Source organism: Diceros bicornis, chromosome 15 (genome assembly GCF_020826845.1).
Source record: "Diceros bicornis minor isolate mBicDic1 chromosome 15, mDicBic1.mat.cur, whole genome shotgun sequence".
In the NCBI taxonomy this organism is placed as follows: domain Eukaryota; kingdom Metazoa; phylum Chordata; class Mammalia; order Perissodactyla; family Rhinocerotidae; genus Diceros; species Diceros bicornis.
Window position 1 is genome coordinate 6722676 of NC_080754.1, and position 144179 is coordinate 6866854.

Consider the following 144179-nt stretch of genomic DNA (forward strand, 5'->3'; position numbering starts at 1 on the left):
TTCATGGAACTTGCTTTCTAGTTAGGGGATACCGAAAATAGGCAATACATAGCAAAGGTAAGTTTACTTAACTTACTGCAGTAAGGAAGAATACCACCTTGACAGAGTTGTAGTAGTGTCTCAAAAAGTGGCAGACTGGTAAAGGATGTTTGTATTGTTTAGGGCCTGGGATCAAGGTCTTCAGATGTGTCTTTCAAGGTGGGAATCCACTGGGATTGAGCAGAGTTTGTAATATAATAGTTAGGATTGTTGGAGACATTCTTCAAAATAAACTCTTCTTTGATAAGTGTAAACAATCTGTTGCCTGATGGGAGAGCTAATTGCCCAGATGAGTAAACTGTCTGGCTTAATCAGTTTGCATTTCCTGAAGCAAAGAGCGAAGTTGTTTATTGGATTGCAGCCTTACCTTCTGGGTCAAAAATGTTCTATGTCATGTTCATATTGAAGCCTCAGGTCTCAGTCCTGATAGGTCAGCTCTGTGGATGCAGATGGTCTCAAATCTCAAATGCCCCGGAAAAAAGAAAAGGGAGAACATCAGGATAAAGTGATTGAGATGTCAGGGAGGAGATGAGTTGTAGTATTAAATTGGGTGATCATCATGGGCCTTGTGGTAAAGGTGAGATTTGATTAAAGACTTCTAGAAGATGAAGGAGTTAGTCAAGTTAGATATCTGGTTTATTTGTTTATTATATTTCCCTAGATTGAGCCTGGGTCAAAGTTTAATCTAAGCTGAGTATTGTTTATAGTGGTTAAAAACTCTGCATTATCCTTAGTTTTCCCCAAATATTTCTAATGAAAAATATGTTTTGGGTTTGAATTTTCTATAAATTCCCTCAACATAGAGCTTTATTCTAGTTGGAGAAAGCTGATTTAAATGTAGGTGAATAAGAAGCTCAAGGAAGGGTGAGGTATTAAATTTAAACATTTGTCCTGGGGTCGCTTTTGAAATTCTTCTTTTCATCTGCCTTTTAGTTAGCTAAAGTGTGTTCTAAATGTGAAAAGGAGCCATTTTTTCTTCTTCTAACCTGCCTTCATTTGTCTCCATTAACAATATCCCACTGGAAATGTCCATTCAAACAACCAACTGATAATTCCTGCTTCTCTTTAACAAAACACTGTATTCTCCAATTTTGCTCTGTCTCCATAATGTTGTTAGAAATTAGTTTCAACTTTCGCATTTTAAGAACCATTATTTCATGCTGTGGATAATTTTTCTTCTTTTTCAATCTTACAATGGTTGTGACCACTTAGCAGGAAGATTTGCATTGTCTTTAACCGGTATCATGGGAAAATCTCCTTTGAAATGGATCCATTTAATTTTATCAATAGCTAATGTAAACCAAGCGGATACTTTTTGTTCTTTCCGTAAGCCACTATATTCAAAAAGAAAATAATTGGAAATGAATTATTCTCATTTATAATTCAGCAAGAGAAGTTTTTGAGTTTTTCTTTCCTTTTCACAATAAAGAATAGTTGTCATAGCAAAGCTAAAAACCAACACACTGCAGTCCAGTGTTAGATTTACCCTTGAGCCATAAATGGACTTTTCTTTATTGAATGGGTAACTGAAACGTAGATGCACTCTTTCCACCAACCACATGTTATTAAGGCACACTGTGTAAAGCTGGGATTTCAAAGGAAAGAGACAACACATATGTTAAATCATATCAGATGTAGGCTGAAGAATTCAGCTTCTGATTTCATTCTTCCTGTAGGTATAACAATACAAATTCATCCAAAGCCAACAATAACAAAAAATCTTATTTCTCTCTCAAAATAATGAGTTAAAATTAGAGCAGGTACTGATCTGCTAATTTGCACTGCTGAACACATAGTGGGTACTCATTAAATATTTGTTGAGTGTTTGATTAATTGACCTCTATTCTTGCAGTTGGGGAACAGGTGAGTGATATGTCATCTTGATTTTGTCTTTGGCTCTGCCACATGAGTTTATGCAGTTTAGTTTTCTGCCACCATGCACCTTGCAACCTAATGTATCCTTGTGAGCCCGGGTTCGAGATCAAAAATAAAGAGAATTTCATTCTCACATGGACACATGCATGTTCAGACTTTTTCAATTCTCTTTAACCACTAGTCCTATATTTTATTGATATTATCGTGTATAAATTCATACTTTTTATTACCTAGTAAAATTTTACCTAATTTTTTTTCCTTTTTGCCACTGTGTTACATTTGTGTTGGTTCTCATATATGTAACCACCATTGATTAGAATCTTTCTAAGCCTCATAATAGTCGTATCATTACTTGCATTTTCCAGATAAGGAAGCTGGGAATTAAAGATGGAAAGCCAGTTATCTAGTTTCATAAATAAAGCTATTATTTTTTCAAATACTCTTTATGTCAGAAGACTTGACCTGAGTTGACACTGCTAACGTGATTGTCCTTGTTCATCCACTCACCAGCCATATTGCCTCCTAGCTCCTCAGGGACACTGGGGCCTTTCACCTGGATGGGGATTTAGATATCATCAGAGGACCACTTTTTATTTCATTCTTCTTTGGTGGCCTAACCTAATTTCTCCTTTCCAATCAAGAGGCATATCTTACATTAGAAAAGAAGAATAAATAAACTTGAGTAACAGAGTCTCCTAATGTCCTCAGGATTTTTAGAACCCACACCTAGCAGAGAACTCAGACTCCTTAGTGCCTTCTAAGAGATTGTCTGCTGGAATTGAGTCTGTACACTGCTGGGCTAGATTGGATAGCCAGAAATCAGAATACCCTGAATCTCACACATGCTTGTCATGGTCTAAGCTCTCAGAGGCTTTCTCTAAAGGATACAGCAACCTCAGGCATCATCCCAGTCAACATCCATCAGTAAAAAGATTGGGTGGAATCTGTGACCCATTGCTAGCTAATTCTACGAGAGCTTTCTGCAGCAAAGAGGCTCAGACGAATGAATTCCTCAGGGTAATCTAAAGAAATAAAAGCCCATATTGATTTTGTTGTTTGTGTATTCCAACAAAAAGGGAACTATTATGAAATTCCATATAATTCTAACTACTTGTTAGTTTAAAACAAAATCTATCATCTTACACATTCCTTGGCCAATTATTCCAACAAGTAAAACAGTTGCCATGCATCTTGGAAAATTAATACTTTTACAAGTTATATTTTCCCTATTTACTTGCACTCTATTTTTCCACTGATTTCTTTGTTCAACTTTACCCTTGTGCCTCTGGGGCAACTCTAAGGTTGCTTTGAGAAACCATCATAAACTTTTCCTGGCATTAAAATCGCTTACAAAAATATAATTGCTGCATATTCAAGTTCTGTATGGCCACAAGTTCTAGCCCAGTAATTACTAAGGCTAGACTTCCTATTAGGAGCTTTACAGTGAGAGGTACTGACTAAAAAGTAAAGTAAACAAAATATTTTCATGTCAGAAATGGATTTTACACTTGTTCATGGTTAAATGACAATGAATAATAAATATGTAGGCAGAAATAATGTTACTTATTTGCATTTAGGAAATCCAGTTATTGCCAAATGTGTCCACTTTTTTTTGTTTTTACCAAAGTATTGCATTGGTTTATTTATTTTTATTTTTATTTATTTATTTTTTAAATTTTTTGTTTATTGCAGTAACATTGGTTTATAGCAGTGTATAAATTTCAGGTGTACATCATTATACTTCTATTTCTGCATAGATTACATCATGTTCACCACCCAAATACTAATTACAACCCATCACCACACACATGTGCCGAATTATCCCATTCGCCCTCCTCCCTCCCCCTTCCCCTCTGGTAACCACCAATCCAATCTCTGTCTCTATGTGTTTGTTTATTGTTGTTATTATCTACTACTTAATGAAGGAAATCATACTCTTATTGCAAATTGTTCCTCAAGGTCCCTGAGTTCCAGGTCATCTGGGCCAGCCCAGGGCAAAGTGATAAAGTAGATGAAATTTGCCTTCACTTAGAATTTCTCCTTCTTTTGCTTTTAGGCTTTTTGCCATAATTATTCTTTTAATCTATGCTTATTCCTTTACTGAATTTACATTTTAGTGTGATTAAGTTCCTACATATCTTTTCTGGTATATTTTCATTTTGATTCTTCTCTCAGAAGGTGTTGTGGAGACTTTGCCTCCAATTCCAGGAAATACAGGGATCCCGATCTAGTATCTGTTACATAGTTCCACTGGATATATTTTAGTATTCATTTCAAGCTATCTCTAATTTATTAAAAGAACGGTACAGTATTAGCTTCAGTTTTTCTCCTAATATCCTCTTCTCATTCCAGATTACACTATGACTAAATGCATATTTATTTACTTTAAATTAAAGGAATACAATATATTCTCGTATATCATCACCTCATTCAGCGTTTTTCTCATCTCCCTTCACATTTCAACTTAAAATAAATAAGCTCTTTTTTCTCTAAACTTTACTTGGTCCCCTTTTTATTACATTTGTACAAATATGTTCTTTTTTAATTGCTTTTTGGTGACAAACTGCATATTCTAAAGAAAGAATGTCTTCTAAGAACTTAAATAATCTCTTGCTGGTCAATAGCACATTAATAATAATGATAAACCTCATAATATTTATATTTTTAAGGGAGGACATAAGATATCAAAAATAAATATTAATGTAGATAACAATAAAGATGCCATTGGACAAAGAGACAGATTTAAGTTAGAAAAAAAGCATTGAATTTTGAATGCTTTCTATCTTCTCAAATGATGACTCCCGTGGCATTATTGATTATGAGAGCTCAGCAATTTGGAAAAAGATTTGCCCTTCTTTATCTGCGCTTTAATTAGAAGTGGCAAATAAGGTAAGCACTCCACTGAAATACAGTGAAGGTCTCTTCCTTCCGAAATGCTTCCGTGGTCATGCCCACTTTGATTTCATCGCAGTCTTTCAGTCTCGACCCTCAGGCATGGTTTTGTTGCTCCGATCATTAATATTGACGTGCAACCATCAATATACAAGCTTGCTTCTATAAATAGAATTAATGTCAAAAATTGTGGAAGATAAAATGCTACATATAATAGCAGTCTTCAATTTACCCACACTTTCTCTGCCTCTCTCTCCAGCTTTACGCATGCACACACACACACACATTGTCATACCCAGGAGACCCTGAGAATGTGGTAAAGCTCCAAGTTCACTGTAAGATGGGAGGTGATAGCCCAAGTGTACCAAGAAGCAGGCTTTGGAGGGTTAGTAAGATGCTCCTAGAAAGGAAGAGACAATACCTGCATGCCACAGCTCTTGAGCAAACTCCTGAGAACGTATTTGTGCTGTATCCATGTACATATGTCTCAGAGGTCTGCCTTGACTTATTTTAACAACCATTGAAGCTCTGAAGCGGAAGCTCTGTTTCTCTTTCAAGGACTCAGCTTCCTTTGAATTTTCTCCTCCCAGCTTGCACGATGTCACTGTTCTATCCAGCATTCTCAGCTGATACAGCATGTCCCTCGCTATCTGCCACAGCGTCTCCATGTAGTTGTCACACCATCTACACTGACCACGTCTCAGTTCCCCTGCCTCTGCTTCCCCCAGCTTCTCCACAGGTGAACTCACTGCTCTCACCACTACAGGATCTTGGCATTTCAGATCTATTATTTACCCCATTTGCCTCAGATTGTTCAGTTTCTAGATACCGTGCCTACCTCCCCAGATGGTTCCTTGATCAAAACATGTTGCAATTAGGAAGGAATTTAAGGAGCTCCGAGCTACCCATTACAGTTTGGCGGGGTCTTTTCATTGGGTCACCCTCCTTACTGTTCTGACTGAGGATAGAGTCACTGAGCCATTCTTGCTGCAAAACTCATCGGAACATCTGTCCTTTCTCTGTTTACTGGGCCTCTCACATGGCTTTTACATCTCAGTTCCCTCTGACAGAGAATAGGTCTGTTGCTCCTGATTTCCTGAATCCAGGGTCACTCTATGTGCCCAATTTATAGTACTGGGCTTCTGCACTGGTCACCATTTCATGTTTTGTGCTAAAATCCTGTATCTTCTCCAAAGACCCTTTAAGGCCTGGGAGTCTTGCTTCCTTCCTGGAAATGGAGGCCAGCTCCTGACATCCAGCAGCTCTCCCTCATGCCCATTGCCAATCTGGGCTTTAGAATACGACTACCCCGCTGGATTCTCTCATTGCTGTTTTTCACTCACCTATTGGCACATTTCATACTCTTGGAAACTGAGTGCTTACTAATTACCCCAATTGTGCTTGAGATTTCACGATCCCTTGGCCACCATGTCCTGCTTTCTCAGACTCTGCCATCCTCAAAGCCTGTTCCTAGCTCTGTGGGTTTTGTGTCAGGACCCATCACCACCATTTCTCACTTGACTGTCTTACTGTGAGCAAACAACTGTACTGTGCCAATTAAGCATTAGATATGGAACACATGTCTTAGTTCATATGCTGAAACACTGATTATATTTCATAGCAATTTGAATGTATTTCTGAGGTGGAGACAAACTTCTTTTTATGAAACTCATCAAAGAAGAGAATCATCAAGAAAGCCCACTTAGCTCTTCCTTGCCACTGTTGTCTTATCCTGTTCTTAATCCACAACTATGCTTTCCTTGAGTCCCCCATCTCTGATACTGCCCCAGTGTCCAAGTATCCGTGGCTACCGTTCTTCACCAAAGTCAAAGATGCACAATTGCTGGGTGGGCAAGGCCTTGTACTCTTCTTGGAAAGAAATTTGATTCAGAAAGATCTTTATCCTTCATTCAAAACAGGAGAACTATCCATCTTCCTGAGTATCGTCTCAGTCTGTCTTGTTACTCAGCTATCATTCTTGAAATTCAAGTCCATAGTCTTGACAAAGACATTTTTAGCTGCCTAAGTTACTGTGTAAGTTGGAGGAAAGGTATCCCAATAAAAGAAACCTTTTCCAGAAGAATACAGCAGTCTCCTGTTCAGGAAGCCCTGAGAATATGCTGGTAGAGGGAATTGGAATGTTAATCTACTGATTACTACTGCTTCATTTTTTTGTACAAGGAATGTCGTTTTTCATAATTTTGAAAAGTACATTCATTAAAATGAACTATGATGCATTTATTAGATTGACAAAGTCTGCAATATGTTCCAATTATCCCAAATTATTATAATTATATTATATGTATATGATAATTATATTTACTTATACTATTTATTTATAACATTATATATAAACCTCAATGTTATAGAAAGATTAAAAATAAGAAAACCCGTAGAACTTAGTGTCATTGAAACCTGGTACCAGAAAATATAATAATATGTTTCAAAATAGTACAGAAGCAAACTCATGTTCTGGAATTAGAAGCTTGATCCCCTGTTTACAATGGCTACGTGTGTATTGCCCCCATAATGGGTTCTAAGTCAAGGTTGATTTTTATAAAACTGAGCATTTGTGGGATTCATGTGTTAATAACACCTAGACATATCTATGAATTACTTTCTATTCTGAATTACTTCTATTTTCTGCTACGTTATACCTATTAGTAGCAATCTACTAAAAATCACATTCGAGAAAATGCTACCTTAATTATTTTTCATCTGAGTTAGGTGACTGTTGAGGAAATATATAATGAATTCACATATCTTATAAATAATATAATGAATTAAAGTTATAGAGTTTACTAGTTTATCAATATATTAGTAATTATAAAATTAGTTGTATAGAATTTATCAATTTATTTATATATCAGTAGTTGTGAAATTAAAAATGTTTAATGGTGGCTACCGTATGTTAAGTGTTTACCATGTGTTAGGTGTTTTAACTGTATGAACTTGGTTCATCCCCACAACCACGCTATGAGGCAGATATTGACTTTAATTATTTAACAGGTGAGGAAACCAAGATTTGGAATGGTTGAAGATCTTGACCAAATCATTTAGATAATGGGAGGGGACCTGGGACTTTGCCTGACTCTCATGTTTTTTACATCGTTTACTTCATTACCTCAAACACTCCAAATGCAGAGCCAAGGAATAAGGCTCCGTGACAACCTAGTAACATCAAGGACATCTACACATCACCATTTCATGTTAGAAATATGCAGAGAGTATCCAATCCTGGTTAAGAATTCAACGGAGGTGATTTATGATGCAATAACACTATCAAGTAGGTGAAATGAGAGCTACATAAAGGTGTGAAGCAGAACAGCCAATGACACTCTACACTAGATCTCATAAAAGTTTCCCTCCAGATCAACGTGTCAGCCGATGAACAGCACAGTTCATACGGGCTGCTGTGTTAAAAGCAGCAGGGACTACACTCCTACCAGCCATTGGAAGAGAACAGAGTGGGGAACACAAGAATGGGTCTGTTTCTCAGATCACCACCCACCCTACCCCAGGGGAGACTAAGATAAAGCCCACTAAGTGGAGAAAACACAATGACTCCTAATGTCTTCCCCATTATCAAGGCCATTAAAAAGATGTAAAAAGCACAACAGCTAACCACATTCATAAATAGTAAACTAGCCTTCGAGAGGCAGTAAGAGCTCAGTCTCATAAGTAACTAGATGTACCTTAATTTAATTTTATTGGAAGGAGAAATAGAAAAATATAAAACATTGATCACCATCTTTGGAATGATTTATTTTGCATATATGCCTACGGAGAGAAGGAAAGCTGTTTGCTTTTGGTGGTCTTCCAGCTCCTGCTTCCTTCTTGATCATCAGAGGGCTGCATACCTTCCATATGTCCATAGTCGATTAGCCCTGGTGTGGCCATCCTCTGCTGTCGTGTATGCAGCCAGAATCTACTGACTTTCAAGGGCAAATGGTGGGAAGTGTGGTATTTGTGATAAAGCTCTTATGTACCAGACCTCTGGGTCAAAGAGTCTGATCCAAGGACTGTGCCAGATGTCCAAGTTATTATTTCTCTCCTACTACATATGAATAGGCCCCTTTCCTTTTTCCATCTTTATTGGGATGTAATTGACACATAACATTGTGTAAGTTTAAGGTGTTCAACGTGATGATTTAGTATATGTTTATGTTGCTAGCTGATTACCACAAGAAGGTTACTTAACACATCCATCACCTCACATAGGTACCATTTTTTTTTGCGTGTGGTGAGAACTTTTAAGACCTACTCTCTTAGCAACTTTCAGGTATCCAATACAGTATTGTTAGCTCTAGTCACCATGCTGCACATTAGACCCCCAGAACTTATTCACCTTATAACTGGAAGGTTGCACCCTTTGACCACCTGCACCCATTTCCCCCAGCCCCTACACCCCTGCCCCTGGCAACCACCAGTCTAATCTTTGTTTCTATGAGTTCAATTTTATGAGTTTGATTTCTTTTAAATTCTACACATAAGTGAGATCATACCTTATTTGCTGTTTTCTTTCTGACTTATTTTACTTAGCATAATGCCCTCTAAGTTCATCCAAGCTGTTGCAAATGGCAAGATTTGCTTCTTTTTTATGGCTGAATGATATTCCATTTTATATATATATATATATATGCATATATATATATCACATTTTCTTTATCCATTCATCCACTGATGGACATTTAGGTTGTTTTGATGTCTTGGCTATTGTGAATAATGCTGCAATGAACATGGGGTTGCAGAAATCTCTTTGAGATAGTAATTTCATTTCCTTTGGATAAATACCCAGAAGTGGAATAGCTGGATCATATGGTAGTTCTATTTTTATTTTTTTGAGGAACCTCCATACTGTTTTCCATAGTGGCTGCACCATTTTATATTCCCATCAACAGTGCACAAGGGTTCCCTTTTCTCCTCATCCTCACCAGCATTTGTTATCTCTTGTTTTTTTGATAATAGCCACTCTAACAGGTATGAGGTAATATCTCCTTGTGATTTTAATTTGCATTTTCACGATAATTAGTGTGTTGAGCACCTTTTCATGTATCTGTTGGCCATCTATATATCTTCTTTGGAAAAATGTCTATTCAAGTCCTTTGTGAATGAGCCCCTTTCAAAGAAAACATGCCTTTCGTAGAAATTTGGCTTTCTGAATTTCCTGACTGACACAGGTCAGTATACATGTTGTATCCCAGTTGAAGAAATCACTTTCCCATTAAGAGTGATTGGGAAGTTTATCTAATATATTGATAAAATATAATTCCCATAGTCAGCTTGATTTTTAGCCTACTTGGGTCTATATTTATGTCAGGATTTTTAGAAGTAAAAGAAAACTTCTAAACTTAAAACTAACTCAAGCTACCCAGGAAATAACAACAATTCTACCTATATGAAGACCAACATGTATAGACAGCCCACTAGCAAAATCCAACACACCAAACCTGAGGTCAGGAAGGGCTATGGAGGGGCCGGTCTGGTGGTGCAGCTGTTAAGTGCACGCACTCTGCTTTGGTGGCCCCGGGGTTCGCAGGTTCGTATCCCGGGCACGCACCGATGCACCGCTTGTCAAGTCATGCTGTGGCGACATCCTATACATAAAGTAGAGGAAGATGGGCACGGATGTTAGCCCAGGGCCACTCTTCTTCAGCAAAAAAGAGGAGGATTGGCATCAGATGTTAGCTCAGGCCTGATCTTCCTCGCAAAAAAAAAAAAAATAATAATAATAAGGGCTGTGGAAAGGAGGGTGCGGCTAGTGGAATGCCATTGCTCTGACTTTTTCTTGTACCAAAAAACACCCAACCACAAACTTTATCACAGAAAAAGATTTCACAAAGGGCTAGGATATGGTAGTTGCCTATTTTTAGAATTGTTTGGTCATAATTTTCAAAATGACCAACTCCAAAACACAGCTTCTTGTTTCAGCCTTACAGAAACTCATGTTTCTGATGGAAATACATAAATTACATGTATTCTGTAATGCACATTTTTAAACTTGTACAAATGAGAGTCTTGCTTCTTAAAACTTATCAAAAGGTTGTAAGCGTATTTCGACTATCTCATTATTGCTCAAGACATTGCTGAAGCTCTCATTAGGCACATTCTTTGGGGGATCCCCTCCTGAAAAACTTCAACAGAGGTCATTCTTTTTTTTTCTTTTAGCTTTATTGAGGTATAATTGACAAAACTGTAAGATATTTAAAGTGTACTTTGTGAAAGGATTCCCCCTGTTGAGTTAATTAACACAGCCATCACCAGCAGTTATTCTTACTTAGGTGGGTTCTGTGCTTCTGAAGAGGTCAGAAGGGATTCTGAACTAAACCTGATAGTTAAATTGAGGATCAGGATGAGATCATATAATTTATATTGATGGGTCTGGTGTTTTGTGTAGTTTGTAAACTAGCTCTGAAAAAAAATTTCCAAAATGAATTCTCATCAAGGTTTGAGTAACAACTTTCATCAGAACAAGTAGTTACTTCTCAAATGTATGAAATTTTTTGAAGGACAGCACTCACTGGGAAACATATTTCAGGATGTTTGTAAAAAATTCACTTACTTAAAATCATCCAGTATAGCGGGAGACCAAAAGCTAGGCATTGAGCTGAGAGTGTCCAATATTAACCTTCAAACTTCCCCTAGCCTAGAAGTAGCTATCTCTTGCTTAAGGATGGAGTCTACCTCCCAGATTAGTGTATATAATCCTGGAGACAAATATTAGAAAGCAATATCTTTTGTGCTTATAGTTACTAATCCAAAACCCAAATTAAAAGTAGTATTATCAGTGTACCAAAAATGCTGCAGGATGGGAAATTGCTTCATGACAATAGACCTTATCTTCTATAAAAATAACCCTAAGTGCTTTTTACTTCCCAGGAAAGGAAGTAAGGTTTACTCTCTGTTGAAAATTAGTGAGAAAATGCTGCTGCTTCGAAACTATAGGTAGGAATCGGAACACTGTAATAATACGTTTTTTAAATGTTTACCCATTAAAAAATTCTAAAGTGCTTTTTAAAGAGCAGTAGAATTAGCATATCCTAAACCACACAAATTGAGGGGTAAGAACAGCATCAAAATAATAGACACAAATCAGTTATTTCTGTGGATAAGCTAATGCCCGCTTTGCGGAAAGTCTAGAAATGCTGATTCTTCACCCAAACGCACTGGGTTTCCCAAGGAGGAAATTTCATATGACCTCTGAAAACCAGTGCTCTTGGTCACCCTGTGGTACTTGCTGTGGGAATCCTCTTCAGCTCTGGCTTGTTGTGGAGGAGCTCCTGTGGGCTCTAGAACCAAAAGCCACATCTGGACCAGTCAGGTTTGCTAAGGGCCCATCTGCTGTCCACAGTGCCTACCTGTGTCTCGGACAGATTTGCTGACAGTGTTACTGTGGACACCCTGAACTTTCTCATGGAGGCCCAATTGGAGGGAAGGAAATTTACTTTTTATTCCTCCTTTTAGTGTACCCCATTCTGAGACTGGAACAAGAACTCGAGGAGTGGACCGGAGAGCAATTTGAGTGAGATGCTGGCAGTGCTCAGCATCACCTCGCCATCCTTGTCCTGGCCCAGTAGCCTTGCACCAAATGTGTGGGCCCAGCTCTTGCTTTTCTAATGATGCATTACTTTTTGCCCCTGAGAGTACTTCTCAGTTTCCTGGGCAAATAACACTTGGCTGTTGTGTGCTGCCAGTTATCCAGAGCAGACTTGCCCAATCCTAGGATGGGTAAAAATTAGCCTGCACATGCTAAGACCCCTGATATAGGGTTTCCATTAAGGAGGTAGCTCTTTACTCACCAGGATTTTGTAACATTGAGGTTGTCACTGTAACAGCAAGGTTGTCATTCTCTCTTATAAATTTTGCTTTAACTACTTAAGGATACAAATCAGAGAAATTGTAATAAAAATCATAATAACTATTACAGTAGCAAATTGCTAGCATTTATTAAGTCCTCCTATATGCCACACATTGTTCTACATGGTGTTTTACATTGATTAACTCATTTACTCTTCACAACAACCCTTTAAGGTAGGTGCCCTTATTTCTCCTATTTTACTGAAGACACTGGGCACGTGGAAGTTAAGGAACTTGCCCGAGGTCACATGACTGGATTCAGAGCCTCAGACTCTGATGACTAGTGAGAAAGGGGAAGGAAGAGGAGTGAAATTTTACCTTTGTTATATTTTGTCCTCTATTCCTGATTTCAAAAGTAATTAAGTGGGATGCTATATCTCTGGCCTTCAATGGTAAGCCCACCAAACCAGCGGTCGTGCCTGTTTTCTCTCTCTGTGCTGTTGCTGGTGCCTAGTACAAAATAGACACTAAGTAAATATTCATGGGACAAAAGAATGATCTAAAAAACTTTCAGTTGCTTTTTTTGTGTGACTGTCATTCTTTTTCTCATCATTCCAATTTCTGTGTTTACTTTAATCTGCGCCAGAGAATTACTGACAGTATCTGGATTAGACTAATTCAACACTCCTTGTCAATAATTGACACAGCTTTCTGTTGGCTATAATTGCTAACCGAATAATTGGGGCTGGTTGGGAGATGAAATTAGGAGGATGTTTTCCTTGCAGCATCATCAAGACTTCTCTGAGATGCGTAATGAGGAGCAGACTGAAATCCAGAGTCCGTCTCTAGATGGGTGAGCCACAGCTTTCACAACTTCTGTGATGTCCTTTACTGTGTACTCTTTTATTAATTATTCCTGGCAATAAGAATAATTAAACAAAATAATCTCTAGTTGTATGCGCCAAAGGTAACAACACTGATGCAGCTAAGCAAGTTGTACATGATGTGTTCTATAAGCTGACTTACAAAGCTACTTCATGAGTAATACATATGGAGGCCATGTGAGTACGTGGCTTCTGAACCAAAACATGGCCATGCCGAGGGAAATGTATTTTAGTTCTGGTTTTTGTAGTTGCTACAAGTTTATTTGATTATTAATCCTATAGTTCCTCATATTTTCACACCTTTTGGCCATCTTCAACTTCTTGGTTCTTCTGAGACATCATGCTAACCATCTTCATTAAAGGAATAACAAAATAGCTCATTTCACACAATGCTTTCTTTTAAACTGTCTGATAATGTTGGGCCAGGGCAGGCCGCCCCAAAATATCCCACAATAGCACATTGATTATTTTGAAGTAAAGTTACTTGAGAAGCAAAAAGGGCATTCTGACCCTCCTGTCCCCTGAAAGCAGGAAATAAATCTCCCTGTGAGAAGTGCTCTCCCTGCATCCTTATCACATGAACTGGGGGATTCAGGGCTAAGAAGCCTGCATAAACAAACCTTGCTAATTTATTATCTCAAGCCTAAATGCTGCTTAAATTCCTCACTAATTATGTACCTCAAATCTAAGTTTCTTTGTCTTGTCACGCTTCAGAAATTTATTGTTTCTTTGTGTAAAATATACTTATACTGCCTGGTTTGTTCATTCTCTGAGTATCATTTCTCTATGATCTCCAATACGTACGCATTAAACTGGAGTTTCCTCCTGTTAATCTGGTCTTGTGTGAATTTCATTATTATTCCAGCCATAAGAACACAAGAAGGGTAGAAAGGGGATTCTCCTCCTCCCCAACAATAGCATTCTGGAATTTAGAAACATCCATTCATAAATTATTCTTACAATTGGACCTTGATCAATTCACTTAAACTTAGTGTACCCTCTTCTCCATTTGCAAATGAAAGGATAGACTTGATCCACTTTTCAGAGGAGCCAATACAAATAATCATTTATAATTAAGCCTTCCTCATAGAGTACAGTTATGTATCGCTTGACAACAACGGGAATACATTCTGAGAAATGCATCGTTAGGCGATTTCATCATTGTGTGAATGTCACGGAGTGTACTTACACAAACCTAGATGGTAGAGCCCACTACACACCTAGGCTGTGTGGTACTAATCTTAAGGGACCATCGTCCTATATTCGGTCCATTGTTGACCAAGAAGTCATTATTTGGCTCATGACTGTATTTTTAAAATATATAATTGCTCTGGATATACGAAAAACTAATCACAAATTAAAAAAAAGTTTAAAAATAGCAAATGAAAAATCCAGGATGCGAATAGGGACTTTTTAATGCTGAATAAAGCTAAAGAACATATTTTTGCCAGTTTTACTAGTTTAAGTAAAGCCTATTTAATTATAAAAATCTATTTAGTCAGTGAGGGTGTCATTTCATTTTTGTGAGTGTCTAACCACAGGGGAGATCCGTGGCACAGTCATGCCCTCCTTCTGTTGTGCTCAGTGCAAGACCACCTTTAATGAAACGTGACGAGGGAGCAGTTCCCATGATTACAGCACTTTAATAAATAAATAAGTAGCCAGATGAATTTACCAGCTAGGGGGGAAAAGGAGCAAATGGAGCTGTAAATCCTATAAGAATAGTTTTATCGTTTTTAAAAATGTTTATGGATTTTTTAAATTGTGCTTGTCTAATTACAATAGTTTATAATGTTTCATTTTGTTTAATAGCATTTGCTTTGATTATATCATTGTCAGAGTTAGCAAGTTGCTTTAATATCTACCTGACAGTATCTTTCCAGTAATGTGAAGGATAATTGAAGCTATATGAACATACTTTCCTTTTCTGTCCCTGGAAAGAGACCATAACAGTCAGAACCTAGAGAAGTTTTATTTGTAGAAAATTTGTATTTCATAGTCCCTACTCACTTAACAACATTTTGTATTTATTTATTAACAGTTTAATTTTGCACCTTCACCCATTCTAATTGCCCCCTCACAAATTTTAATAATCCTGTTCGGTTTTGGCAGGACAGCAGCAGAAAGATAAATTTTGCAATTTTCGTTCTATTTGGGTAGATCCATAGCATTATAGAGAAAATTTAAGAAGATACCAGTTTTCTCATATGCCAAAATTTGGGGAAACGTCTGATCTTACCTTGCAACTTAGCCCTCTAGCTCTGATTTCAGAGGGTATAAAGGGGGAGGACCATCACCCTCTGTCTGGCTTTGCACGGTCTCCTGCACCTACTATCCATTTATGCAGCTTTCCTAGGGCGACTTGAGAGTGAGCCAAAATGTTGTTGTAGCAGGGCTCAGAACCAGTTGTGGGAATGTTTTGCTTTTCCTGTATCTTGTCTTTGCTCACGTATCTTTTGGCGGCTAGGTGTGTGTGTGTGTGTGTGTGCATGTGTGTATGTGTGTGAGTGTGAGAGAGAGAGGGAGAGAGAGAGGGAGTTTTTTATCCACTCTAATAATACCATAATCACAACCAGGTGAAACGTCCTTTATCAACTCTCTGACAGATAGAACTGCAGATCCACGGAAAGGAAAATGGCATGCGGCACCGTAGAAAGAAGGACTTTGCAGTAAGAAACACTGAGGTTTAAATTCCAGCTCTGGATTAACAACTAATTAGTTTTCATTTGCTTTGTCAATTCATTAAACCCATCTGAATCTGTTTTCTCATCTGAAAAATGGGAATAACAACACAAACCGCGTAGAGTTATTGTGAGTTTTGAGTAAAGCGTGGAAACTGTATGGAACATTATATGTTTTCAGTAAATGTGTGTTTACTTCTGCTCCTTAGTGCTCCGCTGAGACGGCTTACCAGAAAACACAGAAATAGGAGAAACAGTTGAAGCAGAACTATCAACATATGAATAATAAAAAGGAGGATCAAACAATGAGGCTAAACAAATGCCTTGTGTTGTTTACCGCAACTAATTGGAGTACTTAGCTCTCAGATTCCTGATGGGCAAGGTAGGTTATGTTATTGTCGATGTTTGAGAAAAGAAAATAAGACTCTCTAACTTTTTTCTGTACTAATGTTTTTAGTATTAAGTACTTTAACTCTTAGCCAGCCCTCGTGGTCTAGTGGTTAGGATCCAGGACTCCGCTGCAGCCCTGGTTCGTGTCCCAGTCAGGGAACCACGCCACTCATCTGTGGGTTGTCATACTGTGGCGGCTGTGTGTTGCTGTGATGCTGAAAGCTTTGCCACTGGGATTTCAAACACCAGCAGGGTCACCCATGGTGGACAGGTTTCAGCAGAGCTTCCAGACTAAGACTAGGAAGAAGGACCAGGCCACTCACTTCCGAAAAAATTGGCCATGAAAACCCTGTGAACAGCAGCGGAGCGTTGTCTGGTGAGAGGATGGCACAAAAAGACCAGGCAGGGTTCTCTCTGCTGTCCACAGGGGCGCTAGGAGTCAGAATCCACTCCACGGCACTAACGACGTTTCCAAATTCCTGACAGATATTAATCTTTGGGATTTGCCAGTGAAAAATTGGAATTCTTGGAAATTCTACAAATCATAAATAATCCTTAAAATATTTCCAACATTCTTCACAGTCTTTTCTATCTAAACAAGTTACTACAAATGAAGTGTTCAATTTAGTAGCATTTACAAAGCACTATAGCCTATCGTGCGTATGCAAACACTGGTAAACACCAGTGAAAAGTACTGGGTTACATTCAGAAATGTAACATCCTGAATCCTAGCAAAGTTAACATCACTCACTACGAAGGATCATGTGCTGAAATTGCCAATGTAAGGACTTAGTTTGCTTCTTAAATGTGTTCTTAGGACAGTACTCACAGGATTTCTTTCAATTATACTATGTGTATAAATTGATTAATATTTACTTTATTTGCAAGCATGACTCACTGTTAGTAGCAATCAGGGCTATGAACACACACTTACAACGTGGCAATGGCCACAGAGAGTTCCGCCTGATTAGACCAGGAAACTCCTCCTGCGTTCGTTCAGTGCCGGGAAACGTCGCCTCAACTTCCCAGTCTCCTGTCACTGTTGCCTGCTCCCACTTTCGACGTGGCTAGTAGATTCCTTTGAACCAGTGGTGTCTCTAGGTTGATTGTTACATTTTAATTCTTCAAGAGAATTTTCATAGCTTTTCCCCTTTTTTCCATTTCTCAACTGATTTTTCTGCTGATTCCAAAGGAACATATAAATTACCCCAGAAATTCGGGGAAAGGATTCCTTATGGAAACACTAAGAAATAACCCCTCTTTCTAGGTCAGTGATCTCAACCTTGGCGGCACTTTAAATTCACGTGGATGTTATTTTTGCAGTACCCATGCCTGGGCGATGGACCCCAGAGAGTTATTTTAATGAGGTATATTTTTTCAAATACAAGTGATCTTGTTTCGTAGCCAGGTTTGAGAAGGTCTCCTCCAGGAACGACCCACTGGGTTACTCCCCATTTTATAATTCTATAAATACACTTAAGTGTATTTTTCATTCTTTCATTGTAGGCAAATTTATTTTTGTATTCTCTGAAATAGTTTGTAAAATTCTTGAGAAGACATATATTTACTGTTGGAAACTTATTTTTGATCAGCAATTTCAGAACCTAAGAGGTTGTTTGTCTTCTTAGATAGTTTAGAAATAAATTGGATAAGATGATATCTAAAAAATAGTGTGTAGGTCTCATAGTCCCAAAGCTAGGCTTTCACCATTAATGGGTATCTGAGAGATAAATTGAAACCATAATATTTCAGAGGTCAATTTATTAAATGTTAGTACTTTTATTATTACATTTTGGTAGTTATAAGTATTTCATCAATCTTATATTTTTTAGTTATGTATACAAAGAAATATGTATACATTTAAAAATAAAGTTATGCAGAATTATTTATAATGAAAACAAGGCTTACCTACCCTAGTCTCCCTCTCGAGAAATATCCATTTTTAATCTTTCAGCTGTTTGTCTCAGTTGTCATCTTAGCATTTCTATGTAATATGATTATGCTGTTATTTCTTGATGACTTATTTTTTTACATCTTCTATTTATTTTCTGCCCTGATAGCAAAGATTTAGCCATCTACTCTCCCCCATCATTTCCTCCATTTCCATTAAATTACATTATTATTTTTCAATCCTCTACTGGCTACTTTTCTAATTTTAATTTATATTTCTGATCATTTTTTCTTGTACATTAACTATGAGCTGTATCTCTTGACTCCTCACTTTGTAAGTCCAGGACATTAGCACCATGCCCTTCTCTTCCGCTCTCCTGCATCTTCCAACTTCTGTCATTTTTAATTTTGCATCATCAAGGTTGATGAAAACATATTCCGTTTTATAACATATCTATTTTCTGTATTTTGCCTCTAGATTAGTTTTAAATTTTGATAGCTAATATACATTTTCACATTATTTCAACTACATAAGAATAGTAAATTGAAAAGCGAATCAGGCTTTTGCACATTGAAATGCCCTGCTTCCATTTCTTTGCTATTTTCTTTTGTATCCTGTCATCATTTCAAAAAAAAAAATGTTTCTATTAAATATTCTTTCTTGCTCCTTTTCTCAGAGACTGCTGGGCTCATCACTAGCTACTTTTCCTGCTCTAACCGTCTCGACTGGCTCTCGACTCAAAGCTGTAATTCTGGGAGATCCTTCTAGGTGAAGAGTCATTTTCTCTCATATTTTGAAGACATTACTGTATCGTCTTCTAGCATCCAGTATTGATAAGTCTTCCGCTGGTCATTTCCCTGCATTTGTAGGTAAATTTTAATCTCTCCTGAAGCATTTTGAATTTTTTCTCTATCTTTGTCTCTCCAAAATTTCACAATAAAGTGTCTAGGTTTTTCCATTTATTGTGTTGAACACTTAGTCTGCTGTTTCAATCCTGACATCATGTCCTTCAGTTCTGAGAAATTGATTCATTTTTCCTTCGATGACTTTCCTTTTTTTTTCTTATATAGTTTTTTAAATTTTTTTGTTTGTTGCAGTAACATTGGTTTATAACATTGTATAAACTTCAGGTGTACATCATTATACTTCTATTTCTGCATAGATTACATCATGTTCACCACCCAAATACTAATTACAACCCATCACCACGCACATGTGCCAAATTATCCCTTTCGCCCTCCTCCCTCCCCCCTTCCCCTCTGGTAACCACCAATCCAATCTCTGTCTCTATGTGTCTGTTTGTTGTTGTTATTATTTACTACTTATGACTTTCTTATCTCTGTCCACTCTGGCCTGATCATCTGAACTCTAGCTGGTTGGATGTTGGTCTTCTTGGATGATATATTGATACACTTCTATATGTTTTATATTTTCTCTCATTTTCTATCTTTTTTTTTCTAGTTTTTTGGTAATATTTTAAAAGTTTTATCTCTCAATCATTTTTATTAACTTTTTAAGCTATCTTTTTCAAATTTATTTTTTATATTATCGGAGCCCCCCTAGCCTGTCTGTCTGTCTATCTATCTATCTATCTATCTAGCTATCTATCATCTTTATTTCCATATATACTAATTTATTTCTGAGGATGTTATTTCCATTGTTTTAATGTTCTCTTCTACTTCCTAAATTATATCCCTTTCCTCTGGAACAGCATTTTTCTATTTAACATTCGTCTCTGAATTTCATGTTGCAGGCTTGTCTCAAATATCTCTTTATGCTTTGCTGCCAATTCAAATTTAAAAATAAAACAAGATAAAGCACCTTGGAGTTCAGTGCACAGTCAGGACTTTTGATAGGTTTGCTTTAGAATACTTGGGCAGGTACGTCACTGTTACAATCGTTAACAAGCATCAGAATTTGAGACATTTTTTCTGGTGCTTAGGAAATCCTTTAGAGAAGAGACTTTTAATTTTTTGGTCCAAGCAATAGATATCTTGGTGCCAGATGATGATAGAGAGATGTAGGAGCTTGATTTTTAATTAATGTTCCCATTTTTACCCCTGCGTCTTACCCTTGTCTCAGTGTTTAGAAATCGCAGTCTCCACTCTCAGCTGTGTCTCTCTCCAAGCTTACTTCTCTGGAGCAGTGGCTTCTTTTCTCCACACCATCATTTTTGTGGCGCCACCTCCCTTTTGTGAATCCTTCCTTGCTCTGGTCACAGGCTGCGCACTCAAATGCCCATATGGTCCAGGCAAGTAATTAAGTAAATGAAGAAGGCTGGTCCTTAAGAAATAAAATGAAGTTGGTATGCCCTGCTATAGGAGAGATTGCCACTACTCAGTTTCGGTTATTATGTTTTATTCCTTTACAATTAATTTAGTGAATTTTCCAGAGGCAAATATGATAAACACATGAGGTTGGCCTGTCATCTTGACTCGGAAGTCCTCCTAGGCACTAAACTCTAAAAGAAATTTATTATTTCTTGGAGGGGGGGCTTGAGATCCTATTACTTTCCATCAGACTCCTCCAAGTTACCTTAAATGAACGTAGGTTCTAGGTTAGACCGTGTCCTCGCTGTGTCCAAGCAACCTCAAGCCACATCAAAAAGGAAACATTGTTTTTCCTATTCAATAAATTTCAGTGTAGGAGGCCCAGAATAATCTAAAAGACAGTAATTCTACCTTGATTTTATAGGACCATGGCGGCATGTTTCATGTTTCTTTCTCATTTGTACTCGAGGTATAAATTTAGGGCTGTATATTGAGGCATAACTCAGGGAAAGTGATTCTGCATGGGTCTAGGTTAATGTGGTTCATTTATATAGCTTTCTGGTTCTATAACTTGATCCAAAGATAAAACTGGGTTTAATATATAACCCGAGGACCAAATAGATGACATGTTCTTAGATGGTCACTTTTCATAACACTTCTCCTGCCAGGCCTTTAGATAATGCAACAGAAAGTTAACGATTATATTCTTAGATGAGATCTTGAGTGTCATAGTTTTCTGATGCTAATTGAAGGAAGAATTATTGAGAATTAATTGCATTATGTGATGATGGTAGGTTTGAGGGCATATTGGATATTGAAAAAATGTAAACGTATTTTGGACTTGAGAAAGGCCTCTGAAGGGATGCTTGTAAAGGAAGCCAAAAGGGATATTTGATTTGTCACACCCTCCTTGTTGTATTGGCAAGTTTATCGGTTTTCAGAGTTAATGCTGAAGGGTGGCAGAATACGCCAGCCCAAAATATGACCGTAGGGGTTCAGGACGTGCCACCCCAAAATATTCTGCTTTGGTATATTGATTATTTTGAGCTGTAGGCACTTGAAAAACAGGAAATGCAGGGAGAGGCTTTCTCCGAATTCCCCTTTTCTGATTAAAGACAGATACCCTAAAAGGAACTCAATTTTCATCAGTCCCCTCTAGGGGAATTACATCATTTGGGGAGGATTGACTCAACACTGGAGGGGAGACTAGAAGTCGACACCACACCCAACAAACTTTGCCAAGACTATCACATCTCCTATCTAGTTTTCTAGATAATTTTCTAAAAATCATTTACTGTCCCCTCAGAGGCCTCCATCATCCCTCTCTTTCCCCTATTATGATGGTATTTAAGCCCGAATTCTAAGCCGCCTCAAGGAGTTACTCATTTTTCCCTGTGGATCTCCTGTGTATACATGAGTTTTACATGTTAAAAAACTTCTGTTTGTCTTTCTCTTGTTAATCTGTCTTTTGTTATAGGGGTCCCAGTGAGAACTTAGAAGCGTGGAGGGAAATTTAGTTTTCTTTCCGTATAATGCCATGGCATAAGTTGATAGAGGGGGGGACTTGGGTCCCAATCATCTCCATGAACTTCCCCAAGCCACCTCAAATAAATACACAATCTATATTAAAATCATGTGCCTTTCCCACAAAGATAATTTTAAGCCCTGGCAATAAACACGCAATATAAGAACAGTGTGCTTTCTATTCTAAGTAGCTTCAAAACAGCTTCCCAACTTCTACCCCAACCTGGTTTCTACCCTTAAGTCCCTCCAATTTAGAAAATTTGTTAGCACTATCATACTATCAAAGGAAATATAACAACGTGTAACCACAATTTATACTTATGTCTGTACTCACAATCTGCTGAGAAAGAGGGCATATGTGTTTTAAAATCCATAAAAACATGTTTTGAAAGTTATTCAGTTCAGTTAAGTCTGACTTGCTGAGATATTCAGAGCAAATGACAGGTTTTTAAGCTGTTTGCATTACCCTAGCCCTTCAAGAGGATGCGGATGTCTCCATCAAGCCCATCAGCTCCCCCCTTGAGCAGGAGAAAATCAAATCAAAGCTCCACAGACATGAAGAGTATGGTTTGCTGCTATGGGACTTCATGATGGATATAGATCTCTAAACAATTGATAAAGTCGTGGTGTTCTAAATTGATTGCTGAGATGGGCGGTGGTACACACCACAGCCTGCCTCTTCCTTGCCACACACTGCTTAACTGGTCACTCATAGCTGTGAGTCTAGATCAATATCCCCACATGTAAGAGATTATTGGATGTTGCAGAGTGAAGCAATTTAAAGGGAGGTTTAAGCTGCTGAGATTGAAAAGCACCTCAAATAATAAACATGTACAGCTACTGACATCCTAGACTCCCCAGTAAAAATGTCGGAAAGGGACCTCATGTCCTTTTTAAGTTACAGACTAAATTTTTAGCCTCTTGGGAAACTGTCCAGAAGGGGGAGGATCCATCGGACGCATGCTTCTCTTTTGGCATGCTGAGATGTCTTGACTTCTTTAACTCATTTTACACAAGCCCAAGAGCTGACCCTCTGCCAGTTTTTTGGTAAAAGAAGCTTATGGAGTCTAGTTTCCAGACTTAAATCCTGCAACTGAATACATTAGACTTGCAGAAAATTTTATGATGTACTTCAAAGGCTTCTCTAAGACCAGACTATGAAGGTCTATTTTATTTACTTAACTCTGCCCAAACCTGCCCGGCAGAAGCAGGAGAGGACACTCCTAGAAGCAAGGAGAGGACACTTAACCTGCAGGTTCCAAGGGACAACTACATCTTTTTGAAAAATGTGCTTGGGTGCTGTGAGATTGTACCTTCCCAAGAGGGCCACGACCATGTCTCCCGTCTGGCATTCCCTTTTTGATGCTCCTCCTGTCAAGGGGTGAGGTGTCCATGTTGCTTCTCCTTGACTCTGGGTGGACTTGTGACTACAGGAGAGATGATGTAGTGAAGCTAGGTGTAAAAAGTGATGTGGCTTCTGCTTAGTTCTCTTGGGACACTCAGAACACAGTCATCACGCCAGAGGAAACTTGAGCATCTCCATGGAGGAGCCCACTGGAAAGGAACCAATAGCCTGAACCTTCTCACCAGCCCTGAGGGAGCCTCTGTGGAAGGTGATGCTCCAGTCCCTGCTGAGCCCCCAGCTCACTGTCATGTGGTGCAGCAGTGGCTGTCCCCATTGAGTTAGGTACAAATGGCAGATGTGTAAGCAAAATAAATGATCAGCATTGTACTTTTGAATTTTGGATGCTTTGTCAGGTAGCAAAGGATTGCTGTATCAGGGAATCATATTTAGCCTTATGGGGACTTAAATTTGGTAGTATTTTCCTTTCCTCTGTCGCAGGAATCGCAGGTTGAATTATGTACGGTCTGCATGGTCTGCAGGCTAAATTATGGCCCATAGCCAAGAATGATTTCTACATTTAAAAAATGTTATTGAAAAGAAAAACCCCAAACAAGCAAACAAACAAAACACAAAGAATATGAGACAGATGCCGTATGTAGCCTGCAAAGACTAAAACATCTACTGTCTGACCCTTTGCAGAAAAAGTTTGTTGACCTCTGCTCTATAATAATCCGTCTTCTCTCAGGTACTTAGTGGGAATTAGTGCTGCCGGTTTTGTGCTGGAAGAAAAACCCGGCAACAAGAGGAACTCGCAGAAATCTTCCTCTAAGGACCCTACCGTAACTTTCTTCCCACAACTAACTTCACCCTTGAAGTTTACACATTTCACCCTCATGCAAATATGTGGATTTCCCCATTAAGATACAATAGAAGATGTATTTGGGTTGTTTATACCTCAGAATCATAAATTATTGAGCAGGAAATTTTTGGAAACATTTGCGTGAGATCTGGAAATCGGCATCCTCCCCTCTTCTCTCACTCTTCAGATACGTACATCTGGTGCAGCTATCATTTCTTATCTGAGGCTGAAATAATAGGAATTTGGGGGGAAGGATATTTGCATACATTTGTATTGTATATTATGATCATATATTGGAACTGAAGGTTTCTGAGATTGAAATTGAACTAGAAAATGTGAACACATAACACCAGAAATTTTAGCATTTCTTTCTTAGATGACAGAACTGATAAATTAAGACACCATGTCCAAGTCAACTAGTAGCCCAGAATTTTATAAGCAGCTGTGCTGTTCCGTGGGCTCAATGTGCCAGTAACATCACAGAATCCGGCCAAAAAGTCGTTTTCTCACAGCTTCTCTTTCATTGAACAGATATTTTCATCATATCTCTAATTTCAGATTCCATAATTGCTGATATCCAAACTTGTATCAGTGCACTATGAGGAATAAGAGTATAGTAGTATAACAGTATTTGGATTTAGATAGGAAAATAATGGGAAGTTTAGGATTTTGAATCCTGCTCACTCTTATCCATTGAATTGGGGGCTGGAAGTGGGGAGCTGCCTGAGGACCAGTACACGTGGCAGAAATCTTCCACCCCTGACATGTGACAAGACAGATTCATACTTCCACATCATATCTGTTCTGTGGAGTTTTTTTTTTTTTTTACTTTTGATAAACTACGTATTATGTTTGAAAACGAGTTTGAGTTGGTAAAAATTTTAATTGGAAATATTTGTGGCATTGAAACTGCTTTTAAATGCCATTTGCCAATGACACGTGTCAATGGAAAAACATAATTATCAAAGAAATGATTTTCACAGTTAGCATACCTTTTAAGGACTGACTGACTCTGCGCTTTACCAGGAGGCTTGGCGGGTTTTAGAGAAAACAGCCCGATGCAGGCCTTACAAGGCTGCACTTAAGCCCTTGACAGGTTGGAAATTGCCCAGGAGCCTTAATTTTTGAAATATGTTTTCAGTGCAAGGTAAAATTGATGTGATGACATAAAGAGGCAAAACAAGTAACAATCTTTCAAAGAGATTCAACATAATTATTACAAAGTGAGAAACCTTTTAGAACTCCATACATTTCAGCAAGAACTGTGTTGTTTTCCATTATGGTTTTTATAGAGCTTCTGTAATATTGGTTCATAAAATGTATGTCTGCAGAAATTATCTACGGAAGTCGGAGGTAGGAAAGACCTGCTAGGGCATCTATTTCATTTACAAGCCATCAATAACTAATGTAAGACACGACAATGATGCAACATTAAGGTTATACATTTAAACACAGACGTCAGGAAATGCAAAAATCAAGCATCTCATAATAACATCAAACACCCACAGTGCACAGATAAAATAATTTTGATTGCTAATTACACTGTTAAGTGTTATACCTTAAAATGAAGCACATGAAATACGAACAAGCTAATGTTCCCTTGAGACACTTAACTTGCATTTCCTGGCTTTTAAGTTTAAATTGGAAACTTTAAAAGTTTCATTGACATAGATTTTGTTTTTCATTTCCTTCTTTTATTTTTAAAGAAAATGAAAAAAAAAAAGTTGTCCATTGATCACTGATGTCGTTAACAGTGTTAAGAGTTACTCTCAGTCTCCATAGGTCCTTCTGAAGTGATTTTAAAATTGGACTGGTAAAATTAACCAGAACCACGGCCGCAGTCCTCAGGATGTGGTCATCTATGTCTCTGAGCATGGACCCGGTGTTGCGGTTTGGCTCTTTCATTTAAATGTGGAGCTGCCTTCCCTAAACAAATTGACTCTGTGCCACACGTGTGGATTTCTAACTTTTACAAAGAACAATTTGAAAGGAAATAGTGGGTAGTGATAAGTCCACATCTGATAAATTTTGATTTGAGTAAGGCTTTTTAACCGGTACAGTCTGCCTTTCCTTACAGTCAAAATCTAATGATTCTTCTGATTTTCTTGAGGCTATTGGAAATTGTGTAGTTTGGTCTTGACATGCTGCTTTTCATAACCCACACTCACAACTTCTTTAGAGATAGATATCGTCGTTTCAAGGTGTTTTGTTTGCATTTGCTTCTTGTTAACTCATAGTTCCATTTTTTCTTTAATTGAATTACACATTGTTGGAAGTTTAATAGCTTCTCTCGAAAACCTAGTAGAATCATTTGTCAGACAGATGTTGGTGCTCCAGTGACAGTCCTTCGCGATGCAGGAATCAGCCGTGCTATGCTCCACTACCTTTAAAAGTCTCATGATTTGTTCTGAAACACCAGCAACGTCTTCTGTCTCTAATTGCATTACCTGGATGTGACAGTCTTCTGCATATTCAGGCTGTCTCATGGTGCTCGTAATGTAATCTTTTTTGAAGACATTTAAGTGACAATTAGAGATTCATATTTCAGTGAAAATTCAATTGCATGTGATGCTTCCAATGCAGATAACTCAAATGAGTTAATGGACTGACAACTTTTAGGCAGACTGGTTTCCTCTACTCAGGACAAAAACAACTGGGTTGCATCTTTCTCCTCTGCCTTTTAGCTGAAAAGATTATTTTATACTGATTATATGACACATCTTGATTTTTAGAGATATCAAACTGAAAAAATTTGCCCTTTGGGTATCCAGGAAATATGGTAATAATATGAAGAATAACCAATACAACACAGTTCAGATGAGGAAACTGAGGCTGGGAGAAGATAAATAACTTTCTCAAGATCACAGGTTAGCAGGTAGCAGAGGCAGCGTTCAGATGGAGCGGTGCTGGTTACCTCTCTAAATCATGGGCTCTTAACCACTGCACCCCTATACTCCCTATCCTGTTCCTACAACCTGTCCTGAACTTCTTGGTGATCCACAAACATGTGGTTCTCTTTCCAGCCTCTGTGTAGTTGGGCACATGGTCTCCACATCTCCATCTGGCAACTGCTACAAGCAGAGTGGCTAAGGGAATGTGCTCTAGACTCGAATGACTAGAGTCCTGGCCCCATCACCTACTAACTAGGCCTCAGTGGCCTCATTTCTAAAATGCAGATTACTTACTTCATATCTCATAGGTCTCCAGTGAGGATTAACTAAAATAGTAGAGGTAAAGCATTTAGTGACAATGACAGGCATCTAAGAAATCATTATTAATGAGAGGAAGGAGAAGAGGAAGAAAATAAGAATGACATATGTTATTTGCTTTCCAACAGCTCCTACCACTCTTCACAGTGTATTTTTCATGCCCTTCAATTCAATTACAGTCGGGAAACATGTTTTGACCATTGACTTTGTGCATGCCCAATGTTAGTTTTACTATCAACAGGGTAATTAACGGTGTTACAAGAAATGTAAGGATGCTATGTAATGAGGAAAGTTCCTACATGGTGTCAAAAGAGAAACAGAGCCAGACAAGTAGTCAAAGGTGGTAAAGACAGAGTTTATTCCATACTATTGCAATAGAGGAAAGAAGACTTCAGTGTGGAACTGAGCTCAATTCCTGAAACAACAAGGACAAGTGAGGGTTTATAGCCAAGTGGCAGAGTGAGGGGGTCAGTGTATGGGAAATTACTAAGAGGAGGCATCAAGGGTAGGAGATTCTTGCTAAATCAACTTAAAAAGATTCTGGCTGAAGCCCAGATAGTCAGATATCATAGTGAGGCATGAGGTACTTGATCAGATGTCAAGGGTGATCAGATACCGAGGGTGCCAAGATGACTTCGCAGAGTTCTTGCTAAGACTGAGTTCAGCACGGGTGGGCATGGGAGGCCAAGGTTGAGGCCTAGTCAAGAAGAAGGCTCAGAGGAGCCTCACTTGGTCAAGGAGAGAGTCTTTGTCAGTGAGACCCAGGGGCAAACTGGGAGGGAAGGTCCTCTTTTGCTCTCCATTCTCTCCTTCCTCTTGCTGCTTTAGTTAAAGTGGTATTTAATGTCAGCCCTTCATTGGGTAGACTTACATAAGGCCCCTTATTTGCAAGTGAATGTTGCTTGGAGAAGAAGAGTTGACGGCAGATTCTCAATAAATGTGTCGATCAGTCTTGCCCTGTTACCCAAACATAATCTAGGTCCCTCCCTCAGTTATAACTTGGAACTGAGTAGGAGGACTCTGATGAGGTATTTTAAGGATTAAAATCTCAGATTTTGAAAAGTAGGGATATTTGGTCTTTATTATGTAGGTACCTTCTATTTAGTCCCAAAAGGTACATCTCCAGGTCTGGGGCAGCATAGATGCAGGGAGCCCCTGTGAGTTCACGCTCCTTATTGTGTGGTGAATCTATAGGATGACCTTATCCACTACCTGTTCTGGATACCGCCTCCCACACATGTCCCTGATCTGAATATGCAACGGGCTTAGTGAAATTATAGCTGAAGTATCTTAAATGACTTCATGTTTTGTTTTCATAGGGTAAGCTGTTCTCTTCGCTAATCACCATGGCTTTTAAATTCTCACATTTACTGATTACAATACTTCCTTGAGGTATTTGCAAAAACTTTTACTTGGTCCAAAGACATTGTAAACTAAACGATAACTTCTCTTTAGAAGCATGTTCTGCACAGCTGAGTTAATGGTGACAGATTACTTTCACCCTCTAGATAAATGTGTACGTGAATGCACACACACTACATAGACACATGTATACATGTAGATCAGCAGGAGCAAAGAGGAGTAGTTTGATCCATTTAAATAAAATCTTTGATTTTAGAAAAAAATAGGAAATTAGAGACAAATCTCAAAGACGGGAAAAAATTTTAGAACTTGGGAGAAACCACTATTTTCTCTTTTCTGTGACCTTTGGTATATTATTTATCTAGTGGGTTGCAGCGAGCTTTAATATTTGAAAAAGGTCACATGAGTAGCCAGATTTGTGTACTGTATTTGAATAATGTAGGCAGCAGGGATCAAGAGAATTAGTGTCCTTAGAGTAGGAAGAGTGATTTTCCAGCCCTGTCTCATTTCTGCCCCTGATTTGTTGTTTGACCTGAGGTGAGTCATTCTCTTCTTTGTCTGTCAACGGTGATAATGAGATCTCTTCTTTCCCTTTCTAACGTAGATGTTGTGAAGAATGCAACAATCTCCTAAGTGGCCTTTCCCTTTCTATACTATGTCCTAGAACTACCTGTATACTGCCTTCCCAGAATGCTACTTTGCACCCTAATCCCTTGTTCAAAAATCCCTCGCTCTTCCTCATGGTGGTATCCAAGGTCTTCCCCATTTTAATCCCAAGCAATTGCTGACCGTCTTCATGTGCTAGACACTGTACTGTGCACCTTTCATGTTAACTCTTAATCTTCACACCACAAAGATGGCTATTAACGCTCACAACCTTTTAAATATAAAGAAAATAAAATCTTTAAAAGCACAAGTTTGAAGGCAAGTCTGCTGGATTCTTGGCTTTTGCTTCTTCCACATACATATTCATGCTATTGCTATGTAGCTTGTACCTTTACACACACATACACACACACACACACACAAGTTCCATACAGAGGATAGAGTGACTATTTTAAAACATAAACCATGACATCTGCTTAAAATGTTCTAGTGGTTCCCATTGTATTTAGGATACAGTGTTACTCTCCACCATGACTCTCAGGGCTGTATGTGACCTACTTCACACTCAGATCCCAATCCTCATCCACCTCACCTCAGTCATTGGTGGCCCTCTTAGAACAGGGTGTTCTGCTTTTGTTGTCACCCAGGCCTGGCACGTTCTAACACTAGACCTTCATGTGCATAGCCCCTCCTCCTCATTCAGGTGTCAGCTCCTAGTTTGCTAGTTCCAGGTAAGTATATGTAGACATACACAGTCCTTCTCTTAATGGCTGCATGGTATTTATCATAGGGACATACCTTAATTCAGTTCACCTGTCCTCTGCCGATAAGCGTCTTTCACAATTACAAAAAAGAAAAAAACGTGCCATATGAGGAATCACATATACATATTAACACACTCAAAGGAGATTATTATTTTTTTGTTTTTTCTTTTTGAAAGAAAAGGAGACTATTATTTTTTTTGTTTTTTCTTTTTGAAAGATTCGAGCTGAGCTAACATCTGTTGCCAATCTTCCTCTCTTTTTTTTCTTCCCCTCACCAAAGCTCCAGTACACAGTTGTGTATTCTAGTTGTAAGTCCTTCTAGTTCTTCTATGTGCGCCACCACCATAGCATGGCTATTGACAGACGAGGGGTGTGGTTCTGAGCCAGGGAAATGAACCCCGGGCCGACGAAGTGGAGTGAGCAGAACTTTAACTACTATTATGCCATCAGGGCTGGCTCATTCAAAGCAGATTATTTATAGGAATAATTGCCTGAGTTGGAATTACTGGATCAAAGAGTATGGGATAATTATTTTTGATAAGTTTTTCCAAGCCAGAGAGTTTAATTTTATTTATTTCCAGCTTTATTGAGGTAAAATTGACAAAAAAAGTATATATTTAAGGTGTACAACGTGGTGTGTATATATTGTGAAATAATTACCTCAGTCAAGTTAATTAGCACATCCATCACCTCACATAGTTATTATTATTATTTTTTTGGTGTGTTTGGAACACTTAAGATCTACTGTCTTAGAAACTTTCAAGTATACAATACAGTATTATTAACTATAGCCACCATGCTGTACATTAGAGCCCCAGAACTTAGTCATTTTATAGCTGAAACTTTGCACCCTTTCACCAACATTTCCCACTTTTCCCCACCCCTCAGCCCCATGACACCCACTGTTCTACTCAGAGAGTTTAATTTTAAAGCGTGACTCAGTGAAGGTATTCATGATATGTAGCTTCCTGAAGCTCTAACTTGATCCAAGGATAGACCTGAGACTTCAGGAGTGGATGTCTTACATGATTTTTCTTGATGTACACTTTTCTCAGCAGGTCTCTAGATACGAAAATTTTTTCTGAACACAGCCTCCCACTCTCCCTGTTGCTGGCTAAAGGATGAGCCACAGGCTTAGCAGTACTGGAATAAAAACAAGAGTTGACCTCCTGCTATGCACGCTAGAAAGCCTGAGCTGTATTTTTGCCTGGATGGAGGGTCCCAAGCCTCTCTATGGGGATAAGCCAGGGGTCCCCTTTTCTGAATACCCACCCTCTGCTTTCTCTATGCTCAGAAAGGCTAGCACCAAGGTTGCTTCCTCCAGAAGTTTCCCCCAACTATACCAAAAAATGCAATCTTTCCCTTTTCTTCATTCCTTCCACACTTACTGGCTGCGCTATTTACTTGGTCCTAAAAACATCCTCTACTTTATCATTTCTTATTAGTCTCTTTTATGTCTTCCTTCTCTCACTTGGGTTGTGTGGTGCTCAAGGGTAGAGATGTTGCCACACTCCTTTTCCTATTTCCAAACCTAATTCAGTAACTCATACATTCTCATCCCAACAGTAAGAATGATCATGCTACTGACTGTCCACTACTGCCGACAGGCTCTGGACCTCTCACCACTCTTCTAAACAGTCTTCCTTTGGCCTATAATATTCCAGCAGGAGGCTACTGACCCGGAGCAGGAGCTGAGCTAGGGTGCAGAATATTTTCCTTTCTTACAAATTTCATACCCTCGTGAGCCTGTGACATTGGCTTCATTAGCTGTTTTCCAACCAACTGAACCCATGACTAAACATTTTAGGGCAAAATTTCCATTACAACTCATTGTTGAGCTGACTCTCAGAAGGAAACAAACTATAGCCCTGGAGGAAAAAGCATCAAAAAGTTGCCAGCGAGAGAAAATTGGGGTTATATGGTCAGTCTGCATGCCGTGTCAGCTACAGTACGCTTCCTTCATAATGAGCTATGCAGCGATCCATATATATGATCCATATATATATATATCAAAGACTGCTGAAATCAAATTTTTAGATGGAGTCATTATTGATGTTTTTGTGTCCTGGCACAGTAACATTTGACAGGCCTGCATAATTTTGTGCTTTTGCTGCTACAAAACTAGGTGTCTCAACAGTTATGTACGAAGTGCATACAATGCAAGGAAGATTTGTTCTCGTCTCTTCTGACTGTTTTGAATGTTATGGGCACTTATTCTGTTTGATTGACAGGTCATCTTCACAAGATACCCTAAAAGGCTGCAGGCACTTCTTTTGGTCTGATCCTAGGAAGAGAGCATTGACTGTGTCTGCTGCTCTTTGAAATGAGAGATTGGGCACCTAGGTACCATGAGTCATGACAAGACAAAAACCAGCTCGTTTTGAATAAATTTTAGTCTATTGCTTGGCCTTTGATGCTGTTAATTATTGGCTAGCCAGTCTTTGTCGTGGAAAGAAAACCATCGTGTGCATGCTTAGTTCAGACCTGACACAGCCCCTTGTTTACAGTGGTTAGGATTATATGAGTTCTCACACGGTTGCTACGCAATATGTGACATACAAGCTGTAGTAAAGGGGAGGTAAAAAGTGAAGGAGAGATGAAAAGTAATTATTCGGGCAATTTAGACTCCACAACCTTTGCGTCTCATTTTAGGTTTCGAAATTTAGGTCTTTTGAAACCAATTTTAACCAAAGTCAAACTTAACAAACTAAGGTTACCCTTGTAATAAATGTATTATGGGCAAAGGCAATTTTTCCTAGAGATTTGACTACTTTTAGCAGCTCTTAAACCAATAGTCCTTTTAGAAGTAAAAAGCAGTGTATGTAACTTTTTAAAGCCTCCATATATTGTAGCATTTCTTGGCCCATAATAACTCCATAAATACTTTCTTGTGACCTTAATTTTAAAATCTTTACAAATGTTCTTTTTTTGGCTCAAATATTTTACTGCTTGTCTTTACTTCTGGTCTTTGAGGTCCAGTATAAAATTCTTTAACTGTTTAAACATGTTTCTTCTATGATTCATTCATTCCTTACACATTTGCTGAGCACTAACTAACCCTTTCTTGTGTAACATGAAAATGTGCTGCTGACAAAGCAGTTTCATCCTTACTTCAGGTGGTACCAATGCCTGAACATCAAGTAAACATTTGTAACAAGACTTCAGTATCTATATATTGGTACTTTAAGTGGGCTGCTGGGTAGTGGTACAAAAACTGAGTATTCCTAATCTGGGAATGCTGGAAATAATAGAAGAAATAATGACTAAGTCAGTAGTGAGGGGACTTGGATAAATCCACAAGTGCTCAGATTATTTAAGGTAATGTTAAGAAGTATATACAACACTGCAGACCAAAAAAACCATGAGAGTGTAGAGCTGTTCATTTGGTATTTCCGACTTTCTAAGGCAATAGAATAATATTTGATGATGATGGGCAAGCTTCCCTAATGCCCCATCTTTATTCAAGCAAAGACTCAGAGGTTGGAAAATGTCAAGCTATTTCCTTCAGGTTGGGTTGTGTGAAGGTGGCGTCTTCAGCCTGTATTGTTAAATGTCAAACATACAGTGGACTTTAATCATGGTCCTCACAGGGATAAAAGTTGTGGCTGTGGGTTGGCGATAAAATTGAAACAATTAGCATTTGTAAACCTTTTATTTTAGGAAATTTCAAACATATAAAAAATAAATAGAATAGTATAATGAACCCCATGTGCCCATCATCCAGCCCCAAAAATTGTCAATATTAGCCATTCTTGTTTTGTCTTTACTTCCACTCACTCCCCAACCCTACTCGATGATTATTATTATTATTAATATTTACTGTTGTGAGATATGACTTAAAGACATTGAAATGCACAAATATCAGCTGTACATTTTTCACAAATAAGTACACTCTTGCAACCTCACCTATACCATGACCAGCAATGGGATTTATATTTATTATCGTGGATGCCGTGAATTCCGTAGGTCTTCACATGGAAGAGAGGGACATTCTCCCCCCATCGACTCCCTGATGCTCAGGCCTGGTGGTTGGGTCTGATACGCCAGCTTGAAGGCCATTAGATGGATGACCTTTTCTTCCCAGCTAAGAGCTTTTTAATATTCTTCTCAATTACAGGCTTTCTGAAATAGCCTCCCCTTCTGCCTGTTAACAGGTACAAGGAAGAGGAGGGAGCTCTCGTGAATTGAAGGAGGGAGAAGCAGTGGAAGAATCTCCACGTCTCATGTGAATCCTTAGCGTTTTTCCTTTGTTAGAAAACTGGTTGAAATTAAAGCCATATAATCTAGCTCATGCTTTTACCTAAGTGAGAAAATATTTGTTTCTCCTTTGACCCCTAGTAACTTGTTTTCCAGCTATAACTTAGTAGCTTCATCACACCGTTAGATTCCTAGAACCTCTTAATGAATCAGGAAATTGGTAAAGTTCTAGTTTTTCCTGATATGTCTTGGCTGTGGTTGCTGAAATCACGTCAGTGCGGCTAAGTGGAGGGTGGGACATAGGCGGATTCCTGGGGCGTAATGGGGGCTCTGAGCAGCAGACTGCGTGGCTTGAAAAGGTTCTGCTCTGTCGGTGTTCTCCTTCTGGCTTTGTTCAGCCAAGTTCAAAATACAGGTCACTACTGAGGAATAAGCACTAAATTCTGTGTATCAGAGATATTCACGGCATTTCTTTCCTCTGTTGGCATTCAAAATTAGAAACCAGTGCACAGATATTTAAAAAATGAAGTCAGAATTCTTCGCTTGTTGCCAAGATATTGTTACTTATTCATAGTCAGTGGCTATTTGCAAGGCTGATCATTATAATTCTGCAGAAAACTGCCTGGATTCCTGCGTCACTCTTGAATAATCAAAACCCAGAGCTTCAGTAAGGGTGCTCTGCATTTACAAGGTTAATTTCTCCAGTAACGATGTCTACACTCTCACACACATTTCAGAGCTGAGAATATATTGCATAGGGCACAAACTCATTGGCTATGCAGTGTAAATAACCTTATTAAGAATGCAGTGAGAGGATATACATTACTGTTCCGTTGGGTCAGAAGGGTAAACACAACAAGAAAATGAGGCATTTACCACTAAGTAGTCCAACTGATTTATTTTACTGTGCCTTTTTCATTTTGAGGCTTTTGAGGCACAAGCTACCTGGGTACTCTGCCCTCACCTACACATTCATTTAGAAATTCTAGTTCTAGAGGGTGTGGGAACCGTCCCAGAGACCAGTGTCAGGGGCTCTGTGTTAACCAAAGTTAGAATTAAGGTAGTGTTTCAGGTAAGGGTGATTTGATAGTAAACCTGCTGTTGCTTTGTGCTCTTGGTGTTTCTGTTAGTATTGGGTGTAACATATCACGGAGAATTTCTCCCTGCCGGTGTCAACAAAATTCACTTGATCTCGATCTAAGCAGTGACTCAGCTCTAAGTAGAGACTGGAACCAAGACAGAGCAACATATACTAACCCTTCAGCAATCTCCTATAGATGTTCTGGATTTCCAGTTCACCTCTAATGGCTTTGGTAAAATAAAGTTGCTCTCTACTTCTTTTCTGCCTAGAGACAGCACCCCGGATAGTGGTGTGCCAGTGGGAGACTTCCGTCAGCCAAGTGGTCTTCTGAGAAATGAGGTTACATTTTATTTGACAGAACACATCATATCAAAGCTGTAATATCCTCAGGGCCCTTGCCCTCAGGGTCACTTAGCCTAGTAGTATATACTTTTCTTAGTCCTTGAAACAAGAAAATATTTTTAGGTATTTTTAGGAAGGTATCAGTATCTTTCAAGCCAGTAACAGCTGCTCTAATATTTCTTAACCTGACAATGATAATGATTATAGATTACTATTTGCTGTATTGCAAATATTGTAAACTGAAGTGCATTCATAAGAAAAGCATTTGGGGGGCCAGCCTGGTGGCTCTGTGATTAAGTTCACATGTTCTGCTTTGGTGGTGGGGTTCGCTGGTTCCGATCCTGGGCGTGGACCTACTCACTGCTCATCAGGCCATGCTGATGTGGCGCCCCACATAAAAGAACGAGAAGGACCTAGAACTAGGATATACAACTATGTACTGGGGGCTTTGGGGCGAAAAAAGGAAAAAAAATGAAAATTGGCAACAGATGTTAGCTCAGGGCCAATCTTCCTTAAAAAAAAAAATGAAAAGCATTTGGTTTTATGATGATCTCAAAATAAGTGTCATACTGAGTGTATCTTATAATCTGTACATTGCTCTAAATAAATAGCTTGTTGAGACTTACTGGTGTGACTCATTCTCTGTTTGCAGGGGAGGGTGGAGTATGTCCCTTTCTTTCACCCAGCTCCCTGAGCTTCATTTTCATCTTACTTTGTCCTGGTCACACTTATCTAAAGAGAAAGATGGTGTCTCAATTTTCATGGTTCCAAATCTCTGCTTCTTGGGAGCAGAATATTTATTTTATTTTATTTATTTTATTATTTTTTTTTTGTGAGGAAGATCAGCCCTGTGCTAACATCTGCCAATCCTCCTCTTTTTTTTTGCTGAGGAAGACTGGCCCTGGGCTGACATCCATGCCCATCTTCCTCCACTTTATATGGGACGCCGCCACAGCATGGCTTGCCAAGTGGTGCCTCGATGCGCGCCCGGGATCCAAGCCAGGGAACCCCGGGTTGCCGCAGTGGAGCACGTGCACTTAACCGCTTGCGCCACCGGGCCGGCCCCCAGAATATTTATTTTAGTTACTTAAATGTTTAAATAAAATCAGAGCCATGTTGACTGTCGATTGCAGAAAGCAAAGAAAGATAACTGACAGAAGACGGGGTCACGTGGTGAAGGGAACAGGAACCTGAAACTTTGGGGGCAGGCGCACATCTTTCAGGGGGCTCTGGATTCAAATCCATAAAGGTAAAATGTATTCAGTAAAATGTGAAGCAATTTTCATCAATGTCTCACCTCCTTATGCATTGGAGACCAAGCAATATGACCCACCCCTTTGACTTTTGTGGTGCTGAATGAATTCTCTGGTAAACTTTTACTAACCTGCCCCATTGCTGTCAGCTTCAACTTAGACAGAAGAGTTGTTCCTAATTCTGAATACTTTTTCAAAGTCTGAACTGTTGATGAAATAAAATTTCTCTGTCTTTGTCTTGTTCAACTCTGTTGAAAGGGGTAGGGGTGAGGAGGTGTCGGCTCCATCCCTTGCCCTGGTGCTAACCAGCCCATGGTGACGTTGGGTACTTAGCCCCGTGGGGCCTCGGTTTTCTCTTTGTCAAATGAAAGTGTTGGTTACATAATTAAGATTCCTTCCAGCTCTAAAATTCTCCTCTCCACATCTTTTTAAAAAATTATTTTAATTCTCATTAATTATATGATACTCATTAATGATGATCAACTGTCCCCTCACCTTGAAAATACTAGAACTGAGTCTAGAAATGTAAGTTTGTGATGGGATCTGGCAAAAACACCTGGTTTCCTAACTCCCATGTGTTGCTTTTAGGATTGACGTGCTCAAGTGTGGCATTCGTGGAGTGGTACACGGGGGTCTCCCTTCAGGAAAGAACCCACAGTTAGATGACCACCACCAGCAGCAGCACCTCAGGAACCACCTCGAGTTGGATCTGAGGCCAGTCTTCCCAGGTAACCCTCAGACCCTGCCTGAGAGTACTAACGGCCACCCATCTCTGCCCAATGTGGGAGCTCTCCAAGGGGCTGTCTTTGCTCTGAGCTCCCCACCGAGCTCCCTGAGACGTTTTCAGGTTTGCAGCGCTCTGAGGCTGTCTCCCCCCATTTCTGCCTTCTCCTTCCTTTCCTTTTATGACTGTTGGATCTGTGTTGTGTCTGAAAGCATTTCCTGCTCACCTCTGCTTCCTCTTTTCTTGTCTTTCACAGGCACTGCCCACCTCTGACCCCCATCCTCAGTGGACCTCTTGCACTTCTAACTCTGTCTCAGCATCTGCTTCCTGGAGGACCTGACCTGACACGTTAGGGAATCCGTGTCAGGCTAGAAGTGAAAAAGGATATATTGAAAAGATATATTTTCAGATTTATTTGGAAAGAGCCTTTTTGGTTACATTTCTTCTTTCCTTTCTATTTCCTCTCATGAAATTTAACACTTTTGAAACCAATTAGGATCCTAAGAACCTTAATTTGAACATTTTGGTTTTTGACGGATGAAGAATGAGAGAGAGATGAAGTGACTGTCCAAGGTCATGCTTGGACTAATTAGTAACTTGATCTGTTAGACTTTGTGTTTTAGTGAAGAGGTGCTCAAGACAGAAGACCCCCTGGCCCCTCAGACCAGGCCTCTCACACTCACAGTTCACTGTAACTCATAGAACTCTTCAAATGCACATCCCCAACATGATCAGGAAGTGGCAGGTTTGTCCATCTTGTTGACATCTTTTATAGTCAGAGATAAGAGCTTCACATAGAGGAGAGGATATTTGAGTCATGGGGCTATTTCTTTTAAGCTGCTCTGAGCCTGGACCTGAGTTAAGTCGTAGAGGTCTCTCAAACTCTCCGCTCCTGCACTGGCATGACTAGAAAGAAGCATTAGCATTCTAAGGGAGTTTTGGAGGAGTGCCGTACCTTCTACTGTTGGTGTGCTGTGGGAATTTGTGCATAGTGATTAGGAACATAAATTTCTGTAGCAAGAGCAATATGGATACAGTTGAGGGCAAGTGGGTACAGAGCAATGGCAGACAGCAAAGCTTAGGGTTCTCTGCAAAGACCACATCAGCCCGGAGACCCGAAAGCAACCAGAACAGCCCATGGATGACAGAAACAGATGAGACAGAGGAAGTCAGGGCCAGGGCCTGGACAGGAGACTGTAACTACTTCTGCCTTAGGAAGGGCCGGGTTCGTGCATGTGACTAGGGTGATAGCACAGGGCCCGATGTTTAGGGTTCAATACAATGTGGTCATCTTGAAATTCTTAAAGATTTTATCTTTAAATTTGTATTTTGTAGTTTTTTGTAATTATCCCACTGGATAATTTTGGATGAAGCATGCCCTGGGGTCTTGGAGCCTCTACTCACACATGGTCCTGCCTCCTGTCACCTCCCTACCTCCCCTGGTTGGGTGTCCTGCAGCCCACTCCCCTGCCTATACCCTGTGACTTCTGCAGCCCTCTGTCCCCAGTGGGCACCTAGGCATGTGTGTGGAGAGGGCACTTGTGAGAGTCTGCACCTGACCAGCAGGGAGTCTCATTCCCGAGGGAGCATGACATCAAAAGCACATAAAAATCACCATGACAGGTTGAGAGACAGCAGAAGAACAGAAATGACTTTTTCCCTACCTTTGAACAAGGAGTCCACGTTTTCGTTTTGCACTGAGCCCTGCAAATTATGTATCCAGCCCTCGCCTCAGGCCTTCATAAACATCTTTCTTTGCAAGGATTAGGAATTAGCAAGAGCATCACCCTTTCCGTATTGCTTTGTATATGGTATAATGTATAAAATACATACTGTATAATTATAGGTATAATGTATAATGTAGTGATAGTTATGGTATCACTATGGTTCTAAATCTTATTTCTCGGTTTTGTAGGTTCAGGAACTTGATTTTATCTTTCTCTGTAGGTATTAGCTTCTGGAAGACTGATTCATGCCTAGCAAACTGCAAGAGCCTCACAAATTAATTCTTTGAATTTATAAATCGTTGGAAATACTGATGTTGGAGGATCAGCACATTTTCTTCTCAGAAGTGATATCTGTTTGGGAAATCAGATGATTTTAAGAAAACAGATGATTTTAAGAAAACTCAGACAAAAAGTATTTAGATGATCTTTAGAAACAATGTTAATAGATGGGCATGCACACTTTACTACAGCAATATACCTTCTGAGAAGGCTAGAAGCTCACACCTGCCAATCAGGGCGCCCTCTTCTATGGAGTATGCTAGAGACACACTACACAATGTTTACTTCTCAACTCTTGTTTACCCAGATTTTACCCTTCTGAAGGCATTGGGTGTTGCAACTTTATAACGTCCAATCATACAGCTTATCTTCTATCAGTTATATTTAGTTGATATCCTCCCAGTGGGATTTTAGTCTGGACACCCTTATCCACAGTAGCAACACATTTGTAAATAACCTTTTAGAATGGATACCTCTCTAAATGGTTGATCAAATATGTTGGTTAGGTTAGCTTTGCTCTCTGAGGTTTAATTTTGCTTACATTCTCTTCAAATTTTATATAACTTTGACTCACTTGTTATGATAGAATTTAAAAATATATATGCTACATTCAGCAGATCTTAAAGAAGAAATGATTATTATCATAAACCATAGTTTAAAATTTTTAATGTTTAAGGAGAATGGCTAATTAATTCCAGCCATTCTCTAATCTACCACCATGAGTCAAAGTTCATCTTTCTCTGTGAGTGAAATCCTTAAGAATTACATTTAGCAAATATTTATGATGTCAATATGTTTGTTTGTTTTCTATAATGAGATGATCAGCTGGAACAAATTGTGCAAATGTTCTCAGAAGTAAGAGCTCAATATCAACTCCACCAAAAGGAAAATTACCATTTTTTGAAGATATTTCTCAATCTCCAAGTGGATGATGCTTAACACGTCTACTCTGCAGGATCTCTGGAGTGTATTTTGGGAATAACTCATCTTGAATGCCGTTAAGGTGTAGTCCTCCTCAAGTATAAATTGTTGTCAGCTCCCATGTGATAGATACTCAAAAATATTGAGAATTACTAAATTACAGTCTGTTACAGTTTTCCAGTTAACGTAGGATGCAGAACTCCGAGGATTTCATTGTGTTCTTGTTCAGACCTTTGGGAAGAACTAAAACTGCTTTTTGAGAGAAGTCTTGGTCCTGCTCAACTCAATTCCTTTGCAGCTGGGCAGGAATACAGATAAATTATTCAATATTTATATAAAATATAAATCTCATTTACTATACAGCTAATACTTAAGTCATAAGGAAATCAGTATATTAAAAAACCAAAATGTCTTCCTTACAGGCATTTTTAAAAATCTTAATTTTCAAATACGTGTTACATATACTATCCTTAGGAGGCCATCTGAGATAAAACAATCACTTTCCAAAATTTATAATCTCCCCTCTGCTTTAAGCCAAATCAGTAGAAAGCTATACAATCCAGTTCTCCAAAAAATTGTCATTTCAGTGATTGATTTATTTATTCAACTAGTATTCAGCTAGTATTTATTGATTTCCTACTAGCAGCTCTTTAGACACGAGTCATAAACATGGCAGACTCCGGACTCATGGACCACTATAGAGTGATGCAGGTACCCAGTACCAGATGATAGGAACTATAAAAAATAAAGGAGATATTAGGTTTTTAATACTATGTTTGGGGGCTGGCCCAGTGGCGCAAGCAGTTAAGTGCGTGCTGTGCTGCGGCGGCCCGGGGTTCGCCGGTTCGGATCCCGGGCACGCACCGACGCACTGCTTGGCAAGCCATGCTGTGGCGGCATCCCATATAAAGTGGAGGAAGATGGGCACGGATGTTAGCCAAGGGCCAGTCTTCCTTAGCAAAAAAAAAGGAGGATTGGCAGAGGTTAGTACAGGGCTGATCTCCTCACACACACACAAAAAAAAGCTATATTTGTTAATATTAACCTGAATGCCAACATGAGGTTTCTGGAGCAGAGAATGTTTGCTATTACTTATTTATAGCAAATAAGAATGTGCCGGAGCCTGGTGCTACAGTGTCCTCCTTCCGTGGCGATACAGTGAAAGCCAGATATCACTCTCCACATCCTGGGTCAGTACTGTAAGTGAGTAAATCTCTTTTCCCCCCAGAAAATGAATCTAGACACTTATATAGGAGAGAGAGGCAATGTCTTCCTTCTTCTTTTGAGAGTTTCCTCAGAAAAGGAAAGGGAAGGATCCTGGATCTTGACCTTTTAGAATGTCTCCACGGTCCTGTGTTTCATCTCCCCTTGCAATGTAAACAGGTACTTCTGGAAAGGCAAATCTCTCTGGAGTTCCCAATTTTTATTCAGTCACTAAGGATTGCATGTTAGCCCGGGTTCCAAGTTTCAGCAAAGTTTTCTCAGAAAGCCCTAACTGTGTGGAAACAAAAATATTTTCTCTACAGCCCCACAAGAGGGTTATGGGATTGGAGGCTTGATGAGGTCCTTTAGATCGAATTGTCAGCTGTACCTCTCTGAGGAAGTGATCTAAGCTGAGACTGGAAAGGCAAAAAAGAGACAGCCGTGCGAAAATCTGTGGAAATGGAACACCTAGCACAAAGTTCGTAAGGTGAGAATGAACTTGGAATGTTTCAGTAAACAGAAAGCCATTGTGGCTGGAGCACACTGAAGAGAGTGGAAGGAGATGGATGCAGAGCAGCAGGGAGCAGCCAGACGGTACAGGCCTCACGGACCGTGTAAAGGATTTGGATTTTATTCTAAATGTAACGGGAAGCCAGGGAAGGAGGACACAGGCAGAACCATGAGGAAGCTACTGCAATAGTCTAGGTGAAAAAAAAGAGGAATTCCAGACTATGGTGCTAGTAGTAGATCTAGAGAGAGGTGGGTGTTGTACTAGTTCAATCATTTCTTCATTATTCCCACATTCCACAAAGGTATTGTTTGTGCTGTGTAGACACGTGCAAGGTTCTGGGCACATCGTTGATTGAGCAATTGACATGATCTCTGTCTTCTTGAAATTTATCTTGCCGTGAGGGACAGAAAATACTGTGTTTGGGATCGTAGGAGATGCCATGGAGACAAGGAGGAGCACCCGAACCAGAGCGGCAGGGTCACATAAAGGAATTCTAGGAGTTAACGTTGTACGCAGCTGTATGTCGCAGAAACTCCGTTAAGTGTTTTATTTGATTTATCTTATTTTTCACATAACACAGAGTCTGGAGGCAGACGGTAGTCCAGGGTTGTTGTGGTGACACGATAACATCGAGATCCTAGCCTCCCCGTAGCTTTCAGCGTCATCATCCTTAGTGTAAGGTTGTCTCCTCATATTTACAAAAAAAGCTATTGCCCTTCTAAACACCACTTTTCCATTCTAGGAAGGAAGAAAAGGAAAAAGGCAAGAGCTATGTGGAGCAGGTTCACCTGGTTTGTCAGGAAGACCATAACACCCTGAAAAGCCCAACCCTAACTGCTGCTTACAGTTTTCCCAGAACTGGGTCACATGCCCATCTTCAGATTCATGGGAGTGTCGAAGGCCAAGTATTTTAAAACGGAAACATTACCCACTAAATTAATTCATGTCCTATTAGTAAGGGAGATGGAGTGAATAGATATTAGGAGGGCAATTAACAATGTCTGGCACAGGGATGATTTCTGTAGAGAGTGAGAGCTAAGACTTGAGAGAAAGAAAAATTCTCAGAAGATGATTGAGACACTTACAGGAAAGAAAAAATTCCTATCACTTCACCTTTTCTTCTCAACTCTTTTTTTTTTGAGAGCAGTGATAAGAAATAGTATAAAAAAGGATGTCTGTGTGCTTCATTTTCTGTAAAGTTGCTGTTGAAGATACTGTTCATATTTTAGTCAAAGCTCCTTTATAGACTCTTCAACAAAATCCCTCTTTCCGTTTGACTCTTGTCCTTTCAATTTTTCGTAATAGCTTTATTATATCTATTCTTCTTCCTTGTAATATCACTTAAGTCAGTTTAGAAGTAGGTGGAAACCACCTACTTCATCCACGACTGAAAAAAATAAACAAATGTAATAACACAGTGAGCTTGAGGAAAAAATGTATTTGATCCTTAAGAGATTTTCTAAATATCTAGTACAATGGACCTTGGGGATCCTCCTCAATAAACAGAATATATGGCTATTGACAAAAACAGACCCACATCTATCACTAGCCAGAATATTACCCTTGTGATATAGGAATTGTACAAATAAAATTAATTTAAAAACGTTAATCTATCAAAGATATTCATTTTATCCCCTAATTTCAGTTCTACAGAGTATATGGAGTATCTTGACCCTTCTGAATCTTTCTGGCTTGTATTTCTTAAAACTGGAGGAAGGCACACCTCCTTGAGAAGAAGGAAAACCTCTTAGGATGAATATCAGTAAATAACCCTTGCCTATGGAATTTGCACGTCTTGCTGAAGTAGGGATTATAAACTGACTCTACCAAAGCTGTTAATTCCAGTGATGCTCTTTCTTAATTTCAAAGTGAGAGCCCACCTGTGGGTCCAAGTCAAGTAAATTTTCACAGATAACCTTGCATGATCCTGTGGTTCCAATGGGATATTCAGCAGTCCCATGCCTCAGAGGGCACAGGCAATGCTGGCCAATGCTCAGGACAAAAAATCGCCACCAAGATGGCACTAGGCAAGGTTTACAGAAGCCCAACACCATCGATTGGACTTTGCACAAATTATTCTTGGGAACTCATTATAGCTGTATAAAACTCATTTTCCAGATGACTGATTATGTTCAGAAAAGCAATCGTTTTAGTGTTTTCTCTCCTGTTTAATTTCATGTTTGATCATTTGGAGAGCGCCCCATTCAGAGTGAGTTATGTTTTCTCTTTCGTCTTGATTGTATATTGATCTGATTGAACATGAGTCTGTGGAGCCATTGCTGCAACCTAGCTTTTGGCATTTATAGACTGGACATTTATAGGTGCATTCCCACCCTGAGGACGTTTTACTTTTTAGAGTCAGATGACGAGTAAATATTTGCTTTGAGTGGAGTTGAGAATCAGTATTAGGCAAATGCATGCATTTCTTTACTTTTGTCTTTCTGTTACTATACAATTACTACAATAATAATAATTTTTATCTCACATACCTTATTTAGACTTGAAACTACAGAGAGTTGTTTTCAAAAAATGAAGAGATGCTCAAAAATGTGTATGTGCTTTTAACGCAACAGATTGCTAGCTGCTCCGCTGTTTCATCCGCACACGCGCATCATTACATCGCTCGCTCAGTGTCTAAAGCCTGTTGGGCTCCTGATGGTACCAATGAAGCGGCCTTTCAGCAGCCTGACGCTGGACTGCAGAAGTGGGGAAACCAGAAAGCCACTTACAGTTTCATCCCGTCTCTATTAAGAATTCTTTTGGGGAAACACAAGACCTGCTGTCTGGCACCTACCAGGGCATGGGAAACCTGTTGAGTGGAAATTGGCCCAGGCCTCTAAGTCCTGAACGGCTTCCTTGTTCATGAAAGGCTTGCTACACAGGCCTGTGTTCAGAAAAAAGGTAGAGGGATGGGAAGGATGGTCAGATAAGAATAACAGTAGATTTCCGTCACATTTCAAGATGCAATGACGGTTACCTTCCAAAATATTTACTGTGCAAAATGGAAAGAATTATTTGACCTGATAATTGTTTACATAAAGCTTAACAAATATTTCAGGAAACAATTTTTAAAGGACACCAGATCCTAAGAAAGAATTGTGTCTACTTGCAAAATACTTTTTCAGTGTCCTTAATATACCCATCTATGTTCATTGTGGGAAAGAAAAACATTGGGTTTCAAATAACACGCAGTGGTTACAAAAGTTTGTTTTAGATAGACAAAGTATTTAATGGTAGGCTGAAAAGATGGGGCCTGGAGGCAAATTGGATTCCGTTTCTCCAAAGCTGAGAGTACTAAAGGAGAGCCTCTGCTCAGCAAAATTAACAGATGGCCTAAATTCCCTTGGGGTACATGCTCAATTCAATACTCATCTGGGATTATTCATTCAAAGGGTTTTGTCTCTTCTGAGAAGTTAATGAGCTAGGTAAGAATAAACTGTGTCATTCAGCTTGAGCATTATAATTTGTCTAATATGATTCAAAAGGCCTATTATGGTAGATTTTTACACTCAGGAAAAACAATAAAAATACTCCAACACTCACATTGGCTATGGCTGGTGTAGAGCATTCCCTAAGAAAGTCAAATTGCTCTTACATTGATCTGACTTCAAAAACTAGCCTTGATGAAGCAGGTATGATTCTATCCTCTGTATTTGACATAAATCTGGCAGACAGTGAATACGTGGGAGATCAGAATCAAGCCTCCAAAAGAATCATTCAGCCAGGAATAATGAGTTAACTCAGTAAGATGAAGTTTATTGTGAATAAATATAAATTCCTTCGTTTTGGGTACAGACAAATAAAAGAATAAAAGAAAATAAATAAAAAGATAAATAGAAAATAAAAAATAAAAAACGTAAAAAGAAAATAAATAAAAAGAAAAAATCCATAAAGTTATAAGATGGGGAGATGGAGTTTAACAGCAACATGTATAAAATTAGCTTGCTGTATTAGTCAGGGTTATCCAAAGAAACAGAACCAACAAGATACATCTCTCTCTCTCTCTCTCCCCCCATGTCTATATAGATATAGATATAGATATAGATATAGATATAGATATAGATATAGATATAGATATAGATATAGATATACTCTCATTGTTATATTAAATGTTGGCTATATGGAGAGGGAGGTTAGAAGGTAGAAACTTTTTTTTTTTTTTTTTTGGTGAGGAGGACCAGCCCTGAGCTAACATCCGATGCCAATTGTCCTGTTTTTTGCTGAGGAAGACTGGCCCTGGGCTAACATCCATGCCCATCTTCCTCTACTTTATATGGGACGCTGCCACAGCTTGGCTTAACAAGTGGTGCGTAGGTGTGTGCCTGGGGTCCAAACTGGTGAACCCTGGACCGCGCCGTGCAGTGCGTGCACTTAACTGCTTGCGCCACTGGGCCGACCCCAGAAACTTTTAAATGGTGATGGAGAAAAATTGATTAATATGCTTCATTCATGAGGAAAAGTTTAGGGAGTGAATATTTTTCCATATGCATCGCAGTTTCATCCATAACTGATACATTTTTATAGGTCAAAGCCATAGGTTTAAAATACTAGAAAACGTTAATTTTGTTCTTCATCTCTTATCCTCTGTTTTATTAGGATAATGACACCGAATACTGTCCTGAATGTGTCAAAAAGTAACTATGATGTTATGACGAACCTACTTCGAAACAATTATAATAAAACTAATATCAAGATGGTACATTTGGGCTTAAAAGTGGTATTTTTTTATATGACAAAGATATATGCATGAAACTGAGATGTTGGGCCTCATGGACATTCAGTATAATGAATGTATAAATGGGCATAGAAAATTCCTTTGTGACTCAGGAGAATGTCACTACTGGCTAATTGGGCAGTACTGTCTAAAAAGAACAAGATTTTAGCAGGAAACTATCTCATTTTTTTCCAGTAAGAAAATACCATTGAATTTTCAGACTTCTAGACAAGGTGGCAAACTGTAGCTCAAAAGTTTAATCCAGTCCAAATATGTGTAAATGTTTTAAAAACATGACACAGCGTATAAAATTCAAGTGGTTGCAAATAAAAACCTTAATCTGCTCTTTTCTTGAAAAATTGGAATTTCCGGCAATGTTGCGTAACGCATTCCTGCATGGCAATCTCCTGAAAGAGTGTAGCCATAACTGCCTTTAGGCCAGCGTTGAGCTCTCTAATTGGACACAGTTCCGACTACTCGCTTGATGTCTCCATATGTCCACAGGTGGCTCACATCTCTTATTTACATTACCTTCCAGCCCTTGAAGTCCTTGAAGTTTGTTTCCTGTTCTGGAAGAGAGGTGATGCTCAATTTAACCAAGGAGTTCGGGACAAACTCCCACCATTCTAGAATGTGTATTGAAACTATTGCGTTAGCCTACGTTTCTGGCTTAGAAACTTCTTAGAACCCTTGGTTTTAAAAGGAATGGGCTCACTTTATTATGACAATAGAGAAATGATGAGAACAATTTTTCCTACCATTATCCAATTTGTGGCTTTCAACAAAGGTTTGCTGGAAATACAAACCACAATTTCAGTGCTTTTATTGGCAAATTGGGCTGTATTGGTGAACTGATACAATAATTGCACTTTTATAGCCATCAGTACTCCAATTTACAATTATTTTAAATTTAATGCTTTTGATTAGGCATTTCCAGAAATGGGTGTGCTTAAGTAATCCAAGAAACAAGGAAATGCCTTATAAATCTAGAGATGATTTAAAAGCTTTCTTAAAGTTGTTCAATGTCAGATACCTAGTAAAGCTAGTTCCTGGAATTGATCCTCTGTAAATAAATAACTACTATAGTACTATAAATACTGTAATCACCATGAATTCTTCATTGAAAACATCTAGAATACATCAGTAAATCTCGCATATAAGAGGAATCCTTAAAAATACCTGAAAAAACAAACAGAGGTTTTAAGGATCATGTAATATATAAGCAACAATATATCAGTATTTCCAATGATGGTCTTAAAGTAGTAAATTAAGCATTCCTTTAATAGCATTTTCCCTTTTTTGTGGTACAATAGTATATTCAATGTAATAAAACTTTACAATAAAACTAGCTTTGTAGCTACTTGCCAACTTATCAACTAACAATTTGTGCTGATCAAGAAGTAAGGGTAATTTATTTGGCTTTTAGACTCTTGAGATTAGAAATATTTGGTTACATTACTTGTTGAGCTGGGAAATCGATTGCACTTACGTATAAAGCTTGTTTGGGTCTTCTTTCGAATGTGGTTGAATCTGTTTTTATAATTTGTCTACAATGCTGTGTGGCCTGAAATCCCATTAGGATGTAGAGCCAATTTATTTGTGTATAAGAATACAGGGGCTACAACTGATTTTGTGAGCACCTGAAAAAACCACAGCTCTTCTACAATTCAGCTCTGCAGTAAGAAAGCCCTTAGGCTGCATCCGGGAAATGCCCTCATGCCAGCTGAAAATGAAAAGTAAAGTAAATTGGTAGGGGAGGATCTAGGATACTGCAAGCTATTTTCTGGCTGCTGGATTAATTGATTATTCCAAGCAAAATTAAAAATAAAGGTACATATATTTTGTGACTTTCTTTATAGTGTTGAGTTCCGGTCCATTTTAAAACAAAAAAGGAAAAGAAAGTGAGGCTAAACATTTGGATGGTAAAAACTTCATCGAGCATAGAGGTTTAGATACCTAAATACAAGAATACCAAGTTCTTGTATTTATTTTATAATACAATTCTTTGGTGTGAAGCTAAAACTTTGCTTTAAAAGAAAACTACCTACATTTTCCCTTAACCTTGAGAAAAACATATTTCCCCTTTCAAATTGTAATAGTTGTATCCATCTTTTGTAATCCCTTACTGTCTTTTTTCATCCGTTTATTCAAAATATATTATCGACTGCCTTTTCTATGCCAGGCATTCTTCTGGGTACTAGGGACGCATTAGGGAACAAGGAGACCCCACAGAGGGATTACCTTCAGGTGTATGTCAAGAGTGAGAAGACCTATAAGTTGCATAGTATGTTAGAAAATGACAGGTGCTATAAAACTGGATGAGATGGAATCATCCGGGAGGAAAGCGAACACAGCGAGGAGAGGGCAAGGACAGCCTGGGGGCAGTTCCCTGACTGAGAAATCATTCTGTGAGACGACAGTGGAAATCAGCCTTCGTCCCTTACCCATTACACCAAAGGCTGCTGAGTGTCGGTTTCATCCCTCTTGGTTTGACTCTAATAAAGGAAAGACGAAATCTCACCTTCACGTCCCATATTGAAAAGATACTACATTAAATGATAAAAAGAATGTAACTCTCCTGTAAGCAAGATCCCAAAGTACTCACTTATTAACTAGGCTTTATTATAGCTTTATGTGACAAGGAGAGATTTTTACTTTCAATTTCTAGCCGGAGCAATTCAGTCATTGAGGGTTTAGTTATATGATTTTTAAAGGAAGTTGAGAATGAACCATCTAGTTTTAAGGAAGCGGTTACTAGTCAGAGTACCTTCCTTGTCTAAATTCAGCCTTCTTTAAGAACTGAAAGACATTGGTCACCTTTCTTCTGATTATGAAACATTAAATCCTTTTCTGGACAGGATAACTGTTCAGATTTCCATTTCTGGTGCTATCAGATACTGATGAATATTTTATATGGCTAAAATTATTCTGATACAAGCATATGCTGCATGTACAACTAATCAAATATTCAGCCAAGTCACACAGCTGTACAACAAGAAATCTCCTTAATAAAGGGCCCAGTGTTTTCAGTAACTGGCAAAATTTTCCCTTGGAAGTTTGGAATGTATGACATTGCTGTTCACTACATTTTAAAAGTAAAATAGTAACAAATAATGTCAGCTACTTTATCTCTACTATTTTATCTTTTCCTTGCCGAAAGCCTCTAATGGAATTACTGTCTTTTTAGCTAACCAACTTGTAGGGTATGTGGGTAGTGGTATTCAATATTTATGAAATGCTTGTTTTCTCATAGGATGGAAGCTACTGATTTTTTCTATAAATGACAGAATTTATTAATTGCTACTTGAACCTGTTGCATTTTCATTTTAGCATTTAAAATGGTAGAGGACATGGCAGATATACATTCAAAGTAAAACCTGAAACATCATGTGAAAACATCTAGCTCAAAAGCCTCATTATAGAGTAAAACCGCCTCTGGAGAATTGGAAAAGCTGCAGTTCCTGTCAACATAATTAGGAAGACCTAAAAGAGGGTTCCTGGAATTGTTTTTATGTTTTTAATGAGTTCTAAACCATGAAAATACAAGGAAATTTATATTAATGGTGTTCAAAAAATCGGTAGATTCATGTATCTCATATTTACTCATGAGTAGAATGGTATTATAAATATACAGGTTTATGGAGCTGACACTTCCTTGAAAAACATGAACCTGGTTTTGTTTGGTGTAGAAAACCCCAAACTCTCTCTCAACACTAAACAGGAGATAGAAGTTACCGTGCATAGCCTCTGGCTATTATTATTTTAGTAGTTAGATTAGCTTTAAACTCACTTACCATTTAGGGAGAGAGTTTGGTTCAGGGGAGTGACTAGAAATCTTAAAAGGCTGAGCTCGTGGATTTTAATCTCAGTTCACAGTAGCCACAGGCAACATACCCCTGTCACAGAAGTAATTGAGAAAGTAAATGTTAAAATATCCTGAGCTAGTTGGATAAAATGAAATTTTATAAAGATATATGCCTGTGGTATTGCTGCTAAAGCAATGTGCTTTTTCAGAATAGCCATTATTATGATACAGCCGATGGAGTAATATAAATCTAGACAATGGGCTTCAATCTTCCACACGGTCATCCCTAAGCACAGTAGTGCATAAGGCTTTACTACCGTCAAAGTATCTTGAAAAGCTTTTCCCAGATCCCAGCTTCCCACTTTTCTTTCCAGTGGGAAATCATAAGAGCTATTGGGGTGGAATGCTTAGATCACGTCCAAATTGGGTCCAAGCTCCAAAGGTTGGTGGAGTGAGAGTTGTTTGGAGGCCCCTAGACAAAAGCAGAGATTATGGAGCAGGTTCAGCATCCAGGTCACTCTTCACAATTGGGTCCTGTTGGGTGTTTTCATTGATGGCCCCTTAGTCATCATTATCCCACTCAAACCAGTTTTCACGATGATATTCCATATCCCATTTTCATCGCTACATGAAATGCAGTATTGAAAGGACCAGGCATCTTTCACGAAGTACAACAGGACATTGATAACTGTGCAGATTCACTCCCAATCCAATCTCAGGCCTTGTTTCTTACTTTATGATTTTTTTCTAGACCAGCAGGCTTTTCCTCATCAGGCTGACGAGGGCTCGCTTCACACATACCACTCAAGACTTCTGCATGGTATAAAATAGAAGATCAAAAGCAGATTGGAAAAAAGAGTAAAAGAATGAAACGAAAATTGAAAGAGATGTAGTTGGAAGGAAACAAAGGTCTGTAAAGATGAGCTCGAGTTTCATGTTGGTGATGATTGGTCTTGCAAACCTTCTGAGACCTGTGGAGCATTTGCTTGTCTAAAATCCAGGGTTCTTTTTTTTTTTTTTAAACACTTCTCATAATGAGCAACTCTTCTCTCATTTGAAGGATTGAATCTTTGCTGAAACAGTTTGGTAAGGCCAGGGGTTTGAACACTCAGTCACATGCGGCAGAACCAGACACATGGAGGACAGCTGACTCCACAGGACCAGGGACTTAGGTAAGTGCCCAGCACCGAAGCCACCTAAAGTGTCTGCAAATGCTGCCTTTTTAGCAAGCACAGAAAACTCATTTTAATTTAATCATGTTTTTATGGTACAAGGCAACCTCCAGCAAAACTCTTCTGGTGGTGTGGGTCCAGTGATGATTTAGGATTGGGCTAGGAAGTATCTTAACTATAGCAAAAGAAAGTGAAAGACATCTTCCCACACTTGGGTGCAGAAAGGTAGAAACAAAATTTTATTTTGTGAACTGCAGTCCCATCCCTAATGTTTTGATTAGATTTGGAGAAGGGACTGACCCTTTTGGCAGCTTCTTCAATTTTGAGGTTAGAGTTTAAGGTCAAAATTTGCGCAGGATTCCCCACACCATTGTGTTTCAGACTTAGGTTCCGTCCACAGTCCACTGCCAGTTGGCTGTGGCCCACAGATGTTCCATTAATGGAAGCAAACAGACAATTTATATTTGAGATTTCTTATCAGGATTCCATTATACTAGAGAAGCTGGCCGAATATGGGTGGCATCATCTCTAATTACAAAGATGATATGATAACTGAAAATAACTATGGTTTGATTTTCTTTTAAATGAAAATTGCTTTAATGATTAGCCTAGTATTGTTGGAACTGACATAGAATCTCACATAACCTGGGAGAAGTCATCCACGACTTAGAGGAAACACTGGGATTTCCATTTCTTGGGTGATCGCTAAGTCTCCCTCCATCCCAAGCTTGCCTTTGGTAAAACCAGCTGTTGTTGATGTTAAGGAAGAGGCTTCACTTCTCAGCTTCATGTGTTTGAGATAATAATCTTTTTGGTTTTCAGGAGTATGACATTATTTGTTCTGCTACTCTGAATTGGCTTCTTATAATTCATTTTTTGGAGCCAAAGAAAACACAATTTTAAACTGTCAGTTTAAGTAAACGTGATAGCAAAAACAAAGGGATTGAATTTAGTTAAAAACCTAGTATTTCTTTTAATTCAGAATAGAAAATATCTCTTTATTATTTCATTTTTCAGTCACTAGCTTTATCTTTTGAGACACATATCAGAACTATTATTTGAACCATTTCTTCTAGTTATATATTTTTTAATGTCCCTAAGTGATTTTTGATTTTTCTTTACTATTATAATACTTAGCTAGATATAAAAATCCAGGAATATGCTGCATGTACTTTCATTTTAGAGATTTTCAGAAACGTCCCCAAAATAAAATATAGTCATCGTTATTGTTAACAGCCGCATAATATAATAACAAGATCATGTTAGATATCGCAGCAAATTCTACATTATTTTCAAGATATTTAAAGCTTCCCCCCCCCCTTTAAAGACTGGCTATGATAATGATGAAGAGGTAATAAATAATCATATTTTTCTGCTAGGAAATCTTATTTTAAAGGTAACTTTTGAACCATGGGCAGATGCTCATGGGCAGATGCTCAGACTATAATCTATTCAGTTATGGCATCAAACAGTGAATACTGAAGATTTATGCTTTTGTAGCTTTTTCAATAGCTTGGATAGCATTAAGTCCATTAGTAGAGAATGATAATCTTTTGTATCAGCAACGTTTGCTTGCAAGGAATTAAATTTTTTGGTTAATTTATCAAATTTGTGCTTTCTTCCCCCGTTTTTAAGATAGAATGCAAACTGGGTCAAGACTATAAATTAAGCTGGATCTGGTTTGCTGTGCTTTGTCTTCATTACAAAACGGTGAAGCTGGAAGCCAGGCGTAACAGCTTTACCAAGACGTGATACAGTCACGCTTAGGCTGAGTTTTACGGATTCAGAGTCTTTGCTGATTTTGAGATATCTAAGTTGATTTCAAGAGCAGAATTATAGGAATTCCAAACTCTCAGGACTTCAGTGATGAGGTAAAAAAAAGTACACCTTTAAAAGTAAATTTGATCAGTTCAATAATACTTTTCCAAATATTGAATGAACATGATGGTAAGTATTTTATTGCTAATGACCAATGGCCTTTACCAAGGCTTACAAAAAATATATATTAATGAGAAAATAATAAAATGATATTATCTGAAAGAATTCCCATTAGAAATATATCGTGTCCCATCCCCTGGATTTATATGTTGTGTGTGTGTAGAGTCACTAATTATTTAAAGCAGAGTCAGCCAACTTTTCTGCAAAAGGCCACATAGCAAATATTTCAGTCTTTGTGGGTCTCTGTCCTGACTACTCAGATCTGCCAGTGTAGCTCAAAACCAGCTATAGAAAATACGTGCACAAATGAGCATAGTTGTGTTTCAATAATGTTTCATTTATAGACACTGAAATGTGAATTTCATATAATTTTTCATTTTGATGAAATGTTATTTTGCTTTTGACTTTTTTCAACCTTTTAAAAAATGTGACAACTGCTTTTGCTCATGGTCCATACAAAAATAGGTGATGGGCAGAATTCAGCCTGCAAGCTTTAGTTTACTGACCTCTGGTTTAAAGTATTAATTTTCTAGAACTCAAAATAAGATATACTAGTACATTAAGAAATATGAAAAACCAAAATTATATGCATGGATCTTTATGGGTTTTTTTAAAGTAACAAAAACATTTAGAAAATACTATAGAGCCAATATTTGAAAAAAGAAAGTTGCTAACCCTCCAGAACAGCAAAATTAAAGTTAGGTTAATATGACAGTTTTGTTATTTCTATTGCTATATATGTGAAGAATCCAGATGCTAAATACAAAAGATATTTTTTAGTTTGGTTAAAAGTTAATTGAGGCCAAATGAAAACATCAATGGCTTTCTTTGTTTGTAAAGTTAAGATTCTCTATAAAATGAGGTTAACTTGAAACTTTCACTAAAGTTATAGTCACTTAATATGAAAACTGCATCATTAGATAGAGTAAGAAAGGATGAAGACCACTTATTGTCAAATGTTGGAAATTAAAGTATGATGTTTTCTCAAATATGCTTGTCTAATAAAGAGCCGCAGTTCATATAACCACCCTGTCTCTCAGTTAAACACACTATCATTAAGCCACAGAATATAAATCTGTACATTACATGAACTGTACTTTCAAATTAAACCATTTCTTTAGATAAGATATATTATGGAGTTGGAAAGAATTCACGGCTAACGTCTTTATATTTCAAATGTAATTTGGATATAAGTTAAAATAATTGCATAATTAAAAAACAGTAATCTTTTAGAGATTTTTAAATCATTATCCATAGAATATATACATTTTAAAACTTATGTATATTTGTGTATTATGTGTATGTGTGCTCATGTATGTGAATTCTGGCATAGCAATTATATTTAGAAACTTAAATTTTGAATAAGTAGTTAAAATTGAAGTAATTTCTGGTTTCTAAAATTCTTTGCTTTATTAATTCTACCATAGAAATGTGTGCCATCGATGTTAATGGAGTGAAAAGGAGACTTAGCAAGCAATTGTATTATTTAAGTTTGAAGCTTTTTAGTTAAAAAATTCTTTTAAATTAAAAAAAATTATTTCCAGGGCAGAAAAAATGCTGGCTGACCATTTTTTAAAAAAAGTGAAGCAATTAATTAAAGCTATCTAGAGAACATAAAAGGATGAACATTTTTTAAAAAACTGAATCAATCAACTGACTAAATTTAAGAAATTTTTAATCCAAGAGTTTTACATACATAGATGTAATTTCGAGTCAAGTTCTAGACCCCAAATCTTATTTTCTTTTGTATTAAAACCACATAAAAACCAATATAAATTATTTCTGGTGATAGGTGAGTTGATTTGAGGATTTAACTTGATGTTTCATTGAAATTGATAATTTTAATTTCATTAGTGATGTAATCTTTAAAAATTAAAGCATTATCCTGATCAAGATTAGAGGCCGACACCTTGATCTTCTACACTTTGATAGTATGGTACTATTCCTTTTGTAACAAGGTATCCATTCATTGAACAAACATTTCCTGAGAATCTACAGGGGATCTGGCATTCTGCTAGTTCCTAAACACAGAGGTGAATGTAATACTCTTGCCCTCATGAAGCTTACTGGTTTATTAGCAGATGGTGTGCATCTACACAAAGGTGTACATCTAAGACAGCTGTGGTGATTTTGCCCCCCAGGATACATTTGACAGTGTCTGGAGATGTTTTGGGGTGTCATGAGTTGGGAGAAGTGCTCCTAGCATGTAGTGGGTAGAAGCCAAGATGCTGTTAAACATCTTACAATTTTATTAAAACATCTTACAACAAAGAATCATCCAGTCTAAAATGCCAATAGTGTTGACTTTGATAAATATTGATCTAAATGTAGCACATTTTAAGAATTGCTATTATGAAATGATGCACAGACTTTGGTGGGAACACAGAAGAGGAGGTGGTCAATTCTACGAGCAAGAAGGCTTGATCTGATAGAGGAATATCTTAAAAGAAGAGCTATGTGTGAACTGATTCTTGAAAGGCTGAATGGAGAGATACTCCTCTGGAGAGGGGTGGAGTTAAGAAGAGGAGCTTTCCAGACTGATGCAGTGAAGTGAGCAAAGACATGGATGTGTAAAATAGCTTCTCATCTTTGGAAACTATAGGAAGTCTAAAGTCAGTAGATTGGGTATGGGAGTATAGAGACCTGAGATTGGGCAGGTAAGTAGGAATATTATCTCGGGAGTTTTTCTTTCTTTCTTTTTTTTTGGCTATGTCATAGAGTTGGGTTTTCTCTTGGAAGGTGTTGGAAATGATGAAGGATTTCAAGCAGGGTCATGAGATGATCAGGCAGTCTATTTGTAGAATTCATCAGCCATAGTGTGAAGTGTCATGATTATTTAAGGAAACACAAAATCCTACATCATTATATCAGAGAAGAACAACAGGAGGAAAAAGTATCTCAGTGGGCAAGAAGGATCCTTACTTATTTTCCTATAAATGTTTTGCTTCTGATTCAATACCTTTCAATCTATTTGTCAGAACTATATCAAAGCAATAAAAACTTAACCTTATTCATTTTCCGTAATTTCATAAATGCATTATATTGCTGATCGGCAACATATAAAATATTAACCTCACATTTTATTTGGCTTTGCAATGATTTCATTTTTAGATTTTTCTCCAGTAAACTTACTTCTTATTTCCATTAAAAATTAAAGTGGATTTTTTTTTTGAGCATACACCAATTTTCAAAGGGTGGCTTTCTGACAGTGTTACAAAGCAAGAGGGAACTAGTCTATGATTTCTTACATAAAATTCACAAGTTGGATGAGTCTCACGCAGATAGCAGGGAGATAACTAGAGATTTGAACACAGAGGTTTTTTTTTTTTGTGTGTGTGAGGAGCTGAGCCCTGTGCTAACATCTGCCAATCCTCCTCTTTTTTTGCTGAGGAAGACTGGCCTTGGGCTAACATCCATGCCCATCTTCCTCCACTTTATATGGGAAGCTGCCACAGCATGGCTTGCCAAGCAGTGTGTTGGTGTGCGCCTGGGATTCCGAACTGGCGAACCCCGGGCTACCGCAGCAGAGCGCGCATACTTAACTGTTTGCGCCACCGGGCCGGCCCCTGAAAACAGAGTTTTGAACAGTGATATTTATACTTTTAAAAGGTCGAATTTTGGCTCCCCAGCTCTCTGATTGGTTGATTAACGAGGCCAGCAAGCTTGGTGCAATGGAGGCAAGGCTAGGAGTTTGATCTTCCTATAGCCCATTCTCTCTTCTTCAGCTGCAGATCATACTCCCCATCCTAGACAGCTGCCTTGAAATTATGGGGTTTTCTTGCTCAAGTGCTACAGGAGATTGTGCTGTGCTGCTGTGATTGTACTGATATGAATTCATCTCTGTAAAAAGTAACTAAAAAACTTCAGCCCTAATCCTTTGTTTACTTAACAAATAGTTATTAATCTGTTCAGTGCAAGGGGATGACTTTTTTTTCCATCTACCAGGAAATACAAAGGAAAAGAAGATTCAGGCTTCATTCCCTATGGATTATTTATAACATTGTACCAGTGAGCAAAAGAGAAAATGCTGTTGTTATAAATTGTCTTCTCTCCAGCCTCTGGAATATCTTCCTTTGCATTTCTCTTCTCTACTATCAAAGAGTTCCTTTGTGAGCAAATTTCCTCTAGATACTGATAACCTTCTAGTTACCTTCCTGATTTTCTCCTTCAGTTCACATGCTTCATTAAGCAAGTATCTATTGCCTCTACTTCCTTAATATATATTTTAACAACATCCTCCTAAGACATAAACAAATAAATAATCGATCAGGCTCTATAATCCAACTTTGAGTCCTGACTCAGAACATGGGAAATATATTTTCTCTCAACATTGTTCTTGTGGGTAATTCAGTCTGGGACTGCCGTTTTCCTTTTGTCTGCTTCTTCTGTGAGGCCAATCAAAACATGTTGTGGGTAGGGACATTCAGCCCATGGGTACCATGTTGCTACCTTGTTCTAAACCAATGGGTTTCAAACTTTTTGTCTATGAATCACATTCAGATATTTTGCATTGTGATCTGGTACACCCACACCATACACACAGCACACATCTATTTTACAAAGACAGTATATTCCATCCCATTTCATTCCATTCTGTCCTATATTATCCCATCCTACTCTATTTCATGAGAAATGCTGTTCGTGACTCACTAAAATAGTATCCTAGCACAGTAATTTTTTCAAAAGATTCTTCTAATCTAAACCTACAATTTCCAGCACGGACATGGGGTGTAGCATCCTCCTAAGGGGACCAGTAAAACTCTAAAGGGGTGTGAAGACATGTTGAAAACAAAGCTGTTCTTTACTCATTGCTTTTTCTTTGTATTTAGTGAAGACAGTTAACTTATTTAGATTTTCAAATATCACGTATAGGAGAAAATGAGATTACTTTATGTTTCTCAAAGACCTAACTCTTACTCTTCTTCAAGTCTTATTTATATTTTATGTTTTTCGTGGAGTCATCCATGAATGCACCAAACTGAACACCCATTGAAATTCACTTAGCAATATATATTTTTTTTTGTTTGTGAGGAAGATCAGCCCTGAGCTAACATCCATGCCAATCCTCCTCTTTTTGCTGAGGAAGACTGGCCCTGGGCTAATATCTGTGCCCATCTTCCTCTACTTTATATGGGACGCCGCCACAGCATGGGTTGACAAGCGGTGCATCGGTGCGCCCGGGATCCAAACCCAGGCAGCCAGCAGCGGAGCACTCGCACTTAACCGCTATGCCATGGGGCCAGCCCCTCACTTAGCAATTAACTATGTATGCTGGGTGACGTGTTTTGTGTAAATCTTTGGGTCAGAGACATTTTTGTCATAATGACCCTTGGTTTTCATGTTTTTGGTAGACCGTTTACCAAAATAGTGTGAAATAAATTCTCCTGAAGGGGTGAGATCTCCATGCCTGTAAGGATTTATGTTCAAATTTGCCAAAAGTTCTGATTTACTGGCTATAATGTAACATGACCTGCAATCTCATCCACAGTAATGCGTTCTTCTGCTTGCCTCCTTCCCTCTGCTTGCCTCCTTGCTCTCGCTTGCCTTCGACTGAGATCTGCTGCGAGGATGGCTTACCTTGTCTACTGTGAGCCACAGCCATCTCTAGAGCTCGTCTGCTGCTTCAGATCCCAGAGGCCATTTTAGTTTATGAGACGGGAGCCGAAAAGTTGTGTGTAGAGTTCTGTCTTATATTTCTAACTCTGGCTACTGCAGGGCTGTGATTTTGTTAGAATATGTTCATCTCATCCAAGACACAAAAGCTCATAAGCTGTCTTCTTAAGAACGGGTAACTTTCCTGTACTTCAGAACTCTCATTTTCCAGTGTCTTGACATCATTAACTTTGATCCTGTAAATAAGTTAGGTTGATTTCTGCCTCTTTCCCCTAACTCTACTGGATAAAGGGTGAAATGTCCTTTTTCAAAGGTTCTGTAGCCTACTTATAGTTACTTAGTCACTTAGATCTTGTCAGCCCTCGTTTTACAGATAACAAGAGAGTCCAAGAGAGGCACAGTGAGTTGCACAAGGCACCATAGTTAAAATAAGTTACTTACAGGTCTCTTGATTTTGAGTTTTTATTATGATAAATTTCAAATACATAAGAGATTGATATAATAGCATAATCTCTAATATTTTGCCATATTTACTACCCACACAAACTTTCTTTTGATGAGTCGTTTTAAGACAGAAATACTACTGATACTTGAAAGTCAGGGTTAACACTTAATTCTTTCCTTTTAGTTACTAATTTTTAGAGTAAGGATTTGATATAATGATCACCTCCAGTAGTCTATGAATGGTCTTTTTAATTCACAAAATAGAAACAATTAATATGGTGCTAATTTAAATGTTTAAATATAAGGATTTAAATTTTAGATTCTCTCTGATTTCAACATTGATTCTTAAGTAGTGCTTTTGTGTATATGAGTTACTTGATCCAACTGGCTAATACTTGTATGGATCTGATTTCGTCATGTCCCAAAGTGTCATAGTTTGTGGATGCAATTTTTTTGTTAGCAAACAGCTAAGTTGGAGGTATTCGAAATTATCATTTCAGGAGCTGCTTTTAGTTATCTTCTTTTATATTATCTGTAACAAGCATGCACGCACGACCTGGGAAAAACATGTAGCCACTTGGCAACAATTCCCACATCTAAGCAACAAAGGCAGCTCTGTTTGCTTCAGTGTATTCCTCAGAGTGATGTCATGAAGGTTAATATTACATCCCCTACACAGCTCAACAAATAATAAAAACAAAATCATGAACGTTAATGAGAACAGAGTAGAAAATGTATTTGAGGCTGAACAAAGTGCTCTTGTAAATTACCAGCAGCCTCTTTTATTTTGTGATTATTGCTTCCTAAAGGCCTTTGAGACCTTTGAGAAACAAACAAAAATTTAGATGCAAGTAGATGCAAGGGGAAAAAAAAGAAAAGTATAAAACTGATAGCAACTTATTTTTGTTTTTTTCATGTAATTTTAATTTTACCGTGTTGTCTTGGAAGGACAGCTGTCTGAAGGTGGTAGGGCTAGCGCCTTCCTTTAACACCATTGAGATCAGGCTGTGAGACCTCTCACTGGTTTTGTTTCTTGTAAAATGATAAGAGATAGATATAAAGGTGTTCTAGATGCAACACTTGCCACCTCATCAAGTCATGGATGGAGGATGAAGGCAGTGGAATATCTCTGAAGCTATAGTAAAGCCTCAATTCTGATAAGGGAGGTAATGTTAGAAAGAAAGCCCTGGGGAATTTATCACTATTTCTCCTGCAGCTGTTAAAACGTCATGGTTTCCTTGGCTCTTCATAGCTGGAAGTCATCTCAGTCATCTTCTAGTCAAATACTTCATATCACACATGGGGTAACTGAGAGTAAGGCACAGTATGTGACTTCCCCAAGACATTATGTGACACAGACAATTAGTGATGGAATGAGAACCAGAGCCCAAGCCTATGGTTGTGTTTATTCAAGGGTGTGTTAGGGTATGTTGCATGAATGTTGTGTTTTATGAGTTAATAGGCAACATGAAAATGAAAATATCTCAGTGAGCCTCTAGAAGGAAGTTGTTGGGAGGCCAAAACAATTGTTTTCCTAAGAAATCTTCCATTACTTCAAGGTCAGAAAGATATTCTCTTAAATCAATTTCTGGAAGTTTTAATGTTGTTCATGTAATTATTATAAAGCTAAATTGTTTCCCTCTTGATTAAAAACTTTTTGAGGGCAGAAACACATATTCAAAAATGCATATTCTGTGTGTTTAATGAAGTCACGTCGAATTGGCATTTACCATCAACAAATTCAACTATATAATCTTGGGAAAAAAAGAGAAATGCTATTAATTTAAATAGTTATGTGTAGTCTTCCTGTTATTCCAGTCAATGAATGTCTTTATTACTCTATGGAAATGTGAGACAGACAACATCAAACTGATATTCTTCAGTTGATCTTAGTTCCCCTGTAACTCTCTGAGGGTAAACATCTCAACACGTGGTGTATGATTTTAGTGTTTAAAGATGTGAATTCTGTGTCTAACATGGTTTCCAAAGCAAAACAAGCCCTTATTCTGTGTTTGGTGTGACGTTTTCTGATGCTCTATATTGAATAATATATTCTAAAGTTTTTAAGGATTAATATCCAATTAAAGCTATAAATGATCAAACCTAGCTGTTCTTGAAGATTTTAAGTTCAAATTCTGACTTTTTGTCTGTAACAATTATTTTTAATGGGTCTTTGAGTTATATTTGATTTTATATGCAAAAGTAGTTAATTGATATACTAAAAAGGAAATCAAATATACTAAATTTTTATCAAAGGCAATTTAATATGTTTGAAGGAGTTTAATTATCTGCTATAACAAACCATCTCAAATATTTAATGCTTAAAAATAAAAAATAGATTTTTAAAATTTGTTCAATCTTACATTTTCTTAAATATCTCAATAATATATAATCTTGGTAGCATGTCAATTTTAAATAAAAAATCTAAATTGCTTACTCAGTTACATATCTTACATGAGAATAAAAGGACTAACCTGTTAGTTAAATAGGTCAAATTCTCTAACATTTGAATTACTAAAAACACCAACATGCATAGATTCTTTAACATGAAAAAATAATTCTCTCATTTTTTATTATCTTAAACACTTCTATGCCTATTTGTTCCTGGGGTTAAGAGATACTAACCCACTTGGAAAACAACTATCTTCTAAATTAATGCAATTGTTTATTAGCCAGAGGTTTTGACTGGGATAATGAGTAGATTCTTATTTGTAACCATCATGCAACACAACCTTATTTACAGCCTATACAAGGCCTTGATAAATTAGAGAAGAGGTTGGTCTTGTTGTTGGTATAGCCCACATAACTCATCCAGCCCATATAACCCACACTTTTAGTGTTCTTTAGATTCATGTTACTCATTACCCAATTCTTCTCTCTGCAACTCCAACCACACAACTTTCAATATTTGATTAAATTTTGCATGTATTAACTCATAAGATATTTGAAGAATTTCATCCAGCTTTAAATATGTCTGATTTTGACAGAATCTTGCATTTTCTCACATTCTTTTGGTCTGGTAGGACAGTAGAATTTTTGTGGATGTAAAATGATACCAGAGCAGCGGGATTTTCTACATTACAAGAGACTAATGGTATATAACAACTTAAATGCAATGCATAAACCTTTGCATTTAGTTGTATTATCTCTTTGGTCTCTTTTTTTGGATCCTGGATTGGGGGAAAAACAGGTAAAAATGTATTTTTGGTGAATTGGGGAAATTTGAATATGGAATTGATATTAGATGCTATTATAAATTAATTGTAATTTTCTTGAGTTTGGTAATGGTTCTTGAGTTTGGTAATGGTTTTGTGTATGTGGAGAAAGTCATTTTTTCTTAGGAGATGTGTGCTGAAATATTAAGGATCTAAACATCTAAAACTTAATATCGAATGATTCAACAATCACCATCACCACCACAACGGATAGATGGATGGATGGATAAAGAAAGTAAAACAAAAATATGAGAATAGTAATATCCAGTTGGAATCTCCACATCTAAGGCTGTTAGAGTCTGTGGTGGCCTCGGCTTCTGAGAACGTAACCCTGATAATGTAGACTTCATCTCCAAAGATAGTAATCTCTTCAATTGTGAGAAGAAAAATGAGCAGTGAAGAGCTCATAGATAATGTGTATCTCTGTACAGGGTACTGTACCTAAAATTAGTTTGCATCTTGGATACACCCAAATGAAGCTTTTGTTATTTTTCTTTAAAAGTGGACTCAGATACAATGTTATAAACCAATGTTACTGCAATAAACAAAAAATTAAAAAAAAAAAAAAAAAAGAAGTGGACTCAGATTACACAAGGGAATGCTTTTTGCCCATAGCAGGAAACATCTGATCTTGCCATTTCAAGAGAACTCGGGTTTAAAATTTAGTTTCTTTGGGGTTAACTATTCAGTCATAGTCAAAATTTTCCTCACCCCTCTTCTCCTGACCTCCTCATGTTTCACATATGGAAAGGGAGTGGGGGGAGACAGTATAGTGCAGGTTTAAGAGCACAGACTCAGGGGCCAGATTACCTGGGTTCCAATGCCATCTCTACCACTGCCTAGGTGAGTGATTTAAAGGAAGCTACTTAACCTCTCTGTGCTTCAGTTTCCTCACCTGTAAAATAGGGACAATTATAGTACCTATCTCTTAAGGTTGCAGTGAGAATTAAAAGAGAATATTGATAAATGATTAGTAAATATTAAATAATATTTCTCAATAATAATTATATAAATAAATTATTAAAATTTATGTAAACAAAATAAATAATAGTCATTATTGTATACATTAGCTACTTTAAGAAAAATTCTTATTGTCTTGGCATTGGTGAGGGTATTTAGTCTGTTAATTGGCCTTAATGGAGACATCTCATCTATTTGGTCTTTAGTTATCGTCACTGCCCTTGCCGTGTCCACTATGGCTGGCATAACTTATGATCTCTTTTCCCAAAATGTTGAAGGCACAGTGGTTTATCCTATTTCCTACCAGTGACTGTACCTCCTCTCTTACACATATAATCTCTTACTGGTGCTACTGGAACTCCGAGCTCCTAACACGTTCCTCAGCTGTGCCCCGGCTTTGGGCCATCCATCTTGCAGCTATCTGCTATGTATTAGCTTCCCAGTAAAGTACAACATATGTCAATTTTCATTTTCTTCTCTATCTCTCTTGAGGGGTTATGGAAGCTTTTTAACATATCTCCACGCCAGTTGGAAGACCATGGGAAGCAATCTCAAGCCTTCTTTTTGTCTAGATCTCTTCTATCACCATTGCCACTCAATTCTGACTTCCCCAAGTTGGCATGGGCACTCTGGCAGACACTTCCTACCAGATTTTAGGGAAAAAGCCAGGCGTATGTCCCTTTTGCTTCTATATTCCATGTATCTGCCTGGATATTTTTATCTAAAGTAAGGAGCAGAAAGAAAACTCTACATCAGAATCTAAACACCCTTGCTTTTCCTACTCCTCTCCAAGCTCCTTCATGTGGGGCAAAGCATTGCATTTATGACATATATTATCTCACATCTTCTCTGTGGGTTTTAGTACAAACTCTGTGCTCAGTCCTCCAAGCCTGACTCTTAAAGCCCAGTTGTCGGAGAGCCAAAATCTCTTTTGTCTCTAGCAGTCAAAACCCATGGATTTTTATGGCTATTTTCTCTGTTTTGAGTTTAAAATAAGGATATTTGGAAGTCAGAATTAGGCAATATTTTCCCTTTCATATGGGTTCTATTCTCATCTTTCTCAAAGGATGGGGCAACAGAAATGATCAGGAGGAAATTCATTAAAAACATCATTCTGTTACTCATGAATCCCACGTAGAGATGGGCACTTGAAGGAATTTCAGGGGGTCATTTTGATTACGTGAGGTAGCTGCAGTTTCCAACTGCTCAACAAGCTGCTATGCCTCTGAATGTGTTAGAAACATTTTCCTGTTAGTACTACAGTATTTATGTAAGACCCTCTGTGATAACCAACAGAGGCTTGCTCTTGCAACTTAAAACAAGATTGATATGCTGCTTCTTACTATGTGTTTCATGTTTTATGATACCTAAATACAGAAAAATGAGGTTGCAGTGCATTTGGCCCTAATCTGCTGATATCTTGGTCTCTTCTCCATCCTTGCTCCCATTCCAGCAAGTACTCTCTCCACATTATTTTCCATCTCAATATATGGTAGTACCGTTTACTTGGTTGACCGTGACAGAAACTTGAGAACTGTCCCTGGTTTCTCTCACTCACTCAGCACCTAGAATTCAACACGCAGTCCTGTTATTTTCTGTTAAAATAATATTCTAAATTTGTTTACTTCACTCCACTCCTGGTATTACAAGCCTAGTCCTCAGCTCAAAGGCCCTCTAAGGCTTCCCATTCTATTTAGGAAAAATGGTGCACCATGGTCTCTTTGCCTGTACTTTCTGACTTATCTGCTGACCCTTTCGTCCTTGTTTGGCAGCATGGACCTTCTTTCAAATTTCATAAAAAATTAACTGTGTTTACATTTTTGGATGTAATTAACTGTGTAAATTTTGGATGTAAATTAACTGTGTTTACATTATGGAGTGAGCTCTACCTGGAGGGCTCTTACCTAGACTTCATCTGACTAACTCAAATTAGTCCTTCAATTTTTGTCAATATAGCACATCTCAGAAAGTCTTTTCTTGACACCTCCCATCTAAATTAAAGGTCCTGTGGTTCTACTTTCTTGAAACACTCTTTACTTTGTTTCACAGCACTTACCAAATATATTTTGTGAGTATATTTTTATGTATGCGACTATTAGTTAATGACTGTTTCCCACTCCAGTCTGTAAACTCTGTGAGGGTAAGGACCACGTTTGTTTTGCTCACCACTGGATCCCAGTACCCTGAGTCTGACACTTAGAAACTGCTCAATAAAAGTTTGTGGAATGGGGGCTGCCCAGCGGCAAATTGGTTAAGTGCACGCGCTCCGTTGCAGTTCCCAGGGGTTCACAGGTTTGCATGTCAGGCGCAGACAGATGTACCACTTGTCAAGCCATGCTGTGGCGGCGTTCTATATAAAGTAGAGGCAGATGGGCACGGATGTTAGCCCAGGGCCAATCTTCCTCAGCAAAAAAAAGAAGGATTGGCAACAGACGTTAGCTCAGGGCTAGTATTCCTCATAATAAAAAAAAGAAAAAAAAAGTTTGTGGAATGAATAAGTAAATGAATTAATTAACAGAGGAATTTCAAATAGTGGTGTACTAAGAGAATGGGGGTCTTTTATTCTTAGGCAAGATTTGACCAAGGTATGAAGTTATCTTTGCATTTTCATTATTGGTGCCCATGCAAATACCTTTGATTTTTTGGAAGTGGATTGGTATTTAGCCAGAGTATATTGGCATGGTGTCCCTTCTGATTGGCTGATTCCTGTGCTGTGCATGCTCATAAGTATTTTGTATATCATCTCTCTTGAGAAAGAAATATTTTCATTCTGAAATAATCATTCTAATAGCCAACTGTTTGATTAATTAGAAAGAAATAGGCATTTAAGTTAAATACTTAAATTATCACTTTATCATTAGTTTGTTGTCACTATACTTCATGAAAGGAGGAAGGAAGTCAATATACTAACATATTTTCAAAGCTGCTTCAGGAGAATAAAATGTATGCATTATCTTGAAAATGAACCTGGTGAATTATTAGGAAAAAGCTTTTAGAGTGACTTAGTTCAATCTGTCAGGACCCCAAAACTGAGGTGCTAGAATAAATATTCTAAACTAAACACTGTAGATCATTTAAATGTTATAGATTACTTGAGAAAACCCTTAACAGAAAGACAAATGAGAAAGGCAGGCAAAGGGAAATAAATGAACACTCACTTTGTGTCAGAGAAAATAAGAGTGGGTTTTTCTCTTAGGAACGTCATGTAGCATTCATATTTCCTTATGTGTACATCAACATCCTTAGAGTCATAAAATTTCTGAATGTCTTCTTGATGGCTAAACATGTTTCGTTCTTTGTTTGAGGCATTATTCTGAAAGTACATGGTGTGTTTTATCCTTTGTTTAGTGAGAGAAAGACACTCTACGTTAAAGAATGTATATGTACACAATAATGGATATTTCTGATGAAAGTTTTATATTTTCATTTTCCTTTTAATATGTACATTTCCTCTAATGTCCAAGTGCAGCCTAGAAATAAAGAATGTAGAGCTTCAGCTTAGACGCCCCATCAAAAAACCTTTCTTTGCTGAATAGTCACTGTCTCCAGCACTTTGGTGATTTTAGGGGGTGAGCTAATATGTCCTTTTCTAGAGGCAAGATTGTGAACACCGCGAGACTTAAAGGAGCAAGATAGTTGCCTCCCTGTATGACTTCAATGCCTCTTTGCCCCTGATCTTACCTGGATCCTCTTGGTTGCTTCAAAGGGCTTTATTCCTTTAACTTAAATTTTGATCTTTGTTAAAATACACACATTTCTTCTCTTGTCCTTTCCTGGGAACTCTTTAAACTATTTCTAGTCCTTTAAAGCTTAATGAAGTGTTTCTGATCTTTTCTGAGGAGCAGGCCTGGGTGGGTAATGCAGGAGCACGGGGAAGGAGGTTATGCTTCGCGGAGGGGCCGGCCAGCCAGTGCGGAGTTGCTGGTCAGTAAATGCCGAGGAGGTTGAGAATGGGAGGACTGGGTGATCACTGGCACCAAAGAGCCTATTTCATATTTTTGAGAATCTGTGTGATTGAAAAATCAGCTTTAGTTTAGTGAAAAAAACACATAAATCTTAGACTGATGATTGAACATTTGCAGAAATGATGCTTGGTTTGAATTCTCTATTTTTCTTCCCAACTAGAACAGTATCATACAGACCGGCCTATACGAAGTCAATAAAATGAAGGAAGTATGAAACTTTGATAAATTATTGAGCCGATTTGTTTTTGCAAAAGTTATTTCTCTAGAGTAGATAGAGGCACTTTTGAACATGCTCACTTTTTCTCAGGTCACAGGAGTGCTATATAATAAATTACTTTTCTCGGGCACTAAGAGCCACCTTTATTCATTTGAAAAGGTTAATGCAGCTGTTCAAAGTGTCCAAGTTATTCTTAGAGAATAATTTATGCACTAAAAGTCTGTTTTATTAAAAAAAAAGGTGAAAGTGAAGTACAAATTAAAAACAGGTAGATCTGGTAGTTCATAATGAAACAGTGTTTTGCCCTAGAGATTCATTTATGTGGATTGATTATATATCCCTGGCCACCCCATTTAAAACTTTCGTACTCCCTGCCCTCTACCCCAGAACTTCCCAACATTCATTTGGCTTTATTTTTCTCTGTAGAACTTATCACAAATATATTCTGTATTTCACATACATATTTTGTTTTCTTCTGACTTCCCTCACTAGAATGTCAGTTCTATGCAGATAAAAATTTTTCTAATTGCAGTAGCTCTGCCCCTCTGGACAGTGCCAGGCACATGTAAGCATTCAGTAATGTTTGATAACTGAATGCAGGAATAAATCTATGTATATTGATCAAACTTACCACATAATTTCCACATTTCCATTTGGTTGAGTGTTATAAAGGTCATTTTCTGGAAGGTGGGGTCACATAACAGTTGAGTGTGGTTTCTAGAGTCATCATGCATTGAATCTCGATTCTAACCCTGGCTGTCTGTTTAACCTTGGGCAAATTACTTAACATTTCTGTGCCTTAGTTTTCTCATCCCCAGAGTAAGGAGAATAAATTACCTATCTCATGGTTAGAAAATATGTATGCAATGGTTAAAAAAACATTCTGGCACACAGGCAGCCGTTAAAACTCACTAGTACTGTCATTACATCAGTTTGTGAAAACAATAATATTCTTTGCGCCCTCATTGCCTAAGTGAAATAGAGTCATGAAAATTATGTAGATATTAAAAATAGTTTGCCACAATCCTCTGAATCATTTAATGCAAAGCATATTTTAAGCATACATTATTAATATAATTTACTTTCTGAAAATTAGCAGCACATTAATTTTATTTATTTGACAAACTCCAATTAAGTCAAAGAGAGTAGTGTAATAATCCCAAAGGTCTAGCTTGGCTTTGCATTCCACTCTGCCATTCACTAGGTCTGTGACCATGGGAAGTCAATTAAGAACTTTAGGCATCAGTTTCTACATTTGTAACGTGAGTAAAAATTAAATCTCTGTTAGCAGCTGAATATTAAACACAGCACAGTGCCTGGCACATGACAAATTTCAATAAAAGGAAGGTCAAAAAAAGATTGTCAAATATACAAAATCTAGAGAATGATGTTTGTGACAGAACTATATCAATTTATGTAAACTTGAGTGAGAATTGAAAGTGAAATGATATTTTTCTGACTTAAGGTCAATCTTAAGCAAATAAATTAGAAATTCATATTTTGGAAGAAGTTATCACTTTTAAAAGAAAATTTAATATGAGAAGTATTGACATATTTGACAGAAAATCACTTAGTATAGACTTCCTTTGCGTTGCTAAGTATAAAACACAGAGCCCATTAGTACCAATTTAAGAGATGCAAGTGTCTATATTTTAAAACAACACATCTGAATTCCTTAAAATTCAATGTGATACGTACAATCCACCTCTTCATCCACTAATTCCAATCAGTTTAAATTTATGAAGGTACTAAGTTAAGAAACACGTATGAAAACCTCGTGCACACATATCTTCAAGGTCATTATTATCTAAGAATCTGTTGCTAATATTTTGTAATGCTGGCTGTGTTTGACAGTCTTGTACACCACCGTTAGCATCAAAGTAGGGGCATTGGTTGCTGCACTTAGTTATGGTTGAAAAGATGGGAAACGCTTCTGCTCAGGTTTTCTAAGCAGACTTTGCTGGAGCTGCAACAGCACTGCAAGCACCTCAGGTCACCCCAGAGTGGACAACAGGCATTGGGTTCTCCTTGTGACGTGAAGCTCCACTAAGCTCCTTTAGCCAGGTCAGGACCAGAGTACACATGTCTAGAATTGCACCTGCCCAGGAGCTAGGGAGCCGAAGCAAACAGGGCATTACGCATTGATGAATGTAAAGAGTGTCAAATAGCCTCCAAATACCAAGCAATCCCATTACAAAGAAGAACTTTAGGGCGGTGGCAAGTAAGCATCTCCAAGCTTGCTAATGCTAGTTGATACTCAGGTTTTCCATGTGCAGAAGAAATGATGGAGATAGGACTGAGGATGGGAAATGTGCAAGTTAGTAGTTCGTCATTTTGTTTTAACTTGCACGTGGAATATAAAGAGCTTGCCAAACCACTGAAGATGCCGTAAGCACTGCCAACATTATAGGGATCAAAGTGTGGACACCGCCTATACAAGATATGTGGTGCCGCTTCAAAATTCCCTGCATAATGCACTTCATATTAAACCACAGACCACTACAAGTATCATTATCAATATAATAATGTGATTCAACTAGTCAGGGCCGTCACCAGCCTGTGGGACACCTTTGTGTCCAGCAGTCCAGCTCCAGAGCACATGGCTCAGCTAAAGGAGCACAGACCCTGTCACTGTCCCCCTCCGCTGCATGCCGTTGTGCAGGGCACGGCTTGCACGTCAACATGTGGTGGTCCTGAAACTAGTATTTCAACGCCTCTGTCTGTCTGGACTGTGCCGTGTTCTCTACACACTTATAGTTTACAAAGTCCTATGATCATCATCTTAATTTTCAAATGGCAGATTTAGAGAATGGCTGAGGGGGATTTGAATCCATATCTGCTGATATCAAAATCAATGTATTTTCTGCTAAGCAAGCTGTCTTTTACTTCTACCTTCTTTTCATCAAAAAATATTTACTAAGGGTTTTAACCTTCATGACAGTGCTGTAGGTCCTGTTCAAAGTGTGAAGGAGAGAACTGTGCCTCTTTTGCACAGCCTCAGACTGGATCTGACATCGAAAAGCTAAGATTTGGCTACCTCTATCAAAAGGCTGTTACAAATAGGTTGAGTTTCTTATCCATTTTTGGTAAATATAAACGTGTCCAGTTTAGTCTAACAGTAGTTCTCACTGTTTTCACAACAAGAGACCTCTTCTCCCTTTTTAAAAATAATTTTCTCCTTTATAATGCCCATGTTATAAAATACATCTATTAAGCAAATTGCATTCACTATGTAAGAATATGTTTATCTGTTTTCAGATGAGACCTACTAAAGAGTACATAATTTAAAAAGCTAAAGAAGACAGCTGCTGATAAATGGCAACCAAAACACAGTGAATTTATTTAGTAATAGATATTTGAGTAGTTTGTATAGCAAACTTTGTTATAAGAAAGAATTGGAGTTGAATTCTAGTTCCTCCACTTATTTTCCACGTCACTTAAACTTCCTGAGCCTTATTTTTCTCTCTCTGTACATGGAGTAGTAATTCTAATATCATCTAATTATTATAATGAATATGAAGGGGAGACTACAGGTAAATGATCTGGCATACAGCACCTTCTTTGTGCACAGTGTGCACTCAGTAAGTGTTATTTGTCTCCTGTGAGAGAATGTAAAAGCTAGAAAGCATTTCAGAATAATAAAATTAACTCACCCGTGAAAATTCCTGACTCTGTGAATCCCTAGGGGTGGGAGACATCCCTAGATTGGAAGATAACAGTATGGGTCTAGAGTCTCCAAAGCCTTCTGGGAATTAATGGGACCCATCATGAGAAGAGAGTGTCAGGGCACAGAACAGTTGTGTGTTGTGGTAAGATGTACCACTCAGAAACAAGCCACTCCTTTTCCTAGTAATCTTCCGAAGACTCTGGAAGAGCAGGGCTATCTTAGTCTATTTGAAGTGTCTTGAGGAGCCGGAGAAGGAAGGCATAGGTGTGGCCAAGAAAGCACAGAGTCTGAGTCAGCCATTTGTAAGCCTTTTGTTTACAGCTGTCCGAGGGGATCAGAACCCACCAGACGCGTGGCTGTTTTTCCAAAAGTCATTAGATTTGTGCCTGAGGAGTATGTTATAATGCTGAAGGAAGGAAGCTCCTGTTGAATTAATTTTTTTTTCAGTCTATTTTTGAGAGTAAACTCATGCCTTCCTTTCCCACATCCTCACCAAAGTGACTTTGTTCACCATAAAGTTGTTATACTAAAATGATGATTCAGAAGCAAGATGTATTTCCTTCCTTTTGCTAAAGACTTGATTAATCATCTAAGAGTAGATCTCTTAGGACAGCTGAAACATCATTTTCCCCCCAAACCCCAAGCTTTTAAAATGCACTAAATTGTTTTAGCAAACCACTTACAGTTTTATTTTATTTTTGCTTTTTGTGCATAGACCAAAACCACCAGCCCAAAAGACTTTTTTTTCAATGCACAAACTATGCTCTGAGAATAAGTTGGACACTTCTGGAAGACGTTTTAATTTTATCAGGCAAATAAAAATGGCATCCAGAAAAAAATTGTACACTAGACTGACTGGTGTTTAAGTATCAAAGTCAATTTACATTTATTTATTCAACCCACATTGACAACTTAAAAAGTCACTTTCCATTACTTTCCACTAAGAATTCAAAGTTTTCGTACGTCGGGTTCAGCCCTTGTTACCCACCAAAGAGCAGTCGTTGGGGGACCCGGGATGTTGTTCCACGCATAGTATGTTTCTGTTCTCCCTTTTGTTTTATCTCTGTTTCCTGAGAAAATGATACACAATCCATTGATTTGGAAAAGTAGCATTGGTCTGGAATTCCTTTGTTGAGGGGAAATCTTTTCTGATGTTATTTGATCCTTAAGAGTATTGAGCATTCTCTGAGAATCACTTATCGAATGTTAAATTCCTCTGACTTGGGTATATGCATATTTTCAAGTATAGAGTTGTCTCCAAATTGGTCAGTCTGCCTCACCATGCTGTTCTAATCTGCCAAGTACTTGGTTGGAGTTCTTCCTGTTTATAATAAAGAATTTTTCTTTTGCAAATTTTATGATTTATACCTTAGCTCTTCTACTACAAAAGCCTGGCTTTGTCACCCTTAGCAAACTGAAGCCAAAGAGTGAAAGTAATTTTGAAATATTGTGACCAAAATCTCTGCCTCATTGCTGACCATTATTTCTGATAATCCTTAGGCCTTTAATGACCTTGACGGCACGGATGTGGACTGCCCGCCTGTGCTGCAGTGAGTGAGGTCAGCCTCAGTCTTCCCAGCAGGAAGAGTGAAGGCTGGTGATAGTCACATGATAAGTCAGTCTTTTCTAGGTTTTGCAATGGAACAAATATGGTTGCTGTTGCTTCTAACAATGAGAGTGCTTCCGGGATCTGCTCAGTTCAATGGCTACAACTGTGATGCCAACCTCCACAGTAGATTTCCTGGTAAGTCTGAACCTAATCTTTCCTCTACTTGTATCTGGAAAGAGTGATTATGTTTGAATAGTAAATCATTTAAATACATATGGAAAATAGGGGGGGATATCCCTCTATATTAAGTGGATATTAACAAATGGCAAATGACAAAAGACATTTTTCTGGAGTTTTAATTTACATCCACATTAACATACAAAGTGTTCATCATAGTTAATATTATTATAATGGCTGCTCATAGATGCGAAAAATATTGGCTAGTGGGTAATAAAATTGGGAGAGGCTAATTTCATTCAAAATTCACCTAATCGATGCCATTTTTTTTTTCCTCATACGTTAATTCAGACTTTCAAAACTGCCCTTAGGTGCCAATAGATTTGTTTAGGAATAACACCTAAGAAAATGAAATAGTGAAAGTGAAATATTATGCAATACTCAAAAAATACTATCTCAATGAAATGTTGGTCACCACTAAAGTACACAAGGGCGGCTTCAGAATGCATTTCACAGCAACCCATCAATACGGTGATGGAAATCAGCTTTTGACCATATTGATGGACAGTCGCACAGGTTCCCCAAATCTGCACTCCATGAGAAGTAATTCAACATTTCATTTAAATATTTGGAATTTTATATCAGATAAAGTTATAGAACCACAGTTCACCATTTACAAAATGAAGGTTAGACGATCTGAATCTTCTTTTTCAAGTCTGCCACGCACGCTGAAATACCTTCCACCATGTCTTACATTCTCCAAACCTGCCAGTACTCTTATGTTCAGAACATTCCAGGGCAACAGTCCACCTGTGTAGAGCAATCAGCAGGTAGTTACAGAGTTGATGTGAGATGTCTAAATTATCTGAAGAGAGGTAATCTGGCTTGTTCCAGAATTAAGACCAGAATGTATGGGAATGTCCTCCCGAGCCCAGACCTAGTGCAAGTGCATGGCGGGTTAAGTACAACATGGAAGTCAGGATGGGAAATGTCTGCAGGGAAGTCTAGGAAGGTATGCGAGGGCAGGATTGTTCATGGTTTTGAATACCACAAATGATGGTTTGTGGGTTTTTGTTAACATTTGTTATTATGGAAAACTTCAAACATACATAAAGGTAGAGATTAGGAAAAAGAGCACTCACATTTGCTCATCTAGCTTTGTCAGTTACCAACATTTACAAATTTTGTTTTATCCCTCTCTCCTTCTTACCACCCCCACTTCTAGAATATTTTAAAATAAATTCATTATTCATGTTTCTGTATGTACATCTAATGGAAAAGAACTTAAATCATTGCACTTCGCGTATACATCTAATAAACAACAGTAATTCCTTAATATCATCTAACACTCAGCCAAGTTGCTCTAACACATCCACATGGTGTGTTTGTTGACTTGACGTGTGTCTTAAGTCTATTTTAATTTATAACAGCTCCTCTCTGTTTCTTGCTTTTCTAAAGTGCTATTTATCTCTTTAAGTAATTTGGTCATTTGTTTTGTAGAATTCTGACACTCTGGATCTGGTTGGCTGCAACTCTGACGTGTCATTTAACATGCTCCTCTTTCCTGTGTATCCTGTAAACTAATTAGAGCTACAGGTTCAAGTAAACTCAAGTTCAGTTGTTTGGGCAGGAATACGTTGTGTGTTATTTGTGCAATGCAAATGTTTTGTCTTTATTTTGTAGGCAATGAGGAGCCACTGAGTCTTTTTAGACATATCTTTTTAAGGTTTGATGTGGTTACAGTTTGTTTTAGAAGGCGGATATTGGGAAAAGTATGACAGATGGAAACATGTTGGAAGAGACTGGAGGCTGAGAAAAATATCCTGGAGGCAGCGGCAGCGGGAGCAGTGGGGGAGGCGGCTAGCAGGAGACGCTCTGGTGAACTAGGCAGAACTTGAGGACTGATGCCATTCGGGAGAGGAGAGAGAGAGGAGACTGGAGGATGCTTTGAGCTTGGATAACTGGATGTTGATTCTGTTAGGTGACACTAAAGATATGAGACACTTGCATGCTTTAGAAAGGAAGTTTGGATTTGGAAATAATGAATTTGAGGAGCTTTTAGAACTTCTAGTGGCAGCCTCTATCCAGTAGTAGGAAATCTGGACCTGGGTCTGAGGAGAGAGGTTGAAACTGAAGACAGCAATGTGAGAGTTGACTCCCTGGGCAGGGAGTGAGCAGTGAATGGGGGGAGAAAAATGAAATGTATGAAAATGGACTATTACTTAGGAAACTTTGGTGATGAAGGAAAGAGAGGAGTAACCTGAGCCAGTAATTTAATGAGAAAAGAGGATTTTTAGATTAGAGGACTAGAGAGACCTCAGCATACATGAGTAAAGGGAAAGTATTCAGAGACTGGAAATACTAATACAGAAATAATTGATGTAGTGGGGAAAGAAAATATGGAAGAGATCAAAGGCACAGGTGGGGGAGGTAACCCTGGACAAGTGGAAGCTGCTTCTTTGATTTAGGAGAGGAGGAGAGGTAAAAGATGCAGGCAGAGCAGTTGAGAGATGCTAATTGTGTTCATCTTCTCAGTGAAGTGGGAGGCAGTGGCCCTCAGGGGACTGAGGGGCCAGAGCCCGGGAAGGACAGTCAAGCCTTACCCTGCTATGTGTGGAAAAGAGGCCAAAATGTAAAGATAGATCTGCAGAGAAGATGCAGCTGATGTTGTAGCCGTACACTTGTAAAGGTAGAGAAAACAAGTAAATGAGGCAGGAGGTGATGAGGACAGCAAAAGGAAATACTTCTCATACAGTAAATTAAAGAATTTCTGTTAAGACATCCATTTACAACGGCGCCCACTGAGCACCTGCATCAGAATCACTGGGGATGGTTAAAAGTGTGGACTCCGCTGCTTCACCCCAAATATGTATGTCAGAATCTCTGAATGTGGGGCTGGGGATCTGTATTTTAAACTCTGCAGACGAGACTAATATACATTTATGGTTAAAACAAGTAACATAGGTATTCTATTGTTGTCTTGAGTCCATTATTCCAATTAAAAGCACAGTCATGTTGGGGAAATATAATTAAAAACAAAATCTTCTCCCAATCCAGAAGTCTTTTCCACACAGATAGTAGAGATGAAGACGCTTTTATCATTGAATGATCGTTAAAACACACTATGATGCTCATCACAGGCAATCCACTAAGAGATTGCAGAGACAGAAAGAAATCGCACTGTTTTATACAGCTGAGCAGATGCAACCAATTACATCTATGTTTTCAAAATAAACAATAACTAGTCCTCAATTAAGGGGACTTGACAGCACCGTTTGTCACATATAGTTCAGCGTAAATTTACCTGGTAGTTGGGGTGACCGTCTGTGTTAGCGTATTGGCCTATCCAGAGGATAGGCCACCCACATCTCTATGGAAGGACGTACTTTTGTAATTTGGAGCCAGGTTCCCACCAAAGTTAGGTTCCTACCTTCCCGTTGAAGCTGTGAGATGGGAGGCTCTCTACTTTGGTATTTACGTTTCAAAGAGATGGCTCCCAGGTTCTTGAGAAAGACATTCCTGGGTCGCAAAGCTGACAAAAGTCCTATCTAATTTTCAAAAGGACTTAATACACTTCAAGGAGAGGAGACAGTACTTATAGTTACAAGTTTTCTGATGTAAATGCTCTAAGAAAAGGGATGAAGGAGAAGTCTTTTCCCTTATTTTCAACATAGAAAATTAAGTTTCTTATGTTTAATTTGCGTTAGTCCTCACACGTCAGCACTTCCAGTACTGCCCAGCTTAGACAACAAGTATCCAAACTTTCCAAATGTACACACACACACACACACACACATCGTTGTGATGTTAAGTTTATGTTAAAACAATAAACAAAAAACTTAAATCCAGATAAATCAGAAGGCCCAGGAGAGGCTCTAACTTTATGTGGGTGTTATTTTCAAGTAAGCACGTTTTTGCAGGTTGTTTGCAAAAGAAGACTAGAGTGAGCAAACAAAGCCTAAATGTCGATTGCTCACTCCCTTCTCGCCTTGCGGCTTCTCCTCCACGTCAGGATCACCCCTGATGCCATCAGGAGCTCACAAGCTGCTCAGAGACAAGCAACGGGACAGAATGCGAACGAGCCTGGCAAAGGAGCGGGCCTATCTAAATGCAAAGTAATGTTAATAATGATGAGAGTAATCATCTCACTCTATCTGACCTTTGCTGTTTCATGACACTAGAACTATTTTCTTTAGTTTCCATGGCATTTATCCTTGGGCCAAGTGAACTGCTATGATCTAATTCATTTTAAATTTAAGGGGATACTATTTAATTTTAAAGATAGTTAACTCTTGGCTATCCAAGCTACTAGCAAGGAACAGACTCATTGCCCCACTGAAATTATAGTTGTGCTCTTCCCAGAATAAAACTCAACCCACAGCTGATTTTTAGAGAACCAAGGAATTATTTGGACAGAGTACAATATCCAGATAAATGCATTTGGCCCCTGTGACTGATGGATACCTTCTGGAACTAGCCTCCCTTTTTGGAAGATAGTAATATATAAGGGTTAGCCTAAACTTTCAGGCCTCTGAAGAAGTCTTTAATGATAAAGGCACAGCCAAGGCCAGATTAGGCTCATGGCAGCAGAATATTTGTAGCTTGACACTGTCTTATGGTGAACTAAACAGTCATGGGAAACTGAATGTGTCAGTGTTACATAACTTGCCATTTTGTATTCTATTTAAATAACACTAATAAGAAAGAAAACAATAGGTCCCATGTATTGAATGCTAGGCACATTATGTAATTCTCTCTTTTATTCCTTACAACAAACCTACAAATCTTTTTCAATCCTCATTTTACAATGGTGAAATTGAGGATTATAATTCAATGTTGCAAAGCTAGCAACTGACAGAGTTATAAAACTAGGACTCTTTCCATCAAACCATAATGTCTTAAAGTGAACTTTGAATACTATGTTTAAAAAATGATGTATATAAAAAAACAAATAATCCAATTAAAAATGGGCGAAACTGAATGAGCATATTTCCAAAGAAGATATTAAAATGGCCAACAGGTACATGAATAGGTGCTTAATATCACTAATCATCAAGGAAACGCAAATCAAAACCACGAAATATCCCCTCACACCTGTTAGGATGGCTATTATCAAAAAGGTAAGAGATAACAAATGCTAATGAGGATGTGGAGAAACAGGAACCCTTGTGCACTGTTGGTGGGATTTAAATTGGTGTAGCCATTATAGAAAATAGTATAGAGGGTCCTCAAAAAAATAAAAATAGAATTACTCTATGATCCATCAATTCCACTTCTGGTATTTATCTGAAGGAAACAAAATCACTATATTGAAGAGCTATCTGCACCCTCGTGTTCATTGTAGCATTATTTACAATAGCCAAGACATGAAAACACCTAAGTGTCCATCAACAGATGAATGGATAAAGAAAATGTTATATATATATATATATATATATATATATATATATATATATACACAATGGGATACTATAAAAAGAAGGAAATCCTGCCATTTGCAACAACATGAATGGACTTTGAGGACATTATGCTAAGTGAAATGTCAGACAGAAAAAGACAAATACCGTATGATTTCACTTATATGTGGAATCTAAAAAGAACAAATAAAAAAACTCATAGAGAAAAATATCAGATTTGTGGTTACCAGAGGCAGGGAGTGGGGATGGGGGAATTAGATGAAGGGAGTCAAAAGGTACAAACTTCCAGTTATAAGACAAATAAGTCATAGGGATGTAACGTACAGCATGGTGACTATAGTTAACAATACTGTATTGTATATTTGAAAGTTACTAGGAGAGTAAATCCTAAAAGTTCTCATCACAAGGAAAAAAACATTTTTTTCTTTTTTCTTTGTATCTGTATGAGATGATGGATATTATCTAAACTTATTGTGGTAATCATTTTGTAATATATGTATGTCAAGTCATTATGCTGTACACCTTAAACTTATACAGTGCTGTATGTCAACTATATCTCAATAAAACTGAAAGAAAAAAATGATGTATAGGTGGAGAATCACAATGGAAATTACCACATTAAAGAACCGAAAAAACCTTATGTAGAGAAATTTGTTTAGCCTTTCCAAGAGCTGCTTGACTAGGGAAATCTTTTTTCCGGTAATATTTGTTAATATTTCAACGAACACCAGTGTAGCACAGAAAATAAAATAGAAAATCACTGATTTAATTGATAGAACTTATGGGTCGATCAGGCAAAATGAACTGTCTAACCCGTGTTAGGTTTTGCTTAACTGTTGCATTGTTCTGTGCCAAAGACAAAGTAAGAGTGGATAGTGGAATGATTACCCCAGGGAGTGTGTTCTGGCCCTCTGTGTAGATAAGAAGGGCCAGTTCTCCTGCCTTCCTGTGTAGAAGTGTGTTTTGGTTTCCAAGTTGTCAAGAGGATGCCTGCTTTCTGCTTTGCACCTGTGGCTGCAATTACTAGACCAGCTGAGGCAGAAGACCTGATCCAGTCAGCGACTGCTGATCCCATCCTGACTAATCTACGGTGAGAAGGTGCAGTGCGGAGAAGAGCAATTAGCAAGTTCAGTGACTGAATAATTCAGTCCATGCCCTTCTTTATTTTAATAACAAAGTTCTTTATTGCATGAATTTTTCACTTCCTCTGCTTATATAAGTAGAACCCATGTGCATTTTTCTGCCTGAAAAAGATGACCAAACTCTTCTGGTTCTGAGGAATATGGAGAAGCAAGTGTGAACGTAAGTCTGCAAAGTTCGCCTCAGACTGCATATGAACTTCCTACAGCACTGAAGCAACAGCTTGCATTTGCTAATGAGAAACGGATGTGAAAAACTGAGGTGGCAAGAAACCTGTTCAATACGGAGAGGAGACTTGAATTCCTAATCCACTTTAAATTCTTCATCAGCTGCTGGTATTTTTGTGTAGATGAAACATCGATATCCCTTTAGGACTTCTTGCTCTTTTAGCACCAAGAACTCAATATTGTATAAAAACTTGTTAGGAGGAAAAGTAACTTTAAAAAATGAGTTAAAGCAACATATATAGCATCTGTTCTCTAAGCAATTTTAAGGTTATGCAGTGCCAAATATTACTACCCTCATTTTACAGAGACAGAATTGGAAATAATATATAAATTACTCTTATAATCTGCTAAGATGTTGTAATCAGTTTTGGAATATCTGTTGGAGTCCAGGAGGTAAATTATTTCCAGGTGAGATTTTGATGGCACTATGCAGCAGTGCACTTTTCAGCGTACAGAAGAGGATCCTCCTGGTATATTGAAATAAGTTTTGGTTTATACTACAAGTTTTAAACCAATGCCACTTTTAAGTGTGTATAAACCAGTCCCTGGGTACAAGTTCAATCATATTCACAGGAATCCTGCAAGGGAACTGCACAGAGCCTCCATTTGCTCACAACAGCCTCACCCACCCCCACCCATGTCTCCTCCAGTGGTTCAGAGAGTGCCCAGGGCGTAGTTGCCATCTGAGGTGTACTATACTGATCCAGTCACTAAACTGCTATGGCTCGTGGAATGGGGTGGAGGTGGGGCTAGGAGAAGACTGATCCTATTGCCAAGTTTGTTGCACACGTTGCCACCTGAGCACTAAAGTAGCTTATTGCGGCTCAGTCTCATAAAGCTTTTCATGAGTGCTCTTTCCTTGAGATTCAAAACATGTTAGTTCCTCAGACAAGGTAGGGAGTCAGACACATACCCACCCCCTTCATGGTTCTCTCTCTCCTGTCACTTTTTCGTCCAAACTTCTCCCTCTTGTAAGCAGGTAAATCATACAAATAGATACTTGATGGGAGTGCTTAATCCTACCGGGCGGAATCCACCTCAGGGTTACCTTCTGCCCAGGCAAAATGTATAGTTGTGACCAAGCAACTCAGTTGGTTAAGAGACTTGCAACATTGGCATCACCTGTGAGCTTGTGAGAAATGCACAAATCAGGCTCCATTCCAGTCTACTGATCAGAATCTGCATTTTAATAAGATTCTCTGGGAATATTTGTGCACTGGCAAGTGTAAGAAGTGCTGGTGAGAGCAGGTACTCACGACATCTTGCTGGCTTTGTGTTGTTACTTAACCACAGTGTTTATGCCAACCACAGCTGACTGTCATGCACTTGCTTGACATTAAATAGGTGTAAGCAAATCTATCACTATTAAGGGGAAATGATTTTTTTAAAATTTCTTATTAATAATGAGGCAAGATAATTAGTATTTAAGACTGATGCACTTAAAAAGGTCAAATACCTAAAAAAATTACAAAAATTCCTTAATTTCATATTATTTAATGGGCTGAATTTTCTCAATTGGAAGTCAGAAAATATCTGATATTAAGGATTTTGATGTTTAACATTCTGAGAACAGGAATCGTCTCAGAGTTGGCAGAGTACAGATGGGAAATATGAGTTCTGGATGAACAGTCAAGATGAGCCCACATCAATTGCACACATATTTTTTTTGTCTGAATCTCGGAACTTGATATTAAAAAGTTAGAAACCATGCATGCTGTTTGTGAAAGAACTGAATTAGGTATATTTTAATAAACATTTGCTAAGTATTTGTTAGGCACTTTGGAAAAACCCAGAGCTTTCAGTGAGTTCCTAATCTAGTGGGAAAGCAAATATCCACTCCCAGATACAGTGTAAACCATACAGTAGACTCACAGTTAAGGTGATGTGGGATAGAGCACAACGGAATAATTACATTCCATTGGAGAAATGAGGGAAAGTCTTATTACAGGACATCTTAGGTATTATTTTTCTGTTCTCAGCCTATTTCTTTCCTTACCTGAATACTCTCATGGATATTTCATCTATTATTATTTATAAGTGATATATTGAGTATTTGGTGATTCCCAAATTTATATTTCTTACTCTTTTCTATCCTCCAAATATTAGACTCATATTTCCAGCTACCTGCCGTACATTTCTGCTTGAACGTCCCATATGAACCTCAGCTTCTCAAAAATTGAGCTCATGGTCTTTTACTTTCCTGTATTTCTTATCTCAGGGAATAATCTACTCTGTCACTAAAGATAGAAACCTGAGCATCAGTTTGACACTCCCTTCTCTTCATGGCATTATCTCATCAATTGCTTATAAAATGCAACCAGTTGGAACTATTTCGTTCCTTCCCAACAGTCCTTCCAAACACCTCTGCCCTACCAAGACATAGTTGTAAAGAACATTGTATACAAACCTCCATCAAATCATTATCAGGCTGCGTTGTAATGTCTCTGTCTCCTCTACTCAACCATGAGCTCCTTGAAGTAAAGGAATCTTGTCAATGTCTTTATCTTCAGAGTCTAGCACAGAGACTGACACATAATATGTATACAATAAATGCTTTTTTGGAATACTTTGTAGATAGGAAGTGGCATGTAGTTTAGATCTTGAAAATAAATAGGACCAATAGCCTCTAGCTTATATAAGACAGATGGCACTAATTTTGTGCGTTCAATTCTTATGCACCACACCTCACCTTTTTTTTTTATGTTATACACTGACCTCCCAGCCCCGGAATTGCTTTCCATACAGATTTTTACTTTTTCAGATCAATGGCAAAGGAATATTTTGAGCCACTGCACTGCAGTGCTGAGTACTAGCTGACAGCCCAATTTTGGGGTGTTGCCACGTTTATTTGCATGGCAGAATATGTGTGTGAAAATTTTTTGAATAATTCCATTGGTCTGTGTCCTTGTTATTCCAGGTAATAATTAGAAAATGTTAAAATAAATATTTCAATGCTGGTGAAAGGAAATGTAGATCTCAAACTTAACAGTATGGAAATGAGATGAAAATCATACAGTCTGTCAAAAGCTAGGAATCTTTAGTGTCATCTGGATGCCATTGGATTTAACCCAGTTGAGTATGGAATTGTTGAAAAAAAGAATAAAGTTAGATATACTTGTTAGATATGTGAATGAAATGCTGCAAATACACTGTCAGTAATTGTGTCTAAAGGGAAAACTGTAATTAGGTGTTCTAGGAATGGAACTTTATTGAAGATAAACTAGAGTGAAATTTTATTCACATATTTAGAATTGGACCCATCCTTTCTTTGCTCCCATTTATATGGAAAACACATTCTATGAACCCAAAATCAGGACACATTTTTATACATGGTAAGATAGATGGTTGACAGTGTGACAGGATATTTAAAATTTGCATAATTTTAGAAAATCTGAGACAAATTCATTACCTGATTGACAGGTAAGAGGAGTGCAGAACAATATTTTTACCTGAATTCAGTTGAATACAGTATTTTTTTAAATTTCTATGAAAAGCTTAGCTTGGTTAAAATATCAGAGGAAAAATTGTCATTTTGGTAACATAACTGCACATAAATGCTGTTAGCAAGCCTGCCATTTTAAACATACTTAGATCTTTAAGCACAAAACACTAAATATCAAACATCTAAAGGTATTTATTCCTTGATTTTTTTGTCGTTAGCTTGTGCTCATAGGATTGCTTAATACTCAAGTATTGTCCAAAGGGATGTGGCAATTCAGGCCGGGGATAATAAAAAGGCTAAAAAAATTTAGCTGTTGTGAGCAACTGTTATTCAGTAATTCTGAAAAATATTTCTCTACTTTTGGCAGAAATTGCCCTTTGGCAATTTTTTATCATTTTTTCCCCTCAAAACCTCACAAATGGAAAAGTTGTGCTGAATGGATGTCTTTAGGACCTACAACCAGGAAAACATGCGTTCCTCGGAATGGACAGTGAAAAGTCTTTAGAAAACTGGGTTAGGATGGATTTGAACAGATCTCTTTTCTTACAATGCAGAAAGCCTTTCTTTTGTTATTGTATCTCCAAGTGGAATCAGCTTGTAGCAAACGCAGTTCCATTGCAGGGATTCAAGTCTTCAGTTATAAAGCAGAAAACAGAAAAGAGAGCTCTACCTCTGGACAAAGTAATAATTGCAGTTTGATAAGCTATTGCAAGCATCAATTAATTTCTCTAAACAAGGGTAAAGAAGCTAAAGTCTTTAGCTGGTATAAATTAAGGAGAATGGTACTTCTCCTTTGTAACATATTTAATAGGTATTCACTCTGATACATTTAGGATATGCCAAGTAGAGCAATGGTGCTCGTTCTCCGCTCACTGGGCATAAAGAGAGTTCTCAGTAAACTCTCTAGCAGCTGAGAATTTGATTTGACATTCAGGTGGACGTTTTGTTACCTTAAAGAGACCATTTTGTATGTGAAGGTTTTCTGGGGTCTTACCTATAGCCTCATTCCCTGCCTTTTCCTCCTTTACTTTTTAAATTCTGATGAAAATGGAACTGTCTAGCTCCCAACCAGCCTGAGCATGCTTCACACCTCTGTCATTATTCACGCTGTCCCCTCTGCGTTATAAAATTTCCACTCCTTTAGGTAGCTAACTCCTACTGATACCTCAAAACTTAGCTCAGTGCCGTCTTCTCCAGGAAGCCGTTCCTAACCAGCTGACCTGGGTGAGGCTGGCTGTCCACGCCACCCTATAGCTCTCTGCCCAGTCTTTCTGTCAGTGTGGGCCACATCTGTCTCCCCTTAGGGACTGTGATCTACTTGAGAACAGGGACCTCTACTTTGTGAATCCTTAGTGCAGTCTATGCCGCCAGTACTTCACGTGATGAATAAACGAATGAATTAAACACTCACTGGAGCACATTGATGGATTTACTAGCTTCCTGCTCTCCGGAACTCTCAGTTTAGTGAAAAAACAGATATACAAATACGTATACAACTCTGAGGAAATATGACAGCATAAAACAGAGTGGCATAATCTAGACTGGGGATCAGGGAAGTCTTTGGGAAAAGGACAATGAGATTTGAGACATGAAGGCAGAGTAGGAGTTACTTCGACAGAGACTGGGGGTGGGGGGATCCTCCCAAGCAGAGGAAAGCGCTGATTGGACGCCTGTGTGTAAACCTGTGCTCAGCTTTTTAAAATGCTCATGGTAGTTCATTGAGGAGTAATTTACATACAATAAGATGCACCAATTTTAAGGGTGCAGCTTGAAGTTTTAACACGTGTACCCTCATGTGACCACCACCCAGATCAAGATAGAGCCCGTTTTTATCACCCCCCAAATTTTCCTTATTTCCTCTATTCTAGACAGTTCCACCACAGGAGGTAACCACTATTCTGGCTTCTGTCACTCAGTGTGATGCTTTTAAAGAACTGAAGTAAGTTCAGTGAAACAAATGAGGGAGCAAGGTGGGTAGAGGAGAGAGACTAGAATGCAGGGGCAGGAACGTGGCAGATCACGGAGACTCTGGGGGACCTGGGTCAAGATTTTGGCTTCTGGCCTGAGTGAAATGAGGAGCTATTGAAGATTTGAGCAAAGAGGTGACATGGCTGGATTCATGTATTAACAGCTGTACTAATTAGAGGGGGTTAAGAGTAGAAATAAGGAACCAGTTAGGAAGTTAATGTAATATTCCAGGGGAGGTAACGGGTCAACGAATAGCATGCAGATGGAGAAAAATTAATAGACATAAGGTGCATTTTGAAGTTGGTTAAGCACTCACTATACATTTGTTAACATGAAATCATCATTTAAAAGTCATGGTTGCATTTAAATAGTAAATGTTGCTGAAGGCTAATACAGATATTCTCTCAATTGTAAGTGTTATTTATTATTTTCTATGTTGGCAAGGTAAACTTCATAATGAATTCATTTTATTTTTCTACTTGCAAAGGAAATATTGCTTGGAGTTTTCTGTACTAACTAGCCTATTATTGCCTTTTGGCCATGAAAAAGATTTTCCATCTTTGGCCATGAGGAAGATTTTATTTCATTTTTGTAATGAGTTTAAAATCATAACTAAACAAAAATTTCCATATTGACTTATTCACATCTTCAAAATATGACTCATTTTGCCAGTAAAAAACCAGTATAGAGAACGCACAGTCCAAAGAAATACGTTATTGAACACTTCTACCCTTATATCAGAGCTGAGAGATTTGGGAAGTTCGGTCTCTGCCAAAAAATCTTGAATGACACATTTATATATTAGGCGGGTGAACATCCTGTCATTTACCAGAAAACCTTTTATTTTGCTTGCTTTTCCTTTTTTGAACAATCACGGTGATTTCTCCAAATAGCATAATCAGTTTTTGTTTGTTTCCACACTTTGAAAACCTGATGCATGTTTCAGATTCTTTATCTAAGTGGTAAAGCAGAGTGTTAAAACGTGGCGAGGTTACTGTATTAATTTCCTAGGGCTGCCATAACAAAGTGCCACAGACGGGGTGATTGAAACAACACAAATGTGTTGTCTCACAGTTCTGGAGGCCAGAAGTCCAAAACCAAGGTGTCAGCGGGACCGTGCTCCCTCTGAGGCTCTGGGTAGAACCCGTCCTTGCCGCTTCCCAGCATCTGGTGGCCACTTCCCAGCATCTGGTGGCCTCTTCCCAGCATCTGGTGGCTTGCTGGCAAGCTTTGGTGTTCCTTGGCTTGTAGAGGCATCACTTCAATTCTCAGCCTTCACATGGCATCCTCCCTGTGTCTCTGTCTTTACATGGCATTCCCACTACAGGGACACCAGTCATACTGGATTAGAGACCCACCCTACTTCACTATGACCTCCTCTAAACTAATTACCTCTGCAATGACTCTATTTCCAAATAAGGTCACATTTTGAGATACTGGGGGTTAGGACTTCAGTGCATCTTTTTTCTGGGGGGAAGGACACAATTCAACTTATAACAGTTACCAAAACCAATAAAAGTAAAACTTCTGCCACAGGGGAATTACCTAGCAGCCAACCTCTCCATTTTCTACATATATTTTCTTCATTACGCGTAGAAAAATAACTAAATAGACATATGAAAAGCTTGTGTGTGTGTGCGCGCGCGCACACGTGCTCACCTCTAGACCTAGAATGGATCCCATCACTGATAACTCATGGAGTCATGGAAAACTACACAAATTTTGTCTTACATTTCCATGCCTAGCTCATTCCTTTTTATTGAGGCACAGTCGTTGGCAAAATTTTCTTAGAGTAGGCTATGCATTTTTGTTTGTAATATCAGCACACTATTTTTCATCATCCTTCTCTCTAGTGTGATTTAATATAGGCAAAATAAAATGAAATTCTGATGGATGACTTTTGTTTCTACATCTTGGATAAGATGGGTTACAAAATACCAAAGTGCTCGACAATTTGGCTTAGGATGGATTTTAACTGCTTCTTCCTTACACCTGGGAAAGTGCATCATTTGTAGTGAGTTTCACTACTCTAGACAGGTGATCTGAATAATTCAGTTACTCTAGTTCTGAATCTCCTCAGTAACCCGATTTTTTTCCACTCAATTCTCCAATCATTCAACAATACTCGACCAACATTTAACGCACATCCACTGTACACTGGACAGAAGGAAACAAAGATGAGCTATAATCTCTACACTCAAAGATCTCTTCCTAAATAACTGAATCACAAACTTTTTTCCTGGCTGCCACTCTTGAGAACTTGCACATTGGATTATGGTGCTTTCAAATATAGGAATGACTTAGAATGAGGGGATGAGTAAATACATCAGGGGAAGTTAAAGTTATTCTTGTACCTTCTATTGTGCTTTTGTGACTTACCTTTGTTTTTTATATATTTTTATTGCAGCTGAAAGAGACATCAATGTCTACTGTGGGGTGCAGGCCATTACAATGAAGATTAATTTTTGCACAGTACTCTTCTCTGGTTATTCTGAAACAGATCTGGCACTGAATGGAAGACACGGGGATTCCCACTGCAGGGGCTTCATCAATAACAACACCTTTCCTGCCGTGGTCATTTTCATCATCAACCTCAGCACCTTGGAGGGCTGTGGAAACAACCTAGTGGTAAGATCAGAGTGCAATTGTGTACTAGGTTTGGGGTCATAACTAAAAATCTCCCCATTTCATGAAATGATCAGAAGCTCAATCTATATTTCAAGAAAAAATTCCAATAATACTGAACCAATCACTTCCCTTTGTCTGTTTGAGGCTTCCACGCCCAAACATACAATTTTTTCTTCCAACAATGGTTCTGTTTATTGTATCTGGGCAATTGAGGGGCCTGAGATCAGCTGTGCTACTCTAAGGAGCATTATTTTGTGTGAGTGACACTGATGAATATTTCTCTACAGTTTATCATAGCTATGTTCCTCATCCTTTTTATGGAAATATCTGGTCATACTAAAATTGTTTGTTCCAGCGACTTGGGCAATGAATCACTTGGCCTATTGCTTCTTAGTGACCTCATTCAGAAGAAAGATGAAATATAGAATGGGAGCCTTAGAATCTTCTAGGTCTCATGTTTAGCACTGACTGATCCACACCAGTATTTTGTAAAAGAGGGCTGTCAGTATTTCTGGTGTGAAATTCTCCACTGTGTGGGAATGTCCTTGGAATTTCAAAATGTTTATCATACCCAGTCTTAACCATAAAATCCCAGTAGCACATTCTCCAGTCACTGTGAAAATCAAAACATTGCTTCGAATATTTCCACCCTGAAAGAGAACCACAGGTCTATGCTATTTATTTGTTTATCCATGCATTGAACATCAAAAAGAGAATTGAATAAGGAATTGACTCTCCTGGGAATTAAAATTAATTGAAGTAAAAATATTGTGATTCAGGGGTGTTACACTGAAATTCACTTAGTACTATTTTTTCATTTTGCTTGTTTAAATATAATCATATTGGTAAATCCTAGCAAAGACAAAAAGGAGATACCATGGAAAAGGAAATGACCATTTAGCCCAGTGAAGAAGGAGAAATTGGCTTTTCCTCTTCATAAATTATTCTTTGGGATTAACGGGAAGGCTTGGTTATGCTAAGGGCAGGGTTTCTAAGACTTGGTGGGAGATGGGAGACAGGAGGAAGAGATTCCTCTGCATCTCCTTCTTTATCTGTTCCCAGACGGCAGTTACAATATTGTGCCCATGACCCTTTCCAAGCCTGTAGCTTGAGTGTTGTTGACTCTTTTTATTAAAAACGTTTATTCATCTCTCGAGTTGTGTGCAGAGAGGTTATGAAGTGGGCCTGAGGGAGATTGAGCAGGGTGAGCATTACATGTCTGCGTCTCCTTGTGGAGGGAGGGAGCCATGTGGAGAGCAGCCACCTTTCCCCTCCTCCCGCCATAGCCCCAAGTTTTTCCTTCATGTTGTTGTCTTCTCTGGATTTCAGTCATCTGGACCTGCTGCCAAGAAAACAACTCAGGAGAAAAGCCGGGAAAAGCACCTCTGTGTGTAGATGTGCCTTTTACTTTTTTTAGAGCTGAGTAACTCTTGTATAAAAATTGCTATACATATGTGGGTTTTTTTTCCAGAGAATTGGTTTAGCTAGCCAGTCAGGCAGGTGGTGAGAGGAGGGCAGTCTTGCTTATTTTTCATTTTTGCCTGATATATCACCAGCTGTGGAGTCTGCTCCAAGGACGGTCTTTCATGGGAAGAATTATGAAAGAATTAGAATTAGACTACTAGAATTAGACTTAAGAATTAGACTACTAAGTCACTGGATTAGAATCAAAATGTTTTCATTCATGATGATTCTGGCTCTGTTCATGAATTAGCTGGATAATTGCCTCATTGGCAACTGGCAACGTCTTAATTCATTTGTTCAAAATTTATCTCGGAGTGCTGATCTCACTGGGCTATGCTGAAGATGCGAAGACGAACAAGACCAAGAGGGTTCCTTACCCACAAAGAGCTCTGATTGTGGCTGAGGGGACTGCCGAGTCAGGAGGCTGCTCTTGATGACTGTCACTACTACCATGATGGGGAGAAGCACTGCGTGTGGAGGAGTCAGAAGTTTTGCAGGGAAGATGAGATCTGGGGAGGAGCAGGCTATGTCGTGGTGAAGTGGGGGAAGGAGGGAGCAGAAGCAGCATGCATGAAGACCTCAGCAGCAAGGGCCTTGGGGCTGGAGCCTTATTAACCCGGAGTGGGAGCCTGGAGATATGAAGCTAAAGTGGGAAACAAGATCAGATTAACAGGGGTCTTTTAAGTCATGCCACAGAATTTACACTTTACCCATGAACATTTTCAAATGACTTGTAGCATTCTGAACATATAATCTCTCTCCTTTCTTATTTATGAACTATGAATGAGGTGTCTTTGGTAAATAGGAAGTATCATTTAGAAATGTATAATCACTTATAAATAGCATTGTGTGTAGAATCTCAAAACCATGACATGTTATAGCTGAAACAGACCCTAGAAATGACCTCATCTAATGTTTTATTTTGAGTATGAAATGCCTAGATTTGTATACATCTATTTAATCATGAACTTGATTTACCATTCTACCAGGTGTCCACAGTTCCTGGAGTCAGTGCTTACGGAAATGCAACTTCAGTACAAATAGGAAATATTTCAGGGTATATTGATACTCCAGACCCACCCACAATCATCAGCTATCTACCTGGGCTTCTTTACAAATTTAGCTGTAGTTATCCATTGGAGTACCTGGTTAATAATACCCAGCTTGCTTCGTAAGTTTGCATTTTATTCTTGCTGTCTCATATTGTCTTTATGTTTGACTCATTTCTTATCCTTGAGGGTCTTATAAAGACGGCAGGATTTGTTGAGAATAGCCAAACTCAATGTAATGGAAACCATATTAAGTCTAACATCTCTATCTATCTATCGCCTATAATTGTTATGACCCATGTCAACAGTTCAGGATATGTGTGTATATATATATATATATATATCCCCCCACCCAAGTTAAAACTGACTCAAACTAATTAGGTATGTTCTTTGGGTTCTCCTCGCTCCCTTCAGAATTGTCCAAGAACCCAAGAACTCTGGGTGTTTATGCAGTCCAGGAGGGCCTGTCATGTATCCAGTGTGTAGAACACTCGGTCACTACATCGTTGGGTCTTGTTTGGCTTCAGTCTCTGCCTCATGCTCTCACTGCTGGACTTGCTGCCCCAGAATCTGGGGTCTCCATGCCTCCTGCTGAGGTGTCACCTACAGAGGTGCTGGTGATTCCCAAAGGAAGGTGGCACCACCCAAAGCCAGAGAGCTCCAGTCATGGACTGAGGTCACAGGCTTTTGTTTATAGTCATGGATTCACTCATTATTCCCAAAGCATGCACTCTGAGACAGGGCTGCTGCCACATTACAGCAGAATCATCTGGATTTGTCAACTATTTTTGACAAAACGGGGTGATTGAGTGAAAACTTTCTCTCTCTAATTCCAGGGTTTGCGATCACACAGGTGTAGTTATTGTTTAATCTTAGTCACAAGGGAATGTGGAGGCCACATTTTGCTTCAGTTAAAAAATATTCAGGAGGCTGGCCCTGGTGGCTTAGTGGTTGAGTTCCCATGCTCCACTTTGGCGGCCCAGGGTTCACAGGTTCAGATCCCAGACACAGACCGACACACCACACAACAAGCCATGCTGTGGCAGCATCCCACATACAAAATAGAGGAAGATGGGCACAGATGTTAGCTCAGGGCTAATCTTCCTCAGCAAAAAGAGGAGTATTGGCAATGGATGTTAGCGCAGAGCCAGTCTTCCTCATAAACACACAGACAAAAATTCATGGATAGTTTAATGGCACAAAGGTGATCAACACCTTGATCAAAAGCAAGATTTTGATGTGGAAAATAAGAAAAGAAAAGCCTTGGGTCAAAAGGATGCAGATGTAGAGGGAAGCAGGTCCTCAGGGTGTCACAGTCTCTCACTCTGCTCCCCTCATTAAACACATTCCTGAGCTTCAATGTGCATGGAAATTCATTCCTTTATTCAATACATGTTTATTATGCCCCTACTATGCACCATACAATGTTCCAGCAGTGAACAAAGTAAAACAAAGCCCCTGGTCTCAAGAAACTTTCATTCTAATGGAATTGATGAGAATGTATTTGCATCAGATGTATATTCTTTTGGAATGAAGTTTTTCTGCAAAAAGTCTTGTTTATGCAATGCACAATGGAAAAAAGATGGCTTTATGAATAAAAAGATCATAAAGAACAGTTTGCCTTTACTTGGTTCCTCTGGCTTTTTGATTATTTATCTGTTCAGTGATTTAAACAGTATGCCAGGCCTGGTTAAAAGTATGTCAGCCTTTAGTGACTTAAATCTAACTGAAACTTTTAATTTAAAATCTCATCAATGCTTTCCTTTTTCTAAATCTGTTTTAGGTCCTCAGCTGCTATTTCTGTGAGAGAGAACAATGGTACATTTGTCAGCACTTTGAACCTGCTCCTTTATAAGGTAAGTTGATGGGTGAAGGATGTTATTTTCTCTCTCACTGTTCCGAGGAGCCATTTATGCGAATGGCTTTTATATAAAAATCTACTGAAAGCCACATTAACCCTGTGATACTTTGGTAACATTTATCTGTCTTTACTGCCATTTTCATACATCCTAGTGATAAACGTATACTAAAAATTCCATTATTTTCTAAAAGTTGATAAATGATATAAATTTATTTTATAAATGTGATTCTGCATAGTTACTTCAAGTGTCTACCTACATTTATATGTATATATTTATTTATATGTGTATGTGTGTGTGTAGTCATAGTCAGGAGCAAGATTTTGGGAATAATGTTTTTGTGATAAAGAGATAGGAAAAGTCCAAATGATACTTCTCTTGAAGGTATGCATGGTGATGAAAGTGTTAATATTTTCAATCTGGGTTTTGGCTGATGACAATTCTGTCACATCTGAAATAATTTGGGGTGACTACATAGTATTGTTTAAACTTTTGTCACGTTAATATTGACAGTGGCAGCAAAATATGAAAAATACATGGATTTCTATTTATAATTCTAACATTAATCCCCCAAATGATATTTTCATGTTGATTAAAAATTTTTATTCATACATTTTAAATGCGTTATTTAAATATCAATTTTTCAATCTATCAACCAACATTTTTGTAAATTATGAATCTGATTTTTACATTATTATTCATGTCATCATGGCACTGAGTTATAATTCATGCAACTGATTTAAAAGTCAGTGCTTTATACTTTGAATATAATGAGCTATAAATATTGTAGTAGGACATTTTCCGAAGGCATTTAAAAAAATCATGTTTATAAGTTTGTAGTCTGACACCACAGAGTTCTAAACAACAAATTAAAATATGTTGGAATGAAGATTGCCTTTCTGTCATTTCTAAACTTTCTTCTGCAAGCAGAAGCTGCCAGGTTGACTTGGTTCTACAATATTCAGCAAATATGTGCCAATATTCATTCCCAGTATGGCCAGATATTTATTATTGTTGTGAGCAGTATTTTTAAATTGGAAAGTTTCTATCTGTTGATTTATATGTGTAGGTTCCCAGAGGTAGAATGGAGGTGACTGGTTTGGATTCAGTATTATTTGTCATAATTAAGTGAAACAAAGATGAGAATTCCTGATCTTAAAAAAGTGAAAAATATACCCACATGGCATTTAATGATACCATTATTTTCTGTGAAATTAAACTATTCTGCCAGTGGAAAAGCAGAAAACCAAAATTTAGAAGTGTGGATTTGAGGAGAGCTTTGCTGTTAAGGTCTTTCCTTTGTCACTAGAAATAGTATTGTAATCTTGTTCCTAATTAGACACAATCCTTCAAGGAGTTTCTAGAACCTGAATGCTAAGTAAAAGCCTATAATTTGATGATAACCTTAAAATTTTAATTCTATGGTAAAAAGGTAACAAATTGTTTGATATCAGACTATAAATGAAACAGGCAGTGCCAAAATACTTCTCATTTTTAACCAGTTTGCGGTAAAAGTATTATTAATAGTTGAATTAAAAAATTAAATGGAATTCTAAAAGTTATTTACTAATCATTTATTTAATACATTTCAACCATTTCGTCACAGTATTTTATTAATTAACAGACTTTATTTTTTTAGAGCCATTTTAGGTTTATAGAAAAATTGACCTGCAAGTACAGAGGGTTTCCACAGACCTCCTGTGCCTGCACACAGTTTCCTCTACTATTTCTGCCTCGTATTACAGGGTATATCTGTTACAATTGATGGACCACTATTGATATATTATTAACTAAAGTTCGTAGTTTGCATTTAGGTTCACTCTTCATGTTGTAGCCTCTATGGGTTTTGACAAATGTGTGTGACATGCGTCCATCGTTCCTGTATCCCACAGGAGAGTTTCACTGCCCCAAACTAGTTTTTTAACATGGCTCCATTGCAGTATTTTGCCATGTGACAGGGCATTAAAAAACTAGTAATTTACACTAGAAAGAAAATTTGGTATGCTTTTACTAATTGATTCAAAATCATATTTGTTATTTGTTAGGGACACTAACGTTTAGCAACCCAAATGTAATTTTATTGTAGCTTTTCATATTAACTATTATTTTACAACCATGTCTTCCCATGTCGCATGCAGAGTTTTTGAGTTCGCACCCTTAGGAATGATGGAAAGTTATATTACACACCTACTACTCTTACTCTCAGTTTAGTTATTTGGAGAGGAAAGTTGTACCCAACTTGGATTCAGTGCAATTGTTTTATTTCTATGTGTTCTGGGATTCAGTAAATGTACTCAGGAAAATTTTATTTATGCAAAAAAATGACTTTTATTGACTATGCAGTTTCTATATATGCAAGTTATTTCAAGTTGAACTGTGGCCTTCTTTTGTGTAATACAAAGATACCAGTTTTCTCCTTTGTGGAAATGGAAAGTGAAGACGCCTTTGTGAATTTGAATATCACCTAATTAGTGGGTTCTAAGCAGATACAGAAACAGTAAATCTGAATTAGGGTTATGACAATTAGAATATTTTTTAAAAGTTGAATACAAATTTAAAATAAATATAACTGATTTTAGGGACAATATTGTACTAACAAGAATAAAGGCAACTACACAAAATGAAATCATAAAATTACCTTTTAGAAGCAATTTTAGGAGGAAAAATTTGATGAGTCATGATTCAACCATGGCTGAGTCATATCATTTGCAAATGACTTAGCAATATAATACTTGTGAGCAAGAGTAAGCATTCTTCTGGACAATATTGATGCAAGTATAGCATGAAAGAGCTGTATAGGTAGTGAAGGGTGGATTACGTGGAGAAATTGGGAAAGGGAGCCAGAAACATAATTCAATAAAGATACTACCTATCCAAAATGTTTACAGGAGCTATTATCCTTTATCACAAAAATATAGAAAATAAGTACAGCATATAATCTCTTATTTATCTGGCTTTATTTGGGAATGAAATGTTCCACATAAATGCAACTTTTTCAAAAGTGAAGCATTCAAACTATTACTGTTTTAATTTAAAAAATTCAAAATTTCGTTGCTTTCTTCCCAGCCTTTTTAAACAGAGTGTGCACTGTATTTTGCCTTTGCTTGACAACTTTGAGATTCATGATGAACATTAAAAATTTCCCTTTTCTTGGGCCGGCCTGGTGGCGTAGTGGTTAAGTTCGTGCGCTCTCCTTCAGCAGCCCGAGATACAAGGGTTCGGATCTCGGGTGCAGACCTATATACCGCTCATTAAATCATGCTGTGGGGGCGACCCACATACAAAATAGAGGAAGACTGGCATGGATGCTAGCTCAGGGTGAATCTTCTTCAAGCAAAAATAGAGGAAGATTGGCAACAGATGTTAGCTCAGGGACAAACTTACTCACCAAAAAAAAAAAAAAAAAAAAAAAATTTCCCTTTGCTGCAAAATAGCAATATCTTCAGAATTACTAAATTTGGGGGAAACAATTTTCCTCCATGCTTAATGATTTGACAACTTCATTTTTAGGAGGTTTTTTGCATTCTACAATTTTTTTCTGTTTTTCTTTATTGTCAAATTAAAGCTGTCACTTCTCAATTTCTAATCTGCTTATTTAATTTACTGTAGATTGGGGAGTAATATAAATAAGCTCTCCAGAATTGGTCTAAAATAAGGGTAAAAAAGTAGAAATGAAGTCCTGAGACACCCTTCTGTAAGTAACCACCAAGGAATTTGGTGCAGAAACGCTATGGCATGCATTTTGGCCAACTCAGAGAACATGTTGGTCTCTTTTTTGGTTTTCTATTAAATTTTGGTAATTTCAAATTGGCAGATATGTGATTTTGGGTAAATGAGAGACTATCAAGAGAATAAAGACCTATAACTCCATTGGCCAAGGGCTTAAACTTAAGCAGATATAATTTAAATAAGTGAAGTATTAGCCATTGATATAATTTAAATAAATGGAATATTAAGTTAAATAAAATGAATATTGACAATTGACTACTAAACAAACTAAATATTAACCACTGACTATTAACCATTGAATATAATTTAAATACACTGAACATCAACCACCATATATGGTAAACTATGGAAACAAAAAGATTCACACACGGAAATGAATTTGTTACTTGGGTTTGGTTTAGGAACAGTTCTGCCAAGAAACTAGATGATTACCTGGGTCCTTTTTGGAGTTAGTTCTGTAGATTTGTGTTGCTTTGCCCCTTCTTTTTTTTTTTTTATATATATATGACATTATTAAGTAGGAAATGTGCTGTTGTTGGGAAGGCAATGATGGAGTCATTGTTTATTTTTTCATCATTAGGACTCGACCTACAGTCAGCAGTTAATTATCCCGAGTATAGGATTACCTTTGAAAACTAAAGTATTTGCAGCTGTACAGGCCACTAATCTGGATGGCAGGTATTTTCAAACTCTTATCTTTTGTTGGTTAAAACTTTTCGGCTGCCTAAAGCCTCATGAGTCACAAAGTTAGCTCATTCGTTTTTAATTTAAAAAATACTGTTGTTGCCACATCATTTAGGAATGCTAATAAATAGAAATAACAAATTTCAAAGATTAAGGGGTGACACTCATTTTATGTCATTAATTGGAAAATAACAAGTCTTCCCATAAAGAAGGAGGGGGAGTGACTGGAAGAGGGTATGAGGCGATCTTCTGGGATGTTCTGATTTTTCCTCTGAAAGATGATTAATCAGATGCAGTCATTCTTTGAACACTTGTGATTTGTGTACTTTTCTATGTGTATGTTACTAGTCAATAAAAATTTCTTAAAAAACAGAAGAACTTTTCTTATAATGATCTGGACAAAAATTATATAAAAACAATCCCCAGAGACATCTCTGCAAAAAACCAAAATCAATCAAATTTCATGTGATACTTAGAAAATCAGAATGATCAAAATTGAAAGGGAATTCAAAAGCTGAAGATGCAATCTTGCCCTATAAAAAGATCGTAACATGTAAATGGTTTATTTTGGGTTTCTTGTGTACTGTTATTTAAACTTTGCATCTTGAAGAGATTAGTATACTCTAGAAATTTGGTTCAACTTTACCTTCTCTCCTTCTGTCTTCATGATATTTCTATTCTTGGATAAACGTGATTCTTTAAAATTGTCTTACTAAATGCAGGATTTTTAAAATTTTTATTGGTAATCACTTCCCATGGACTAGTAATTTTAATAACACCCGAGGCGGGATAAAGTAATGTATAAATCTAGCCACAATCTGGCTCTGTCGGGGAAGGCTGTGTTTTTGCCTCATGGATTTCTTCTACCTAACACAGTGTCTATCGTGGACTCCCATTCCCACCGCCACTGATTCTGGCGTAATTTACAGTGTATAATTTATACACCAAACTCCTTTGCTGTAGGTGACATTATAATATCTTCTGTCATGTGTTGGAGACAGTAAGTTCTAGAAACAAAAGGCTGTTGTTCACAGTGAACACAGAAGCATCTGTGTTGCTCACTTTCGGGTTTTGTTTCTTTAGACTTTGACTATTCAGTTGCTTTGTACACAATTTATGTGTGTGTGTTGTTAACTTTACCCCACTTGATGTGGAACGGCAAGTTTTTGCAGATTTTCAAACACCCTGAGTTTAGGAGAACATTTTAATAAACAAGAAGCCTCTGCAAATAACTAATAAAAATTATATAGCATGGGGTAAGATGTTTGTCAATATTTATTTCCTTTGGATTAGTAACTAATACCCAAAAGAAGATTCTAACTCCAGATTATTCTTACATCTTTCTGCAGATGGAATGTCTTAATGGATTATTGCTACACGACACCATCAGGGAACCCAAATGATGATATTCGATATGATCTCTTCCTTAGGTAGGTGTCTAAGTCTTGTACTGATAGCAAAGATCCAACTGTAGATAATTGAAATGGAATATCTAAGTCAGATAAACAAATTAGAGGGCACTTTTATTGGTTTTAAATTTAAAATTTTACATTTTGAACTTTTAATCCTTATAAAGCTGGAAGTATAAAAGTCGAGAAGAGTTTTCAACATGAAATGCTGATAAGGCTCTTGTTGAATGAGAGTTGTGAGTAAGTTAGGTCCGTCAAAGATGTTTTATTCATGTTTAGGACATTTAGGAATATTTCACTGTCTTAGGAAAAGCATGGCTAGGATATTATCGTCAATAAGAGAAAGGCGGTGGGAGGGTACTATTTATCTGCAGCTCGGCTGTTTCATCATATGTCAAAAGGAGAGTAAAATTAAAGTAATGGTCTAGATAATTTAGACCCCAAAATGCTTTTCTTCATTTATAAGTATTTAATATGAAAGTATAATATAGCCTGCCATTCCTTTTTTATCAGAGCCAATAACTTCAACTTCATTCCCCAATAAACAGTGATAGAGTGAATGTAATCTACATTTGGGGAAAAGGGACATTGATCAAAAAAACATTCAATCATCCCAGCTCCCTTTCAGCATTTTTACCTGACAGCAGACAGACTTGAGAGTCAAACAATGGCTTCTCATCATGCTTATAAAATGCAGTTGGCTCAGATCCTGCTGCTCATTGACACATGATGGGACTAATATGATGGGAAACCAAAGGAATATGCTATATTGGCTAATCAAGGTTAAGACGATGTTCAGAGGGCATGGTCAAACTGACACTCTTATGTCCTATTGCTGGAAGTGTTAATTCGGGCAACATTTTTGGGAAAAAATGTCAGTATGCATCCAAAACCTGAAAAGATTTCATATTCTTTGATTATAAATTGGGAAGCATATTCTAAAATATTTATGACTTTCTGGTCTATCAGTGTTATTTAAAATAGTAATACATGGAACAACCTGGATGTTCAGCAATAAGGAAACAGTTAGGTGAATTATGGAGAATGAGTACATTGAGGGCTTGCACAGGCACTACAATCATGTAATGTCATTTATAAAACGGTTGGTTCTATTTTATCTCCTCCCTTTCCCTCCTCTTGATATTTCTATCCTTGAAAATATATGGTTCTTTAAAATTTAAATGTATTAAAATATGAAGTGAAAGGATCAGCATACACAATTGTGTGTACAATGGACCTCATTTATATAATACATATAGAAAAGACTGAAGAAATACATCAAGAGGTTCACAGTAGTTATTTATGCATGATAGGATTGTGGATCATTTTGTTTGGACATTTTTCTCATTTTCCAAAATTTCTGTAATGCTCACACTGATAATCTGTAATCCCATCATCAGACCTCAAATATGACTATGGTGGTAGCTTAGTTCTGAATCTTTTCAGTTTCTCATTGGAAACTATAGAGAGTAAAAGGAGTAGCTAAAAAAAAGTCCCCCAAATGCCATTTTCAGTGAAACCAACAGGAAAAGAAAACCTAGAAATTCCAAAATATGTGTTAGTGTTGATAAAAGCAGTTAAGATCAAGAGAAAATTGTTGAGGGAGAAGCTTACAGGAAGCAGTGTGGGGAGAAGAGGAGCAGGGAAGGAAAACCAATGATGAGGGTCCCAGGGCACCAGATCCTAGAAACAGTCTGGAGAAATATGTACCTATCATCAGGAGAGGGCACCACTCTGAGTGGGAGTTGGTAGGGCTGAGCTCCAGCAAGCCACCAGGGGACATGAGGAATGAAGGGGTAGAGAGTGTCCAGAGCCTCAGAAGTGGCAGATCTCATAAAGTGCCAGCAAAAGTACACCTTCTAACGGTGAAGGATTCACCTGGGAAGACAAGGCCTACCTGTGCTGGAATAGGTTCCTAAGTGAACCTGAGGAACGCAGACAGGGCTGATGGCAGAACCCTTGAGAACAACCTCACGTTCAGAGAGGCAGAGAAAACTCAGCTACACGGTTATGCCAGAAGGTCATTACCATTCCACGCCGCCCTGCAGTCCCCTGAAGGTAGCGGGTCTAGGGAAATCAAACTCTTTCAAATGTGAACGGTGAGCAAATGAAGGCATTTCTTGCAGTGTTCCAATATACTACAAAAAAGATGTGGAAAGTGGCAGAAAAAAATTTAAAGATGAATTAAACTCACTGGGAAAATGTTGCCACGGAACAGATAAGATTTGTAAGTAAACATCCCAACATTAATTAAAAAAAATTAAAAAGTAATCGTAGTTATGAAGATAGAATTATAAAACTCAGGTAAGAAAGGGTAGGACAGTAAAAGGTAAGCCTACAGGAATGTGAAGAGGGAACTGGGAGAATTGAAGATGGAATGGAAAAAGAAGTGTACTACAGAAAGGAAGACATAATTAGAAGGTGTTCAGGGGAGAAGAGACAGTGGAAAGTGCAGAATGGGACAGGGAAGACAAAAATCAGAACTGCAAACAAAAAAACAAATATAAAGGAAAAGATAAAAAGGATTAGAGTAGCAAAGATAGACATAAAAGGCAGGTAAAGGGAATCTGATACATGTATAATATGCATGGTTGGAATCCCCCTAAAAGAAACCAAAATGATAGAATAGAAAAAATATTTAAAAATATAATCCAGAAATAACTTCCTAAATTAAAAGAAGATTTACATCAACACAGTGAAAGGATGCCCTGGATAAAATCAGAGCTTTCATCAAGTGAAAACTAGGGAAAACATAAAAAAACATAGACAGAAATCTAATAAGTGGGACCTGAATTCTCCTCTCAGAAAACAGTTCTAGTGGAAGGACAGAGAAGATAGAAATGACATAATCAATAGGCTGTATATTGAGAGCTGGCAATTCTAACAATATCAGAAAACAGAAAGTCACCATCACTTGGAAGTTTAAAACTCTTAAATAACAAGTTGGATCAGAAATGGAAATATGAACCAACATTTTGCAACAAATAAAAGTAAGCTCTTCAAAAAAACAAATAAAATAGAGAATCACAAATTGGGGCCAGCCCGGTGGCTCAAGCGGTTAAGTGCAAACATTCTGCTGCAGTGGCCCGGGGCTCGCCAGTTTGGATCCCCAGCGGGCACTGACGCACTGCTAGGGAAGCCATGCTGTGGCGGTGTCCCATATAAAGTGGAGGAAGATGGGCACGGATGTTAGCCCAGGGCCAGTCTTCCTCAGTAAAAAAAGTGGAGGATTGGCAGATGTTAGCACAGGGCTGATCTCCTCACACACACACACACACAAAAATTAGTTTAATCAAAAAGGGATAAATCAAAAATCCATAAAATGCAAAAAAGAAAAAGAGAGCATCCACATGGAAATGAGGAGGATATGGGCCTACCAGATATTATAGTTAATAAAAATTCTAAAATTATTAAAGGGAAGTGATATTATGCCAGGCTGGACGCATAGACAAAAATTTAGAATACTAAGTCAAAAAATAGACCCAAAACACATGGGAATTTACTATATGATAGAGTGTGATAGCACACAAATCACTGGGATTATCAGAGATTTTTTAAAATAGTGCTGGACAATGGATAACAATAAAAAAAAATAGCACTGGATCTGTACTTCACTCAATACACCGTGATAAACTTTACATGGATCATTAATTTAAATATAAGAACTACAGCTTTAAAAGTGGTGGAAGAAAACACGCAAAATACGTTCAGAACTTTGGGGCAATAAAAATCTGTCTTCAGCCCAAATAGTGGAGCCACAAAATAAAATATTGAAAATTAAACTGCATAAAAATAAAACTTCTGTGTGGGCACAGTCCACACACACACACACCGTGAGGAATGTTCAGAGCCAAACAACAAAGTCAAACAATTTGCAACTTACTTAACAAGCAAGGAGCACTCTTCCTAACATATCAAGAATTTGTTGTAATCAGAAGAAAAAGGCCAATAACATAATAAAAATTTGGGCAAAGGGCATAAACAATTTTCAGATAAAGAGACACAAATGGTTCTAATATATATGAAAAGATGTACATATTCATTCACACTAAGAAAAAGGCAAATTAAAATTATATGGTGAGGGCTGGCCCCATGGCTTAGTGGTTAAGTGCGCGCGCTCCGCTACTGGCGGCCCGGGTTTGGATCCCGGGTGAACACCGACGCACCGCTTCTCCGGCCATGCTGAGGCCGCGTCCCACATACAGCAACTAGAAGGATGTGCAACTGTGACATACAACTATCTACTGGGGCTTTGGGGAAAAAAAAAAAAAGGAGGAGGATTGGCAACAGATGTTAGCTCAGAGCCAGTCTTCCTCAGCAAAAAGAGGAGGATTAGCATGGATGTTAGCTCAGGGCTGATCTTCCTCACACACACACACACACAAAAAAATTAAAAAAAAAAAATTATATGGTGATAATTTATTTTTCCTATCAAATAGAGAACAATCCAAAATTTTATCTGTATACTTTGTTGAGGTAGTTCTGGGGAAAACAAGGATTTTTTCCATACATCACTGGGGAAGTACAGACAGCAGCAATGTTTAGAGAGGGCAATGTGGCAAACTCTACCGAGTGATTCTACAGCTATATTGTATAGACAACACTGCACATGTTCAACATGATGTATTATAAGGCTATTCATTATTACTTTGCAAAAAGCAAAACATTCAAAACAGTGCAAAGGTACATAAATAATGAACTGGTTAAATAAACTCTGGCATGTGTGCACAATGGAATCCTATACAACTGTGGAAAAAGAATATGGAGGCTCTCTAAATATTAATATGGAAAGATCTCTAAGATACCTTGCTAAATTTAAAAAAGGCAAGGTACAAAACAATACAGACAGTGTGCTATTGTTTGTTTAAGAAGTGGGGAACAGGCACTGGCCCCATGGCCTAGTGGTTAAGTTCAGCACGCTCCTCTTTGTTGGCCCAGGTTTGGTTTCCAGGCATAGACCTACACCACTCATCAGTGGCCATGCTGTGTTGGTGACCCACATACAAAATAGAGGAAGACTGGCCCAGATGTTAGCTCAGGGCGAATCTTCCTCAAGCAAAAAGAGGAAGATTGACAACAGATGTTAGCTTAGGGGGAATCTTCCTCAGCAAAAAAAAAAAAGAAAAAGGAAAAAAAAGGGAATAGGGGAACAAGAAGAATCTATTGCTTCTGCTTCTATTTGCCTATGCCCTGCAAGGATGCAGTAATGTGAGCTCACCTCCGGCAGGTATGTACATGGACATGGATGGTATGGACAAGGGCAAAGAGGGGACAGAGACTTTTCACTATACATGTTTTATACTGTTTGGGCTTTTGAACCATATGACAGTATAATCCCTCTAAAATCTGACAGTAATATTATAATCAGAAAGTGACATGTTTAAATTTTGTGATCTAGGTCACTCTTGTCATATTTGTTGAGTTAGCTTATTCTCTTATTAAATATCTGTAACATGGCATAATTTTGATAGCTCTTAATGTAACAAGGGTACTCTTAATACTGCAGAAATTAATTTACAAGTCACAGTGGGTTGTACTTTCCAGTAATATCCTGTTTTCACATTCCCTAACACGTAGCTGTGACAAAGATCCTCAGACCACCGTCATTGAAAACGGCAGAAGCCAGCAGGGCCGGTTTTCCTTTGAAGTGTTCCGATTCGTGAAACACAAGAATCAGAAAATGTCCACCGTCTTCCTGCACTGCGTTACCAAGCTCTGCAGAGCTGATGATTGCCCCTTCCTTATGCCAGTATGTTTTTAGCAAGTTTATTCTAAATTGTTGAATTGATCTAAGCTGAAACGTTATCAAGTGCTAGGAACTCATTTCTATATAGAAAGTGGATATGGGTCAGGTCAGACAGTTTGAAATAGGACTTTTTCATTCATCCAGTAAAAACCTATTGAATGCCTACTTTGTGCCAAACATTATCCTGGGGATATAGACATGCGTGCATCAATTCTGAATTCAGTTAGCTTATCCTTTAGGAGCATGAGATAGTGAGGGAAGAAAACAAGACAAAAATGTTGTGGTGCAAAGGCAGACATATATGGGTTGCTGTAAGAGGCATTATTCATCACCGTGCAAGAGACGGAGCAGGAGAGGCTGGCAGGTTGGTGGACGAGATGAAATTCCAGCTGTGACCTTAAAGACGGATAAACCCCAAAGGGATAAAAATCAAGAATGTGAGAGACACGCCTTGCCAAGAAATGGTTAAAGACACATAAAACAGTCGCACCAGGGAACTCTCAGTCCTTCAGCAAGGCTATGGGGCAGAGTAGAGGATGATGGGAAAACCTGGGGAGGCAACAGGGCTGGCACTAGAACAAATTGGGGCCTGATGGCTCTGGAATCCCTTGGATTAAAAATTAAAAACTTTAAAAGGTGCAGATCTGAGTTGCATACAGCCATCACTAAAATATAGACTCATTTACCAGCGAATAAAAAAAATTCTATTTCTGACATACCTCCTAGGGTCACATCAATATTAGCCTGAGAAAAATGCAGGCACGCTTTTTGATTTGAAATAGCTTTTGATTTGTACTTATGCTCAAATCCATGCATTTCTTCACCACCATTGATTACTTCAGTCCCAACTAGCTCCATCAGAGGGGGTTAAATGGAGAGAGTCCACATTACCTTGCTCTGTGCTGACCAACATTTCAGAGAACAATTTATTAAAGGCTTGAGAGAAATAGAAGGAGAAAAATTTGATAAACACAGCTCTTTTTTCAGGAGAGCCATGAGCTATGTGAATTAATGAGGCAATTCACAATGACAATGGGAGGAAATACATGTGGCCAAAGCCAGGATAAGAAACACTGTAGCGGTTGTATGCAAAGTAATTAAATAAACGCACAGAAGTGAGTAAAATTAAACGTGGTATCTCTTCCAAAAGAATCTGCTTGCCAAATGGCCATAAAGAAACAATTTCGCGCCGGTGTGGAATTTCATTTGTTTTCATTAACACCTCAGACTTGCGGCCACCGAGAAAGGAGAGATGCTGGGCGGAGGACCACTTGGAGCCGCCAGAGCGCTTCCGGAAACGCCGTCCTCTCCGCCGGGCCCATCATCACGCGGAGCGGTAGGCGCGCGCGCCCGTCTGTGTGTAGAGACAGGCGGTTCCAAAAGAGCTCCTTCCTAGGCTTCTAAGGAGAGCTCAGAGTTTCCTCAACAGCACGAACTAACTGTGAGACAAGATAAACTGCCAAGCAGTTTTAATTTCACGGTAGTTTCCCGTTTACTCAACTTGCACACAAAGGGCAATAGCAATATTGTCTGGACCACACTTCTCTTTACACACGTACACGCAAAGTTGACCGTGCTGGACGTGTTTCCCTGCCCTGCTCCCGGAACTGCATCCGCTGGCTGCCTTTCCCTCTGGGTTCTGGGTGGGCTTGAGCAATAGGTGGCGTCCTCCGAGGATGGGGGTGACGTCCACACAGCTCCCGCCAGACAACTCTCTCGCTAGAACTACGCTCTGAGAGTTCTGGAAACCCTCCGGTAACCCATAGCCTAGGTAACTTGGCTTTCTCTTGTGATTCCCTACATCTTTATAAATAGTCCTATTAAACTCTCCTTAAATCGCCCAGTTTGAGTACCATTTGTTTCCTCTGAGGATCCTGAATATCATACCCCATCCAGTGCACTCATCCACGCTCACGAATCTAATGGACACAACTGTTTATCCACATATATTCTCATTTATACACATATTTGTGCATGCGTGTACATACACATATTCTCCAAAGGGCTGTTGCTTCCCATCAGCGTGATCCCGGAGACTTCCAGAACGAGGTGGATAACACACATGCAGTGTAAACAACACAAACCTAAGTCAGAAAAACTGGTTCTAGTTCCAACTTTTGTTCAAACAAGCTATGTGACTTGGGATTTTACTTCACTTCTCTGGACAAATAATTCTTCATTTTAAAAATGAGGGGTTTGAGGGGCCGGCCCGGTGGCGCAAGCGGTTGAGTGCGCGCGCTCCGCTGCGGCGGCCCGGGGTTCGCTGGTTCGGATCCCGGGCGCTCACCGACGCACTGCTTGGCAAGCCATGCTGTGGCGGCGTCCCATATAAAGTGGAGGAAGATGGGCACAGATGTTAGCCCAGGGCCAGTCTTCCTCAGCAAAAAAAGAGGAGGATTGGCGGATGTTAGCACAGGGCTGATCTCCTCACAAAAAAAAAAAAAAAAAAAAAAAAAAATGAGGGGTTTGAAAAAGTAGACTTTAAGATTCTTTCTAACTCTATAGTTCTAAATTTCTCTTAACAAAAGCCGAATTCTAGTTTGGATTATATTCTAATAATTTTCTCTCTTATTTTATGTTAGCCGTAAGGCTATTATTATGTTTCAGTTAGATTATCTTTACCTTTTCTCCTACGCCTTCTCTCCCATACCGAAAAGAAAGTTTTGCCTGAAATTAGTAATTAAGCAAAAAGTGGTTTGGGTCTGAAATACCCAGAAAATTGCTTTAAGTACTCACTCCTTTGCGTAGACATAGAATTATTTAAAAACAAATTAATAGGTCTTTTAAATAATTCTGAAATTTGTTAAATATGAAATTTCAAACTTAGTCTATATTCCCTGAAGGCTTGGTTTGTATTTCGAATGGTTTGAAAACGACTGATTTGTGGTTTGTGAAAGGCCCGTTCTTATCTCTATCTAGCTGTCAGAAATAGCTCCTTGAATTACACTGCATGGAAACTCAGCTCTTGTTGCTAATAATCAGGAATGCTTTTGGGGAGGCACAATCAAAAATATTTTTATTTCTATGGGTCCTATCTGGAGTCAGTTTGCTGTAAGAAAAGCACCTTGAAAGCGACATCTCTCTGTCCATGTTGAGTAGATGGCTTTTCCTCCTTATTAACCTCCTTGCTTCCTTCTTACCCGGACCAAATCAAATTTAAATATTACAAATTTTAAATAACTTGATAGTGTAAGATAATTTTTAAACAGACGAAAATTACTAAGACCCCCAAATTTACTTTCCATTGTGTTGTCTTGGTTAATGGTCTGTCTCTACCTTTGAACTTGAAGATCCCTGAGGGCAAAGACCGTGGCTTTCTCTATTGTATTTCCTGTTCCTGGAAGACCCCAAAATCCTGGTAAAGATTACCAAGTAGAAGTTTCTACTTCTACCGTAGCTAACCAGCTATCCGGGTTTGTAGGTTTCACTCACACCATATCCAGTCGCCCAAGATATCTGTGCCAAAACCTCAGAGAGCTAATGCCTGTGCTAACAATGCCTCTGAAGTTATGCCTGGCTTTCTTCCTTTCCAAGTTTGATTTGTTTCCACCTCAAGGATGGCATTTATCCCCCAACACACTAGGGTTGTCTCTTAGTGACCTCAGTCTCTTTACCAGCAAAGCTCCCAAGGATCATGTTCAAACCTTCCAGATCCCCTTCATTCCTTTCTCATTGTCTGTAGATTTTCTAAATAATTTTGATAAATAGCCATAAGATGCTATTTTTGTCTCATTTTTGGTTGATTATAGTGGCTTCACGTTGTAGAGGACCATCTATAACAATGTTGATGTTATAATACCGTAATATCCATGCAAAATTTTTATTTTAAATTCCACATAAGCACAGAACTCAGAAATCAAGCCATATCCATCCACAGGCAAATCCTACATAAACTAATGCCCAGCTTAATGACCAGGGCTGCCTTCTTTCCCTAGTTTCACTTTATTTTTGCCTTGGGTCAACTAGAATTTCTCTCTCCAGGTCCTGTGGCCGATTTTATATAGACAAGTTCAATTTCAGGCTCGATTTGCTTTCTTCAAAGCTCTCTGATCCTTGGAATTTTTGCTCTGTTTACTCATTGACTCACTCCTTTCCCCTGGACATCTGGCTTACGTCGTTTAATAAGTCATTAAAGCTCAGAACTTCTGTTTGTTTTTTTTAATGAAATCAAATACATTCTGGTTACTTTAACACAACATTGTTAATTCTCTTGATAGTTGATTTAGGAAAATATTCACAGCCTCAAAATTCAAAATCCTCAAAATTCCTGAAATGTTCTTATTTTAAGCACCGAAATGGTAAAACTTTTTGGTAGGGAAATGCTTATCATGGGGTACAGTTCTGTAAATTCAAAGGTACAATCACTGGAAAACAATAGTACCTAATTGTTTTTTTACATAAATTCCAACGGAGAAGTCCAAACCAAACTCTTGTTCAACTAGTGTCATTGGGTTTTATAGGTAGTTAATTCATTTGAACGTATTTATTTAGTCCCTGCATGGGGCAGGCACTCTGCTAGGAGCTGGAAATACAATGGAGAAAGCCACAGTCTTTGCCCTCAGGGTTCTTCTAGTTCAAAGGTAGAGAGAGACCATTAACCAACATAGCAAAGTGGAACGTTATAAGTTTGGAGGTTCTGAACTTGAAATATGTCGTCCATTTTACCGTGGTTGTGCTAAGAAAGGAAAATGTTCATTCTGAATATATCTTTGCTCTGATGTTCATTTTTTCCATTTATTTCAACTACTTACATGAGAGAAAAGCAGAGAATGACAGTTTATCTGCCAATTCTGGCTTTCCAACAGCTGTGGTCTTGCTGCCATCACTTTCTTCCTGTGAGTCCTCAGCTAGCTATGTTTTTTGAAACGCCCACCAAGTTTAGTATTCCAATCTGTTCTAATTCCAGAAGGTTCCTTCTAGCATATATGTGTATGTTAAGACCAAGTGTGTGTGAGAGAAAAACAGAAGTGTGTGGTGACAAAAAATCTGGAAAATGCCTGCCTCCCCTTTCTGGGCTAGACAGTGCATTGTTTTTTTTTTTTTTTTTATTGCAATGATACTAAAATTGCGGGATACCAGAAACAACCACCCTATAAAGTGCTTCTTTCTGCCTTTATCCACTATCAAATACAATTCCAAACACTATTCAAATATGACATGCTTTGATTTCAGCCATCTCCCAAAGGTAGGATGCTTTCAGCTTTTCCGAGTCCTGAAACCTGGAGCTGATTTGGCTCATGTGGCCTTTTTTGTCCCCGCACGGAGGTTTTGTCCACAGCCAAGTCCTCGAGGGTGACACCTGGGATACTGTTCTTACAGAAGTGTTGGCAATAATGTGGGATGGGAGGGGCTATTTTGACTTCTTTTGTTAACCTCAGGATGCAGAAAATAGTGGGAGCGTCCAGTCTTAGCACTTTTGCCAAATTGGGACACATAGGAGGAAGGAGCTTTCTATTCTCAAATAGAAACGTTTTTTTAAAGCAAATAAATGTGATTTAAAAAAAGACTTTTAGAACATTATGTATTCTCGCCCATGTTCTAGTGAAGCAGCTTGTCTTGGAGAGGGGCATGCAGATCTTCTGCGTGAATTGATCATGGCCCATTCTTTCCTTCCATTTCCATGAGAAGGAAGTGTCTTTATAAGATGGTGTTGGTTGGAGGTTAGGGTTTTCCTAAGGGTGTCCTATAATGAAAATTTGTGCTGCTTTAATTTTTTGTCCTACAGCGATGCACTGCACCATTCTAAAGAATCCTGTGAATGAGTGCTCTCTTAATTTTGGGCAGTGTACTTCATTGCACTTCAGGATCAAACAGCAGAGTCTTTGCCAAGACTCATAGGTCTGAAAAGAAATGGTGTCAGACGGTTTATAAATGTCTCACCTGGTTCTCCCATCAATTGTTTCAAATACTAATCCTGCAGTTTTGTAGCTTGAGATAACCTTCTCTATAACTAAAAATATTTTGCATACTTGGCTAGTTTATATTATTTTATAAAAAGGATTCTGAAACTGAGCTTTTATTTAAACATGTGTTTACTTTATCATGGAGGCTGTGGCAGATGGAAGTTTCTTCATCTGTAAAATGGGAGTAGCAATAGTATCAAACCATATGGCTGTGATGAGAATTAAATGTGATAACACATGAAACAGCACTTTGTAAATTGTATAGCATTACACATATATTAATTGTAATAATATTTATACCCTAAAATCAAACAGACAACTGCACACATTTTATGGTTCAAATAACAAACATATACACACCCACATACTTAAACACAAATGTGAAAGCCACTCATCATACAAGCTCAGGGGTTAATTGCTCCATGATTACAAAATGGGTAACAAAAATTGGGAAACCCAGTGAATGTGTTCATGGCATCTGTGATGATGTTTGCCGGGGGAAAGTGAAAAATCAACAGCGTCGATCTTTTACTGAACAGATGCAAATAACACCACGGCTCGAGCTCAGGGGTCATGCTTTCCTTTCATTTAGTTATTAAGTGTGAATTTATCTTCTTGGAACTTAAAATAATGTTTTTGCAGATTATGATGGGCAAATTGGCAACACTTCAAATAGAACGGCGCTAAATAATGAATATTTCTCTATAACAGAATAACAAATGGCAGGTTATAGGGCTATAAAAAATGTAATAGCTGTTAACAATTACTGTCCCCACTAACCCAACTAAAGAGATAATGATGAAGCGAGGTTGGCAGGGAAGAATACAGCACACTGTATTTTGCGATCATATTTGTGTGCCCAGGGTGGTGGCGGGGTGTGGGCTTGGGGAATGGTTAGATGATGAAATCTCAGGCATGGGGAACAGAAGATGGGAAGCAGAATAGTTTAGGAGGATTTTCATTATTGCCTTCCCCATGCAGCCAGTGGGTGCAGGTGAGGGGACCTGTAGGTCAAAAGTAATTCTAGAATCATAATAAACAAAGGTCAATATTTGGAGACTGAATATTGCTTTTTTTTCTCCTTTTTTCCCCCAGATGAGACTCCAACCAACAATTCACAGCTTGGTAAGATAATTAACATATATTGAAAATAAAAGTATGATTTTTAAAAATTTTAAGTATTTTTTGGTGATCAGTTGCAAAACTATAATCAACTAAATATAATGAGCTCTGGTTTTACAAGTTTATTACATGTTAAACAGCAGTTCACTGAAGATTTCTGAACTCATATGTGACCTGTTGGTCAACTTTTATAGCATTTCTTAGATTTTTGGGTGGGGAGGGGCTGCCCAGGGGATTCCAGGCCACTAGAGCATAAATCCTCCGGTTATTGGATTGAATTATAGTCAAACAGACAGCAGCACTATCCAGTGTCACGCTGTTGCTCTACGAGACACTGAAGACAGGTGTTTTGCAGGTGTGAGTTGGGATAAGGTGAGGTCCCTCTGATGTTGGGCCTTCCCACTGTGTGTGTCTATTTCCTGCAGGTTCTGCAAGTGCACCTCCCTTCCAGCTGAACGCCATCACCAGCGCACTGATATCAGGACTGGTCATTCTGGGAGCCACGAGCTTTTCCCTTCTCCTGTGCTCACTGGCCCTTCTGCACAGGAAGGCACCCACCAGTTTGGTGTTGAATGGCATAAGAAACCCAGTCTTTGACTGACTGTGACAAGTCCCTGCTCTCTGGGGAAGGCTTCCCTGACTATACCACCTGTGACAGCAGTCAGTGTCCCGTCTGAATTGAACGCCAGGCAGCATTTGCTATTTGTAGGTTTGATAGAGTTCACCATGTAGCTCGTCAGCGTGATGATAGTGAAAGAATTTTGAAAATATTGCTCTTGTCACTTGTGTATGTGGTCAGCCCTATTCGTATGGCACCAGTGGGGATACTGACAACAAGCAAACAATATTCAGGATGTAGATCTTACAGGATCAGTTATATTTCATTTTATTTCAATTTGTTTTTGATTATTGATTATAGAGATAAAGGGTGAGCATAGAAAAAAATGAATTTGTTGCATTTTTTCCCCTTAAGCATTAAAACCCAATGCGATGGCATTTAGATTTGCATATGTGGTCCTAAAATGAAAGTTGCTTTTTGTTTTATTCTAGCTTGGGGATATGTTTTAATTGGACTGGCCAATTTGGACACCTGAGATTTAATTGCTCATTCTATGACCTCCTGTGTTTTTGGCTGATTTCCCTGTCTGACAACATTCATTTAAAAAAAACTCTGGGGAAATGTATCATCACCTGAAACATCCATTTGTGGAGCAAACAGTAAAAATAGTTGTTAACCTCTGAAGGATGCTAAGTGACCCTGGATCATTATTCATTTCAGTAGAAATGGCTGTGATTAGTGTTCTCCTTCTGGTGCAGTGAGAACATGGCACAGGCTCTCTCTCCTCCCAGTAACAGCTCTGCTGCTGTCCCAGCCAGGCTGCCAGTGGGGAGGCCACCGCAAAGAGTATTTTTAATTCAGGAGCCCCTCCATGCAAAAGCAAGCTGTCGTTGTGGGAAGAAGGCATTGTCCCCACACATAAGCATAGTGTTCCCATAACAACCTAGTTTCCTTGTTTTTCTAGAACAAAGAGGAAACAGGTTAACTGTGCTTTACAGAACTTTGTTGGAGTCGCCATGAAAAAATGTTCCTTTTCCCACAAATTTCTGATGCCGGCAAGACAAATCGTCTGGAGGAGCCCTCCTTTTTAAGGTGTCTTCTTGAAAGTGTCATGGTCACAATGGAATAAACAGTGTTTTCCTCTAATAGTAAACTGTGAGAAGCATTTGATCCTTTATCAGTTTTGTGAAAAATTTTAAAAAGCCAAGTTTTAAGGAGCCTATATTCTTACAAAATAATCGACCTTCCCTTTGTTCAGTCTATCCACATAATTGAACAAATAAAACAATTCAATGACAAACACCAACCCACTGAGCATGTGCAGCTACCAAGTGCTGTCTTAACTGTAAAAATTGTTGTAGAGACTAGTTTCTATTCAACACTCGTGACCCATTATTCGGGACTCCATTTACTACACCCCATGCAAACCACTATGCAATTTTAGATTTGTTTCAAATGCAGTGCCTGTGCTCTGAAGTTAATAATTAAATCAATCATCAAATCAAAAACACCTTTTCTCTAATTTGCCTGAATAGTTCAGAAGAAAAGTGTTTATATTACGATAATTAGCTATAGAATTGCCTCAGCTTTCTCTTTCGGGTATAGACACAAAGTGAAATGGGATCTGGAAAGTCTCTGGATAATTTCTTCAATATAAATGTCTAATCTTAAAAAGCTGATCTCTTCTTTCTGTATTACTTCAAAATAACTTTGAAGTGACCATTCTGAACTCTCTCTGTGTTAACAAATTTGTCTTCTAATTTAAAGGAAAAAAATCCCACAGAAAAAAAAATATGGACCATGCTACTTATGTGACCCTATAGGTATGTGGATAGTATTGAAATATTCTGGTAAATCGATTTCAGATACTTTAAGTGAATTGCCATTGATCTGAGGATTAAATCCTGTGAATAGGACATTATATCATTGAAAGTGGCTTGTCAGTTTGATTTTTGTGCTTTGGGGATGGCTACTGTTTCAGCTATTGACCTTTTAAATTCCATACCCCATTTTATAAAACTGAGTAATGGACATATATCATTTTGAAAAGCAGCTTAAGTCTCATATTATTTTTGCCATCCTTTCATCATAAACGGGAGAATCAGAGCTATAATGAGACAAACCAGGTTTGTTTTCTATAGCTTGTTCTTATAAACCTGCAGTGAAATGTAGTACTTAGTTATACTGAATATACCAGTTACTCTAGTGTGAAAACCTTACGAAATATGTGCAAATGTTCTTTCAGTTTTAATACCTCAAACTGTTTTTTGCACTTCAGGGGTAAGGTCTGATGACATGTAGAAGATGATTGTTTAATAAAACAATTGTAAATGAATATCTTTAAAATGGTGACCTTTTTTTGCTTAAGATATTTCTCCTTCCTGCTCTCAACATCCTATTCCCACTTTCACAAACATTAAGAGAAATTAAACTTAAAATAAGCTGCCTAATGCGACAGGGAAGGGTAGAGGTCTCTGAGGCTGGATGGAGCTCCATATGGAGCTCCCTGGTGAGGGCCCTGTATTGGGAGACATATCCATGGGCCCACGAGGGTAACGAAGTACACTTCACCTTGAGTTTGAGCTCTGGCTAAACCTGAGCCTACAATTTTAAGACTTTGAGGGGAAAGGAAAAACTGGAAACACAAGGAGCTCAGCTTCTGCCCAGAGTTGCATTGTCTCTTGTGACAGGTCCTCAGGGTCTGGCTGTCATCCCTTGTGTTGGGATGTGATGCAGAGCTGAGGAGAAATGCTTTTCTTGACCCAGGGAGAATCCCACCTTACGAAGGGAGTACTGCTCTGGGTCCTCAAGCATCAGCAGCTTGCTCTGGGAGCCTCACAGATGTGATAGTTCAGGAAGGGGCGTTGTCAGCTGTGGAAAACGTGAGGCAGTAAACCTCTGGAAGTGAGAAAAGAGCAGGAGAAGACGTCCACAGGAGACACTTGCTTGTGAACGTGTATGAGGCACAGTGAGAGGGATTCCCAGAGCACTTGGCAGGACAGAATTGTAAGAGGATGGAGAGGGGGGGCTATTAGGCCAGAACACATTTGTTTTTGTCCTGTATTTATAAGAAAAAAGCAAGCTGATCATAGATAAATTGCTTTTGAGAATGAGGTTCCTCAATTATTTATGAGTGGGGAGACACAATATAAAACAATCCAAATTTGTAATTTAGAAAAAAATATACTTAGGGAGTAAACAAAACAAGTAGCAGGATTAGCTGGCATATTAGTCAGGGTTCTCCGGAGGAAAAAAACCTAATAGGATGTATGTATATAAAGACATTTATTTTAGGAATTGGCTTATACAATTATGAAGGCTGACAAGTCTCAAGATCTGCAGTTGGCAGGACCCAGGAGAGCTGGTGGTGTCGTTCCAGTCTGAAAGCCAGCAGGCTCAAGACCCAAAAAAGAGCCGTTGTTCAGTTTGAGTCCAAAGGCAGGAATAAACCAGTGTCCCAGTGTGAAAGGCAGTCGGGTGGGAGGAATTCCCTCTTAGTCACGGGAGGGTCAGCCTTTTTGTTCTATGCAGACTTTAACTGATGAAGTGGGGTCCACCCACATTAGGGAGGGCAATCTGCTTTACTCATTTATCCAAACGTTAGTCTCATCCAGAAACACCGTACAGACACATCCCAAGTAATGTTTGACCAAATGTCTGGGCAACGTGCGGCCCAGTCAAGTTGACACAAAATGAACCATCACAGCTGGTAAGTTTGTAAATACACCATCAATATCTATCATGCTGCTGAAAACCAATCCAGTGACAGTAGGGAATGAATAAATTAGTATATTAACAAATTTGGCAGTCTACAATTGAAACGATTTTGAAATATTTAATGTTTGGAGGTAGGGGCTTATGAGCAGAGGGTCCTCTTTTATATTAGCTAGCGATATGAATCAAATAGAGAAAAGAGAGGGCCATGAATAGGTGGGCAACGGTGAGTTCCAAAGTCATGCCAAAGGATCACATGTCATCAGGAGAAACAGGACAGAGGAGGCCTGGCATGGAAGTACTGATGGCCCCACCTCCTGAGGGTTGGCATTGGAGCAGAGTGAGTGAGGACATCAGCGGTGACAACAGCCCAGCAGCAGTGAAGAACATGAAACAGCAAAGCAGAGACAAGGGTGGCAAATGCAACCAGGGAGGCGCCGGACACAGGAGCAGAGGCACCTGCTAAGTGGGAGGGAACGTGTTGCCTCAGAGGAGACAAAAGTAGAATTCTTGGTAGCTGTTAACATATTTCTCATGATGGTGGCTCGTCTCCTCCAGAGGCTCAAAGGAAGTGGAAACTGGATAAACAAAAGTTATATTTTCGTGTTTGTGAGCATATCGTGCCTGATATCTTATTAGTAAACAGCATCAGTCTCTGCAAATTTGAGTGACACAGGAGAACTAAAATAGCCTTGATTAATGCCACTTTTTGGTGAGATAGGGAGAGAATGGGTTTTGAAGCCTTGTACTCATGGGTAATAGACAGCATATTTGGAAATCTCTCCTCGGTAAACTCCGTTTATCAAATGTTTTGTCTTCTTGGCAAAGTGAAATCGAGAGCTCAGATTATTATGTGCATAGTTCAAACCTCCAATCCCCTTTTGGCTCAAGTATCTGGCGATTTCCTGTTTTACTTAAATTGCTGACATAATTACCTCAATTTTCCTTTTCATTTTCTCTGTTGAAAAGAGAAGTGCCATCATTATACGGCGGTTTAGTCAAAGGCAATGTGGCCCAAATTTTGAGGTTAGTTTTCGTCAGGAGCATAGCTGTATTAGCATTGCCCAGAGCAGTATCTGTTACTGAATAATCCTGCTGGTTTGGCTAATCAACTAACACTGGAAGATCCTGGGAGAGTTGTGGTTTGACAATCACACACAACTCTGACTCAAAGTTACACGCTCCTGAAGCTATTTCTCCTCTTGTATGTAGTTTTGTAACTTTTTTTTTTTACAGTAGTGAACAATTGACTGACTAAAATGAGAAATTACTCCATAAGAAATATAGTACTGTTTAGAAATTATTTACCACTTGAAAATTTGAACTGATTTGTTTTTTAAAAGCTATTGTTTTGCTAATATATATTTTGTTGTTGATGAAGTGAGGTGGCAGAGGATGATGCAGAGTGCCCATTGAGAGAGAAATTGAACCCAGTAATCTCTCTTGAATCCTGTAAAAATAAATCACGATTTTTCTTGTATCACTCTCTCAAATTATCATATGGAACAAAGATGATTCACTGTCTCTCACTAAAAGATTTATCAAAACTTTAATGCTTTCTTTCCAGTTTTTCAATGGATACATAATGAGAATTTCTCTTATTTCACACTTGGTCATCGTTGGTCTGTACTCCTTGTCCTATGGCCCAAAATGGAGAAAGGTCCAAAAATAGGGGCAAAGGGCATATACCATCAATAGTTTAAGGCAGTTTCCTGGAAGCTGATACAGGACACTTTCATATTCTGTTGGCCAGAACTTAGTCATGTGGTCACACTACCAGCAAGGGGGTCTGGGAAATGTACTGGGGTGTCCATGTGCCCAGCTATCATCAGAGGATCTGACTTAAATGTATGTTACTCAAATAGTGTCATCATTTACTTACAGCTTTAAAATGGTAGACACTGATTTATGTACAAGGATGTTTATCACTGTATTATTTTTAACAAATAAAGTATTAGATGCTACTTAAATGTTCCCATATGCAGAACTCTTAGATGTATTATGGTATTTTTTTGGGATATAATAATATGCAGATACTGAAAATCAGTTATAAAAAATCTTTACCCACTGAGCAAATGCTTATGCTATAATATAAAAAAAGGCAGAATACAGAATTGTATATATAATATGAGCTAACATAGAAATAAAGACAGTAAGAAACGGATAGAAATGTTAACTGTGGTCAGTAAGGAAAGGTTTTAATGTTAGTCTTCTTATTCTTCTCTCTAGCATGTTTTATTTTTTTTGAAAAACTATCCAGATAATTTAAACCAGAGAGCAATTTTGGTTGTCTGGTAATGTAGAAGTTGAGGAAAGTGCTTTGTCAATGCTATTGAGATAATTGCATCAATTCTCTATTTAGTTTCACCTACTGAAAAAAATTCTTTGTACCTAATCTAGTAAGCATACACATGAAGAAAACAAAAATCCAAACCTGTCTGAGAGATCTTGAAAATGCAACTACTTTATTTATTCCTAACATTTTACTCAACTGTTAATTCTAACATTTTACTCAACGTGAGATGATCCGCAGTGCACTTCAGATTATACCACGGCCAATACTGAGAAGATCTAGGGGAACGCTGGCTTCTGTTGACAGCGATGAACGAGCTGTCTGACTCACTGTGTTTCATTAGTACGTTTGTTTTTCCCCCAACACAGGCATTCATTATGGTCACACAGCCATGCTCACACTGAGAATGAGTTTACACTCTGGGAAATGGTTGAAAAGCATCATCATCTTCATTATGTCAACAATGAAAATGATGTTTGTCCATGTTCTCTGGAGCTGATGGCTGGGATGTTTGAAAACAACATCCAGGCATTTTCCTTCTCACCCCGAGGAAAGAAAATATCCACGTCAGCTTTATTTTTTTATTTTACAAATAATCTGTTTTCCCCTTGCCCTTTAGAGCTGAGAAAAGCTGCATGTAATGAATGCTATTTGTACATAAAGGCAATTTCCAGAATGAGAATAATGCCACTGCCTGTCGATTCTTGAGAGAAATGGCATGTGAAAAACATACAGATTCTCCCGATTACCCCCTTCAGTTGAACACCACCCATAGTTTGCAGTAAACAAATAACTATTTTCTGTGTGTGTTTCCACCTTACCTCATCTTCCCTTCAGAACAGTAGTAATTGCTTTGTAGACCTTTCATATTCCCTCCATTCCCTGTTAAGTATTCCTTAGAATGAGTGGCCGGGACTCCGTTGTAAATCTGCCTATAAGGTCCCAATTCCTGCAGGTCTGAGGAATAAGGCTGTGCCAGCTTTCCTTCATTAAATCATCAACTCTTTGAGGTAAATATTTCCTCAAAAACAGATCTTTCCTCAAAATGGCAACCAATGAAAGTAACTTTATACATACCCTGAGGGTTTGAAATAATCCTCAAATACTGTGTGGTTTTTCCTAAATTGTCAACCGTACAGTTCAAAGGGATCACATTTTGCCTCAGCTTAAAGTTAACATTTTTCTTTCTTCAGATGAGATTAAGAGAATAACAGAGCCAAGGTTAGCACATCAATGTGTATCTTTTGCTCTTCATCTAAATTACTTCCCGCAATATCTAAACTCTGGGCTGATTCTAAATGGCAGGCAAGAAGCAAAGAATAATGTGCTGTTTTAAATGTAGATGGAAGATAAGATGTTGAGACAATTTCAAAAACCACAGAAAGGTATATTCATTCCACTCTCACATTTAAATAATGCTCACATTAAATAATTGTTCCAAAGGAACTGTCAACATGAAACAGTCAGTCATAGCTTCGCTCGCTGATCTCTGACAACTATGAAAGTCCGAGGCTCACAGTGAAGCTCTGAAAATTATTTAAAAAAAATAATTTGCAAAACATGAGCAAAACCTTATTTCTATCCGATTATTTGCAGAAAAATGAACAAGTTCTACAATATTGATTAGGTGACACTTTCTGGATTATAATGATTATGCAGGGCTAGCCCAAGGATCCTAAACCATGTAGGACAAAATAGAGTTTTGAGGACCTATGCATAAATTGCAAAGGTTTAGGCATTACTGTGTTTAACTTTTGTTTTAGTTGTCATCTATATCTGTGCTTTCTATGCTCAGGAAAAATGTGGAACTCACTACGAAATGCATAAGCTCTGCAAACAGGTCTTTAGGGCCTCCTGGGGGCCTTCCTTGAAGTCAAGGAATTGAACACTCTGCTTGAGAGCAGATTGCTCATTCCTGGTAGCTGACATCACATTAGGGCCTACATTGGTCTGGAGTAAAGAGAAATAAGTGGGAAACTTGCAATAACTTTGGAACCATAGTCCTTAAAGTACGGTCCCCTGAACAGCGCCATCAGACTCACCTGGGAACTAGTTAGAAATGGAATTTCTCAGAACCCAGTCCAGACCTACTCAATCAGAAACTCTGGGGGTGGAGCCCCATATTTTCTATCTAGCAAGCCCTCCAGTTGATTCTGCTGGATGCTAAAGTTTGAGAACCACTGCTCTGGAATACGATTGAAGGCAATTCTAGAAACCAGTGTGTACAACGTTTTAAGCGAATTGATTACACTTTTACGTATTGCTCACCAGGGCCGATTCAGCTGACCTGGCTGGGCAGGTGTGTATTTTCTCCTCATAGCTCCTTCTTTATTCTCTGGAGGCAGAATTTATATGCTTAGTTAAAGGGGATGAACTTTCTAATTTGTTCTTTGATCAATGACATACACATCCCGGAATTCCTCTGCTGTTCTGTACCCCATTCCTGAGGGACAAAGACTGCTCCTGCACATGGAAAATTTCTATTGTCTAGATTGTGGAGATTTGGTCTCTGGCAATATCGTATAATAGAAAAAAACAAGTTTGGGAATCAGACAGACCTGATTTAAATCATGGTTCTGTCATTTGTTAGCTGCATGACCTTGGGGAAGTCATTTGGCTTTTTTGAACTTTGACTTCCTTATCTATGGAGTGAAGATTCTCATATCAACTTTTTGGGTATTAAAAGATAAACTGAGGTCTATTAAAAATTTCAGAGTTTATTTGGGCAAAAGTCTATTCCAGTTGGGCAGTGCCAAACTAAGTGGTTGGGAGCGCTCTGCTGACAGGAGCCAGGAAAGACTTACATAGAGAAAGTGTGGAAGCAAAGAAAGGAAACTGTCGGATGGGCTGTAGGTAAGCCTAGTTGGCTGTTTGTGACTGGTTCTCCTCAGCGTTCTGATTCCTAACCTTGCGGCATCTAGAGGCTCAGACTTTGGTTTGCTTACATAGGCCTCCATGGCATTAGAGCCGCATCAGTCTAATGGTCTCCTTCTGTCATTAATTCAACAGGGTTGATTTGAGGACTAGGGGTGATCTGTGAGGGGCCTGGCGCTTGGTGGACATTAGACCTGCCTGCTTGCCTGACTTCCCCCTCACTGTTGCACCTGCTTGTTCCCATTATTGTGACTTCTGACTTCAGAATTTGCTTCTAGACGGGTGGTGGCAGGTTAAGTGCATGGCTGTGGGTCAGCCTACCTGGGTTTGAATCCTGTGTCTGAAGCACATCCTCTGGTCCCCTCAGGTGTACCATGTGAAAACCACTACGACTCACCCTCCCAAGCAGTTCCGCAGGACAAATGAGCAGCAGGTGCATATGGAACACCTGACATACAGCAGGGCCACGACGAATGTTAGTTATTACTATCATCTTCATCCTCAGCCCTGCTGCGACCTGACTTCTCTTCCTTATCCTGCTTGTTCCCTAAAACATGGTACTTTGGTGGGAAAAAAACCATCTCTTAATTAATTCATTCAGCAAATAATTTTGAGGATCTGCTTGTGAAAGGACGTGAGTACAGAGTCCTGACTTAGGTTTTGAGGCACAGATTTGCATTTACCACTCACTACTTCTCCAAGGTCATTCCCTAATCTATAAAATCTGCAAAGTGGGGATAATAACAATACCCTCTGTATCTATGTTAGAGTTGTAAACACGATGAGGTAATAAATGTGATTCCAAAAACTGAAATGAAAAGCTTCCAGGCCAGACACACAAAATCCAGCCACACACGCCTCCCAGATGGCCTGGCATCATGGAAGAGGCCTTACAGCCCCTGCTCCTCCTCCCCAACATGGCCCCCAGCTTCCTGCATTTTCTTTGGCAGCCTGAGTGCTCTTAAAAGAGCAAACAATTTAACAAGTAAGAAATACATAAGCAGAGGGACCAAATTCACAAGGTTTTGCTCTTCTTTAAAAGCTTAAACTAAAGCTCTAGATACTGCTTTAAATGGGTTGTACATGACCAAGATTATTTGTTGGAAAGAACACTTATCTACCACCAAGATTTAACTCTAGAAAGAAGAACTTGATTTTTGCGCATCAGGGTAGGGTCCCTGAACGACATTTGAGTGCCTGTGTGTTGTGGCATGTGCAGGTCCCTATACGCTCCAGGCTGCCGATCTCAGGTTACCACAGATCCAGTTTGGAGCCAAGGAAGATGAACCTGGCAGAGTGAGGGGCCCCTTCTCCATCAGGAGTGATGATAGGGCCTTAATTTGTCTTGCTGCTTCTAAGACCCATTGCCACTCGACCTCCGGGAATTCTCTGCACTTCTGTGTGTCCATCGGCTGCACTCTTTCCTGTTTGTCATGTCTCATGATTGGACTTCAGTTCTAATCCCTGACTTGTTCCCCACTTTTCTGACAACCTGCATAGCCCTTTTCTCTGCCTCTATTCCTGTCAGTTGCCATCCAAATCCTGACCTGTTAGAATCTAGAATCATGAGCTGCAGTGCTCCTTGACACAAGTCTTACCAGTGTTGGAAGATTCCTACTTCGAGTCTCTTCTATAACCTCTCCCCCTTGGAATTTTACACCAGCCCAGATCATGTCTGAGTCTGTCCGAGGTTTTATTTTGAATTTTAGGTGGTTGGCCGCCCCCAGGGGATCAGTGCACAAGGATCCTTGTCCGTGCTTGTTCTCAGCCTACTTCTCTTACGCTGTAGTCCGCCAAGCAGTCTCAGAATCTCCTTCAGCCTGGATCATGTGGGTCAAGAGGGAATCTCCCGAAAAGAAAAAGTGTCATTTCCAACTTCCCTAGACAGCAATTTAAGAGATCCAGGTCATCCAAATCATAAAATTTCTAAGAAGGCAAGCAAAAATATTGCTAATTAAATGTTTAATCTTTGTTATAGCTAGCATGTTAATTTTAAGTAGTTTTAATTTATAGTATAGCACAATTTTATTTATGTGCACATGTATACTTTATAGCATAGAGTGCCCTCTTGTATAATCAATGTGTATAGGATATTTATGCTCATTTTATTGGACACTGAGCATAATTTTATTATTAAATATATGGAAGAATTTTATGCTTGTTTTTATGACATCGTTGGCCTAAGCCAGCCTGACTTTTACGCCAAGTCTCTTGTCAAGAACACAGCCCTCAATTTTAACGTTGTATTTTCTATTGGAAAATACGTACATACGTTGTCTTTCATGAACATCTGCCTGTGTAGAATTTCAATAAAGTGAATGGACGGAGACCCAGGTTTTCTTGTGTCTGTTGGAAATTTTCTCCTCCCTGTTTCCTTTCTGGGATGATGATTTCCCTTGTGGTTATGTGGTTATGTTACGTAGCTGTTGAGTCTTTTACTATGAAAGAAGCACTCATTTCCTTGAGATACAAAATTCTCAGGAAACTGAAGTTCTTAAAAGTGTATGCAAATGTGTGTAGGGGTGGGTGGGTGCGTTGTATGTATAAATGAATTACAACCAAAAAAATACTTAATTAGAAACCAGTTTCAATTTAAAAGAAAGCTACTGAAATAGAAAGTAAAAATTGATTTTATCTCATCTGTCTTTTATTGTTAGTACTTTAACTGTTCTTCTCTCAGTGTATTTCAATTCAAAACCTTGTTCAGAGATCTAGATTTTATTAGGCCAATGAGGCCTTAAAGCCCTCTCGCTGGTCATCTGGAACACGATGGAGTCTGGCAGATGTAAATGTGGTAGATCACTTCCTCAACAACACTGGATGCCTGGTGGTCGGTAACTGAATAAGTTGTACCCAGGGCTGTAGGTAACATGCAAAGTAGTAGAAATTAGTGATATGTTAGAATGTTGAGCAAAAGGTTGGGAGACCTACGCTCACTTTGGCAAATCATACGGTCTGTAAACTTCCATTAGATTCCTTATTGTTGTGCTTTATTAATTTCCTGTAACAGTTGCAAACAGCATTTCTTCTACTTCGTGTGTCAAACTACTTTAATATATTAACATTTTAATAAAAATATTATAATTACATGTGGAAACATATGCATTGTAACTTTAACTTTTCCATACTTGGAGAGAGAATTACCGTTAAGCCTAACCATGTAGGCATAGGTTAAGCCAGCAATAAATGTAATTTGAAAATTAAAATTCACGTCTTCAAACTTTATATAATCAACTACATATGCTGGAATAATAAGGTCTTGTAAACAACAAATACCTAATCATCTTTGGTTTGTTATTGAAAGCCTTTAATTTTATGCCAGTTGTTCTTTGTTTTTTGTCATTAAATATTCTAAGATGCAAATCCTCACAACCATCTTTTTATACTAATGAAAAGTCATATAAATTTAGAAACTATTTCATTTCACCCATGTAACATTCATTTCAATCCAGAGTAAGCAAATATTTCACATGCGCACAGTGAATCTCTTACAGGCCCATTTTAAGGTTGTCAAGTATTCTGATTTCAATCCTATTTGACTAATTTAAATTGCAATTTAAATGGTTAGATTCTACCATTAGATTTTAATTACCTTCACTTCTATCAGAGCGGGTTCCAACCCTTTGTAGCAAATTCATTTCCTGCTTAACCAAAGAGCCAAAGAGACAATACTCTTTAAATAAGTTTTCTCCCTTCCAGTGCTTTCTTTGCAAAGAAATACGTTTAACACAGACTGTTGTTTATTTCCTCTCTTACTCCAGGGTCAATTTATTTTATTTATGAATAAAAATTTATTTTATTTATGAATAAAATAAGTAACACACCCATACAAGGGAAAAACAAGATGAGAAACATGATAATATTTATTTTGTGATAAAAGATGCTCATCACTTCTTTAAAATTTGTGACTGAGTGGCTTTGTCATTTTAACAAGGAACCTTAAATGCTCGTAATAGTGTGACTCTTCACGTTTAAATCTTTCTTTGTATAGGTCATTTCAAATACAACATCTCTCTAGAGAATATAATTGTGTAATTAATTAAAGGACATAGAGAAAAAGAAATTCTCACTGGATGGCCTGTGATTTCAAGCACAACATAGATAAAAATCATAGAGAATCCATCTGAAATGTACACATTTACACGTACATAAAAATTTGTTGTAGAAGATGCTGCAGTAGAAAGCCTCATTCTTATTCTTGATTTAAGCTATTGCCAGGCATTTCTGGACAAGCCGTTAATTGCTTCATACCACCAAGGGCCCACTTAGTGCACTGAAGCAGTAATCTTCTAAGTGGTCCCACTGGCCAGAGAGATTTAAGTTAGGCTCCAGAAGAAACTCACAATAGTTTATACAGAAGTGCAAAAAGTCAGGCATGTTGGAAATGACTTCGTGACTGCATGTGCTAACTTTGGGAATGCAAATATTGTTGTATGTGAATAGGTGGTAAAAAGAAAATGATATTCTTCCTTTGAGGCTTGAGGATTTTTGATGTAACCGGTGTCTTAGAGTGAAGGTGACTCTATCGTGACGCTACAGCATCTTGGCAGAAGAGTTTGTCATTATTTGTACATCATTTTAATCAAAATCTAGTGTGGCAAGAGATTGCGAAGTTTCTTTAAATGGGATCTGTTGTCATTGTAATCAAATCTGACAGGTTCCTGGCTCATACTTTAAAAGAGAGTACTGTTTACCCTTGAGTCAAATAATAACCTTAAAAAAGTCAAATTAAATTGTTATAAGATCTGTATATCTTTCATGAAACATGCAGATATAAACAAGGAGTTTGCTCCTATGCCTGTGACTGACCAGTACTATGGAAGGTGCTTCATGCTGAAGTGGTTGATGCTTCGGATGCAGACAAGTCTTGGCTCTGCCACTTGCTGGCTATATGATCCTGAGCAAACTTCTTAATATCCCCTAAGCCGTGGTTTTCTCATCTGTAAAATGGGGTGATGACATAGAGTTGTGGTGAGGATTAACTATGATCTGATACAAATTCTCAGCACAGGGCCTATCACTTAGTGTGTCCTCAGTGTGTTGTTGGTGGTGACGATGAGTAGCTGTCAACTCAGACTGAAGTCCTGTGACAGCTTCCTCATTGTCCATATTCAAGCAGTAATCAGATCCTTCAATATCTAAAATATCTCACATCAGTGCGTTCTTCTTAATCCTGCCCTTCTGCCCTATTTCAGGCCATATTCAAAGGAGAAAATGTGTGTGAGAGAACCTTGTAAATTCTAACATATTATAGAATATTAGTTATTTTTAACATTTTAACACATTAACATAATGTTAACATTTTTAACATTTTATTGAAACTTACCAGAAGTATAGTAATTAACTAACTGGTATCTTTGCCACTAGTCACTACACATGCCAATCCGTTCTTAACAGTGCCGTCAGAGGTACGTTTTAAAGCATGCCTTTTTAGGTTACTCCCTTCCTCCAGTACTTTCCCTACCCCTCAGCATGGTGGACAACACTCTACTGAAGTGGGTCATTGTCTCTTTATAACCTTAACTTCCAATATTTCCTCTCATATCCCACCGACACCTTGCTCTCTGGCACTTCAGAAAGATGCCCTCCTCTAAATTTGCTCTGTTTGCCTTATATAAGTAGTTAACTGTTTAATTGGATAATTATTGATTGAAAAAATTTTCATATACCTTCTCTCTGTACCAAATGGTTTATTTCTCTTTCCACTATTCAAATTCTTATCCTCCAAGGCACTACTTAAAATTTTCTTTCTTTTATTTAGCCATCTCGGATCTTCCTGATGGGAATCAACCTCTCCTTCACCTGTTCTCAATTTTCTAGGCTCTATTCTTATTCACTCTCTACCTTAGTTTGTCATTTACAACATAATCTGAGAAATCTGGAAGGCAAGGACTGGGTCGCCATTTTCCCTCAACCCTCCACAATATCTAGTGGAACATTATTCACAAGGTAGGCGCTAAATCAGAAGAAAAAATACTGTCTTTTTCTCTACATGTATATTTGCTAACACTGAGCTATAGTAAAGAAATAGAGGAACAAAAGATAGAGCAGCAACTGGATGAAAAAAAAAAATCCCCAAGCCCAGAGAGGACAGAGGTTGGCTTTGATGCTCCGTTCTCTTTTTTCATGTACTCCTCTTAGGCTGTACATTCTTTTGATATTTATTTTAACCAGAATTCACAATGATAAAAATATTAGATGAAGGTCGTGGATAAAAGATGAGGGAGAAACAAAGGTTTCCCCAAAACCAAAAGTGCCACTGTGGACTCAAGTCTTTGTTGTGAAGTATTTTACTAAGACCTATGACAAATCCCCATTGTCATACACCACCAACAAAAAAGCACATCCAAAACTCCCTGAATTTTTTTTTTTTGCCATTTAATGACAACTTGTATTAGCCTGACCTGTTCAGTTTGGTATTCAGAGTAAAGTGAAAATTCATCACAGAACAAAATGGCATTTCGTCAATGGCCATTCTCCTCGTTTTCTGTATCCTATCTCTACTCCAATATTTTACGGTTCTCTTTAGCTCTAAATTGCCTTTCTGGGTGAGATGTTGCAGATTGAAAGGCAAAGCTAGAAAATACTTTCTTGGCCTTCAACACCACCGAGGTGCAGGATTATCAATGTTTGCCACATCTATCAATCAGGTAACATTGTAAGAATCGCTTCAGGCTTCTCAAATCTTCTTTCATCCTCATGTAAATCACAAGACACTACTATGAACTGTGTGGAAGATCCAACAGGAAAAGTCATTTGAGGACCACAGTATTGACGACTGTGGGCAAGATACTGTTATAAGGTCACGCCTTACCTTTGATGGAGTAATTAACTGGATAAATAGCATTGTCCTTTTACACATTTTTAAATCTGGCCAGAAGCATCTATCTTTCTAAATAAATGAATGAAATTCATCAGTGGGTACAGTTGCATCTTGCCCAGACCTATGGACAATGAAAACTAGTCATCTTTTACTGTAGGAATGCATGATCTTAATTCTTCTTGTTTTGAATCCCAATTTAAACATATGAATAGATGGACTGAAGGAAAAAGAAAATATAGTCATCCTCAAATTAGCCATAATGTTGGGCAAGACAAATAAGTTTGATGTTGGCTGATTGACTGAGAAACTAAATTGGAGTGGAGAAAGCATTGCCTGCTCTATGTGTTAAAATGTTGTTCTGGGCTCCTTGGCATCTGAAATGGTGCTACGAGGATGGCTTTCATTCTCCTGACATCCGTGAGTTTCGCTTTGCATCAGATCAGGGTGAGGGATGTATTGAGTGCTTTTGTTCCGGTGATCAACTCCTCTCCTTACATTTAAAGGTGTGTTAAACACGGTTTACAAGGATATTCAAATCACACAGGTTTTTCTTTTCAAGTTTTCCACTTGATAGGACAGAGCAACCATATCATAGCTACATTGCTATTTGTACTGAATCCACTGTTTCAGAAAGATATTGCCTGCAAAACTGCTGCTAGCTATAAAATGAATAAAATATCAATGCCGAGCTACAAGGTACACACCAGATGTAACCACGCTTTTCTGGAAACTATGCCCACCAACAGGAGCTACGTGAGAAATTGGCCCTGAGCTCTTTCAGCCTCGTAAACAGTACTCTAATTAGCATGCTGATAAATACTTCAACGACTAGCAGACACAGTAAGCATTCTGTGGTCTAATTTATACGATTCTTCTGACATTCTCTGGTAGGGAATGATAAACCATATTGCTGACACCAGGGATTCTTGAAAGCAATAATCACATTAACCAAGCTCTATTTACAAAATAATCTCATTACACCTCAATCTCGGGTATCCCTGCAAAGGATGAACAGGGATTGGATGGATAAATGCGTTTTATAGATACTCATATAACCTTTTAGTTTTTAGTTTTAGTTTAGATTCCTTGACCTCTTATCCCTCTACTAAAACCTGAAATATAGACTGATGTGAACTTTACCATCACTCCCTTCTGCCTTCCCTTGCTGAGATACTCTAGGCTTTTTCATATTCAAGGATAAGCCCATTTTGGACCACATACGACAGGTTGATTTTATTGAAACTTACCTATGTTAGTCTAATTCAGGTTGCAAAAACCAAAAAGGTATGCAGGTTTCTTTATATAATCTGAGTTTTGGGTCAGGGTTCACACAGAGGTGTCAGGAAGCATTGAGAAAAGTCTCAGCAGTTACATCGTCAGGCCTCATGGAAAAGGGAACTCAGTGAGAATTCAAGCTGCTCTAGTGGTGCAACAACAATTCTAGTAATGAATTATTCCCCCAATTCAGTTTCACACTCTCTCTGTAATTCTTTCTCTCCTTCTGTCTCTGCTGTTGACTGGGATCAGGCCACCTCCCAGCTTCCATTTACTCACCGTTTCCCCTGTCTCATGGCTCCTCTTAAGTCCATCTGATCAAGTGTTTCATTTAAATCTACCGTTTCCTTGTTGATTTGTTGTTTGGATGATCTGTCCATTGATGTAAGTGGGGTGTTGAAGTCCCCTACTATTATTGTGTTGCTATTAATTTCTCCCTTTAGGTCTGTTAATAGTTGCTGTCTGTACTTTGGTGTCCCTGGGTTAGGTGCATATATATTCATAAATGTTCCTTGCTCCTCTTTATTGCAAACTCTCCATGTGTCTTTCTTCCGTGCTATTGTATATTCTGAGTCTCTCCATTCTTTGTATACAACTTTCTCAGGAAAAAGGATCTAATCAGGACAGAGAATCATGGTCCTGCATAGAGCACCTACAATGAATAGATGTTTAAGTTTAGGACACATATCATAGGCTGTTAATTCATTGCAGAGTTGAGTGCTTTTGGTTTAGGGGTTCTTCAAATACAACAAAAGTGTTGGGGTGACAAGGTCCAAAGCATGGTTGGATAGGCAGTGGAATCAAGCATCTTTGGTTATGGAGTAGCAACTTATTTTATTTATGAGCGTTGAATTAATGAGTAGACAATTCCAGGAAATTGATGAAGAGTGACATGAAAGAAAAATTATGACTAAGAGGAGGAGGAGGAGCAAATGTCTTGGGAAAAGTATATAAAATTCATACTTGTCACTCTTTTTAAGTTTCATTTGAGACTGACAACAAGAAATATAACTTTCTAGGAAGGGATCTTTTTTATCTCTTGAAGAAACTTCGGTATTAAAGAAATTGTCAACCAAACTGTCCACCAAAAATATAGCATATAATTGTTAAAATTAGAACTGTGTTTGCATGAGATTAAGAATAAACTTCAACTCCCTTCGCTGTCCTGCCACTCTAGAAGAAGTCAGGTACGAGTACCCTGGAATCCCATAATTTAATAGTTGTAAGGGAATATGAGATCATCTTACCCAAATCTCTTATTTTACAGTTGAAGAATAAGGCTAAGTGAATGGTCCAACATCTTACAGCTAATTACTGTCTAGGTGCCACGTCACATTATGAGGGACAAGTGTAATGGTCTAGGAAAACATTTTTCCCCTAGATTCGGTGTTTAGTTAAAACACTGTGAGCAGCGCCTCCCCATGCATCTGGGGGAATCTTACGAGATGCAAGTGATTACTCCATCACTTACCACCTCCAATCACAGACCAAAGAACAGCCACAGAATTTGTTTGAGTTACTGACCAATGTCTGAAACAGCTATTTTCCTTCAGATTTGAATACTCAAATTCATCTCTTCCTCCATGTAGTTTATATAACACCAAGGACATTTTAAACACCATTTTACATTTTTCAAAGGATGTGATCTTACTGTTAGCCACAGCATGAATACAATTCATAATTATTCTTTGTTTCTGGTTTATTTCACAAGCCACATTTGAAGTTTTGCAAAGATACATGCAAGGGCCTCGGCTAGGAATCAGCAGCACTGACTGAGGTTTTCTCGTCTTCCGATTACCCTTTATTACAGAGGTGGTTATTTATGTTCTACCAGTTACAGTCTTGTAATTTTACCTTCCATAGGGAATATCACACCAAGCCAGCCATTTAGAGCACAAGAAATTAAAAAATTCAATCAAGATGGGAAATCCTGGAGTACAAATTACATGTATTTCGGCACTTTATAGGCGGCCAGCTTAAGCGATGGATGTCTTACTCTCTTCAGGTTCACCCTTTCTCATCCCTATGGCATCTCAGCTTTCTATTGGATTCTGGTTCTTGAGAAAACAAAGCCAGCCTTTCTGCCTCATTTTGGGGTGCAATCCTAGAGTGAAGATAAAATCATTTTTCATATCACTTCCTAACACCCCAACATGAGCAGAGGAGAGTAGGGCTGTAAGGGTAGAAAAGCAATAGTAGGATCTTGCTGCCAAGAAAAGAAAAACATATAAACCTGTTGGAAAATAAAACAAAAACCTCTCACCCATCAAATGACTACTCCAGCCAGCAATAGAGTTTAAAGTGCTTTGTAGAGCCGTGCTAAGTCGGCAACAGTAAATTACTGAATTCAAATATGCTGTTGGTATTCAGAGTCTCAGAACAATCCTCAAGTCTCAGCTTTGCTCCATTTATGCTCATATTTTCAGTAAGTTATGGCCAACAATCACCTAATATGTTTAGACTGTCAAACTTTTATGCAACTGGTAATGATCTTTCCAAAATGGTTTCTGTGGCCAATGAAGCTTTCACCCATAAACCATAGGCTCAGGAAGAAAACAGGGAATGACCAAGGCATTTTGTGTTTGCATTTGTATTCATTTGTATACAGACCCATAATTCCTAATGGTGCATCCTTTCATTCTCTAAATGTCACTCAAACACTGCAGTAATGCCTGTGGTTCTGAATAACACCAAGGATTTAAAAAATAAAACTCTTGTCCTTGCCATGTCTTGGAATATGATTATATCAACTGTAGCCAGTTAAGAACAAAGACAAGGGGTTAGAAAGTCCCAAACCTGGGACTCACCATATCCTACTCTTAATGTTATGGTAAGAGGCTGATATATTCAGCAAGTGTAGCATTGTTCATCAGTGGGTAGTTCAGTAAAACAGTTCTTATCAGGGAAGCCAAAGATGTGACAATGGTCAGCGGAGCCTAATTATCGGGAATCTGGAAGGCAGGAAGGCAAAGATTCACCATCGATCATCTGGATCACCAGGTAGCAAGGCACTGCTTACAAGCCAGGGTTCATGAACAGGAATCCAGCCTCAGGAAGATGGGGCTTAGCTGGCAGGATTATTCATTTGGAGTGAATGGGGGCACAGGAGTGGATTGGGGTGGTGGTTGCAGTAATAACACCAGCAACAATGATAGCTGGCATATTTAAAGCTCTTACTACGTACCAGATGGTTTGCTAAACCCTCTTCCATGAACTAGCTCATTGTTATTCCCATTCTAAAACCAAGGAAATTGAAGTCTGCAAAGGGAGTGGATCAAATTCTTGCTGCTTGTTCGTATTTTTATCTACTGTTTCAGGCATCCCCTGTTTGCCCTGTGGATTCTTCTCCACCTTGCTCTTTACCCCAAGAGGCTGACAGGAGATTAGAGGGAGGTTAGAGAGTGGGAAGGAGGAAAGTGAGGCCTCTCTCTGTAGGGTCACATCAGGCTGCCTGTGTTCCTCATCTCACTGACTGTCTAACACTGGAAAACATGATGGGGACAGTCTTTAGGCAATGTGAGATGCCCAGTGGTCATACTCTAGTAAGAATTTAAAGAGAGCTGAACAACAAGGAATGCAGAAACCCAGAATGTAGGGCAAGAACTTAGGTCTCTTTTGCCTGTGATCACAGACCTGGGTGGGCTGGATCTACACTGCAGGTGGGGTCAACTGGCCTCATCTGTGAGGCCAGGAGAGCACCAGGACTCAGGCAAGGCTGACCAGCAATTATGCTTCCCTTGATGTTGTGAGAGTTTGACTCTCTACTCAGTAAAGTCCACTGGGAAACACTCTTTTGCCTTATTAGTTGTTCTTTTATTGAATTGTTGTCATGACATCATGATACAGTGGGGCTTCACCTAGGAATTTTGGAATGAGGAAAATCTAATTGCCCTCCTTGATCTAAGAGTAAAATTCAATGTCAACAGAGCTCAGAAATGCACAAAACAGTCAAAGAGACAGACTGGGTCCCAGGCCTGCAAGACTTGATAGTAACCCAATGAAATATACTCACACAGATTTTTAAAAAAATGAATGAATCTGTCAAAAGAGAGCGTTAACAGCCGCCAGGACAAAGAAAAAGGAGAGCTAGGGAGGTAAATGGAGACTAGATCCATGTGGCACAATCTGGTGAGTGGAAAAAGACTTTTGGCCAATGATTTTGACTCTTCCTGCCTCTTTTGTTAGACCCTCCTTACCAGGAGATGGTGGCTTTATATGAATATCCAATTTTTCAGTTGTACTCTCATTCAGGAACCTTTTGATTATAATTGGACTTCTCATATATTTTGTCTCTAGGGAGATATTGTGCCAGCTACAGTTGAGAAACTGAATCAAGTAGATTTTACACTAAAATAAATCATTTGTCACTCTGATTTTATTTATCAGTTTGTGAGTTGAGTTAATACAAATCTACATCTGAGAGACAGCTCACTCGATGTGTGCTGACAAATAAGGCTTCAGCCTCTCCAAGACTAAGGGCAGGAGGCTGTTCCATGGGAAAATCATTAAGCTAATCTCGTCCTGCAAAGCATTCTGGGAGGAGAACAAGTTGGCCTACCACGGGGACCCACCCCCACAGTAATCTGGGTTTTTGGTTGTTTATTATTTTCAAAAAAGGTGTTAGGTATCTCTAAAGTGTCAGGCACTTTGCTTTTGTGGGGGATCTGAATTGGCCACCCCAAAATGTGTCTCTTTGCCTTGATTATTTTTAAGGACAAAAAGACTGTGAAAGAAACTTTGGCCTTCCCTGCTAACTGCCTAAAAGAATTTAAGATAGAAGGCCTGTTCCAGGAAGGAGCTAATACCATAAGATAACTGTCATGTAACGTGAAATGTGTCTTTCAGGTCACATTGTCTATAGTTGGTCCATTTGCATTTCCATCTCCATGTAAATTGCTTTCCTCCCCTTTGAAGACCCAAACCACTACCCTCAACATCCTCCTTTGTGTTTAGCTGAAAATGGTGTTTAAGGTGGCAGCTTTGGCCATTCTGACAAGTTACTCAGTTTTCCCGGATTTCTCCCATGTATACGTGTTATTAAACTTTGATTTTTCTCCTGTTATTCTGTCTCATGTCAATTTAATTCTTAGACCAGCCAGAAGGACCTAGAGGGTAGAGGAATTATGTTCCTCCCCTACACTTTGTACTGGCGACATACTGATGATCAAGACACAGTGTGATCTTCACAGACCAGAGTCTAGTGAGGTCACCAGCAAGTGACACCTTTTCTGTCCTAACTTCTTCCTTACTCAGACTGCAAACTGAAGGCAATCTAGATGTATGAGATGCTGTGTGGATAAGTTGCCAAGACAAGAGGAACATCTCTTAGTTCAAAAAAAAGCTTGATTGATAAGCTTCTGTTATGACTAGAGTATATACAGTTCTGTAGGATCCAGGATTCACCTCTGCCTGCTCCCTGAGACCTGAATTTTCAGAATCTGGCAAGTTCTGGACTACCCTCCCCTGGGACTGGGACTTAGTTCCCATCTTGCTCATTGCCACAGCTGATCATTCACCCTGCCTTCTCTTATACTCAGGCCAGAGTAAATCCACAGGTAGTCTTTTTCCTGGAGGGGAGGCCAGATAATATTCTAAACATACTGTCAGCTATTATCTTATGACTGTTGTTATGTAAAAATCAAAAAATAATTCTTTCCCTTAGTTAATAATTCCATTCATTAATTCATCCATTGGTTCAATCTATGTTCCTTGAACAAGTGCTATGTGCAAGGCTCACTAGTCCTTTCTCTTTACTGCTTTATTCCAGAAAAAGAGAGAAGCCACATATTATGAATTGTATGCAAGATATTCAGACAGATTCCTTGTGGGAACATTGGGGCATTAGGGACTTTGTGGAGCAGGTGGTATTGAGACAGACTGTGAAGGATAAAATATGCTTTTACTGGCAGAGACAGCAAGGACTCAGGAAAAGGCAACTATAGTCATGGGAAAGAGAAGAGAATGATTGACCTCCTATCCCTGTATGTGACCTTGGAAATGGCAATTTATATCTTTTAAGCTTCTATTTCCCTCATGAGCAAAATGGGATAAAAATACCCACTGTCACACAGATGTGGGGATTATGTGTAATAGTGTACATTCAAGTTTCCTGTAAACTGTCAGTGCTGTGTAGTAGGGTGGGGGTTGTTCACACAGAGGTAGCAACAGGAAAACTCAGAGGAGTTATGTTCCAGGAATTGCAGGGGTTTTGGCCATGAATTCTGTGTAGGTATTTATGCCCTTTCTCGTTTGAGTGACCTTAGAAAAGTGATTTACCCTTTCTTTTTCAATTACTCAGCTGGAAAATGAGAACGCTCTTTTCTGCTTACTGGTGTTACAGAGACACTGTAATTACTAAAATTAGATTATATTATAAAATGCAATGAACATTTGGAGGTGAAGAGCTAATGTAAATAAGCTCAACTGAGTACATGTTTCAGCAACGAAATAACACTTTAAAGAGGTTTCTTTTACTGTGCTACTGTTTTGCTTTTACTGGGAAAATAGGAAATTTTTGACGAACCTCTTGAAATGGTGGCAGACTAAGTAAATGCATTAAAATTTGATGTGTATTAGATGACTGCCTCCTTTTAAAAATTAATTGTCAGCTTTGTTCTTAAACATTGCAATAGTCTAGTACTTGATTTTGGTTAATTATCATCAGTGCCATTTGGGAGTTTGGGTGTGAATTTCATTTTAATAAACATCAGCCTAATTTGGGAATGATTTTTATTTCAAAATTGAATTCCCAATGTAAATGTCTGAAAGAAGCGTCTATAAAACCCAATAGCATACACAGGAGTTATGTCTTCATAATGTAAACACAGCGTAAAATTGCAATAAAGATATAAACAAGAGAATTTTGGAACAGTCATTTGTAAATGATTGCATAATTCCTAATGCTTCATCTCTTTGTTTTCCACACATAGCCTTTAAACTCTGCTTAATCTCTTTGTCTGACGGTTAGGGGTGTTGTGTGACACCTACAGAAGAAGTATTTTCTTCAATATTGCCATTATGGGTAACAGTATATAAAAAGCGCCATGAGCAATGCTAATTTGAATGGCTTCTGAGCCAACATCAAAACTGCTGACACCATGGCATTATGCACACCAGACCTAATCACTCCAGTAATACGATGCCTCAGTAAATCTGTGAACATTAACACACAGTTGCATCAACTTAGCACTGCCTCATGCTGCAGTGTGTTGACACAGAAACATGCTGGTTCAGGAGCAAGACAGTTCAAGCATAAATAAACAGAATGTATTTCTAATTTGTAATGTGGCTGTCTATCAGTCATAAACTCTGCAAACATGATGGCACACTTTTTCAGTCTTACCTACCCCAAAGATTTTGTAAATGCTATTTCAAAATTAGATGTGTCCGTTTTGAAAGAGGTGGTTTACTTTTGTAAGACATGAGACATATGTGTACACTTATTTTAGAAAATATTAACGCTCTAATTTCAAATTTATAAGACAAATTAACTGAATGACAATTATTTCTTTTCCAGAATGATTATTTTCATGGAGAAGGAAATACCCGTAGCCTTAAAGTTCCTTTGGAGAAATAAATAAAATAAGATTTTTGCATGAGTGTTCAGAAAAATAAAAACATTTACACCGGCACTCTTTCAACCAGTCTGGTATCAGTAAATGGCATGCAGCATACCCACCTAGAATTTCTGCATATCCAAAATAACTCATCTTTCTTGCTTTGCTCAAGCTGTTGGATGAAAAGATACACATCTACTAGTATAGAAATAGATCATTATAGTAAAACAAACGATGACTAAACCACAACTGTGGTGGTGACAAAGGATTTGCTAGTATTATTCTCATCTTTAGATCAAAAGAGCAACCAAATAAAAACTAACGAGCACGTGTTTCTCTAAAGTAGTAAACGTTTCTTAAAGAATCTAATGGGGTAGAATCCACTAAATGCACTTTTGGGACAAAGTTATCTTTTAAGGGATGCTTCTGCTGTGTTTGATAACTGTCAGCAGAGAGTAGTAAGTCAATATTACTTTGATGGTAAGACATTGGTAGTTCAGGACCTTTCTGTCTTTGTTTTTGGGATAACCAGAGTTACTTTTATCATTGAAGGTTTAGTGATGAGTAACTCTTGGAGTCAAGTCTTGCGATCAAATTAACCTGAGCTTTGCTTAATATTTCCAAAAACCACATAATCCAACGATTTGTTAAGGATTGTTCTTCTGAACAGAATGCGTGGTGTAGCGAGCAGAACTGTCTGCAATTGGTCCCCAAGACCTCAGTGTGGGTTACCTAGATAATAAGGCAGCAGGGACACCAGGACCTCTTTCCCTTCTCTTAGTGGAGGGGCTGCATCTAAACTCAGCTTCCCACGGGACTGGTGGCTTCTTTACGCTGCCAGCCCCCTACAGGCCAGGAGGTTCCAGGTGTTGGGCAGCCAGCTTTCTCAGACAGCTCCTGTAAGCAGCTGACATCCAAACCCTAACTGCTGGTACCAAGCAGCTATGTACTCCTGCTCTGACGAGGCTACTTTCTCATTCTTTACCTGTAAGAGAGATAACCTGCCACATAAGACAGCAATTCTGCATTGTAACACACCATCGATTAAGGAATGTGCCCCAATACCAAGCACAACATGTACGGCCCTGAAGGAATTCTCCTGGCGTGACAGGATGCACTTGGCTAAGTCCCTAGGTTAAATCCCTACAAAACATTTGAAGCATAAGGATCCATGGATTCCTAGAGCACTCAGTTGTGCTATAAAAGATAAAACTACCATCATATTATATTGGTTGCTGATTAAGCAACTTTGGTGATTAAATTCTAGAGGGAAAAAAAACTCACTTTACAATAAGTAACATATAATTAGGTAATGTTATATTCAGGCGGGTAATAGAGAACTCTCAAATGAGGAAGAAGACTAGGGATGGGCAGCGCTTTCTCACACGCACAGCAAGCCTCCTGCAGTCACAAACCATGCACGATTCCTGTTTTACTAGATGGCAGGACCAGGGACAGATTAGTGAGAAGAAGACACTTAGAAAGATTGGCAACTGAAAGGATTGGCTCAAAGGGACGGAAGAACCCTTCAGCATCTCAGTGTGGTGGTTTTTATTGTCATGGCAAAGGATGAATTTCAGATTCTACTAGTTTGTCATTTTAAAAAGCAAGCTCTGGGGCAGAATTTTCTTCCAAAATGCGTGTATGATTTCACTAGCATTCTCTTACAATATGTTCCCTCTAGTTAGGAAATTCTTATGAAGTAATGGCCAGTGTAATCTAGTTGTGGAGAGGTAAAAGCTACTGTGTGATGTACCCATTAATATGCCAATGCATATTTGTATTACTTGAAACTTGGAATTCGATGACTCCAAGAGTTGAGTCCTTTTCTCCGAAGGTCGTTACTGACACTCTGAGAGTTTGAATGGTTACATTAATGATGACTCATCCCCTTTACATGATGATGGTAATGCAGAGCAGCCAGGGACACAATTCAAAGATGTCTCTATTTTAACAGCAGGAGAATAACTTTATATACAATGGACTCCCTGTATATTGCATGTTTTTTTCTCCTTACTCTGTGATGCTCTGTCTATTTATAAAGAAAAAGTAAAATAATGGGAAGAGTAAATACTGAATCCAATTTGAAGCTTATAAAATAAAATTGCTCAAAGTGGAGAATAAAGATGAAAATGTTCAAGGCTTTTGCTCACACATTTGCTGAAATAGTGTAAACAGAGCAGGGAAATCCTGCCTGACTGAAAGGGTCTGCGTTATATTGGAAGATTTACAATTGTCTCTTGAAATTTTTTGTAGACAATTAACATAGTTCAGCCTAAAGCATCCATCTTTATCTCCCATGGACAATAAATGCTAAATGGTCCAAGGTCCAAATTGGCTTTTTTTGACAATCTGAATTCACTGAAATATTTAATTACCAAGGCTTAATATTGTGTTGGCAGGAAAAAGGAGAGGAAGATGAAGAACCTCTTCAGAACAAAAATCCGTCTGCCAACAATAATGGCCCTTGTATTTAAGAAGCAATCAGTGATAACATGATTTTCCTTTTCTGCCCTATTTTTGTATTTTAGTTCTTTGAGAAGAGTATTTAAAAAATTGACACACTATGAAAAATGATGCATTGAAAATTAAATACATGAACTTCGTGAGGAGATTTAGGGGAATGTAATGTGTTCCATGTCAGGCCTCCCAACCTTGACCACATCCCCCGTGTCAAATAGAAGAAATGGATTTCCACGATATTTAGCTTTGTTAGTAATAATGACTAGCAATGTTAACACCAATAACTTATTACTGCATAAACCACATTTGAGAAAGAAATCTCTTTGAGACAATATTACTTTGGCCGTTATTCAAATGAGCAGGAACAAATGAGGCATTTATGCAGTTATTTTTTTTCTTGCTCAAATCAAGCTAAATCTCATTAAGAAATGATTTCACCAAAATGAGCTTCTGCAATTAAAAACAACTTAAATTAGAGCTAATCTATTTGACAAAAAGAATATGTTCTATTTGCACTTATTTATTGTATAAAACAAAAATCAATTTCTGTTAAGGATCTTTCACTCATAACTGAAGCAGGTTAGATCTAATTAATGGAAATATTATTTTTTTCTGCCAAGAAGTTCTATTATCAAACAAGGAAGTAGATTAGTGAAGCCTAAATCCATTTGATTGAAAAAAAAAAGAATTCCCTCCTCTTTTTATGTTTCTCATCCCATTTACATATTTTTTTTAATTTGCCTGCAATTTGACTGCCAATTATTGAAAAGTCAATTAGAAAAACTTGAATATGCTACTTTAAATCAAATACAGAGCTAGAGAGATTCAGTGGATTAAGTCAAGTACAGGAAGCTGGGTAATTGCAGTTCTAATCTCGGCTTTGCCTAGTTATCTGTCACCTCCTGCCAGTCACATTGGTCCTTGGGTCTGTGAGAGGGGTTGCTCTGTCTTCTACCTCCCAACTCCAGCTTCTGATGCTTGGAAAATGATGAATATCCTTTTCCCAATAAGAATATCTTAATTTTATTAAATTATGTTGGCATTTTTGTTGAAATCAATTGATTTCCATGTGTAGATCTATTTTGGCACTCTATATTCTTTTCCATTGATCTATATGCTTACCTTTATGCTAACACCACAGTCCTGATTACGGTAGCTTTAGCCTAAGTCCAATAAGTCATCCAACTTTGTTCTTTTTTAAATTTGTCTTGCCTATTCTTTGCAATTTTATGTAAATTTTTGCATTTAGATAAAATTGCATTTATGTAGGTCTTTGGGTTTCTATGTAAATTTTAGAATCAACTTGTCAATGTCTACAAAAAAAGCCTGTTAGGATTACATTTGGGATTGTGTTGAATCTATAAGTCAGTTAGAGAGAATGGACATCCTAACAATATTGAGTTGACTAATTCATAAACATGTTATATCTGTTATTTTATTCAGATCTTTACTTTCTCTCAGCGATGTTTTGAAATTTTCATTGTAGAGGTTTTAAATCTTTCATTAAATTGACCGCACATATTTCATATTTTTGATGGTACTGTTGTTTTTTGAATCTCAAATTCCAGATGTTAATTACTAACCTATAGAATACAACTGATTTTTTATGTTGACCTTTTATACTGCAAGCTTTCTAAATTTGTTTATTAATGGAGTATTTTTTGAAATTTTTAAAAGAATTTTCTATGTAGATCATTATATTGTCTACAAATAGAAACTTTTTTTTTACTTCTTGATTTTCAGCATATACGCCTTCTTTTTTTTGCCTTCTTTCTTAGCTAGGGCCTCGGATACAATAAAGGTGATGCCCATGCCTTTGTTCCTAATCTGAAGGGAAAGCACTTAGTCTTCCACCGTTAAGTATGATGTTAGTTGATAGTTTTTTAGAAGATGATCTTTATTTGGTATGAAAGTTTGTTTCTACTTTTATGTTTTGATGTTTATTAACAATGGGTTTCAGATTTTGTCCAATGCTTTTTCTGTAACCTTTGAAATAATCGTACGACATATCTTTATTCTGCAAATGTGGCAAATTACATTGACTGATTTTTAAAATGTGAACTAAAACTTGCATTTCTTGTCATTATCCTTTATTATATTTGTATTACCCTTGTAATATCCTTGTATTATCCTTTATATATATTGCTAAAATTGATTTTTTAATATTTTTGTGGATTCTTGTGTCTATGTCATGAAGGATATTGGAAGTAATTTCCTTTTCTTGTAATATCTCTTTGTAATATCTTGGTATCAAGATTATGCTGGCTTCCTAAAATTAGTTGGGAAATTTTTTATCTGCCTCTCTTTTAAACAAAAATTTGGGTAAATTAGTATTGTTTTTTTCTTAAATGTTTGATAAAATTCACCAATGAAACCAACCTGATCTGAACTTTTCTTTCGGGGAAAGTTTATTTTGTTACAAATTCAATTTTTAAAGAACATTTTGAAGAAATATAGGGTTATTCAGACACTATTTCATCTTATTTCAGTTTTGGTAAATTGTGTTTTTTAAGTAATTTTCTATTTAATCGAAGTTATCAAATTTACTGTCACAATATTGTTCATAATATTTGCTTATCTATTTAATGCCCATAATACCTAAAATGATACCCTTGCTTTTATTCTTTTTTTTTTTTTTGAGGAAGATTGGCCCTGAGCTAACATCTGTTGCCAATCTTCCTCTTTTTCTTTTTTCTCCCTAAGCCCCAGTACATAGTTGTATATCCTAGTTGTAGGTCCTTCTAGTTTCTCTATGTGGGAGGACACCTCAGCATGGCTTGATGAGCGGTGAGTAGGTATGCGCCCAGGATCCAAACTGGCGAACCTGGGCTGCAGAAACGGAACACGTGAACTTAACCACTGCTCCACTGGGGCAGACTCCCTATTTTTATTCTTGGCATTGGTAGTTTTTGGGTTTTTTTCTTAGTCAATGTTTTGAAGAGTTTATCTGTAATATATAGCATGGTGACTATAATTAATAATAGGGTATTGTGTGTTTGAAAGTTACTAAGAGAGTAGATCTTAAAAGTTCTCATCACAAGAAAAAAAATTCATAAAATTTGTAAAATATATATGATGAAAAAACAATTTAACAATTTTATTAATATTTTCCAAGAACCAACTTTTTACTTTTAAAATTTTCTATATTTTTTGTTTTCTATTTATTTGATTTATCTTATCTTTACTTCTTTCTTCTCATGTAATTTGATTTCAATTTGCTTGTTTTTACAGCTTCTTAATGTGAAATATTAGATCACTGCAAAGCTTTCTTTTCTGATAGAGGCATTTAAAACTATAAATGTCCGTCTAAAAGCTTTTTTAGTTGATATGTTGTGTTTTCATTATCCTTCAATTTGGAATTTTCTCTAATTTCTCTTATGACTTCTGCTTTGATGGATGGGTTATTTAGAAGTGTATTAATTAAGCTCTAAATAATTTGGGGGTAGTTTTCTGTGTAACTTATTGTTTTGATTAAGTATCTCATTTTAACAGTCAAAGAACATACTCTATGACTTAAATCTTTTGAAATGTGTCGAGACTGATTTTATTGTCCAGCATATGGACTATCTTGGTAAATGTTCCATGAGCACTTGCGTATTCTGGAGATATTGGGTGTAGTGTAAATGTAATTAGGGCAGATTAATAGATAGTGTTGTTAAGACAGTCTATCTATTTTGTGATTTAATTTTGATTTTTACTTTTTCTATCCATTATTGAGAGAATATATGAAAATTTCCAACTATGTTGTGGATTTGTTTACTTTTCTCTTTAGCTTTGTCTGTTTTAGCTTCATTGATTTGGAAATTATTTTACTAGATCCATGTACTTTTAGGATTTCTGTCTTCTTTATAAATTGTTGCTTTTATAATTTTCAAATATCCTTCTTTATCTCTTGTAATGCTCTCTGACTGTCATTAATATAGCCATTCCAACTTTCTTAACCTTAGTGTTTTCATAACCTACTTTTTGTTCCCCCTCTTCCTTTAACTTTTAATCTATATGTCTTTTTATATAGGGTACATCATTTGGAGCCACTATTCAATTGGGTCTTGCTTTTTATCCAGATTGACATCTCTTCTTCTTAGTTGAAGTGTTTACTCAATTTACATTTAATGTAAAATTATTAATGTCATTGGGCTTATGTCTACGATTTTGCTATTTCTTCTCCATTTGTCCCTTTTTTGTTATTTCTCCCTTTATTTCTGCCTTCTCTGAGATTAATTCAATATTTTTAGTATTAAATTTTATCTATTTCTATTCTTTTTTTAGCTATACATCTTTTTATTTATTTTGTTGTTGTTGTTGCTTTAGGCCTAAAAATATGCAAATTAACACATCAAAGTCTATATATGTAGTGGTAATCATGCATGACTTCCCACTTCCCATTTTTCACTTCACACCTGACACTTCCAACTTCCCATTTCCTGATAAATGTAATAAACTTGTAATAGTACAATTCCATTTACCCATCTCTATTTTTTTTGTACTATTATTTTCACATTGTTTTATTCAAAAACACCACCATACAGTGTTGTTATTTTTGCCTGAGGGTCAGTTGTCTTTTAAGGAATTTATGACTGGAAAAAAATATAATATATTTACCTCTTTATCTATGATTTCCAATGCTCTTTATTCCTTCTGATAGATCTGAGTTTCCACTTGGCATTATTTTCCTTCATTTTGAAGAAGATCCTTTTACATTTCTTGTAGTGAAGTCCTGCTGATAATGAATTCTATCAGATTTAACTTATTTAAACACGTCTTTATTTCGTT

The 144179-nt window shown here is 38.1% G+C and overlaps 1 protein-coding gene across 2 annotated transcripts; it reads left to right on the forward strand.

Moving 5' to 3' along the window:
• The first annotated feature begins 37859 nt into the window (after positions 1–37859).
• On the forward strand, positions 37860–112450 carry ZPLD1 (zona pellucida like domain containing 1). 2 transcript variants are annotated; one of them, XM_058555524.1, is made up of 11 exons: positions 37860–37989; positions 73967–74080; positions 88664–88884; positions 91338–91519; positions 93181–93253; positions 97566–97663; positions 99019–99099; positions 104656–104827; positions 106052–106160; positions 111823–111852; positions 112275–112450. In XM_058555524.1, the coding sequence occupies exons 2-11, from the start codon at positions 73975–73977 to the stop codon at positions 112448–112450; spliced, it is 1248 nt and encodes a 415-aa protein (XP_058411507.1). In that variant the 5' UTR covers positions 37860–37989; positions 73967–73974. The 2 variants fall into 2 exon arrangements, with proteins under 2 accessions (XP_058411507.1, XP_058411508.1); XM_058555525.1 differs by lacking the exon at positions 37860–37989 and adding an exon at positions 70926–70956 and having other exon boundaries at positions 73964–74080.
• Positions 112451–144179: the final 31729 nt, after the last annotated feature.

What these genes read in the sequence shown, in the direction of transcription:
- ZPLD1 (XM_058555525.1), top strand. An exon ending in TGAACCTGCTCCTTTATAAG is followed by an intron (nt 93,254 to 97,565) that starts GTAAGTTGATGG and finishes TTTCATCATTAG; the next exon opens with GACTCGACCTACAGTCAGCA. An exon ending in GCCACTAATCTGGATGGCAG is followed by an intron (nt 97,664 to 99,018) that starts GTATTTTCAAAC and finishes ATCTTTCTGCAG; the next exon opens with ATGGAATGTCTTAATGGATT.